This window comes from Alnus glutinosa, chromosome 6, assembly GCF_958979055.1.
Source record: "Alnus glutinosa chromosome 6, dhAlnGlut1.1, whole genome shotgun sequence".
NCBI classification, from domain to species: domain Eukaryota; kingdom Viridiplantae; phylum Streptophyta; class Magnoliopsida; order Fagales; family Betulaceae; genus Alnus; species Alnus glutinosa.
In genome coordinates this window covers 348,239-473,884 of record NC_084891.1, presented here as the reverse complement: position 1 = coordinate 473,884, position 125,646 = coordinate 348,239, and the positions used below count along the sequence as shown (strand labels likewise).

Below are 125,646 nucleotides of genomic sequence, written 5' to 3'. Positions count from 1 at the left end.
CGATCACGATCGATCAGATAGGATCAATACTATAACGATCGATCGGATGATCTAACGATCATATTGATCGATCACGATCGATCGGATATGATCGATACTATAACGATTGATCGAATGGTCTAACAATCCTATCGATCGATCAGATTATCTATCGATCCTATTGATCTATCACGATCGATCGGATATGATCGATACTATCACGATGGATCGAATGATCTATCAATCATATTGTTCGATCACGATCAATCGGATGATCTATCGATCCTATGGATCGATCACAATCAATCGGATGATTTATCGATCCTATGGATCGATCACGATCGATCGGATAATCTATCGATCCTATTGATCTATCACGATCGATCGGATATGATCGATACTATCACGATGGATCGAATGATCTATCAATCATATTGTTCGATCACGATCGATCGGATGATCTATCGATCCTATGGATCGATCACAATCAATCGGATGATTTATCGATCCTATGGATCGATCACGATCGATCGGATAATCTATCGATCCTATTGATCTATCACGATCGATCGGATATGATCGATACTATCACGATGGATCGAATGATCTATCAATCATATTGTTCGATCACGATCGATCGGATGATCTATCGATCCTATGGATCGATCACAATCAATCGGATGATTTATCGATCCTATGGATCGATCACGATCGATCGGATAATCTATCGATCCTATTGATCTATCACTTTCGATGGGATGATCTATCGATACTATTGATCGATACAATCACGATTGATCGAATGATCTATTAATCCTAATGATCGATCATGATCGATCGGATGATTTATCCATCCTATCGATCGATCTATCATCCGACCGATCATGATAGATCAATAAGATCAATAGATCATCCGATCGATCGTGTAGATCAATAGGATCGATAGATCATCCGATCAATCATGGTAGATCATCCGATCGATCATGATAGATCAATAGGATCGATAGATCATCCGATCAATAATGGTAGATCATCCGATCAATCATGATAGATCAATATGATCGATAGATTATCCGATCAATCATGGTAGATCATCCGATCGATCATGATAGATCAATAAGATCAATAGATCATCCGATCAATCATGGTAGATTATCCAATTGATTATAATATATCAATAGGATCGATAGATTATCTTATGGATCATGGTAGATCATCCAATCGATCATGATAGATCAATATGATCGATAGATCATCCGATCGATCATGATAGATCAATTGGATCGATAGATCATCCAATCAATCATGGTAGATCATCAAATCGATCATGATAGATCAATAGGATCGATAGATCATCCGATCAATCATGATAAATCAATAGGATCGATAGATCATGATAGATCAATAGGATCGATAGATCATCCGATCAATCATGGTTCATCCGATTGATCCTATTGAAGTATTATGATCGATTGGATGATCTACTATGATTGATCGGATGATCTATCGATCCTATTGATTTATCATGATCGATGGGATGATCTATCATGATTGATCGGATGATCTATCATGATCGATCGAATGATTTATCGATCCTATTGATCTATCATGATCGATTGGATGATCTACCATGATCGATCGGATGATCTATCGATCCTATTGATCTATCATGATCGATTGGATGATCTACCATGATCGATCGGATGATCTATCGATCCTATTGATCTATCATGATTGATTAGATGATCTACCATGATCTATCGAATGATCTATCGATCCTATTGATCTATCTTGATCGGATGATCTACCATGATTGATCGGATGATCTAATATGTTAGTTTAACATACTATATAAGGCAAAAATGGATTTTTTTTTTTAATAAGACAAAAATGTCTATAAATTTGAAAAAAAATAAAAATAAAAATAACTTTTTTAAAAACAAATTAACAAAATTAAAATTAAAAAAAAAAAAGAAGAAAAAGAACGATTTTTTTTAAACTCAAAATTTACTTAAAATTAAAAATAAAAAACCAATTTTTCAAAAAAAAAAGTTATTTAAAAAAAAGGAATTAAACAAATTAAAGAAAAATGAAAAAAAAAAAGAAAACAAAAAATAATTTATTTTAAAAAAAAACCGAAAAAATACATTATAATTATGAACACAATTTTTTTTAGAAAAAAGAAAACAAAAGAAAAATAAAAAAGAAAAACCTGTTTTTTATTAAATTAAAAAAACGAAAAATAATTTTTCTTTAAAAAAATTCTGAGGTGTTGATTTCAAAAAAAAAGAAAAAGAATTAAAAAATCAAAAAGCTCATGATTGAGCCTTTTGGGTGAAGGGGGGGAGGGGGTGCAGGGGTGCACGCGGGACACGAGCGCGCCTCACCCCCAAAAGTTAAATTTTTTATTTTTTTATTTTTTCAATATTTTTTTTGTTTCTTTCTAAATATCCTGTACTCTCTTTACTCTCTCTCTCTCAACTTCATTTGATTCATTTCTCAGAACTCTCGTCTCTCCTCTCTCTCTCTCTCTGGTCTTTGTTTCAGATATTTGATTTATTAAAATCTGCTACAATTTTAAAGAGAAACAAGAAGAAAAAGGTACCTTACTTTTCTCCATTTTCTTCTTCTTCGTCTTTGTGGTTTCTATTTCTTTTCTTTTCTGTTTTTTTTTTTTTTGCAAATTTTGTGACATATCTCAGCTCTGTCTCTCTTGTCTTTGTTTCAGATTTTGGTTTATTTATTGCAATTATTGAAATCTACTTCAATTTTAAAGAGAAACAAGAAGGAAAAGGTACCTTACTCTTCTCCCTTTTCTTCTTCTTTGTCTTTGTGGGTTTCCATTTCTTTTATGTTCTTTTTGTTTTTTTGCAAATTTTGATAATTCATATCTTTGGGGTTGAATTTGCAGATGTCCAGGAGTTTTATCAGTTGTGAGATCCCGATGGGTCATTTTTAATTTCTTATACTTCATCTCCTCCGTTTTTTTTTTTGAAATATATTTTGCTTGGTGAGGGGCACTGAAAAAATGGCCAGATCTGAAAAAATTGTCGGATTTGAGCTAGTAGGAGAGATGAGGAGAGGGGGTGCGTTGGGGGTTAAACATTTTTTTTTTTTTTTTTTTTTTAATGATGTATTTGTATTTAGTTTTATTTGTATTTATATATATATATATATATATATATATATATATATATATATATATATATATATATATATATATATATATATATATATATATATATATATATATTTTTTTTTTTTTTCATTTTTAGTAGTATTAATTGTATATAGAGATTTAATTAATGCAGTGAAGTTAAATGGATCTATTTTTTTTTTTTTTTTTTTTTTTGTATATATATATTTATTTATTTTTTTTTCAATTTTTTAATAGTATTAGTGGCCACAAATGTGGCCGCTAATAGTTAAATCAGTCGGGTATTATGTGGCCGCTAATACTAAACTATTAGCGGCCACTCATGTGGCCGCTAATAATACCCGACTATTTTAACTATTAGCGGCCACATACGTGTCGCCGCTAATAGTCTAGTATTAGCGGCGATTTTAGACTCAGTTAACAATTATTAGCGGCGGATAAAATTACTTTTAGCGGCGAACTTGGTGGCCGCTATAAAACAATTATTAGCGGCGACCAAAAAAAGTGGCCGCTAATAGTCTTTTGCGTCGGACTATTAGCGGCCACTCTTTAGCGGCCAAATTTGGCCGCTATTTATTAATAGCGGCCAAAATAACATCATTAGCGGCCAAATTTGTTGGCCGCTAATGATCAAATTTTTTGTAGTGGGAGCTATATATTCAAAATGATTTTTTTTCTTTTTCTTTTTCTTAGTAGGATAAAATATATATCATTACATGCAATAAATATAAATAAACAGTACATAAGGTTTAATATTGTAAATAAGTAATACTAGAAGCCATATATATATATATATATTATCTCATAATTAATTATACTACAATGGTAATGTGGTAGACTCAATCAATCTTTTAATCATCTGTCGTTGTTAAAAGATAAATATTTAAAGGTTAGTTAGGACCACTAAATCACATTGTAGGATAAAAATATATATATAGTTTCTAGCATTAATTATTTACAAATCCTTTAAAAGCAAAAGAGCGCCTAACATACATAGGAAGTCCAATATTCCAACCAGCAGAACACAGAAAAGAAAGATAAAAATGCTGAGAATTAGCCAAGCTTCTTGGCCATCTGCACGCTATATTCGGTATCATCAAAGGCAAGAAAATGATCGCCATCGTGATTTCAGTATAATCATAATTTGCCATTAATAGTCCTTCGATCGTAATTCTTACGGCCACCTGTATAACATATATAACTAGACAGTGAATAAAGTTGCATGTCTACAATATATATATATCTTCTATGCACGTTATGTATGAGGATGTTAATTTTGAGCTTTAATTTTAGCATTACTTACTTTCTGTAGTACTCTGCATAGTCAACCTTAATTACTCCAGCACTGAGATTAGCAATCATAGAGAAAGCATCTTCTGAAAGATTAATAGTTCCGCGGCATCCTTTGGGACAATAATCAACAATTCTGACCACAACATCGTTGGATGTACAAGGTTGTGGTGCTTGGTTTGTGGCACCAGTACAGTACACCAAGTAATCTTTCCCACATGCTGCCCCATTTTTCCATAGAGCATCACTTGCTCCGGCTATAAAAATACCATCATCTCTATATCCATTACATGCAGAGGCTGGCAAAAGAGATTGAAATTACCGGTTTTAGTCTTTGTATAATTAGGACTCAGTTTTAACTAGTAGCTGGTTAAGACACATACTTTAGGTTATATTAGATGATTAAAGTAAATGGTTAAATTTACTACTATTTTTTTATCAACTAAAACTTTTAGAATGAATGATGATTTAATATGGTATTTGAACAAACATGTTAGTCCCATTTCAACATCCCCACACACGAGGAGATCGAGGGTACGTTAGAGTATTAAATGAATTGAATGATTAAAGTCGCTACAATTTTCTATAAATTTAAGCTTTCGAGACAATTGGTATGTAATTTAACAAGGTCTTAGCCAAAGAAAAAACTTTTTCCATATGCCTTCAAGCTTAATTAAGCACCCTTCCTTTATCAAGTCTCATTTGATATTGATCTTGGATCAAGGTGAATATATATATATATATTGTTCCTAGCTCCTTCTCTTATAATTCTCCTTTCTTCTGAAAAAAAATGATGAAGTAAAGCAACATTTTAGACAAAGCTAAACATTTTGACTTTTACAAACTGAAATTGTTCTCACTTTTTGAGTGAAAAAACGTATACCTGAATTTTCCAGAAAGCTATATATAAACAAATCTTTTTACAACTATTTAACCGTGTAGTAAAAAAATATATATGTTAATACACAATTCATAGTTATATGTACTCACGAAAGTAAGGAGGCTTGTAGAAGCTGGCAGTCCCTTGGTAAGTATATGAGGTTGAAGCAAAACATATGATGGTGCCAAAGGTAATCAGAACTTGAGCATTTATTCCCATTCTTTTTCCCTTAGAGATGCTTAAGGATAAATATATATATATATAGCTAGCTATATATAATGAAACTCCTTTGTGGTGCAAAGCGAAAGGTTTACTCCATTTTATAGAGACATATATATTAACATGGAATGAACATATATAATATATTGACCTTCATCCAATTGTTGGTTTATAGCCCTATTCTTATACCAAGGGTTATCCAAAATCATCATGTTATGCTATACTTCCTCAATCAGAAACCTTTGGTATAAGAATGGGGTTATTGTTATTGAAGAATACTATATATATAAATAACATAACAAAACTCAAAATCAGTGCATGGCTTCTCGGTGAAGCAGTTTCTTTTTAAAGTCATTGACCATGTCCCTTCGGTGTGCATGGACTACCTACAACATAACCAATATACAACGGCGGAGCAAGGGGGTCGAGAAAGGGCAAATGACCCTCCTAACTTGCATCTAACAAATTTTATTGACAACAGATATAATTCTCTGGTTGCCCTAATTGGTTTGCCCACCCTAAAAAAAATGTAACAGACTGCTGGATATATGAACCACGCCCTTATAAATGCCATGTGAACTTTCGAAAAAATTACAGTCGTCAAACTCAAAAGGCAAGCATAATTTTTAGCCCCTCAACAAACTTTTCAGTCAAAGCAATTACAGGAACCACCGAACCACGCCCCGACATCTCTTCTAAGTGCTTAAAAACCAATCCTTCAAATACTAAATTCTCTTCAAAGCAATTAATGCCATGGTAACTAGAAACAAGAGCATCTTCAGTAATCAATCGAGGGAAAAACCAGCCCCTTCTTTTTTTATTAACTACGAATATAAATGCATATCTACATATATGATGTAACGATCTACTCCTAATAATATAATATTGTTCGCTTTTAGTTATCTTGAATTAGACTTTTCATGAGGTCATCTATCCTAGTATTACTCTCGCAGAAATACGCTTAACTACATAATTCTGATAAATTCATAGTAATCACGGCTTTAAAATGCATTAATTGTGTCAAGAAATGTATGAATATACATATAAGCATATATTTATTCCTATACCTGAACGATGAGGGACGCCACAATCACCCCCTCTTGGGAGTCACCATTCCGCTGCGACCCTCATAGGCTTGTAAAAGTAGTTTCAATATCATCACAAATACTTGCTTTTACTAGACCTTCTAAATTCTTTCGACACTCCATAACACAACTATTAATACAATTATTGAATTTTTTTATTTTTTATTTTTTTAAAAAAAAGGCAATAATTGTGTTTTGAGTGACAAAATAGACTACTATATATGTATTTATCAAAATTCAAATTACATATTGATTTCTTCCCTCGTATAAGCAATGATATGTTATTGAAACAAAAATATTAAAAACAAGATCTCGTGCAATAGCTTTAAAAATAAAAAATAAAAAATAAAAAATAAAAAATAAAAAAATAAAAAGAAAAAAGAAATCCCCCCTTCATTTCAAGCTCTGAACCTGTGAATCATAAACAGAAATAAATAGCAACTAATGAATGATTTTGTTTGCATACCCTGTGTACTAGAATGTCAAATTTCGAGCGCTTCAGCTTAGCTTACATTTTATATTCAATCTTAACTATTTCAGCTTTGGGGTCAGCAATATAAGAGAAAGCTTCTTCAAAAAGATTGATGGTTTCCACGAAATCCTGATGGACAATAATCGACAATTTGAACAACAATGCTGCCTTGCTTACAAGGTTGTGGTGCTAGGTTAGTCGCACCAATACACTTTATTATGTAATATTTTTCACATGCTCCTTAATTTATTCTCCCATATTTTATCACTTGCCGCAGCTATAATTAAAATTATCATCATCTTGATATCCATTGCATGTAGAGGCTGGCAAAAGATATTGAAAATTGATCTTCGGGGGCTTAATTCTTAAATTAGGAACCAAATTTAATTAACTAGTAGCTAAGATGAATTAATTCTTTAATTAGCTTATACTTCAGATCTAAATTAAACTTGAATTCATGTATACAAATAAAACCCAACAACGGTACGTACAAGTTTTGATGGTATGGATATTAAATTTTAGTAGCAAATAAACTGAAAAGAAATAAATTAAGAACAAAAAAACAATTACAATACGACACACAATCATATATATCAGTTTCCAACTGTATATACAATAAAAGATGGTGAAATACAAGTACTAAATTAAACACACTCATATACATGCATGAAGAGTTGATGACATGATAAAAAAACAACTAAAAATTGAAGTAAAAATATAGGGAAAATTACGTATGTGCACTTATTCTCTTAAACTACTACTCAATTTTCAATGTCCCCCAAACTTTTTAAAAAGTTGTGATTAACTGTCAAAACTACTAGCCCTTTTACTTAACTCCTTTCTGTTAGAGCTTTTCGTCAAATCCAACAAGAAATGGGTTACATGTGATACACACGATTGAAAATAACAATAGTACCTCTGCATTAGAGAGAGAGAAACGCGGCAGAGTGACCCACAGTCTGACCATGGGTCTTTAAGGATCCATGGCCTGGAACCCACAATATACGTACAAGCATATATATATATATATATATATATACTCTCGAACGTAAGAAGTTGTGTAAAAGGTGGCAGTCCCATTCTTATTCACTTGGGTAGCATCTGAAATTGAGGAAAAACATATTATGGTGCATACAACAATTAGAACTTGAATATTTGTTCCCATATTTTGTTTTCCCTTTGAAATACCTAAAGATATGTAGTTGCATAAAACAAAACAAAAGGTTTAATCCATTTTATAGAGGCGTCCTAACACGTATGTTAATAAAACTATAAACTTAAAAGGCCTTTTCCCCCTCATGTCTTTCAAATTTAATCACCAAATGTATATATATTATATACAACCCTATTCTCACATGAAGGGCCGAGTTATCTAATTAATACAATATATCATCTTATATTATACTTCCTCATGATCTTAAACATCATTATTGGACCATTTTCAAGATAAATACTGTCATAATTTTAAATTTCATTTATTATTATTGTTGAATATTATATTAACAATAAATTAACACACAAAAATTGTGATTTCGTGCATTACAATGGCTTCCGGGTGAAGCCACTTTTGGTTAAAGTCATTCACCAAGTCTATTTGGCATGGTCAATGATGTATCACATACGTTATATACTTTGTTTTATTCAAAAATAATATTCAAACTAGTTAACTATTTGATGAGCAGATTTTGGCCCTATTAGAAGGGGAAGAGAAGATGCTTAAAAAAAATTAATAATAAAACTGCTAAAAATAATAACGTAGCACGATATGCGCAAAAAAAAAAAAGGTGATAATTTGACATAGGTCATGTTTTTCCACAATTGTTGAGAGTTAAAAAGCAATTACTTTTTTATGTTTAAATGTGATTAGGCGTCTAACCAAAAACAAAGAGACTAAAGTGCAATTATATATGTCTTCAAATCAAATTTTGGAACTTCGTCGCATCCATGTAATGTATTTTGCAATGGAAGGTAGCATACTAATTAATCAGACTAAGGACTAAACACGTACTAGAAGTCTAAAGATAAAAACAGCAATGCCACTCCCACTAATAGTACTATTTAGAGGAGAAATGACTCATTTTCTTCCTATGAAATAAAGAGAATGTTGATGAAATAAGCGATAAACGTGAGCTTTGCTTTAAGGTATTTTGATTGTATAGTTTTGGTTTAACAAGCTAGATGTATATTCTGACATGTAGATATGACTGATATAATTATTTGGTGGGTTATATATGATATTTGATTAAGATTGTAAGTATAAGTACTAGTGATGTAATTATGTACATGTAATATGTTTACGCTTTAATGCTCTGGTGAATAATATATATTCTGGATGATGCCTTTAGTTTAAAGAAAAAGAAAAACTTATACCAAATTTTGCTGCATGTTTATGGTAGAAAAGTAGCAATAGTGCCTCAGGGTCATTATGAAACACATATATAATTAGGGATAATTGCACTGTTGGTCCCTGTGGTATGCCATAATTATTTTTTACTCCTTATGGTTTAAAAAGTTTATGAAAGATCCATGTGGTATGCAATAATTACAAATTGATCTCTGGCGTCAAATTCTGTTAAAATTTTTAACAGATTCCGTCAAATGCCATGTTAGTGCCACATGTCGTCATCTTTTTGGTGACACGTGGCGCTGACATGTCCAATCTTAATAAAATAATATAAATTTATTAAAAAATAAATAAAAATACTTTTTTTAAAAAAAAAAAAAACAAAAATTCAAAAAAAACAAAAAAACAAAAATGGGAGCAAGGGGGTGGCCTGGCCACCCCAAGCCTGCCCTTTTTTCTTCTTTTTTTTTTGTTTTTTTTTTTTTTAAAAAATAAGTTTAATTTTTTTTTTAATAAATTTATATTTTTTTATTAAGATGGACACGTGTCGCCAATAAGATGGCGACACGTGTCGCTGACGTGTAGGGCTAACAGATTCCGTCAAAATTGTGGACGAAAAATTGACCCAGGGAGTAAAACGTAATTATTGCATACCACAGGGATCTCTCATAAACTTTTTAAACCATAGGGAGTGAAAAATAATTATGGCATAAAACAGGGACCAACAGTGCAATTATCCCATATAATTATCCGGAGGCAGTATTAATAACAGAATTTTTTTTTTTTTTTGAATAAGGAAATAACTTTCATTATAATCTGAGACCCAAAGGGCCAAAAGTTGTAATTAAGGGTACAAAGACTCCTAAAAACAAAGTATATGACTAATTCCTAACTTGGAAGGCAGCTGCCTTAGCAGAAAGATACAAAAAAACACATCTATTTTACAATAAGTTCCACTATGGGAAAATAAGAGATCAAGATCTAATCTAAAAACTAGATCTAAAGTCTACCATAACAGGTTGAAGAGATTAAACAACAGAACCCAATCCAAAGAAGCCAAAAACATAAAGTAAATAACATTGGCTGGCATAGAGCGTAAGGCTTCTTCTAAACGGAAAAAAAAGAAAAGAAAAAAGAAAAAAAGAAAACGTACTCTAGAATAAGCTTATCCGTATACTAAAATAAAACCTCTCCAGAATCTACTTAAGAATAAGCCTATTCCCTTGCTGGAATAGAAGTAACCTAATTTGTGCACCCAAACATTAGTCTTCTTCTTCATCAAAACGTTGTCGACGCCCTGGAAAATAAATACCCCAGGTTGTACAACCCATCATCATTCGTTTCTCCTCGAGCGTTGTCGACGACCCCTGAAACAACACAGAAAGTGTAAATCTGAGAGAGAAGACTCCTCTTCGTCCTCCATGCTCCCCGCACCAGTCTGAGCCTCACTAGAAACAGAAAACCGATCTTTGCTCCTAACTTTGAGCATCCCAACTGTAGAGCAAAAACCACCAACTCCAAATCTTCAAAAGGATTAGAGGAAAATACCTTCATCTATTGGTTTTGCAAATAGCCACCTAGAGAGAAGAAATCCAACAACCCACGGCTCAGTGTAGGTCGAAAACAAAACCATAAACAAAAAGCAAGTAAACCAAGATGGAAAAAGCAAAGAGGCCCCTCCCCCTTAACCAAGATCTAAAGAGAAACCCGGCGACTAGGGTTTTCTCTTCAGAGAGAACAGTTCACTCCTTTTTCTTTTTTATTAATAACAGAATTGAAAGCCTCTAGATGTATATATATACAACCCAATTCTCACATGGAGGTGTTATATAATAATGACTATCATAATTTGAAATTTCATTTAATATTATTGAACAATATTATATGTCCAATGGCTTTTGAGTGAAGCGGCTTTTGATTAAAGTCATTCAACAAGTCTATTTAGCTGGCAATGGCTTTTGATTAAAGTCATTTACCAAGTCTATTTGGTTTTGGCAATGGCATGTCACATAAGTTATCTTTGTTTTATTTAGAAATATTCAAATTAACTAATCACATAATTTGATGAGTGAATTTAATTTTGGCCCATTGGAAGGGGAAGAGCTAACTCGTATCCTTGCTATATAGTGAGATCATTTCTAACGTACAGTCGTTTTAGAGCATTCACTTAAAGACAAGTTTTAGTACACTCAATTCTCTTTTCTTATTTCTCTTTCAAAACTTTCTCTAATTTTAAAAATTCATGTCTCTCTTGGTAGAATAAAAAAATTTGAGGGTGTGCAGGTTTGATTTCGTTTGTGCAAAAAGTAGCCAAATTTCAAACTTAGACAAAACCTAATGACCTTAATATTATTGAAATTGAAAACTCAAAGACTAAATCCAAATTAGATAAAAACCTAGGTGCTAAATATAGTTTTTGCCTTTTTAGAGCAATCAAAATGTACATTTATTCATCGTATATAATGTAATAACTAAAGTAATTTAGGGCTTTTGAGTAATTTTATAAAACTTTGAAAAAAAACAAAAAACAATAACAAAAACAAAACAAATGCAGTTATTTCTTAAAGTTTCTAAAACCTTGATGAGTGCAACATAGTAATCGGTCATGGGTGAATTTCTCATAAATTATATGAGTAATCTCATGGCTAGAGACTCCAAGGAGGGTCGACTCTTCTTGCCCAAGAAGAGGTTTTAGTCTCAATATGGGGACCGCACAACCCAGTCAAACGGGATGAAAACATTTGACAATAAGTGTATGACATTTGAGAGATGGTTTTAATAAATTTGAAATATTTGCATTATTTTATTGCTCATAATAAAAATGGTTACTCATGTGCATAAATTATTCTCATTGTAATTGAACATTACAAATGAAATATTTCATATCTTGTTTTGAAAATATTAATAATTATTTTATTAATTTTTGGTGTATAATTCCAATTGGTAAAGGGCTCGACATCACTCCCTTGATTAATTATTTCTACTTAATGAGGTTGCTCATTATATTTTATTTACATTTTTCAAAGATAGCAAAGGCTCTTAGTAGTATCGATACCGGGGAAATTTGAAGATCTTGGAGCTTAGCAAACGGTTGCATATCTTGGAAAGATTTTTAGTGACTAATTAGTTGGAAAAACCTATGTAATTTATTTTTTATGTATAGGTTTGATGTATGTTTTGTCAACTTTTCAAAAATATGTAATAAATATGTTGAAGTGGCTTATGGAACTTATGTGAGATAATAGAGATGTTTAAACTTTATTTGGGAGTATCCAGATTAAACGATCTTTGAATAATATTGATTGATGCTTGAAGATTATAAATGACCTGGTTAACCTGTGGAAATTATTGTGATCAATCCATGTCATTTGAAGATATTAGAAATAAAAAGTACGCTTCTATGTAGATTATTGGGTTGGGGTGTTACAAGTTTGGTATCAAAGCTCATGTTAAGGTTCTATAGACTTTTGTAGATAGGAACGATTATGTTTGTTCATAAACAATACTTAAGGTTTAATAGTGTAAATAAGTAATACTAGAAGTCATATTTTTATTTCATAATTATCCTACAATCCTAATATGGTAGCTAGTCTCAATCAACCTTTGGATCATCGGTTGTTGTTAAAAAATAAATATTCAAAGGTACTTAGTTAGGACTACTACATTCACATTGTAAAATAGTTGTAGGATATATAAAAATATATATTGTTTCTAACATTAATTATTTACAAAGCCTTTAAAAGAAAAAGAGTGCCTAACATATATATATATAGCAAGTCCAATATTCCAACCAGTAGAAGTTGAAGAACGCAGAAAAGAAAGAAAAATATGCTGAAAATTAGCCGAAGCTTCTTGGCCGGAAGGCTAGAAAATGAGTCATCGTGATTTCAGTATCATCATAACTTGCCCTTACTAGACTTTCTTATTAATTTTTTTTGGTTAATTGAAATAAAGCTTTATAAACCAAACTCAAATTAACCAATACGACACTCCAGTAAATACTGGAATCACGTCCAACAGAAGCCAAACGACTTCCTCAAAAACACCAAACAGAGGAAAAGGCTACACAGAGCCCTCCAAGCAACCAAGCTAGAAAACAAACAACAGAAACAGATCATCCCGAAATAGACAAGCAAATCTATTTAGAAGGAAACTTGGCTAACAATCTAACTTTAACTTCCCATCTAATCTTGGACAGTGACCTTCTTAATTCTTCCACCTGCATAACATATATAACTAGACAGTGAATAACGTTGCATGTCTACAATATATATATATATATATATATATATATATATATATATATATATGCACGTTATGTATGAGGATGTTAATTTTGAGCATCAATTTTAGCATAACTTACTTTGTGTATTAGTCTTCATAGTACTCAACCTTAATTACTCCAGCACTGAGATTAGCAATCACAGAGAAAGCATCTTCTGAAAGATTAATGGTTCCGCGGCATCCCTGTGGACAGTAATCAACAATTCTGACCGCAACAAGGTTATCCGTACAAGGTTGTGGTGCTTGGTTTGTGGCACCAGTACAGTACACCACGTAAACTTTCCCACATGCTGCTCCATCTTTCCATACAGCATCACTTGCTCCAGCTATAAAAATACCATCATCCCTATATCCATTACATGCAGAGGCTGGCAAAAGAGATTGAAATTACTTTGGGGTTTTAGTTTTTGTATAATTAGGACTCAGTTTTGACTAGTAGCTGGGTAAGACACAAATTTTAGGTTATATTAGATGAATAAACTAAATGGTTAAATTTACTGCTATTTTTTTTATCAACTAAAACTTTTAAAATAAATAGTCATCATTTATCGTGGTGTTTGAACAAAGGTCTTAGTCCCATTTCAACATCCCCACACATTAGGAGATCAAGTGTACATTAGAATATTAAATGAATGATTAAAGTCACAATTTTCTATAAACTTAAGCTTTCGGGACAATTAGTTTATAATTTAACAAGGTCTTAGCAAAGAAAAAACTATATCAAAATATGCCTTCAAAAGCTTAACCCTTCCTATATCAAGTCTCATTTGATATTGATCCTGGATCAACATTTTGACTTTTACAAACTGAATTTGTTCTCACTTTTTGTGTGAAAAAAACGTATACCTGAATTTTTCAGAAAGTTATATACAGATCTTTTTACAACTATTTAACCCTGTAATAAAAAATATATATATTAATACACAATTCATAGTTATATGTACTCACGAACGTAAGGAGCCTTGTAGAAGCTGGCAGTCCCTTGGTAAGTATATGAAGTTGAAGCAAAACATATGATGGTGCCAAAGGTAAGCAGAACTTGAGCATTTAATATTCCCATTCTTTTTCCCTTCGAAATATTGCTTTAGGATAAATATATATATATATAGCTAGCTATAATGAAACTCCTTTGTGGTGCAAAGCAAATGGTTTACTCCGGCCATTTTATAGAGACATATTAACATGTAATGACCATATATAATATATAGACTTCTTCATCCAATTATTTGTTTATAGCCCTATTCTTATACCAAGGGTTATCCAAAACCATCATGCTATGCCATACTTCCTCAATCAGAAACCTCTGGTATAAGAATGGGGTTATTTATTTATTTATTTTATTTTATTGAAGGGATAAGAATGGGGTTATTGTTATTGAAGAATTAATATTATATAAATAACATAACAAAACTCAAAATCAGTGCAAGCTAGGCTTCTCGGTGAAGCAATTTCTTTTTAAAATCATTGACCATGTCCCTTGGGCGCGCATGGGACAATAAACTTCACAAAGTTTTTGAGAGAATTCTCTATTTTGATAAATAATTCAATGGGTTTTTTTTATTACATTGCAAAAAAACTCACCTATAAATAGTAGAAAAATATTTGTAGAGAAAGTAAATATATTCTTAGCAGTGAAAGTGAACATAATCCCAATAAAGAAATCAAATATTAATTTGTAGAGAAATAAAACATATTCTTAACCATGAAAGTAAACATAATCCTAGTAAAAAAATGAAATAAATAAAGTAAATATAGTCCTAGCTAGCTAGTAAGGAAATGAAACAAAATCTTAATTGTAAATAAGAAAAAAATAAAATACAATCCAAGCTTGATGATCAACTCAACTTGGAGTAGGACTGTTGACCAGATACTTCGAAGAGTCCTAATTGTACCTGAATTGTGACTTCTAATTCGAATTTCTTGGGGTGCGGCTGATATTTGAATTCCCGAAACTTGCTTGTCTCGAACCTTGGCCGGATGAATCGACTCTCGATCTTGGGATGCCTACATTCTTGAAACTCAATCTAGATGTACCTCATGTCGCGTATTCTCGAGAATAATTTTTCCGTTAATGACTAGTTTGGGTGTTTAGAGAGAGAGAGAGAGATAGATGAGGGTACCGGAGATAAGCTGGACCGTACCCTTCGAAGCTCAACCCTTTCATATCAAGTCTCTTTTTCTAATTGTTACTTTTCTCTCACCTAAAGTAGAACCCAAGAAAAGCTATAGGTTTTTTTTTTTTTTTAATAAAAAAAAGAATATATATTTTTTTGATAATGATCCTATGCTCCAAAAAAAAAAAGTGTTAAACTCTTGGACCACATTTTCTTTTATCGAGCTTGAATCCTTTATATTGACATCAATGACATGGGCCAATTAGCTTGCATGCATCCAGATCCAAGACTTTTTTTTTTTTGCGCCCCCTCCCCCCCCCCCCCCGGCGAAGAATCAGACTTTAGTAAAGAGAAAACATTTTATAAACGCTCCACCATAGCCACTCCAACAACAGCTACAAACCAGCAGCTTGCAAAGTAGAAGCTGCACAACACACCCACTCGATCCATACAACTCAAAATAATACAAAAACAAATTAAACCAGCTTAATTAACCCCTGGATGACATGACACTTGCCGACGTGGTATTGATATATATGGATGTTGACGTGTTAAATGAGACATCCCATGGCATGCATATGATAACTCATAAACTTTGATGGTAAAGTGACCAAGGGACCAATTTTAGAATTGGGCAAAACCTAATGATCTTATTATTCTTGAAATTAAAAACTCAAAAACTAAATTCAAATCAAATAAAAGCTTAGGTGCCAAATATAGTTTTTGTCTTTTTAGAACTATTAAACCCACTAACAATCAAAATACACATTGATTCATAATATATAAACGTTTAAGTCAATTTCCTATAAAGATATGATTTCCTGCAAATTAAAAACACAACTTTTCATCAACTAACCTCCGTAGCAGGAAATCATATCTTTATAAAAAAATAAATAACTTAAAAGTTGAAACTCATATATGATTCCCTGTCACGTTGACTAGTTGGTGAAAAGTTGTATTTGTAGTTGACAGGAAATCATATCTCTTTCTTATAACCTTAAAAGTTAAGAAGCATTTTCCCACCCATCACTTTCAAATTTACTCATATATATAATATTTAACTTTTGATGATAAAGTGATCTAGGGATAAATTTTAAACATGGGCAAAACTTAATAACCTTATTCTTAATATTGAATGAGACATACGTAGCATTTCGATGCCAACCCATGCATTGATCACTTTCAAATTTACTCAAAAGATTTTTATATATATATATATATATATATATATATATATATATATATATATATATATGAAGGGTTGGAAATTTTGTTTAATACTATTGGAAATATTAAGACTCCAAATTAGTGACTACGTTACAGTACCATGTCGTTTGGGTGAAACGGCTTTTCATTAAAATCATTTGCTATATATGCCTATTTGGCAGAAAAATTAATGCTAGAGTTTCAAATTTTTCTTTTAAAATTTATTCTTCAATTGATGTGTCACAATCTTGTGAGATGGTGTCACATTTTTCAAAATAAGAAATCATATGGAATATAATTGTGACACATCATTTGAGAACCAAATTTTGGAGGGAAAAAAAAAATTAGAAAATGTAGCAATATTTCTCGTATGGCATGGGCTATTACGTGTCACAGGAGCTATATATTCAAAAGGATTTTTTTCTTTTTCTTTTTCTTAGTAGGATAAAATATATATCATTACATGCAATAAATATAAATAAACAGTACATAAGGTTTAATATTGTAAATAAGTAATACTAGAAGCCATATATATATATATATATTATCTCATAATTAATTATACTACAATGGTAATGTGGTAGACTCAATCAATCTTTTAATCATCTGTCGTTGTTAAAAGATAAATATTTAAAGGTTAGTTAGGACCACTAAATCACATTGTAGGATAAAAATATATATATAGTTTCTAGCATTCATTATTTACAAATCCTTTAAAAGCAAAAGAGCGCCTAACATACATAGGAAGTCCAATATTCCAACCAGCAGAACACAGAAAAGAAAGATAAAAATGCTGAGAATTAGCCAAGCTTCTTGGCCATCTGCACGCTATATTCGGTATCATCAAAGGCAAGAAAATGATCGCCATCGTGATTTCAGTATAATCATAATTTGCCATTAATAGTCCTTCTTAATTCTTACGGCCACCTGTATAACATATATAACTAGACAGTGAATAAAGTTGCATGTCTACAATATATATATCTTCTATGCACGTTATGTATGAGGATGTTAATTTTGAGCTTTAATTTTAGCATTACTTACTTTCTGTAGTACTCTGCATAGTCAACCTTAATTACTCCAGCACTGAGATTAGCAATCATAGAGAAAGCATCTTCTGAAAGATTAATGGTTCCGGAGCATCCTTTTGGACAATAATCGACAATTCTGACCCTAACAGCTTTGGATTTACAAGGTTGTGGTGCTTGGTTTGTAGCACCAGTACAGTGCACCAAGTAATCTTTCCCACATGCTGCCCCATTTTTCCATAGCGCATCACTTGCTCCGGCTATAAAAATGCCATCATCTCTATATCCATTACATGCAGAGGCTGGCAAATTAAAGAGAATGAAATTACTTCCAGGTTTTAGTTTTTGTATAATTAGGACTCAGTTTTAACTAGTAGCTGGTTAAGACACATACTTTAGGTTATATTAGATGATTAAAGTAAATGGTTAAATTTACTACTATTTTTTTATCAACTAAAACTTTTAGAATGAATGGTGATTTAATATGGTATTTGAACAAACGTGTTAGTCCCATTTCAACATCCCCACACGAGGAGATCGAGGGTACGTTAGAGTATTAAATGAATTGAATAATTAAAGTCACTACGATTTTCTATAAATTTAAGCTTTCGAGACAATTGGTATGTAATTTAACAAGGTCTTGGCCAAAGAAAAAACTTTTTCCATATGCCTTCAAGCTTAATTAAGCACCCTTCCTTTATCAAGTCTCATTTGATATTGATCTTGGATCATCGTGAATATATATATATATGAAATAATTTGATAAACTGCATGCGCTGAGGGGGAGGGGGAGTTTATGACACATATATACATATAAAGAAGCTCCCCCACAATTATTGTTCCTAGCTCCTTCTCTTATAATTCTCCTTTCTTTTGAAAAAAAATGATGAAGTAAAGCAACATTTTAGACAAAGCTAAACATTTTGACTTTTACAAACTGAAATTGTTCTCACTTTTTGAGTGAAAAAACGTATACCTGCATTTTCCAGAAAGTTATATATATATACAAATCTTTTTACAACTATTTAACCGTGTAGTAAAAAATATATATGTTAATACACAATTCATAGTTATATGTACTCACGAACGTAAGGAGGCTTGTAGAAGCTGGCAGTCCCTTGGTAAGTATATGAGGTTGAAGCAAAACATATGATGGTGCCAAAGGTAAGCAGAACTTGAGCATTTATTCCCATTCTTTTTCCCTTAGAAATGCTTAAGGATAAATATATATAGCTAGCTATAATGAAACTCCTTTGTGGTGCAAAGCGAAAGGTTTACTCTATTTTATAGAGACATATATATTAACATGGAATGAACATATATAATATATAGACCTTCATCCAATTGTTGGTTTATAGCCCTATTCTTATACCAAGGGTTATCCAAAATCATCATGTTATGCTATACTTCCTCAATCAGAACCCTTTGGTATAAGAATGGGGTTATTGTTATTGAAGAATATTATTATATAAATAACATAACAAAACTCAAAATCAGTGCATGGCTTCTCGGTGAAGCAATTTCTTTTTAAAGTCGTCATTGACCATGTCCCTTCGGTGTGCATGGGCTACCTACAACATAGCCAATATACAACGGCGGAGCAAGGGGTTTGAGAGAGGGCAAATGACCATCTTAACTTGCATGAACAAATTTTATTGACAACAGATAGAATTCTCTGGTTGTCCTAATTGGTTTGCCCACCCCCCCAAAAAAAATGAAACCGACTGTTGGATATATGAACCACGCCCTTATAAATGCCATGTGAACTTTCGAAAAAATTACAGTCGTCAAACTCAAAAGGCAAGCATAATTTTTTGCCCCTCAACAAACTTGTCAGTCAGAGCAACTACAGGAACCACCGAACCATGCCCCAGCCCCGACATCTCTTCTAAGTGCTTAAAAACCAATCCTTCACATACTAAATTCTCTTCAATGCAATTAATCCCATGGTAACTAGAAACAAGAGCATCTTCAGTAATCAATCGAGGGAAAAACCAGCCCCTTAACTTCTTTTTATTAACTACGAATATAAATTCAAATTTAAATTTAATCACCATATGTATATATATTATATACAACCCTATGCTCACATGAAGGGCCGAGTTATCTAATTAATACTATCATCTTATATTATACTTCCTCAGTTAAACATCATTATTGGACCGTTTTCAAGATAAATGCTGTCATAATTTTAAATTTCATTTATTATTATTGAAGAATATTATATTAACAATATTTTAACACACAAAATTTGTGATTTCGTCCATTACGATGGCGTTCGGGTGAAGCAGCTTTTGGTTAAAGTCATTCACCAAATCTATTTGGCCAATGACGTGTCACATATGTTATATACTTTGTTTTATTCAAAAATATTTAAACTAGTTAACTATTTGATGAGTGAATTTTGGCCCTATTAGAAGGGGAAGAGAAGATGCTTAAAAGAAAAAAATAATAAAAAAAATACTAATAAAAATAATAACGTAGCATGATATGCGCAAAAGAAAAATGATAATTTAACATGGGTCATGTTTTTCCACAATTGTTGAGAGTTAAGAAGCCATTACTTTTTTATGTTTGAATGTGATTAGGCGTCTAACCAAAAACAAAGAGACTAAAGTGTAATTATATGTCTTCAAATCAAATTTTGGAATTAACTTCGTTGCATCCACGTTGTGTATTTTGCAATGGAAGGTAGCATACATTAGGTTAAAAATAGGAGTCATTATAGTTTGACGAGACATCCATTTCCCTCTACAAATGTTGAATACACAAAGCTGCTCACACGAAAGAGTATATTTTGTTATATATTTTAAATTATTGATTAGATGATTAAATTTAACTATTTCTATCTCCTTAAGTGGTGATTTAATATTCCATATGTTGGGTCTCACCTATTAAAAGATAGTTTAAACTCACACGTGAAGAGAAGTGTTAAAGTATTAATTAAATTATTAAATTTATCTCGTCCTATCAGCTTAAGAGAACTGTAGCCTCTTTGATGCATGATAAAAGAAGAACAAAAGAAAAGATTAATTTTATGTTGAACGGAGTTTTACTGGCCAACATTTATTAAAGTTTGGTAGACTCTCACCACCCGAAGGGAAGATGAGTCACATATAAAAAAAAAAAAACAAAAAAAGAATCTCACTTGTGTTGTTTGGAACTTTAATAAAATACTTTATTGATAAGAAAAATATAACATTACAACTCACATCACCTTATATAACCCACCAACCGATGACACCCGCAACAAAAAGCCAGAAATATGCTAAAAATATTAGAAATAATGAATTTCTTTTGAGTATGAGACACAACAACCCTCCAATTGGGGCCGGCCAAAGAAAAACCACAAGACAATACTTAATAATTAATTCTTGATAATTCGTTCCTTACACTTTCTCCATATTTATATACTACTTGTTCTACATAGAGAAAGGAAGACTTGAACTAATTAGACTAAGGACTAAACACGTACTAGACAACTGAAGATAAAGATAACAATACTACTCCCACTAATAGTACTATTAAGAGGAGAAATGACTCATTTTCTTCTTATGAAATAAAGAGAATGTTGATGTAAATGACGAGCAATTGAAATAAGCGATAAAAGTGAGCTTCTAAAGGTATTTTGATTGTATAGTTATGGTTTAACTAGATGTATATCCTGACATGTAGATATGACTGATATAATTATTTGGTGAGTTATGATATTTGATCGATTAAGATTGTAAGTCTAAGTACTAGTGATGTAATTATGTACATGTAGTATGTTTACGCTTTAATGCTCTAGTGAATAATATTATGGATGATGCCTTTAGTTTAAAGAAAAAGAAAAATTTATACCAATTTTTGTTGCATGTTTATGGTAGAAAAGTAGCAATAGTGCCTCAAGGTCATTATGAAACGCATATATAATTATCTGGAGGCAGTAATAATAATAGATTTTTTTTTTTTTTTTTAACAAGGAAATAACCTTCATTATAATCTGAGACTCAAAGGGCCAAAAACTGTAATTAAGAATACAAAAACTCCTAAAAATAAAGTACATAACTATTTCCTGACTAAGAGGGCAGCTGTCTTAGCAGAAAGATAGAGAAAAACACCTCTGTTTTACAATAAGTTCCACTATGAGAAGATAAGAGAGTAAGATTTGATCTAAAAACTAGATCAAAAGTCTACCAAGGCAGGCTGCAGAGATTAAACAACAAAACCCAATCTAAAGAAGCCAAAAACATAAACTAAATAACATTGGCCAGCACAGAGCGTAGGGAGTCGCCGGTAGATCTGTATAAGGCTTCTTCTAAAAAAAAAAAAAAAAAACCTGCTCTAGAATAAGCTTATCCGTGTACTGGAATAAAACCCCACCAAAATCTGCTCAAGAATAAGCCTATTCCCGTGCTAGAATAGAAGTAACCCAAGTTGTGCACCCAAACATCGGTCTTCTTTTTCATCAAAACGCTGCCGACGCCCTGGAAAAGAAATACCCCAAGTTGTGCAACCCATCATCATTCATTTCTTCTCAAACGTTGCCGACGACCTCTGAAACAACACATAAAGTGCAGATCCGAGAGAGAAAACCCCTATTCGTCCTCCACGCTCCCCACACCAGTCCGAGCCTCGTCAGAAACAGAAAACCGATCTTTGCTCCTAACTTTGAACATCTCAATTAACCGTAGAGTGAAAACCACCAACTCCAAATCCTCAAAAGAATTAGAGGAAAACAACTTCATCTCTTGGTTTTGTAGAGAGCCACCTAGAGAGAAGAAATCCAACAACCCCTCGGCTTAGGGCCAGGCCGAAAATAAAACCAAAAACAGAAATGAAGTAAACAAGACGGAAAAAGCAAAGAGGCCCCCTCACCCCTTAACCAAGATCTAAAGAGAAACCCGGTGGCTAGGGTTTTCTCTTTAGAGAGAATGGCTCACTCCTTTTTCTTTTTCATTTTTTTTTTATTAATAACAAAATTGAAAGCCTCTAGATGCATATATATATATATATACATACAGCCCAATTCTCACATGGAGGTGTTACATAATAATGACTATCATAATTTGAAATTCCATTTGTTATTATTGAACAATATTATATGTACAATGGCTTTTGAGTGAAGCTGCTTTTGATTAAAGTCATTCAACAAGTCTATTTAGCATTAGAAATGGCTTTTGATTAAAGTCATTCACCAAGTCTATTTGGTTTTGGCAATGGCGTGTCGCATAAGTTATCCTTTGTTTTATTTAGAAATATTCAAATTAACTAATAACATAATTTGATGAATGAATTTAATTTTGGCCCATTGGAAGGGGAAGAGTTAACTCGTATCCTTGCTATATAGTGACATCATTCCTACGTACATTCATTTTAGAGCATTCACTTAAGACAAGTTTTAGTACACTCAAAATTCTCTCTCAAAACTTTCTCTAGTTTTAAAGATTCATGTCTCTCTCTTGATAGAATAGAAAAATTTGAGGGTATGCAGGTTTGGTTTCATTTGTGCAAAAAGTAGCCAAATTTCAAACTTGGACAAAACCTAATGACCTTAATATTATTGAAATTGAAAACTCAAAGGCTAAATCCAAATTAGATAAAAACCTAGGTGCTAAATATAATTTTTGCATTTTTAGAACTATTAAACCCAGTAACAATCAAAATGTACATTGATTCATCATATATAATGTAATAGCCAAAGTAATTTAGGGCTTTTGAGTAATTTTACAAAACTTTGAAAAAACAAAAACAAAAACAAAATGAACGCAGTTTTTTTTTTTTTTTTTAAACTATGAACGCAGTTATTTCTTAAAGTTTCTAAGACCTTCGTGACTTTTCCTTTTGTTAATAAGTTAAAAAAAAAAAAAAAAAAAAAAAAAAAAAAAAAAAAAAGGGAAGGCAGAACGTGTGGGAGAGGAGAGAAGGAGAAAAAGAAAGAGAAAAATGATAAAAAGAAGGAAATTAATGAGGGGAAGAGAAAATAAGGAAGGAATAGAGAGAGAGGAGAACCAGTGGAGGTAGAAATTTCTTCTTCAAAGGGAAAATTTTATTGTCTTTAATTTATTTGATGATTTTAGTGGTTTGGAAAGAATTAAATTGTAGTTTGATAGTGTCTTTGATTATGGAGAAAAGATGGGTGTCTGAATTTTTTATTGGGGTTTGATTTCGGTGTACTAAGGTAGAGTTTCTGTTGAGATTGATCTTGAGTTGCTAATTAGGGCGTGAGAGAGCAGAAAGAAGAGATAGAGAAAGAAAGGAAAAGAGAAAGAGATCGAAAAAAAAAATGAGAGAGGGAAGAGAGGGGGAGCTAGTCTGGTTCGGGGGAGAGAGAGAGAGAGAGAGAGAGAGAGAGAAAAGAAAGAAAAGAAGAAAAAGAAGAGAAAGAAAGGAAAAAAAAAAAAAAAAAAATCACGTACAGACGTGAATAAAAAAAGAAAAAGGACAAATGTAAGAAAAAGACAAAATTTGGAAAATGTGAGAGATAAAAGATAAAAGTGAAAGAAAAAAAATAGGCTTTTATGAATTTATAACTTAAATAATATGTATTTTTTATTTTAGGTATTGATAATTAATTATTTTATTTTTAGAAACAAGTGGCATACGCTGAGGTGTAGTAAATCCTCGTGGTAGTGGTACAGGAAATTAAGGTAAGTAGAACTGATTAATTAAGGATTTTATGAAAATAATATGCCCAAAAGAAAGATTTTCAAAATAAAATGTATTTTGCTGTATATACATGTGCATATATGTCTTATTGTCATTGATTCTCAAAATAAATGAGAAATTTTTAATAAATCATGCAAATAGTGAGTCAAGCTTTATTTTAATACTCAATATACATAATATTATATTTGATATAGTGGTGCCATTGTGAAATTTTATAAATGCGAATTTGAATTGATTGATCTGGAAAAGCGTTGGATTACCAATGTGATAGATGAGAATTTTATGATAAGATATGACATTTTGTTTTCAGAAAATGAAAATTGGCACTTTATGTATAATTTTCGGAATGATTCAGCTATCTGTAAGCACTTTGATTATGATCTGAAAACTCCCTATGGCATAGTAAAATTTATAAGCTCGGTATCGAAGCTAATTCTTGTATGAGGATGCACGTTGACTGTCGAGTGTTTAGGTCCTAAATTTTGGGATCGTGCAACTATGTGTGATTTAGAGGAAGATGCAACATAGTAATCGGTCATAGATGAATTTCTCACAAATTATATGAGCAATCTCATGGCTAGAGACTCCAAAGAGGGTCATTTCTTCTTGCCCGAGAAGAGGTTTTAGTCCCAATATGGGAACCGCACAAGCCAGTCAAATAGGATAAAAACGTTTGACAACGAGTGTATGACATTTGGGAGATGGTTTTAATAGATTTGAATTATTTGCATTATTTTATTGCTCACAGTAAAAATGGTTACTCATGTGCATAAATTATTCTCATAGTAATTGAATGTTACAAATGAAATATTTCATGTCTTATTTTGAAAATATTGATAATTGTTTTATTAAGTTTTATGCATAATTCCAATTGGTAAACGGCTCGACATCACTCCCTTGATTAATTATTTCTATTTACTGAGGTTACTCATTATATTTTTATTTGCATTTTTCAGAGATAGCAAAGACTCTTAATAGTATCGATACCGGAGAAATTTGAGGATCCTAGAGCTTAGCAAAACGTTGCATATCTTGAAAAGATTTTTGGTGACTAGTTAATTGGAAAAAACCTATGTGATTTATTTTTTATGTATAGGTTTGGTGTATGTTTTGTCAACTTTTCAAAAATATGTAATAATGTAATAAATATGTTGAAGTGGCTTATGAAACTTATGTGAGATAATAGAGATGATTAAATTTTATTTGGGAGCTAGAATCCAGATTAAACGATCTTTGGATAATATTGATTGGTGCTTGAAGATTATAAATGCCCTGGTTAACCTGTGGAAATTATTGTGATCGATCCATTTGAGGATATTAGAAATAAAAAGTACGCTTCTAAGTAGATTTTTGGGTTGGGGTGTTACAAGTTTGGTATCAAAGCTCATGTTAAGATTCTATAGACTTTTGTAGATAGGAACAATTATGTTCGTTCATAAACAGTACATAAGGTTTAATATATAGTGTAAATAAGTAATTCTATAAGCCATATTTTTATCTCATAATTATCTTACAGTGTTAATAAGGTAGTCTCAATCAACCTTTAGATCATCAATCATTAAAAAATAAATATTCAAAGGTTAGTTAGGACCACTACATTCACATTGTAAGATAATTGTAGGATAAAAATATATATATTTTCTAACATTAATTATTTACAAAGCCTTTAAAAGCAAAAAAGTGCCTAACATATTTAGCTAGTCCCATATTCCAACCAGTAGAAGTTGTAGAACGCATAAAAGAGAGAAAAAAAATGCTGAAAATTAGCCGAAGCTTCTTGGCTCAAAGGCTAGAAAATGAGCCATCGTGATTTCAGTATCATCATAACTTGCCCTTACTAGACCTTCTCAATTCTTCCACCTGTATAACATATATAATTAACCAGACAGTGAATAACGTTGCATGTCTACAATATATATATCTTCTATATATGCACGTCATGTCTGAGGGTGTTAATTTTGAGCATAACTTACTTAATTTTAGCATAACTTACTTTGTTTATTACTCTTCAAAGTACTCAACCTTAATTACTCCAGCACTGAGATTAGCAATCACAGAGAAAGCATCTTCTGAAAGATTAATGGTTCCCCGGCATCCCTGTGGACAATAATCAACAATTCTGACCACAACAGCGGCATCCGTACAAGGTTGTGGTGCTTGGTTTGTGGCACCAGTACAGTACACCAAGTAAACTTTCCCACATGCTGCCCCATTTTTCCATAAAGCATCACTTGCTCCGGCTATAAAACTACCATCATCTCTATATCCGTCACATGCAGAGGCTGGCAAAAGAGATTGAAATTACTTCGGGGTTTTAGTTTTTGTATAATTAGGACTCAGTTTTGACTATTTTTTTTATCGACTAAAACTTTTTAAATAAATAGTGATCATTTAACATGGTATTTGAATAAACCTCTTAGTCTCATTTCAACATCCCCACACATGAGGAGATCGAGTGTACGTTAGAATATAAAATGAATGATTAAAGTCACAATTTTTTATAAACTTAAGCTTTCGAGACAATTGGTATATAATTTAACAAGGTCTTAGCAAAGAAAAACTATTTCCATATGCCTTCAAAAGCTTATATAACCCTTAATTCCTTTATCAAGTCTCATTTGATATTCATATTGACTATTACAAACTGAATTTGTTCTCATGACTTTTTGTGTGAAAAAAACGTATATATACCTGAATTTTCCAGAAAGCTATATACAGATCTTTTTACAACTATTTAACCCTTTAATAAATAAATAAATAAATATATATATATATATATATAGACACACACACACACACACAATTCATAGTTATATGTACTCACGAACGTAAGGAGGCTTGTAGAAGCTGGCCGTCCCTTGGTAAGTATATGAAGTTGAAGCAAAACATATGATGGTGCCAAAGATACACAGAACTTGAGCATTTAATATTCCCATTCTTTTTCCCTTAGAAATGCTTGAGGATAAATATATATAGCCAGTTATAATGAAACTCCTTTGTGATAGGTTTACTCCATTTTATAGAGACATATTAACATGTAATGACCATATTCATATGTAACATATAGACCTTCATCCAATTATCGGTTTATAGCCCTATTCTTATACCAAGGGTTATCCCAAACCATCATGTTATGCTATACTTCCTCAATCAGAAACCTTTGGTATAAGAATGGGGTTATTTATTTATTTTATTTTATTGAAGGGATAAGAATGGGGTTATTGTTATTGAAGAATTAATATTATATAAATAACATAACAAAACTCAAAATCAGTGCATGGCTTCTCGGTGAAGCAATTTCTTTTTAAAATCATTGACCATGTCCCTTCGACGCGCATGGGACAATAAACTCCACAGATTTTTTGAGAGAATTCTTTGATTTGATAAATAATTTAATGGGTTTTTTTATTACATTGCAAACTCACCTATAAATATTAGAAAAATACTTGTAGAAAAAGTAAACATATTTCTAGTAATGAAAGTAAACATAATCCCAATAAGAAAATGAAATATTTGTAGAGAAAGAAAACATATTTCTAGCAGTGAAAGTAAACATAATCTTAGTAAAGAAAAAAAAAAAAAAAAAAAGCAAATAAATAAAGCAAATCTAGTCCTAGTAAAGAAATAAAATAAAATCTTAATTGTAAATAAGAAAAAAATAAAATAAAATTTCGGCTTAATGATCAAGTCTTTCCTTTTGTACTTCTATTCTCCGAGAATATGTAAAATTCTAACCAAACGGCGCTGCTCCAATATTATTTTTGACATTTTCCTATATTTCGTTTTCACCAAAAATATGAATAAATTCTGCCTTACATCAATATCTCTATTTTTTTTTTTTTTTTTTTCCTGTAAATCGTAATTGAACTATATTACTAATTGATAGTTGCTTGTTAAGGTAGCACAATATTTTTCAAGTCACAATTTTTTATTTTTTTTTCTTTTTAATTTTTGGGTGAGTAGATGCCACTTTGTTATATTTGCATTCCATGAGAGTGATGAAGCTCCCAGTGTTGTCTTATTGTCATTGATTCTCAAAGTAAATGAAATTTTTTGAATAAATCATGTAAATAGTAATTAACAACGAGTTTATGACATTTGAGAGATGGTTTTAATAAATTTTCTGAATTATTTGCATTATTTTATTGCTCACAGTAAAAATGGTTACTCATGTGCATAAATTATTCTCATAGTTATTGAATGCTACAAATGAAATATTTCATATCTTGTTTTGAAAATATTGATAATTGTTTATTAAGTTTTGTGCATAAATCCAACTAGTAAACGGCTCGACATCACTCCCTTGATTAATTATTTCTACTCACTGAGGTTGCACATTATATTTGATTTACATTTTTCAGAGATAGCAAAGACTCTTAATAGTATCGATACCGGGGAAATTTGAGGATCTTGGAGCTTAATTAGCTAAAGGTTGCATATCTTGGAGAGATTTTTGGTGACTAGTTAGTTGGAAAAATCCGATGTGATTTTTGATGTATAGGCTTGATGTATGTTTTGTCAACTTTTCAAAAATATGTATAGAGTAAATATATTGAAGTGGCTTAATTATGGAACTTATGTGAGATACTAGAGATGTTTAAACTTTATTTGGGAGTATTAAGATTAAATGATCTTTGGATAATATTGATTGATGCTTGAAGATTAATTATAGATGCTCTAATTAACCTGTGAAAATTATTGTGAAAGATCCATTTGAGGATATTGGAAATAGAAAGTACGCTTCTACGTAGATTATTGGGTGTTGGGGTATTACAAGTTTGGTATCAGAGCTCATATTGTAGACTTTTGTAGATAGGAAATGATATTGATTTTGACTAGGGTAGTAAGTTTTCAATTTAAGTTCGGATTTTGATAGATTCTTGTTATAGTGGTATGGTTACTTGATAGGATCACTATATTATTATTTGTACTTTTGATTAAATTACTTCGGGGATTTAGTTTTTGTATAATTAGGAGTTAGGACTCAGTTTTAACTAGTAGCTGGCTAATTAAAATATATACTTGAGGTTATATTAGATGATTAAACAAATGGTTAAATTTACTACTATTTTTTTATCAACTAATGAAAACTATTAAAATAAATGGTAATTTAACATGGTATTTGAACAAATGTCTTACATAGTCCCATTTCAACATCCCTACACATGAAGAGAGGGTATGTTAGATAAAGTTAAGCTTTTGAGACAATTGGTATGTAATTTAACAAGGTCTTAGCCAAAAAAAAAAAACTATTTCTATATGCCTTCAACCTTAACCCTTCCTTTAATTTATACCTTTATATATCAAGTCTCATTTGATATTGATCCTGGATCATCGTGAATATAAATGAAATAATTTGATAAACTCCGGAGGGGGGAGGGGGAGGGGGAGGGGGAGTTTATGACACATACATATACAGAACCTCCCCCCCAGTTATTGTTCCTCTTTCTCTTATAATTCTCCTTTCTTTTGGAAAAAAATTATTTAGCAACATTTTAGACAAAAATTAAAGCTAAACATTTTGACTTTCACAAACTGATTTTGTTCTCACTTTTTGTGTGAAAAAAACGTATACCTGAATTTTCCAGAAAGCTATACATAGATCTTTTTACTACTATTTAACCCTGTAATAATATATATATATATATATATATACACACACACACATAATTCATTGTTATACGTACTCACGAACGTAAGGAGGCTCGTAGAAGCTGGCAGTCCCTTGGTAAGTATATGAAGTTGAGGCAAAACATATGATTGTGCCAAAGGTAAGCAGAACTTGAGCATTTAATTAATATTCCCATTCTTTAAATTTTTCCCTTAGAAATGCTTAAGGATAAATATATATATATATATATAGCTAGCTATAATGAAACTCCTTTGTGGTGCAAAGCAAAAGGTTTACTCCATTAATTTTAAAGAGACATATTAACATGTAATGACCATATACATATGTAATATATAGACCTTCATCCAATTATTGGTTTATAGCCCTATTCTTATACCAAGGGTTATCCAAAACCATCATGTTATGCTATATATACTTCAATCAGAAACCTTTGGTATAAGAATGGGGTTATTTATTTATTTTATTTTATTGAAGGGATAAGAATGGGGTTATTGTTATTGAAGAATTAATATTATATAAATAACATAACAAAACTCAAAATCAGTGCAAGGCTTCTCGGTGAAGCAATTTCTTTTTAAAATCATTGACCATGTCCCTTGGGCGCGCATGGGACAATAAACTCCACAAAGTTTTTGAGAGAATTTTCTAATTTGATTAATAATTTAATGGGTTTTTTTTATTATATTGCAAACTCACCTATAAATAATAAAAAAAAATACTTTTAGAGAAAGTAAACACGTTCCTAGTAGTGAAAGTAAACATAATCCCAATAAAGAAATGAAATATTTGTAGAGAAATAAAACATATTCATAGCCGTGAAAGTAAACATAATCCTAATAAATAAATAAAAAAAGGAAATAAATAAAGCAAATATAGTCTTAGTAAGAAAATTAAATGAAACAAAATCTTAATTGTAAATAAGAATAAAATGAAATAAAATCCCGGTTTGATGATCAAGTCTTTCCTTTTGTGCTTCTATTATTTGAGAACAACTAAAATTTTAATCAAACGGCACTGCTCCAATATTATTTTTGACATTTTCCTATTTTTCGTTTTCACAAAAAATATGAATAAATTCCGTCCTACATCATTATCTCTGTTTTTTTTTCTTTCCTGTAAATCGTAATTGAACTATATTACTAATTGGTAGTTAGCTGTTAAGGTTTTTCAAGTCAGAATTTTTTATTTTTTATTTTTTATTTTTGAATTTTTGGGTGAGTAGATGCCACTTTGTTATATTCGCATTCCATGAGAGGGATGAAGCGCCTAGTGTTGTCCGTTGAATATAGTTACGAGTATCCCAAGTTAGCTAGGTAAAATATTTAGTGTTGTAAAATTATTTTGACTGTCCAAAAAATTCTTGGTGATACTATATAAATATAACATTAAACAGAAAATTAACAATAAGATAAATAGAATGCAAGAGATCGAATAAAATTAGATGAAAGAAAATCTCACAAAGTTATAGAATCACGCAAGAACGTTGTTTTTATAAAGATTGATTTTGTGCCACTTGGAGTGTTCAATTTAGTGCGATTGGGTTTCTTGATACTCAACCTCCTAAGATTAAATTATAGCGTCGACATTCGTCAAAGATGCACTTCCAAATACGAAGGCAAAATAAATAACCTTCTATCAAAGTGGATGATAGATTTCAAGAGTATTTTGTAAAAATATAATATCAAATCATATTCTTCACCTACCGCACATATATGGGTATCGATCCCTGATTGTATACGATCGAGAAAACATATATATCTATATATTTTTACAATTCAATCCTATTACTTTTTGGTTAAGTTGTGCTAGTCATGAATCTTTGTAACTGGTTGTTTTGTTCAACAAATTTATTCAATTATCTCTTTCACAGGAGTCGAATAGAACCAAACTATTATGACTTCAATTCTTTGCAAATTCGACTTTCAACTCGAAATCCTTAATCTTCACCCTTTAATTTGACATTCAATTGGAAACCTCACTATTATTCCTTAGACAGTTTTTTTAATGAGACCATGATCATATAGAAAACCACTCAACCCAAATCCTTAAGCCCTTAAGCCTATGATATATATCCATTTCGCTCATATATATATATATATATATATATACACTCAAAAATCTCATGATTCTCATCATTGTTAAAAAACAATCTTCATTCGTCACATTGACTACATTTTTCTTTAATTAATTAACACAGCTCTAATACCACTATATATTAGGGAGCTCGATTCATTCCTTATGAAGTTCTTTCAATGAGATCATATAATTAACATATTAAGACTCCATTCAACCCAAAAATAGTTTAAGCTAATAATAGATTTTCCAGTGTGAAACTTAAGGTTTAAGGAAATTAAAAAAAATATTCCCGATTGTGTTTTTGAGACACAACAGTATTTGCTCAGAACATGTTCATATATTAGGAGTCACAGAAAAATGATGCATGTCCAAGCTTTGGAGCAAATCCTAGATTTCTTCGTTCAAATCCTAGATTTCTTTTTCATTTTCCAGATGTAAATGTGGTTTCAATATCACATAAGTACTTGCATTTACTAGACCTTCTTAATTTTTTCGACACTCCATGACATAATTATTGACACAGTTATTATCTTTTTTTCATTTTTTGTTATTTTAAAACATCACAAAACCATGTTAGCATCTGATTTTGTGGTCTTTTTTTAAAAAAAAAAAAGTCAATAATTGTGTTTTGGGTGACAAAATATCACATCTCTACTTATCTTTGTCTCGTATGTTCTTAAACGGGCATTTTTGTTGGACTACTATGTATTTATCAAAATTCAAATTACATATTGATTTCTTCCCTCGCATAAGCAATGATGTGTTATTTATGCAAAAAAAAAACATTAAAAACAAGATCTCGTGAAATAGCTTTAATAGTTATATATATGTATTGTACTGGTGCAATAACTTTAATGAACGGCCTAAAATCTACAACATCATCCAAGTTGAAAAAAAAAAAAAAAAAAAAAATTTGTATATGTTTTTTAGCTATTTCTGATCCTCGCCCACCACCACCTCTCCTTATGTTCCTCCGCCACCTTTTCTACCGTCGAGCTCTTATTATGTCACCTCTCTTCTCGTTGTCTTGACGTACAAGATAGTTCAATCACCTTTGGGGTGGCCAAACCACCTCATTGGCTAAGGAAGTGGTTTAGCCACCTACACTACGGGACTATGGTGAGAAACTAATAAATTGCAGATGTTATTACTAAAGGATAAGGGCCCTCATTCCATACTTAATTGCTTATAGAAAGAAAGAAAAGCCCCCTTCATTTCATCAATCAATACGCCTCACACACACATATATATTGTTTCATCAAATTTGTAACCTTTACATGATAAGAGTGTTTCTAGCTAGATGTACGGGCCGGGTATCTCCACCAATGACTATCATCATAACTTGCCCTTAGTAGATCTTCTCTGGCCACCTGCGTATCATAAACATAAATTAATAGCAAGTGAATGATATTGCGTGCATACTTTGTGCACTAGAATGTTAATTTTGAGCGCTTTAGCTTAGCTTACACAAAATATTCAATCTTAACTCTCCCAGCTTTGGGGTCAGCAATATCAAAGAAAGCTTCTTCAGAAAGATTGATGGTTCCGCGACATCCTCGACAATAATCGACAATTTGAACAAGAATGTAGCCTTGCTTACAAGGGTGTGGTGCTAGGTTTGTGGCACCAATACACTTTATCATGTAACATTTCCCACATGCTCCTCTATTCTCCCATATTTCATCACTTGCAGCAGCTATAAAATTACCATCATCTTGATATCCATTACATGCAGAGGCTGGCAAAAGATATTGAAAATTATTCTTCGAGGGCTTAATTCTTAAAATAGAAACCAAATTTAATTAACTAGTAGCTAAAACGCATTCTTTAATTAGGTTATACTTCATATCTAAATTAAACTTGAATTTATGTATACAAATCAAACCCAACAACGGTACAAGTTGTGTTGTTATGTGTATTTAATCATTTAATTAATATTTTAACATTATGGGATATTAAACTTTAGTGGCGAATCCTTATAAACTAAAAAGAAATAAATTAAGAAGAAAAAAACAATTACAATATGAAACACAATCATATACAATTTCCAACTGTATATACAATAAAAGAAGGTGAAGTACAAGTATTAAATTAAACACACTCATATACATTTGTGAAGAATTGATGACACAATAAAAAACAACTAATAATTGAAGTAAACTTAATTATAGTAAACATATAGGAAAAATTACACTTAATTACTCTCACAAACTACTATTTAATTTTTAGTGTCCCCCAAACTTTAAAAAGTTGTGATTAACTCTAAAAACTACCTAGCCCTGCTTTTACTTAACTCCTTCCGTTAGAATTTTTGTCAAATCCAACAAGAAATGGGTTACGTGTGATACACATGATTGAAAATAACAATAATACCTCTGCATTAGATAAAAAATTTAAAATAAAAAATAAAAAAGTGGGAGAGAGACCCACAATCTGACCATGGGTCTTAAGGATCCGTGACCCGAGACCCACAATATACAAGCATATATATATATATATATACTCACGAATGTAAGGAGCTTTGTAAAAGGTGGCAGTCCCATTCTTTTCCACTAGGGTAGCATCTGAAATTGAACAAAAACATATTATGGTACATACAACAATTAGAACTTGAATATTTGTTCCCATTTTTTTTTTCCCTTTGAAATACCTAAAGATATGTAGTACTTTCATAAAACAAAAGGTTTAATCCCTTTTATAGAGGCCTTTTCCCACTCATCTCTTTCAAATTATTCACAAGATGTATATATATTATATACAACCCTATTCTCACATGAAGGACCAAGTTATCTAATTATTACTATCATGTTATATTATACTTTCTCAGTTAAACATCATTATTGGACAATTTTCAAGATAAATACTATCATGATTTTAAATTTCATTTATTATTATTGAAGAATATTATATTAACAATATCTTAACACACAAAATTTGTGATTTCGTGCAATACGATGGTTTTCGGGTGAATCGGCTTTTGGTTAAAGTCATTCACCAAGTCTATTTGGCATGGGCAATGACGTTTCACATTCGTTATATACTTTTTTTTATTCGAAAATATTCAAATTAATTAACTATTTGATTAGTGAATTTTTGCCCTATTAGTTGGGGAAGAGAAGATGTTAAAAAAAAAAATACTAATAAAAATAATAACGTATCATGATATGCACAGAAGAAAAGTGATAATTTAACAAGGGGTCATGTTTTTCCGAAATTTTTGAGAGTTAAGAAGTCATTACTTTTTTATGTTTGAATGTGATTAGGCGTCTAATCAGAAACAAAGAGACTAAAGTGTAATTATATATGTCTTCAAATCAGATTTTGAAACTTCGTCACATACACATTGTGTATTTTGCAATGGAAGGTAGCATACATTAGGTTAAAAATAGGAGCCGTTATAGTTCGAGTATATACGCAAAGCTGCTCACAGGATCGAGTATATTTTGCGATATATGTTAAAGTATTGATTAGATAATAATTAAATTTAACTCTTCATATATATCTCCTTAAGCTTTTTGAGATAAGTGGTGATTTAATAATCTACGTGTTGAACCTCACTTATTAAAACATAGTTTAAGCCTACACGTGAAGAGAAGTATTAAAGTATTGATTAAATTGTTAATTTAGTTCATCATATCAGCTTAAGAGAACTATAAACTCTTTGATGCATGATAAAAGAAAAATAAAAGAAAATATGGATAAATTTTATGTTGAACAAAGTTTTACTGGCCAACATTAAAGTATGGTAGACTCTCACCACCAAAGGGAATATGAGTCACAACTCAATGAAAGAAATCTCATCCAAGTTGTTTAGAACTTTAATAAAATACTCCATTGATAGAACTTATAACGTTACCTCACCTTATATAACCCACCAACTGATGATACCCGCAACGAAAAACATAAATATGCTAAAAATATTAAAAATAATAAACTTCTTTTGAGTATGAGACACCACAACACTGTAAAGATAAAGACAGCAATACTACTCCCACTAATAGTACTATTAAGAGGAGAAATGACTCATTTGTCTTCCTATGAAATAAAGAGAATGTCGATGCAAAGGACGAGCAACCAAAATAAGCGATAAACATGAGCTTCTAAGGTATTTTGATTGTATAGTTTTGGTTTAACTAGATGAATATCCTGACATATAGATATGACTGATGTAATTATTTGGTTGATTATGATATTTGATTAAGATTGTAAGTCTAAGTACTAGTGATCGATGTAATTATGTACATGTAATATGTTAATGCTTTAATGCTCTAGTGAATATTATGGATAATGCCTTTAGTTTAAAGAAAAAGCAAAATTTATACCAATTTTCGCTGCATGTTTATGGTAAAAAAGTGGCAGTAATGCCTCAGGGTCATTATGAAACACACACACACACACACATATATATATATATATATATATATATATATATATATATATATATATATATATATATATAATTATGCGGATGCAGTATTAACAACAAAAAGCCTCCAGATCGATGTATATATATATATACAACCCAATTCTCACAATTATATAATAATGATTATCATAATTTGAAATTTCATTTATTATTATCGAACAATATTATTTGTATAATGACTTTTGAGTGAAACGGCTTTTGATTGAAGTCATTCAACAAGTCTATTTAATTAGCATTGGCAATGGCGTGTTGCATAAGTTATCCTTTGTTTTATTTAGGAATATTCAAATTAACTAATCACCTATTTGATGAGTGAATTATGGCCCATTAGAAAGGGGAAGAGCTAACTCGTATCCTTGCTAAATGGTGAGATCATCCTTAACGTACGTACAGTCGTTTTAGAGCATTCACTTAAAGACAAGTTTTAGTACACTCAAAATTCTCTATTCTTATTTCTCTCTCAAAACTTTCTCTAGTTTTAAAAATCCGTGTCTATCTTTGATAGAATGGAAAAATTTGAGGGTGTTTAGGTTTGGTTTCGTTTGTGCAAAAAGTAACCAAATTGCATAGATTTTTTCTGAGTTCCAATGTATCCTAAAAACACAAAAATATATATTTTTACAACTCAATCCTATTACTTTTTGGTTAGGTTGTGCTAGTCATGAATTTTTGTAACTGGTTGTTTTGTTCAACAAATTTACTCATTTATCTCTTTCACAGGAGTAGAAACTGTAGAATCGAACCAAAATATTAAGACTTCAATTCTTTGCAAATTCGACTTTCAACTCGAAATCCTTACTTAATCTTCACCCTTTAATTTGACATTCAATTGGAAACCTCAATATTATTCCTTAGTTTTTTTAGTGAGGACCATGATCATATAGAAAACCACTCAACCCAAATCCTTAAGCTTATTATGATATATATCCAATGTGTGACTTAATTGCTCAACAATCTCATGACTCTCATCATTGTTACAAAAACAATCTTCATTCGTCACATTGACTACATTTTTCTTTAATTAACACAGCTCTAATACCACTATATATTAGGGAGATTTATCCCTTATGCAGTTTTTTCAATGAGATCATAATATAATTAACATATTAAGACTCTATTCAACCCCTAATGATAGATTTTCCGGTGTGAAACTCAAGGTTTAAGGAAAAAAAAAAATATTCCCGATTCTGTTTCTGAGACACAACAGTATCTGCTAAGAACAAGTTTATATATTAGGAGTTACAGAAATATTATGTCTGTACAAGCTCTGAAACAGCTGCTCCGTTCATCATTTCCTCCTAAAATCGCCCCAATCTATTGAAAACCAAGAACCAAAGGGAACTCATCCTAGTTTGTTTTATTTCGGGTTTCAAACTATCATCAAATGAATTAAATATGCATGTTTAAGAACAAACACAGGTCGGTTAGCTTCTGGGGGTTATGGAAGAACAAACCAAGCCAACGAGGGTCGTTTTATTTGTGAAGATTCAACTGTATCTGCTCAAAACAAATTCATATATTAGAACATAGAAAAATGCCAGCCATTTTAAGTTAGGGGCAACATGCCCACATGCAATAATCAACACAATTAAATGTTCAATTAATTCAAAGAGAACTCGATTTGCGCCTTATTATTCAATTCAGCTTAAAGAAAAGGAACAAGCAATGCACGACCATCTAAGGTGCTGATGCGACATCAAAGGGGGCCTGGAAAAGATCCGCTCTCCCTTTGCTCGTTCCACCTCTCAACCTGCAGCAATTTAAGTCAAAAAAGAATTAGTCACATAAAATGGCAGATATTTTCCAAATTTCCAGTTCATAGGTAAACGGCGACCAATTCCACGCACTGGGGGAAAATATACAAGTTAAGAGCTGTGAAGATAGAAAATGGTAGAATAGAAATCACCAACCAAAGGACATGATAGTTCTCTTGAGATAGACAACTTCTGTCCCAAGATGCTGAACTTGTTATCATAGAAAGCTTTCTATAGTAATTTTCGTGAAGAACACAGTGCTGACAAGCCCTATCTAGGGACAAAGGAGTATATGAATAATATCCTCAGACATAATTCTAACATTATCCAAATTATCCCCATCAATTTCTACATGCTTCTATATTCTTCACAACTCTACTGCATAAAAAGTTGAGTAGTAAAGTTTTTAGTTTCATGGGCATTATGTTTGATCATGGTGCCAACTGGCACTGGCAATGTAGAAAAGACGCCAGGTAATACAACAAATTCAACGTATTTAAAATTATCAGTACTCAGTCTAGGGACTTTGACAGCCCCCACCCCTGGCACAATATCTTTAGATAACAGCCGAACTTATAATGATTTCTTTAATTATGAATCTATAATACAGCAATGGGATTGCTTGGACGTGTGCATTGGGAGATATTTTAACACTGGATCATATTTCATCAAGGAATATGATTCTTGTGAATTGGTGTTGTATTTGTAAGTTTAGTGAAGAATCAATTGAACATCAATTGCTTCATTAGTTTTTTTCCTGAGCAAAACATAATAACCATTACATTAAAACAAAGTAAAACTACAAATGGATGAGGCGGGTGACCCCAACAAACACCCCAAAAATAGCCATTACAACTTACAAGGCATGAAATTAAAACTACAAATAAAACAGAAAATAGATCCAAACAAATCCAGTCTCATAGTTACTTGACCAAAAGGCCAAGGAGAGGGCCACGATGGTGGTAAGAGATGCAATCCGAATAATGGCTCACCACTGAAAAAAGGGTGCATTGATGGTTATTGTGATGTAGCAGTCAATGAAGATCACATTTCTCACATCCTTGGACAAAGGAGCATGCTCCGCAACAGTTTTGGACAAAAGAGAGGACAATTCTTACTTTATGGAGGAAGGAGGTGGGGATGGCTCTTTGAGGAAAGATCTAGAACTGGACACCATCGGGGAGGGCAGCAGGAAGCTGCTCATGGTCGATTTGGGAGGCCAATGGAGGGGCACATACGTGGCGGAGGTGAACGGGCAATTATAAATTTAGCTTCCATCTTCCCACAAAAGAAAAGAGAAAAAAAGAAGGAAAAAGAGGAGAGGGTAGAGGAGGAAGAGAGGGCAGGAAGGAAGGTGGGGAGAAGCAGATGCTTCTCACTCCTCCGTTTGCCTCAGTGATGGGGAGTTCAGACGGCAGGAGTTTTTTTTTGGGGGGGGGAGGGGAATGGCTTGTGAGAGAAGCTTAGAGGCGAGTTTATTGTTTCATTGTTATATTCCAAGAGATTTGTGGTCTTGCATTTTGTTTATTTGGGGTTCAGTGCCTTGAAGGTTGTTGATTTTTAATTTCTATTAGAAGGGTTTGTTTGGACGACTTAGTAAAGGATTAGTATGAAATGCTACACCTCTATGAATAATGTGGACTATTTTGAGGGAAAGGAACAATAGGACCTTTAATGCTATTGAACTTTCCATGCTTCAGCTTAGGTCTTTATTCTTTGAGATCATTGTATGAGCGAATGCTTCTTTTTGGATTCATCCGGTTTTCTCCTTTTTCTAGATTTCAAGGACAGGATGAACTTTGAATTAATTACTCAGATAAACCTTTTGTCCACATCATGTATGCTTAAGGTATCTCCTCTTTCATAATAAAATTTCATTACTACTTATCAAAAAAGAAAAAAGAAAAAGCATTACTGATTTGTTACCCCTGTAATATATCATCAAGTGTAAAATAACAATGCTCTTGAAACAATTGACCAGTTAAAGCAAGAGTTTAAAAGAACTATTCACCATCATTGTTTCAGAGCCCCTGTCAGATCATCATAAGTTTGTGCAAATGTCAAGATGCATGGACATCGTGAACATGAATATTGAAATAAGAGCAAACAGAGGACTATAAGCAGCTCAGATTGATCATAAAACTAGAAAAGGCTGGTTGACTTGATCTATACACATCAAAAGATGACAATTGATGACACAGTCAAGGGGCACAAGGCTAAAAGTCTTGAAAGTTGACATGGCAAAGAGGCATTGCATTGCCATTCCAAGTTGGTAAAAAGCAGAGACTGGCAATAGTTCAAAGTTATTTCATGATTCCCCAATCATACCAAATTCATGCAACTCAAATGTTAAATATAACACTGACTGCTAACTGAAGACAGTCTCCTTACTGGACCATTCAAGTTATTAAACCAGACAAGAAAAGTTCAAAAGAGTGTAATTATGTTTTACAACACACTTCACGATTTAAAAAATCCAATGTCTTTATTAATCATTTGTTGCTATAAATTGTGGTACATAAGGAGCATACAACTAAGTAATTTTTTTAGTCAATTGCAGCAATACAATAAGCTAGGACTACTCACCCATTCACCCGGGCAGAGGGAACGATAATACTTCGCAAATTTCTCACATTCACCAGACTCTTCACCTTTTGCTGTCAAGCACCTGCAATTGAAGTTGGCTTTTGAAAAAGAAGAAGAGGAAAAATTGAAAAGAAAAACTCTGCTAATAAGTTTTCAGTGAACACAATAGTTAGTAAAATGTACCTGTGAAACTCAATGTAACGAGTGAAACAGTGTCTGGTTTGATTTGTTGTAGGGAATCGAAAATCAGCAGGGGCTGTTTTCAGCTCAACCTGAGAGCAAACAGCAGAAACATTGAACAAGTCTAAAAGTATGTAACAAGTAAGAAAACAATGATGAGCTTATAACAAGCTTATCACTACAGTTGAAAAACGTTGATTCAACCCATATATGACCATGGCAAACAGATCTAAACCTTTGCACCTTTGATCAATATAATGCACTGCATAACAATATTTTTGATTGTCAACCAGCAGTAGGCTGAACAGGACTAAATATTTAACAAACAATCACGACATCTTTAAACTGCCATGGAATCGCATACTATTTGTTAGAAGCAATACATTGAAATTTTGGATTCACGGTATTCAGAAAATCTGGATAAATCCTTTATGGGACACCTTGAAATTGGACATAGAAGCTCTAGCAGGAGAAATGCAATTACAATTGAATTTCAATTACAACCCAATTTGACAAAGTTCCTCAAACAATGTTAACATTCTTCTAAACTGCCAAAGACAAACACACCCAGTGTTCCTCAACGCAATTGATCAACACTTTCAGGATGACCATTTTAAGAAAAATGGTTAAATCCTCGGCCGTATGACAATAAACAATGCTACGAACATGCCATGTATTTCAATCTGAGATTCTCAGTTCTTTTCTGTAAGGCTTATAACTATAAACAACCACTAAAAGCCCAAACAACTTAGTTGAAAACTCAAGCCCACATTAACTAACATGCCCTCCAAATTAACTCTCTTTTTTTTGAGATTAGATTAACTCTAATCTCAATTTCTTTTATTTTGAACGAGTAATCTCAGAAAAGGATCTATATTTAATTGGAAAACAAAAGACCCTCATGCACCCAATATTTAATATTGAATGATTATCTCATAAATTCATAGAAATTTTATATAGAAAAATTTCACCTAAACCAGGAAGACCCAGTTCTGGTTAAAATTAACAGCTACAAATCCAGTTATACTTTTTAAGCAAACACTGATAAGTAATAAATCAATACCCAAAAAGAAAAAGAACAAGCAAAGATTCACAAAACCATAGACATGAAATGAAAATCCCAATCGGCAATCACCGTCAACCAACAAAGTTTGAGACTTTGAAATGACCAAAGAAGAACTTAAAATATTTTCTCGCTGTTACAAACAGAGACAGAGACGAAAAGAGGAAATGAGAGAGAGAGAATCGAAGCTTTACCTCCGCCATGAGTTGTCCGATAAGAGGAAAGCACACGAACGAGAAATTATGTGAAAATGGCAATATAAGGACTGGGCTGCCTCGGAGTCTCTCCGGTTCGTCCGGTGCGTGCCGCACAGAACACAATTATTATTATTATTATTTTATTTTGTTTTTTAAGAACTTCAATTATAACTATGATGTTTTGTCGCTTTGAAAACAAAGTACCTAAATTTTAAAGACCGTGAATTTAAAGTATTTATCTTTTAATTTTTTTTGTTTTGATTTTAACAATCCGTTAAATTTTTTATTAAATCCTATAAAATTCTCAAAATACCCCTAACCTCCTTTTTTAAGAATAAAAAGAAAATAATAGTTAGGATTTAAGTGTTAGTTAGAATTTAAAGAAATTTGTAAAAATACTTATGCATAAATCTTAGAAGAAAAAAAATTAATTTTTTTGTAAAAAAAATAAACATATGGATATTTTAGAAATTTTGATAAGATTTAACGGAAAATTCTAACGAATGGTTGAAATTGAAAAAAAATATAAAAAAAAAAATTGAAAAATAGATACCCTAAATTGACACTTTTTAAAGTTTGGTTACCTGACCTTTTTACAAAAGTGATGAAAAATCAGAAGTTATAAGTGAAATTTTTTCTTTATTTTTTCAATTCTTAATAACTGTATATAGAAATACTTTGACCTTTTTAAGAAAGTATTGCTACATATTATAGGTACTTTAATTTTATTGCTTAAACTGACATAGTAATGTCTATCAATTTTTTTATTTATTTTTTTAACAAAGACCGATGGATAAATAAAATAGGCTGAAAAGTATAATATGTAGCAATTTTGTTTTAAGGGATGACAATCAGGAAAAATGTTGTGAAACATATCCAAAGAAACAAGACAGCCCATGTACGTACGTATGGAAACATGTTATTATTTAAGGTTAATATTTAATAGAAAGTGAATATATATATATATATATATATATATATATATATATATATATATATATATATATATATATATGATTAGGGTAATGAGTAATGAGAAAGTTTGAGGTTGGTTGAATTATTTAGTGAATGGATCTTAGAGTAGAGTGGACGGACCCAATTAACTTTAATTAAAAATGTTCAAACAAACTAAGAGATCCAACAATTGTAGAAATTTTAATGCATTTATATGGATTTCAAATGACAAACAGTCCTCTTGTCTGATTTTTAACGGACAAGTGTTATTATGGTCACATTTAGATAGAATAGTTGCTCTAAGCGCTCTCTCTCTCTCTCTGCTTTTTTACTTAGAAAAATAAAAAATTTACGAACAACTTAACTAGAAAAATAAAAAACAAAAATGGCAAACGGTTTTTCTTGGACCTTCCATTTCCGTTCTTCTTAGTTCCACCAATATTTCAAAAAAAAAAAAAAAAAAAAAAAAAAATATTGTAGAATTGGAATTGACAATTTTTTGTAAAACAAAAAATTGTAGCCTTTTGAATCAAATTTCCAAACCACTAAGCTTGCCTTCATTTGATACACAAATCAAAAGATATGACAGTCTAGCTTACTCTGATTGGGCTTTGATCGAATTATGGGAAGGAATGTATATATTCATAAACTTACTAAATTCTTGAACTATCCATCTCAACCCTAAAGCAACTACTACAAAATACAATCCAAAACTCCCATATATTATATATTAGTTTAATTAGAGTCAAATGGCTTAGGTTTTTGAGTGAAGATGGTGATTATTAACATATAGTATTTTAAAAAGCTTTTTCTTAATATTTGCTTTTCATCTATATATATATGATAGTAAGGCGATCGAGAAACATGTAAAGAATTTTGACAAATAGGTAATAAGTGTTACTAAATATGGGGAATGTGTTGGCATCTCCATTACCCTCGATCAATATTGAAAAAAAGTTTGGAACTTTTGAAGCTAGCATCTTTCATCTGCATATAAGCAGGCTTAAAAATAGTTCCTATCATAATTTGTTGAGACTTGGTTTCATTGATAAATTAGTTGTTTAAAATAGTTATTATTTCTTTCTTTTGTACATTCAAACTTATTTTCAGATTAATATATGCAATTTAATTTTATTAAAGCACTGATCAATTAACGTTTCAAATTTAAGCTTAATTCTATTTTAATGTATATCTAAGAACAAAATTAATAATTTGATCTAATTAACCTTTGCCACGATTAGCTTCTTCTTATATATATATATATATATATATATATTTCAAACATTTAATTGCATGTGACAAGAATTTTGTCTAAATACGTACATACAAGATTGACTTCGTTTTTGTGAGATGAGAGAATCACGTAATATTTTCCTTTTGTTTTTGTCTTTTCTGTTTTTTTCAGCATCATAAGTGCAGTTAGTTAGCACTTTGACCTAGTTTTTACATAGATCCATCACAAAACTCTCCCTAAATAATCTCTCTTCAACCAACATAAGATGCACGTTTTTGTTTTTGACTTATTAAACACAAACAGAAAGATCGAGGTTAAAGCATATTCAACAGTTGAATATTAACATGGCACAAAATACTGATCTTGTAGAAGCAGTGACAGTGACCGTGACAGAGAAAGAAAATCAACCCAAAGGAGGAGGTTCCATGACGATAACAGAGATGGAAAATCAACCCAAAGGAGGTTTTTCGACGAGGGAGAAAGCAACAATCCAAGTAAAACTCCTAATAAGAGTATTGACTATTCTAACTTTCATTTTGTCACTTCCTGTTCTTGGCTCAGTTATATGGCTATTATATATGAGAGGCTATGACTGTGAAATTCTTCTAAGGTTGCCGAAGTTGCAGATGGGCATTGGCATTGGGTTGCTCTTTATTTTCTTAGTTAGCAATAGTGTTGCCTTCTTGCAATCTCGATTTCCAATGCCAGGACTTGTTGTAGTTATGGCGCCATTGATTGTTATGCTCACCATAGGGCTTGCCCTCACTGGGGCATATAAGATGGAGAGTCGGACAATTCCAGGCTCACCAATGTGGCTCAAGCTGAAGGTTCGCAACCAGAACAACTGGCACAATATCAGATCATGCATTTATGATACAGGAGCATGCACTGATTTGGTGTCAAGATCCTTTATGCTCAAATCATATGACTTCAGCATAAAAAGATTGTCACCCATTGAGGTAATTAATTATATTATTTCATTTATTTGTTTTAAATTTGCATGCATATTCTTAATTATAATGAGCCTTCTGACTATTGATTAATTGCAAGATTTTCTCAATCATCTCAGTTTATCTTCCACACCATTTCAGCTTCCTAAGAGTAGGAAGCCAAGAAAGTTCACAGATGTACAAATTTTGCGCCCATCTTATAGCAAAATGGGCCGCTTCCAAACTCTTCTATGGAAGCGCATTTCCCATCTTCCTTCAACTGCGTCTTTCCATTTGGATTGACAGTGGAAAGAACCCCATCTAATATGTTCAAGTATACCTCCCAGTATTGATTGGAAGATTTTCCTAATCATGATCTCAGTTATCTTCCACACCATCTCCTGAGCTTCCTCCTCTTAGGAAGCTAGCTAGGCAAGTTAACAGATCGATCTACAAACTTCTGCGCCTACTTTGTTGCAAAATGGGCCGCCTCCAGACTCTTTTCTGGAATCATTCCCATCTTCCCTCAACTACGCCTTTCCTGCATCTAGATTGACAGTGGAAAGGAACCCGTCTAATCTCTTCTTGTTTTTTTTTTTTTTTTTCTCTGTATTTGCTTGTATTCTTACGTCCAAAAAAATAGAAATTATAAGTGTTTATTTTATGTTGATATTTCTGAAGGGAGGCTGTTGCAAACCTCCATCAATATGTGAAATGCAATATGTAAACGCCACTTTTTGGGAAAAGGAAGATGGAGTAGTGAAAGATAAATCATATCCATATGACAGTGATTGCGATTCATGGAGCAATGATCAAAACGTTCTATGTTACAACTGCAAGTCTTGCCAAAAAGGATTCTTAAGAACATTACAGGGAAAATGGAGGAAACTTGGGTTCTTCTTGGTTGTGATGGCGTTAGTACTCATTGTTTCTCATTTCTTGTTATTCCTCGCCACTATGTTGGAGCATTTTGCCACAATTTGAAGGTGGCATTTTCTTTTGCAATTTGTCTTTAATTCCCTTTGTTTTGAGGTGTATGGATCTTCTTCTTTTAATAAAATTTGTTTTTATTATCTAAATAAGAATAAAGTAGTTGCTGTAAGAAAATTTAGAATTAATAACTGTCGATGCAAATCTCCTCTTTTAAAAGTTTGTTGGCTTGCTTCTTGCAAGGTTTACATTCTTTATTCTTTTATTCTTTTTACAAAGTTTTTAGTGTCATTTCTGTCTAACCAACTTTTTTGACGGTCGGACTAGCGACAGGTCACCTACAAAATAAAATAAAAAATTGTATTTGGTCGTATCGAAAATCCGTTGGTACCCAAGAGATTGGGAACATTGTAATGCTTAAATCAGTACATTATTTTATAAAATAACCACATACAACGAGAGAATCTGAGCTCCCTTTCCTGTTTTTGGAGAAATTAAGTGACCATTTTTAAGGTGAGAGACTATTAAATATGGCATTTGGATGTTTGCCCCATAACAGGCTAAAATTGACTGATCAATGGAGCAGTTACTTTTTATGTAATAAGAGTTTTGTGTTGATATTTTTCTCTTGGTGAGCTGGTTGAGTGGGGTAAGGTGATTTATATCCCCAAAACCCAACAATTTATTTTATAATAGTTGCAACTTTTTGTACGGATAACCTACTCTATTCTTCATACAAATTTAGAAAATTGATTCAAAGACCTACGAAATCAATGAAGTTTCATGAAATTTTGCTAATTCCAACACTTACCGAGTCAAAACGAACTACAAAGAGAAGACTAAAAAGCTAGACAGAATAGCTCATTCTAAGTTTAAGTTCAAACGAGATTTAAAACCAGTTGGCAAAATAGCTCGTCCTAAGCCAGTTCTAACGCGCCGCTTTAGAAAACTATGAAACACCTTGAAAAAATGTGAAACCCTAGTTAGGTTCAAACGAGTAAGTGACTCGTTCAAACGAGAGAAACTGATTGTTAGATTTATTTCAGTCCTTCGCGATCCCGCTTCCCATTATATTTTTGGAAGCATATACCCCTTTCCCCCACTTGTAACTTTCCCCTTTCCTTGTTTGCTTAGAATTGTAGGTATCTGAAAAGGTAATACTCGTCTAAGCATGAGAGCAAAGAATTCTGTAAAAGTAATAAAAGTTTTATAATCTTGAATGAAAAGAGTAATTAATTATGGAGAGGGCCCTAATCTACAGCCTTTAAAACAACATTACCCAATCAACTCCTCATATTGCTAAACCAACAAATTGAGAGCAAAGGCAGAAAAGCTTATGAATAGCCTCTAATGTCAGATTCTTCATGTTCACCTCTGAGTGAGGGATCATATGCTCCTCCAGGAACAGCACCACTGCCAGCACTCGGGACAGCAGCACCACTGACAGCTACAGCATTGCTGCTGCTATATGGAATCATCCCCTCTCCTGCAGGCCCAACAGCCAACTGAACAATAGGCCTCCCATAGCCATCAATATAGGCACCAGCACCTTGTATAGGAGGTGGGTATAAAGAATCTGGATTCATGTGACCACCACCATATTGGCTTGGAGCTATTTCACACAGTTTCAGCACAGGCATTAGAAATAAAGAAATGTCACACACACTCGCACTCCTACATTTTTAAGTGCATACTCCTTGACGTGGTAGTGAAAATCACAATTAAATCTAAAATCTAATGGTGATTTTCACTACCATGTCAAGGAGTACGCACTTAAAAGTGTGGGAGCGAGAGTGTGTGTAGCATTTCTATTGGAAATGAACATCTAAAGAATCTATCAACTACTAAGACCATCATATATACAACAAAGAAAAGTTACCAAGTGCTGCTCTCTTCTCAGCATTCAAGACCTCAGCACGCAACTTTTCCACTTCTCTTGCCATCCCAATCAGATTCTTCTCCATTGCTTTCAATTGCTCCACTTGCTCTATGTTTATTCCTTTTTCATACTCAAATGTAGCACTGTTCACCCAAACAACAGATTTAAAGAATTATCAAGCCACGTTAAAAAAGATATGTAGATTCATAAAGAAAATTGAAGGCAGAGATTGAGAATATTAGGCATGTAGTATATTTTGTCTCTAATGTTCATTACCATTCCTTCATTGCTCACTGCATGATTAAAGTGTCTAAGCACAAAAAAAAGTGACTTGTGTATAGACGTTTAAGCAATTTTGATGTCATGCCACACTTATATTCCAACACAAGTTCATTTAACTCATTTACCAATTACAAGTGCATGGCAATCAGGAATATCTTAGTCTCATAGATATATGGATAAAGCAATCGGGCACAAAGTAAATTCTAATCACTGAGCAGATTCACTTGAATGCCAAAATGTCTCTCAGTTATCATGGAATGGCCCAGTGAAAGGAGTAAAAAAGGGTGGTTGCAGAGGATCCATTGCTACGCTATATGACTGCATTCATTAGATTCCGATTATCTGAATATTAACTACAAAGCTATTTGGTCCTACAGTATGCCACATTATTGAAGTTTGATTATTAGCATTCGACACCTTGTATTTTTCATTCTTGCTATATCAAATTAAAGGTAAATTTTGTGAATGATGTAGTAACAACCTCTGTTCTTTACATGGATGTTTAAGGGGAGGAACATTCATGAAAGATACTTAAAAGCATGACTCACCGTAGCCTTTGGTGTTCCTGACTCGAACTGTCAAGTTCAGCATGCAAATCTGGTATAGTCTTTATATCTATGCGGGCTTTCTGCATTTCCTGAGTAGCCTTCTGAACTTGTGCAGTCAGCTCTTGTCTGGAAGTAACTAAGCTCCGAGCCTCCATGTGGGCTTTTTGCAGGTCCTTCTTCACACCCTCACCAGCTTTGATATCTGCTTGCATTTTTCTAATCTTATCTAGCAAACGCCTGCTTTCTATATCATGTTCACTCTGGGTGCTTCTAATGTGGTCATTGGTTCTATCTACTTCCTGAATAGTAGCAACAAGCTCCCGCTTCAAAGTCAAATGGCTGGCTGCCAACCTACGGTTATCCCCTGCAAGCCGTTCTATTTCTGCTGCCTGAACAGCAATTTTATTCTCTAACAGTTCGGGAGGAGGCAGTGGCTCCAAGAGGCGTTGGCCAGCAGCAGTGCGCAAACCAGAATATGCACTTTGCCGCATCATCCCTTGAGTCTGGGTAGAACGTCGCTCAAAGGTTGATGGAATTTGTCCTCTTGCAGCCATCTGCGAGAAGATCTACTCAGACGAGGACAAAAATCAATAACGTACACAATCAGAGTCCTTGGGTGCAGCCACCTACACTTTTATTGAGATAAGAGATAACAGGCATAAAACAAAATAAGTCCATAATGGATATATTATAAAAGAAATATCCTAGCAGTGACCAACTTCTGTGATATCTACAGAAGAGAATGCCCTAAGGTAACAAAAATGCAGTTTTTTTTTTTTCTTGGCTAAGTAGCTGCAGTTGAATTGAAACAAGTTTCTGAAGATGTTTATAAGGATCCTATGAAAAAATTAATGATCAATAGTAGATGTTTACAGTTTACACTGACAGTAAAGCCTGCAGAATTCCTAGAATGCATTACAGAAATATTGAAAAAGCTAAAATTATACTCTTGTACAAACTTAAAAGAAATAACCAGACAGCTCAGTAAACCAACTCAAAAGATTACCCGGACAAATTGGCAATCTATGAAATATCATAAAGGTCACAAGGCATTAGCCGTCTCTCCAAATAAGATTTACTAGGAAGAGTTAGAAAAATACTCCTATGAGCATCCATGCACATTTGCATTATCAACAAAGCATTACCTACCTGAAGATATAAAGCTCCTAATATGCTCTGCCAAGAAGCAGTAAAATACTCTTTTATTTGTTTCCAATACATGCATTTGACTTAAGAAAGCCCCAAAACTACACCTACATGAAATTAGCTCCATTTCAATTGATAAACATTTGTTGATTTAAATTGCTAATGTCATTAACAAGGAATAGTTTCACTACTACAGCAATGGAATGAAAGTCAAACATAATAGCCAACATGGTTAAAGATCATTAATGAAAATTTTAAAGTAGAACATTGGGTAGAATTTGGTCAAAATCTTGAAACATCTGGAAGACAAAATCAATGTTCACAATCACCAAAATTGGAAAAAGAATAAAATCCGAAGAGGAACAAAATCTATGCAGTAAACACTTGGTCACCATTTACAAGAAAATTCATAAAAGAAAGAAAGAGGCATTACCCAAAGGGTAGCTCAATCAGCTAGAGACCATGTCTCATGAAGCAAAGATAACTAGTTCGAATCTCTCCTTCCTTCTTCTATTGGAGTCAATTATTTAACCAAAAAAGAAAAAGAAAAAAAGAGGCATCTTTCCTTGGAGGCTGATGACTCAAAATTTGTGAGAAAGACAATGACCTCGCTAGAGTCAGTGCCACCATTTAATGCATTAAAGAAATCCATTTTGAATTTATCACTAGATATAGCAACTGCACAAGCAAAACGCATATCTAATTATAGTACAATGATATGTTGTGATAAACCCCCCACAAAACTACCATCGTCAATTTATTCCAAGTTGAGACACTTGCATATATTATCCACTTGCCCCATCACTTTCGCTAACAGTAACAAGGAGTTAGCAAAAGGTGTATCTTGTTTCATATATGAACTTAACAAGATCCCAACTAAAAGTATAACGTCCCATATATATCTATATAAACTACATAGCATACTCAACAATTGGTTGTAGATACCAAACTAAGAAATTCTAGTTAATAGTGAAATGATCTGCACCCAACTCACTGTAAAGCTGTTGAGCTGAGTTTTGTTTATTTATGATCTAAAATTCACTCCATAATGGAATTGCAATTGCAACAATCACAGCAAAATAGGATGGCAGTAACATAATGCAGATAATTCATCTTTCACGGTGAAATTATTCAAATTAACAATACTTTCCTACTTTATTCCTTCTTTATTTACTACTCTCCATCTCTCTCTCTCTCTCTCTCTCTCTCTCCGTTTTCTCTTTTCTCATTCGTCAAACAGAAGCTGTCTCCCAGACAGATGTTTTGCCTGGACAGCTATGTGGATCCTACTAAAAGTCGTCGACATTAACCACTGAACTTTTGGAGTGAGGATCTTCATTGTAATTTCCTAGAGAGGGAAAACTTCCACTGCCCATCAATCTCTTATGTTCTGAGAAGAGCACAGAGCACAATAACATCTAGCATTTCCAGTCATACAAATTTATCCTAGAAAGAGGAAAGCAGGAATAGAATCTATTTTTTACGAAAAAATTATGGCAAACTCAGATAAGCCAAACATAGAAATAAGAGACACCGGATTGCGGAGCACCTCTAGAGATAGAAAATCCTTCCTGAACGTGATATAACCCTCTAGCTAATAGTGCACCTTGAAATAGATTTTCCTTTCAAATATAATAAGAAATAGATTTATATCCTTACATGCAAAATAAAGCAAACCACATCATTCTTAGTAACTATACAGCCCTCTTAGTTTTTTATGAAAAAACACTTTGCAGCATCGCTTTTGTGGTATAGTGGAACTTAGTTGCCCCCTACTTGGATGGATTCTAGGTTCAAGTCTTTTAGATCCAGTAATAGTAGCTTAGGCCACTTCATCAATTTGTCAATGATTGATACATATTTGTAGTAAAAATTGGATCCAGCATGAGTCCCAAACTCATGTATGCATGATTTAATTTTCTCTTAACCTCTCACTAAAGAAGCTTCAGGTATGAGAATTACTTCTGCAATACATTGCTTATTCCCGTGTATCACGCACAAACCTTCTTGCTTAATATCTTTTTTTTTCTTTTAGAATAACCTGCTTGCTTAATCATTCATCTTTCCTGAATAGGAAACTATAAAATATAACTCTTTCTTCTCGTAATCCCCTTATATACGATTTAATGATGATTTATTAAATTAGTTTATATAAAAGACCCATTTTTCTCCCTCTTTAAGTGTTTTAACATCATACCATAATCATGCAGAAAGCAAGAACTAATACAGGTGATCCAAACAAACAAATCACTATATTGAAAGTGTAACATGTACAGTGAAAGTGGTCTAAGAAACATATAACTGGAATTAACATTCATATCAAATCCTGATTATTGGACCTGAGAAAACAAACCAACCCCCCCCCCCCCCCCCCCCCCCAAAAAAAAAAAAAAAAAAAAGTTAAAGGTTATTTGATTGCAAGAGAATAAGACCTGAATGGCTTTGAACACCCCAAAAATTACATATCAAACAGGGAAGTGATTGAAATGAACTTCTGGGTCAAATTGATTGAAATGAACTTCTGGGTCATGGTACATTTCATGAATTTTATACTCTAAATTCATACGCTAACGCCAATACTCGACGAACTTAATTCCTCCCAAGGAAGCATCTTTATACGGAATATAAGCAAGAATCAAAATCACACATCAGATAACAAATGTGACATTCGATAAAGATCATCAAAAACAAGCAGTCCCATAAAAAATTCCAAACCCAAAAAAAATCAAAAATTAAGAGAATCAAAAGCATTAAAATCTAAGATAAACAAGAAAACAAAAACAAAAACGATAATTATCGGTGAAAGAAAGAGAGGTACGTACGAGGCATAGTGGGAGGGAAAAGTGTACTTCAGTAAACAGAGATTAACATCGGGCCGGTGATGGATGGAGAGACTCTGCACCCACGGAGGAAAAGGTGGTGGGGATGGGTTCGAGACACCGAGTGAGTTTTTACAAAAACTGTTTCTGAATTCTGAGTCTCTCCGACCGACTTACAACAAATCAAACTGTTTCTGAATTCTGACTCTGTCCGACTTGCAACAAATGACCAAAAATATGGTCAAAGTGTTTTATGGGTGATGTCCTCTCTCCCAAATTTTTATAAATTCTGCAAACTCTATAATTTAATGAAAAATTAACCGGTTAGGATTAACCGATTTGGTTCGTTTAATTAAATGAATTAAATTAAAATTAATATATATAGTCTTATACTCATATTTGATGTGATTTGAACTCAAACACGTAATATTTAAAAGTGAATTTTATTACACGACGACGTTTAAACCCGACACAAAATTAACGAGTTGAAATCGAAAGATCTGATCGTTTAATTAAATAAATTACATTAATATTGAATTATATAATTTAATATTTATACTTCAATAAAATTAAAACCCAACAAAGCAAAATACAAATTATCACCCCTAATCAAATCAAGAAAAAAAAAATTATCATCCCTAATCTTGTTTGTTGTTGCGCGTTTGAATGCCTTAAAAGGTCAAGAGGTTCAATATGCTGATTGTCGTTTTGGGAGTTGAAAATAAACAAAAGCCCATTTCTTCTAATTTTTTTATGTGAGCCCACTTAGCTTATAAAAAAGCCCATAACGGGTTTTTTTGGGTCCTATAATTAAGTTTGTTAAAAAAAAAAAAAAAAAACATGCATTATTAAAATTACATGCACTAATAATAGATATTAATTTAATAAATTGATTTTAAAAAAAATCTCCAATCTAGTTTTGAAAAAACTTTTGTTGGTAGAATAATTCAGCATAGGTCCAACTCCGTCCAAGCTTAAAGCATTCACTCAATCAGTCCATTAGATGACAATAATAAGATAGCTATTAGCTCACCGTGTGACAAACATTAATTCATGAAGCATATTCAGCAAACTCCTCACTTTAAAAGGGACACTCTTTACAAATAAGAGAGACTCACATATTAATCTTCTTTTTCTTTCAAAAAAATTTATTCAGATTTCTCTTCAACACTCTACTCACTTGACCGTTAAAGTGCCTCCAGTCTCCTGAAGGACCGACAGGTTCTCTGAATTATTTTTTCTATTTTACAAAAAGCTTCATCGCCGGTCCGATCGTTGAAAAATTCCTTCCATCACCAACTGAATTTGTTGATATTGGATGAAATTCGTAGCATATATAATTGAGGTTTTTGTTGAACTTTGTTTTGATCATATTCCATAGGCAATTGGGTACATACATGCACCAACGTAATTCCGAGGTTTCTCGACCTCCAACTGAACTTGTTTTTAGTTAGGAAGCTTCTAATTGTGTTGCAAAATATTTTGGTCAATCGCTCGCATGCACGCAAACAGCCACTAAACTGCGCACTATGGTGAGTGGGGGATCAAATGGATGAACACTTGTCGAAACCTTCAAAACCAGCCACCCAGTTTTGTCCAGCAAAACCCTCCAAGAAGCCACCTCACCAATTCCACTTTTGCTCAAAACCTCAGTATCAACACTATAAGTAGCTGACTCTCCTGAGTGAGCCCTCTCCAACAACATATATAGACGTTGGTTGAGATTTCGGAAATCAGTTGCAATATATATATATTCACGTTTTATATAAGCTTCATTTGCTTGTTTAATTCACTAACAATGGCTGCATTCCAGTTACCTCTATCACTTGTTGCTCTGCTTTTTGCTTTATCTGCCATTGTTTCTGAGAGTCGAGTTGCGAGGAAGGACCTGGGTGTGGATCTTGGTGGCGTTGGAATTGGAGCCGGAACAGGAGTAGGCCTGGGTTTAGGAGGAGGCGGCAGTGGCAGTGGCAGTGGCTCTGGGTCTGGCTCCAGTTCTGGCTCTAGCGCTAGCTCTGGCTCTAGCGCCAGCTCTGGCTCTGGCTCAGGTTCAGGGTCCAGTGCAGGTTCGGAAGCAGGTTCATATGCTGGGTCTCGAGCTAGGTCTGGTTCAGGGTCCAGTGCAGGCTCGGAAGCTGGTTCATATGCTGGGTCTCAAGCGAAGTCAGGCTCAGGAGCAAACCAAGGACAAGGAACAGGCGAAGGCCGTGGGCATGGTTCGGGTTCAGGGTCTGGACATGGTGAGGGTTTTGGTTCTGGTTCTGGTTCTGGTAGAGGAAGCGGATCGGGCAGTGGTGAAGGTTACGGTGAGGGGCATGGATATGGTGAAGGTTCCGGTAGTGGAGATGCCAACTAAGAATATTGAATATGCTACGACCAATGGTCTCGTAAAACTGAAAATCTTTGTCACCGTCTTTGTTATATAAATAAGCAGATGGTGATGAATATGTATCCTATAAGTATGGCCATATTATAATATGAAATATTGTGTGGTGTGATCAATGATGTGTTCTCTACCTTTGTCTTCCAACAAATTTTATTTTATCTCAATTACCTTTATTTTGAATAATTTTAAACGTCATACCCACCACGGCTCTCTTGTGCTTTTCTAAAAATTATGCGGCTTTTAAAATCACAATTAAACAATGTAATGATTGCCGTTTTGGGAATTGAAAAAAACAAAAGCCCATTTCTTCTAATTTTTCATGTGAGCCCACCACCGGCCACTTCAAGGGATGGTGTGCAACCACCTCAAAGGATTTAGGGGTAGCCGAAGTGATGGCTGTCGGTGGACAGCCGCCTCTTTGAATTTTTTTATTATTTTTTTTTATAAAAAAAAAAAAAAAAAAAAAAAAAAAATATTTTTATTTTATTTATTTATATTTTTATTATATTTTATATTTTATATTTTTTTTATTGTAATGGACACATGTCAGCTTCATGTTGGGTGTAATGTCGTTGACTAACGGAATCTGTTAACTTTTAGATGGAAAATATGTTCAGGGATTGATTTGTAATTATTGTTTACCATGAGGATCTCCCATGAACTTTTTGAACCACAGGGAGTGAAAAATAATTATGACCTACCTCAAGGACCAACGGTGCAATTATCTCAACAAAAAAAAAATGCATTATTTAAAATTACATGCACTAATAATAGATATTGATTTAATAAATTGATTTTTTTTTTAAAAAAAAAAAAAAAAATCTCCTGTCTAGTTTTGAAAAAACTTTGGTTGGTAGAATAAATCAACATAGGGTCCAAGCTTAAAGCTCATTTAATATAAAAGATTCACTCAAACAGTACATTACACGGCAATAATAAGATAGCTTTCAGCTCACCGCGTGGCAAACATTCATGAAGCATATTCAGTAAACTCCTCACTTTAAAAGGGACACTCACTCTTTCTAAAAATAAAAGTGACTCAAGTATTAGTCTTCCGTTTCTTTTCTTTTTTAAAAAAAAAAAAAAAAAACTTTTTCCTTTATTTTTTTTTAATTTTAAAAAAACTGGTTTTTTTTTTCTTTTTGGTTTTTTTTAAAATATTTTTATAATTTTCAGTTATTTTTTCATTTACTTTTTTTTCTTTTTTAAAAAAATAAGTATTATTTTTCGTTTTTTATTTAATTATTTAATTTTGTTTTGAAAAAAATAATTTTTTAGTTTTTTTTTTATTTTCTTTTTCATTTTTTAGTTTTAGTTTTTTTTTTTTAATTTATAAAGACATTTTTGTCTTATTTAAAAAAATTTAGGGTCATTTTTGTTTTTTTGTTGGTATTAGGGGAGATATTGACATTTTTTTTGTAGTTTGAAGGGGGACATTGACACAATTGGTAGTTTGGAGGGTACATTGATAATGAGATGGTAATTTGAGAGGGTTATGTGTACTTTTCCCTTTTCTATACGTTACAAAAAGCCTCATCCCTTGTCTGAATCCAATCGTCTGAAAAATTCCTTCCATCACCAACTGAATTTGTTGATATTGGATGAAATTCGGAGCATATATAATTGAGGTTTTTGTTGAACTTAATTTGTTTTTGATCATATTCCATAGGCAATTGGGTAGGTACATGCACCAACGTAAATCCGAGGTTTCTCGACCTCCAACTGATCGAACTTGTTTTTAGTTAGGAAGCTTCTAATTGTGTTGCAAAATATTTTAGTCAATCGCTCGCATGCACGCAAACAGCCAGCCACTAAACTGCGCACTACGGTGAGTGGGGGATCAAATGGATGAACACTTGTCGATACCTTCAAAATCAGCCACCCAGTTTTGTCCAGCAAAACCCTCCAAAGAAGCCACATCACCAATTCCACTTTGGCTCAAAACCTCAGGATCAACACTATAAGTAGCTGACTCTCCTGAGTGAGCCCTCTCCAACAACATATATAGACCTTGGTTGAGATTTGGGAAATCGATCAGTTGCAATATATATATATATTCACGTTTTATATAAGTTTCATTTGCTTGTTTAATTCACTAACAATGGCTGCATTCCACTTATCTCTATCACTTGTTGCTCTGCTTTTTGCTTTGTCTGCCATTGTTTCTGAGAGTCGAGTTGCGAGGAAGGACCTGGGTGTGGATCTTGGTGGCGTTGGAATTGGAGCTCGAACAGGAATAGACGTGGGTGTAGGAGGCAGCGTGGGTTTAGGAGGAGGCGGCAGTGGCTCTGGGTCTGGCTCGGGCTCGGGTTCTGGCTCTGGCTCTGGCTCTGGCTCAGGTTCTGCTTCTGGGTCTGGTTCAGGGTCCAGTGCAGGCTCGGAAGCAGGTTCATATGCTGGGTCTCGAGCTGGATCTGGTTCAGGGTCCAGTGCAGGCCCGGAAGCTGGTTCTCGAGCGGGGTCAGGCTCAGGAGGAAACCAAGAACAAGGAACAGGCGAAGGCCGTGGACGTGGTTCAGGTTCAGGGTCTGGACATGGTGAGGGTTCTGGTTCTGGTTCTGGTTCTGGCAGAGGAAGCGGATCGGGCAGTGGTGAAGGTTACGGCGAGGGGCATGGCTATGGTAAAGGTTCCGGTAGCGGAGATGCCAACTAAGAATATTAAATATGCTACGACAAATGGTCCCGTAAAACTGAAAATCTTTGTCATCGTATTTGTTATATAAATAAGTAGATGGTGATGAATATGTATCCTATAAGTATGGCCATATTATAATATGAAATATTGTGTGGTGTGATCAGTGATGTGTTCTCTACCTTTGTCTTCCAACAAATTTTATTTAATCCCAATTATCTTTATTTTGAGTAATTCTATACGTCATATCCACAACGTCTCTCTTGTACCTCTCTAAAAATTATACAGCTTTTAAAATCAATATATCATTTGATTTATAACACATCACTATTGAATTTTGATCAAATAGTAATTTCAAAATGCACATCAGTTTAAAAGATACACAAAAAGGATATGGGTATAATGTCTATACTTACTCCTTTATCTATCCTCCATCCATTTGGGGTTAGCAATCAAACTTCACAATAATGTCCATGCAACTAATGACAGCTTTTTAAATCTAAATTTGGAATATGACAAGAGTAATACTAGATGGTAGTCATAATCAACCCTTGGATATTAAATTTTTTTATACTTTGGATGCAAAGCACATGCTTGAACAAAAGTTGAATCTTCAAACATATATATATATATATATATATATATATATATATATATATATATATATATATCTTGTTTTTCTGGTTGGTCTAAGTGTCTCTCACACACACAAACACTCAAATATATATCTTTGTTTTTCTGGTTGGTTTAAGTGTCTCTCTCACACACACACACACATTGTGTTTTCAAGCATGTTTTCTTCTAACCAACAGCTAGCTCGCCTGGGCCTGCTTTCCTTTCAGCTGCGATTTTGTAAAACCCACAGCTAGCATTAAATTACTGCAATAATTTTCTTTCAAAGGCGATCTTTAGGTACGTTTGTGATGTAGCATTGGTGTAGTGAAAATCAAAGAATCACAACTCTTTCACAAACTAAGAAAATTCAAGAATTTGTAAGAAAATAGAAGAAAACACAATCTCAAGGATTTTCTTATTAATTGAAAACCGATGAAAATACAATATAAAACTGCGGCCTAAGCGAGTAAGAGGTCCTTATTGAGTTTATATGGAAAAAGAAGTCGTAAACCTACTAAAAGACAAAAGAAAACCAACTTGCGACAATCTCGTTCGAACGAACGAGACTTGCGATGACCCCCTCAGTTGATTCGATCGAGATATCAACCGACCGTCTCAATTTCCTTGTATGATGCAATATCTCATTCGAACGAGACATGCGATGTAGTATTTCAAACAAACTTTATAACTAGATTGTTGAACTTCTATCAACAACCCATTTTGACCTTTAAAATATTATAATTGAAAATTCTTCATGAAATATAAATTTATAACCCCTTAAATAAGCTTTTCAATGCTACCAATATTGTGTTCATCCCGATATTAGGATCTCAAGATGTGGTTGATTTAATATGACTGGTATACTCGTAATTAAACTATCCGATATTGACCCCATGCAGCTTCTCCTCCTTATTTAGTAAGCTTACATTGAAGTTTTCTGTTTTAGGGGTTTGCATATATATTCAAGATGTGATTGCTCCATTGAAAAAATAATTTTCTAGTGTCTTCTACCTATATGATTCCTAATATTGCACTAAATAATGTTGCATGTCTAAAATGTTTTAGCAGAAGAGATTTCATGCTAAACCCAGAAAAAAAAAAAAAAAAAAAAAAAAAAAAAAAAAAAAAAGAGGAAATTAATGATTTCATATATTATTTCTAGGAGCCAACCTTACTGGATCCACTATCTTGAGTGGGTGATCATAAGAACATATGGGTCGGTGCCATATATCCTAATTAATAATATTGGGTCCACGCAAGTACCCAGCACCAATACTATATGAATAATAATAATAATAATGTTTAATCCCAACCTCTGATTGATACTCGAAAAGAATGATCTCCACGTATGAACCCTCATGAGCCTTTTCATGGATCCACTAATTTTGTTGAACCAGAGATTGCAGACAAATGTCCCTCATCACAGTGTTCCAAATGATAAAGCAAAGCCACAAGTTTCCCCACTTTCCTCTCGCTGCATATACGTACACACTAATCACCACTTAACATCCTCCACCAGCCTCACTATCTATGAATATATAACTATAAACAGCTGTGGGTGTTCAGTGGCTCCTCTCACACACAAACACATTTAGCACTACTACTAGCACCTAAATCTAGCAATATTCAAGCTTCCTTTTTATCTTCTTGGCTAACCAATGGGTAGTTTGAAGCCCTTGGCTCTGGTTGCTTTGCTTATTTCAGCATTTGCGGCTGTGGTGTCTGAAAGCCGAGTGGCAAGAAAGGACCTGGGATTGGACCTTGGTGGGATTGGTATTGGTGCTGGGATAGGCATTGGACTAGGACTAGGAGGTGGAAGTGGTGCAGGCTCCGGCTCAGGCTCGGGCTCCGGCTCAGGCTCGGGTTCTGGCTCTGGCTCAGGCTCGGGTTCAGCTTCTGCCTCAGGGTCAGGCTCTGGTGCAGGGTCAGAAGCAGGTTCATATGCTGGGTCTAGAGCCGGATCAGGATCAGGATCAGGAGGCAATCAAGGATCAAGTTCGGGTTCTGGATACGGTGAGGGTTATGGCAGAGGCAGTGGCTCCGGTCAAGGCTCCGGCCAAGGTTCTGGTTATGGTGAAGGTCGTGGCTATGGGTCTGGGAACGGGCATGGAAAATGAAGTGATCACATCATTTTCTTTGGAATGATCAAAAGAATGTCACCACGTACTTTTAGTAGTACTATGAATAAATAATTAAGTTTGAGTCTTTATATATGCATGTGGTATCCTTCCTTTGTATCCTATTTAGAGTCCTTCGTGCGTGAATTCAAGAGATGTATGTTGGTTCAAATTTAATTTCCCTGGGATTATGTGAGTTTTACTTATCTTTTGATGCAATTAATCCATTTCAGCTGTCGATCTCTAGCTAGCTATCACATAAATTTACAGTAAATTAAGTTTGTATCATTACTTGTGGAAGACATATGCTGTTATGTTCAACTCAAGAACATTTTCAGTCAGTCATAATAAGTCAAAATCTTTCTCATATACATAAAACAAGCAAAGGGTCAATATTTTTTGTGGACTGGTAATTAAGATTCGGAAATCTAACCTCTGATCACTTCTTATATATTCTTCTTTATTGTTTACATAATATTAACACAATTCTAAAAGTTAAAACGATGCCTTTCCTCGAATGGAGTTAATTTGATCCACCTAGAAGCCTCAAGAGGACTGGACTTATCTTAATTTAAACAATTATTTTTCTTTATATGATGTCATCTTTCTTGATCATATATATATATATAAGTACATCTTGAAAATGTTATAAAAGTCAGTCGTTCTACCACTTCTATAGAATATGAAGGAAAAGATAGAGGTTGAATTCTGATCCCTTCAACATTAATTAAGTAATCAAGTATATTAATTTTGGGAAATTATCATTCCCAAAGCCCAAAGCCCAAGTGAGCCTATAACCGAACTTTGAATCCAATTGGTCTAACTGACCCAAAGTGACCTATGAAGTTCCGGTCGATCATCAGGGTCTCAAAGATCCCTTACAAAATCTTATGAATATCCTCAGTCACTAGAATCGGGGATATGCAGAATTGAAACATATATCTCAGAACATCTGTGCTCGGGAATACGAGAAAAACGCTTATAGAATGACTATATTTAGTTGGTCCCGAGAATGAATTTCTTAGGGCTACCACAAGGTGATATGGATGAAACATGCTGAAATATTTCATTCGGATATTGCTGCCGGGATTATGGAATAAGATTTGATCCATAATCCCTAGAAAAGGTGCAGAAGGACTCTAACTCGGGTTTTTCGAGATAAGAGACTTATTCAAACTCAGCTAAAAGACAGTCCTACTCAAACCAGACTCTCCACATAGAAGGCCTAATCCCACACGGTCTGGGAATTAAACTCCTAATTAATGGAATTATAATCAGAGCACTCAAACTATATCATAACTACATGACTATAAATAGGCAGTTAATTATCCCAAGTATCAAATCTGTCGAATCTTTCTGATTTAAAGTGCTCTCGTGCTCTCAAATATTTTGTCTATTGAAATTAATTGAATCTGACGTCTTACTTCACCCAACCGAAAACTCTACCAACAATATTCATTTAAAAATGTTAAATTATGTGCTGTCATGTCTATTTTCAATGGTTTATTACAAACAAATGAGTAAAATTAAGAAAATTTGAGGCTCACAAAAGAGACACGCATGCACGTCCTCCACTTTTTGATGGTTTTGAGTGCAACACGAGCCTCCACCGGTAGTGGTGGCACCACCTTGATCATCACAATTTCTTTTTCACCTCCACTTTGGATTATTACGTAATGATTTAATTCTTTCAGAACGTGTTCCAAAGATTTACTGTACGTCCTTCATACCTGAATTCAAAGACTATTTCTTAATTTTAGTGTTATAATTATAGTATATACATATGAATAGAACGACGGGACAGAACTTGACATTCAACAAGGCGTCGTATTCTTGGATGGTCACTTTCTTTTCAACAAGTTACAACATGAACCATGTAATTAGTAAATAAAAAAAAAAAATGGAGGTGTCATTTCTGTCAAACCGACTTTTTTGACGGCCGGATTGGCGATAGGCCACCTACAAAATAGAAAAAATTGTATTTGGTCGAATAAAAAATCCGTCGGTCCCCAAGAGACTGGGAACATTGTAATGCTTAAATCAGTACATTGTTTTATAACAATAACTACATATAAAAAGTTTAGAGGGAGAATCTGAGCTCCCTTTTCAATTTTTGGAAAAATTAAGTGACCATTTTTAAGGCGAAAGGCTATTAAATATGGCCTTTAGATGTTTGCCAGATTGCGAGCTAAAATTGACAAATCAATGGTGCAGTTACTTTTTATGTAACGAGAGTTTTGTATTGATATTTTTCTCTTAGTGGGCTGGATGAGTGGGGTAAGGTGATTTATATCCCCAAAACCCAACAATTTATTTCATAATAGTTGCAACTTTTTGTATGGATAACCTACTCTATTCTTCATACAAATTTCGAAAGCTGATTCAAAGACCTACAAAATCAATGAAGTTTCAAGAAATCTTGCTAATTCCAACGTTTCCTGAGTCAAAACAGACTACAAAGAAAAGACTAAAGAGCTAGATAGAATAGCTCGTTCTAAGTTTAAGTTCAAACGAGATTTAAAGCCAGTTGGCAAAATAGCTCGTCCTAAGCCAGTTCGAACGTGCTACTTTAAAAAACTATGAAACACCTTGAAAAAATGTGAAACCCTAGTTATATTTTTGGAAGCATATATCCCTTTCCCCCACTTGTAACTTTCCCCTTTCCTTGTTTGCTTAGAATTGTAGGTATCTGAAAAGGCAATGCTAGTCTAAGCATGAGAGCAAAGAATTCTGTAAAAGCAATAAAAGTTTTATAATCTTGTATGAAAAGAGTAATTAATTATGGAGAGAGCCCTAATCTACAGCTTTTAAAACAACATTACCCAATCAACACCTCATATTGCTAAACCAACAAATTGAGAGCAAAGGCAGAAAAGCTTATGAACAACCTCTACTGCCAGCTTCTTCATGTTCACCTCTGAGTGAGGGATCATATGCTCCTCCAGGAACAGCACCAATGCCAGCACTCGGGACAGCAACATCACTGACAGCTACAGCATTTCTGCAGCTATATGGAATCATCCCCTCTCCTGCAGGCCCAACAGCCAACTGAACAGTAGGCCTCCCATAGCCATCAATATAGGCACCAGCACCTTGTATAGGAGGTGGGTATAAAGAATCTGGATTCATGTGACCACCACCATATTGGCTTGGAGCTATTTCACTCAGTTTCAGCAAAGGCATTAGAAATGGAGAAATGCTACATACACTCGCACTCCTACACTTCCAAGTGCATACTCCTTGACGTGGTAGTGAAAATCACCATTAAATCTAAAATCTAATAGTGATTTTCACTGCCACGTCAAGGAGCGCGCACTTGAGAGTGTATAGCATTTCTCTTGGAAATGAACATCTAAAGAATCTATCAACTACTAAGACCATCATATATACAGCCAAGAAAAGTTACCAAGTGCTGCTCTCTTCTCAGCATTCAAGACCTCAGCACGCAACTTTTCCACTTCTCTTGCCATCCCAATCAGATTCTTCTCCATTGCTTTCAATTGCTCCACTTGCTCTATGTTTATTCCTTTTTCATACTCAAATGTAGCACTGCTCACCCAAACAACAGATTTAAAGAATTATCAAGCCACGTTAAAAAAGACATGTAGATTCAGAAAGAAAATTGAAGGCAGAGATTGAGAATATTAGGCATGTAGTATATTTTGTCTCCAATGTTCATTACCATTCCTTCATTGCTCACTGCATGATTAAAGTGTCTAAGCACAAAAAAAATGACTTGTGTTAAGACGTTTAAGCAATTTTGATGTCATGCCACACTTACATTCCAACACAAGTTCATTTAACTCATTTACCAATTACAAGTGCATGGCAATCAGGAATATCTTAGTCTCATAGATATATGGATAAAGCAATCGGGCACAAAGTAATTCTAATCACTGAGCAGATTCACTTGAATGCCAAAATGTCTCTCAGTTATCATGGAATGGCCGGGTGAAAGGAGTAAAAACGGGTGGTTGCAGAGGATCCATTCCTACGCTATATGACTGCATTCATTAGATTCCGATTATCTGAATATTAACTACAAAGCTATTTGGTCCTACAGTATGCCACATTATTGAAGTTTGATTATTAGCATTCGACACCTTCCATTTTTCATTCTTTCTATATCAAATTAAAGGTAAATTTTGTGAAGGATGTAGTAACAACCTCTGTTCTTTACATGGATGTTTAAGAGGAGGAAACAGTCATGAAAGATACTTAAAAGCATGACTCACCGTAGCCTTTGGTGTTCCTGACTCGAACTGTCAAGTTCAGCATGCAAATCTGGTATAGTCTTTATATCTATGCGGGCTTTCTGCAATTCCTGAGTAGCCTTCTGAACTTGTGCAGTCACCTCTTGTCTGGAAGTAACTAAGCTCCGAGCCTCCATGTGGGCTTTTTACAGGTCCTTCTTCACACCCTCACCAGCTTTGATATCTGCTTGCATTTTTCTGATCTTATCTAGCAAACGCCTGCTTTCTATATCATGTTCACTCTGGATGCTTCTAATGTGGTCATTGGTTCTATCTACTTCCTGAAGAGCAGCAACAAGCTCCCGCTTCTAGTCAAATGGCTGGCTGCCAACCTACGGTTATCCCCTGCAAGCCGTTCTATTTCTGCTGCCTGAACAGCAATTTTATTCTCTAACTGTCAGGAGGAGGCAGTGGCTCCAAGAGGCGTTGGCCAGCAGCAGTGCGCAAACCAGAAAATGCACTTTGCCGCATCATCCCTTGAGTCTGGGTAGAACGTCGCTCAAAGGTTGATGGAATTTGTCCTCTTGCAGCCATCTGCGAGAAGATCCACTCAGACGAGGACAAAAATCAATAATGTACACAATCAGAGTCCTTGGGTGCAGCCACCTACACTTTTATTGAGATAAGAGATAACAGGCATAAAACAAAATAAGTCCATAATGGATATATTATAAAAGAAATATCCTAGCAGTGACCAACCTTCTGTGATATCTACAGAAGAGAATGCCCTAAGCTCCTTTTCAATTGATAAACATTTGTTGATTTAAAATGCTAATGTCATTAAAAAGGAATAGTTTCACTACTACAGCAATGGAATGAAAGTCAAAACATAATAGCCAAAATGCTTAAAGATCATTAATGAAAATTTTAAAGTAGAACATTGGGTAGAATTTGGTCAAAGCTTGAAACATCTGGAAGACAAAATCAATGTTAACAATCACCAAAATTGGAAAAAGAATAAAATCCGAAGAGGAACAAAATCTATGCAGTAAACACTTAGTCACCATTTACAAGAAAATTTATAAAAGAAAGAAAGAGGCATTACCCCAAAGAGTAGCTCAATCAGCTGGAGACCATGTCTCATGAAGCAAAGGTAACTAGTTCGAATCTCTCATTCCTTCTTCTCTTGGAGTCAATTATTTAACCAAAAAGAAAAAAGAAAAAAAGAGGCATCTTCCCTTGGAGGCTGATGACTCAAAATTTGTGAGAAAGACAATGGCCTCGCTAGAGTCAGTGCCACCATTAAATGCATTAAAGAAATCCATTTTGAATTTATCACTAGATATAGCAACTGCACAAGCAAAACGCATATCTACCATCGTCAATTTATTCCAAGTTGAGACACTTGCATATATTATCCACTTGCCCCATCACTTTCGGTAACAGTAACAAGGAGTTAGAAAAAGGTGTATCTTGTTTCATATATGAACTTAACAAGATCCCAACCAAAAGTATAACGTCCCATACATAACTATATAAACTACATAGCATACTCAACAATTGGTTGTAGACACCAAACTAAGAAATTCTAGTTAATAGTGAAATGATCTGCACCCAACTCACTGTAAAGCTGTGGAGCTGAGTTCTGTTTATTTATGATCTAAAATTCACTCCATAATGGAATTGCAATTGCAACAATCACAGCAAAATAGGATGGCAGTAATATAATTCAGATAATTCATCTTTCACGGTGAAATTATTCAAATTAACAATACTTTCCTATTTTTTTCCTTCTTTATTTACTACTCTCCCTCTCTCTCTCTCTCTCCGTTTTCTCTTTTCTCATTCGTCAAACAGAAGCTGTCTCCCAGACAGATGTTTTACCTGGACAGCTATGTGGATCCTACTAAAAGTCGTCGACATTAACCATTGAACTTTTGCAGTGAGGATCTTCATAGTAATTTCCTAGAGAGGGAAAACTTCCACTGGCCATCAATCTCTTATGTTCTGAGAAGAGCACAGAGCACAATAACATCTAGCATTTCCAGTCATACAAATTTATCCTAGAAAGAGGAAGCAGGAATAGAATCTATTTTTTACGAAAAATTATGGCAAACTCAGATAAGCCAAACATAGAAATAAGAGACACCGGATTACAGAGCACCTTTAGAGACTGAAAATCCTACCTGAACATTATATAACCCTCTAGCTAATAGTGCACCTTGAAATAGATTTTCCTTTCAAATATAATAAGAAATAGATTTATATCCTTCCATGAAAAATAAAGCAAACCACATCATTCTTAGAAACTATACAGCCCTCCTAGTTTTTTATGAAAAAAACACTTTGCAGCATCGCTTTTGTGGTATAGTGGAACTTAGTTGCCCCCTACTTGGATGGATTCTAGGTTCAAGTCTTTTAGATCCAGTAATAGTAGCTTAGGCCACTTCATCAATTTGTCAATGATTGATACATATTTGTAGTACAAATTGGATCCAGCATGAGTCCCAAACTCATGTATGCATGATTTAAATTTTCTCTTAACCGCTCACTAAAGAAGCTTCAGGTATGAGAATTACTTATTCCCGTGTATCACGCACAAACCTTCTTGCTTAATATCTTTTTTTTTCTTTTCTTTTCTTTTAGAATAACCTGCTTGCTTAATCATTCATCTTTCCTGAATAGGAAACTAATACAGGTGATCCAAACAAACAAATCACTATATTGAAAGTGCAACATGTACAGTGAAAGTGGTCTAAGAAACATATAACTGGAATTAACATTCATATCAAATCCTGATTATTGGACCTGAGAAAACAAACCAACCCCCCCCCCCCCCTCAAAAAAAAAAGAAAAAGAAAAAGAAAAAGGTTATTTGATTGCAAGAGAATAAGACCTGAAACAGGGAAGTGGTTGTAATGAACTTCTGGGTCATGATACATTTCATGAATTTTATACTCTAAATTCATACGCTAAGGCCAATACTCGATGAACTTAATTCCTCCCAAGGAAGGATCTTTATACGGAATATAATTGAGGTTTTTGTTGAACTTTGTTTTGATCATATTCCATAGGCAATTGGGTAGGTACATGCACCAACGTAATTCCGAGGTTTCTCGACCTGCCTCCAACTGAACTTGTTTTTAGTTAGGAAGCTTCGAATTGTGTTGCAAAATATTTTGGTCAATCGCTCGCATGCACGCAAACAGCCACTAAACTGCGCACTACGGTGAGTGGGGGATCAAATGGGTCGGCGATTGATGAACACTTGTCGATACCTTCAAAATCAGCCACCCAGTTTTGTCCAGCAAAACCCTCCAAGAAGCCACATCACCGATTCCACTTTGGCTCAAAACCTCAGTATCAACACTATAAGTAGCTGACTCTCCTGAGTGAACCCTCTACAACAACATAGACGTTGGTTGAGATTTGGGAAATCAGTTGCAATATATATTCACGTTTTATACAAGTTCCATTTGCTTGTTTAATTCACTAACAATGGCTGCATTCCACTTATCTCTATCACTTGTTGCTCTGCTATTTGCTTTATCTGCCATTGTTTCTGAGAGTCGAGTTGCGAGGAAGGACCTGGGTGTGGATCTTGGTGGCGTTGGAATTGGAACTGGAACAGGAATAGGCGTGGGTGTAGGAGGAGGCAGCGTGGGTTTAGGAGGAGGAGGCAGTGGCTCTGGGTCTGGCTCGGGTTCTGGCTCGGGTTCTGGCTCTAGCTCTGGCTCTGACTCAGGTTCTGCTTCTAGGTCTGGTTCAGAGTCCAGTGCAGGCTCGGAAGCAGGTTCACACGCTGGGTCTCGTGCGGGGTCTGGCTCAGGGTCCAGTGCAGGCTCAGAAGCTGGTTCATATGCTGGGTCTCGAGCAGAGTCAGGCTCAGGAGGAAACCAAGGACGAGGAACAGGCGAAGGCCGTGGGCGTGGTTCGGGTTCAGGGTCTGGACATGGTGAGGGTTCTGGTTCTGGTAGAGGAAGTGGATCGGGCAGTGGTGAAGGTTACGGTGAGGGGCATGGCTATGGTGAAGGTTCCGGTAGCGGAGATGCCAACTAAGAATATTGAATATGCTACGACAAATGGTCCCGTAAAACTGAAAATCTTTGTCACCGTCTTTGTTATATAAATAAGTAGATGGTGATGAATATGTATCCTTTAAGTATGGCCATATTATAATATGAAATATTTTGTGGTGTGATCTGTAATGTGTTCTCTACCTTTTTCTTCCAACAAATTTTATTTAATCTCAATTACCTTTATTTTGAGTAATTCTAGACGTCATATCTACCAGGTCTCTCTTGTGCCTCTCTAAAAATTATGCAGCTTTTAAAATCAATATATCATTTGATTTATGATATATCATTACTGAATTTTGATCAAATGATAATTTCGAAAGGCACATCAGTTTAAAAGATACACAAAAAAGACATGAGTATGATATCTATACTTACTCCTTTATCTATCCTCCATACATTTGGGGTTAGCAAACTTCACAATAATGTCCATGCAACTAATGACAGCTTTTTGCATCTAAATTTGGAATATGATAAGAGTAATACCACAATGATGACATGGCAGTCTTAATCAACTCTTGAATTGAGATCAATTTCATATATTTGGAGAAATAAGACGATAAGTTAAAGTGAAACACTTTTCTTATATTTAAATATTCATTAACAAATTTTTATTTTAATATTGATATTATATTTTTATTTAAAAATCATTATTCTCACTTTTTTTATGCAAAATTATTTATTAAGTTTTTTATTCAAGAATGAAACTTTAGAGACAATATAAGTATAGAGTCTATAGACAAATATAATTAAAATCAGTTTTAATCATTTCATTACTAGCAAATTGAATGCTATCGATTTTTTTTTTTAAGTAATTTAAAGAATCAAACGATATTAATGCTATCAATTTTTTTTGTAACGTACAGCACCCGCCCCAAATGCTATTGAATTAATTATTGTTTAATGCTATCAACAAGCAATTATCCGAGAAAATCACAATTAACCAAATTTTTTCTTTGGTATCTTGGGTATAGTATTAAGAAAAAGTTTAAACGTTGTTCTTTTTTGTACTTCTCCCATCCAACTTGGACATTAAATTTTTCTATACTTTGGAATTTGGATGCAACGCACATGCTTGAACAAAAGTTGAATCTTCAAACATATATATATATATATATATCTTGTTTTTCTGGTTGGTTTAAGTGTCTCACAAACACATATAGTGTTTTCAAGCATGTTTTCTTCTAACCAACAGCTAGCTCGACTGGGCCTGCTTTCCTTTCAGCTGCGATTTTGTAAAACCCACAGCATTAAATTACTGCAATAATTTTCTTTCAAAGGCGATCTTTAGGTTTGTGATGTAGCATTGGTGTAGTGAATCGAAAATTAAATCAAAGAATCACAACTCTTTTACAAATCAAGAAAATTCAAGAATTTGTAAGAAAATAGATCGAAGAAAACACAATCTCAAGGATTTTCTTATTAATTGAAAACCGATGAAAATACAATATAAATTGCGGCCTAAGCGAGTAAGCGGTCCTTATTGAGTTTATATGGAAAAAGAAATCGTAAACCTACTAAAAGACAAAAGAAAACCAACTTGCGACAATCTCGTTCGAACGAACGAGGCTTGCAATGACCCCCTCAGTTGATTCGATCGAGATATCAACTGACCGTCTCAATTTCCTTGTATGATGCAATATCTCATTCGAACGAGACATGCGATGTAGTATTTCAAACAAACTTTATAACTAGATTGTTGAACTTCTATCAACAACCCATTTTGACCTTTAAAATATTATAATTGAAAATTCTTCATGAAATATAAATTTATAACCCCTTAAATAAGCTTTTCAATGCTACCAATATTGTGTTCATCCCGATATTAGGATCTCAAGATGTGGTTGATTTAATATGACTGGTATACTCGTAATTAAACTATCCGATATTGACCCCATGCAGCTTCTCCTCCTTATTTAGTAAGCTTACATTGAAGTTTTCTGTTTTAGGGGTTTGCATATTCAAGATGTGATTGCTCCATTGACAAAATAATTAAAAAATAAAAAATAAAATAAAACATTGGGGGGTGGGGGTTCCTGAATTTTCTAGTGTCTTCTACCTATATGATTCCTAATATTGCACTAAATAATGTTGCATGTCTAAAATGTTTAAGCAGAAGAGATTTCATGCTAAACCCAGAAAAAAAAAAAAAAAAAAAAAAAAAAAAAAAAAAGGAGGAAAGGAATGATTTCATATATATCTCTGATAGAGTTTCTAGGAGCCAACCTTACTGGATCCACTATCTTGAGTGGGTGATCATAAGAACATATGGGTCGGTGCCATATATCCTAATTAATAATATTGGGTCCACGCAAGTACCCAGCACCAATACTATATGAATAATAATAATAATAATGTTTAATCCCAACCTCTGATTGATACTCGAAAAGAATGATCTCCACGTATGAACCCTCATGAGCCTTTTCATGGATCCACTAATTTTGTTGAACCAGAGATTGCAGACAAATGTCCCTCATCACAGTGTTCCAAATGATAAAGCAAAGCCACAAGTTTCCCCACTATCCTCTCGCTGCATATACACGCTAATCACCACTTAACACCCTTCACCAGCCTCACTATCTGTGATAATATAACTATAAATAGCTGTGGGTGTTCAGTGGCGGCTCTCACACACAAACACATTTAGCACTACTACTAGCACCTAAATCTAGCAATATTCAAGCTTCCTTTCTATCTTCTTGGCTAACCAATGGGTAGTTTGAAGCCCTTGGCTCTGCTTGCTTTGCTTATTTCAGCATTTGCTGTGGTGTCTGAAAGCCGAGTGGCAAGAAAGGACCTGGGATTGGACCTTGGTGGGATTGGTATTGGTGCTGGGATAGGCATTGGACTAGGACTAGGACTAGGAGGTGGAAGTGGTGCAGGCTCCGGCTCCGGCTCCGGCTCCGGCTCCGGCTCCGGCTCAGGCTCGGGTTCTGGTTCGGGCTCGGTCTCGGTCTCGGGCTCAGGCTCAGGCTCAGGCTCAGGCTCGGGTTCAGCTTCTGCCTCAGGATCAGGTTCTGGGTCAAGCTCTAGTGCAGGGTCAGAAGCAGGTTCATATGCTGGGTCTAGAGCCGGATCAAGATCAGGATCAGGAGGCAATCAAGGATCAGGTTCGGGTTCTGGATACGGTGAGGGTTATGGAAGAGGCAGTGGCTCCGGTCAAGGCTCCGGCCAAGGTTCTGGTTATGGTGAAGGTCGTGGCTATGGCTCAGGGTCTGGGAACGGGCATGGAAAATGAAGTTATCACATTATTATTTCACATCATTTTATTTGGAATGATCAAAAGAATGTCACCACTTTTAGTAGTACTATGAATAAATAATTAAGTTGAGTCTTTATATATATGCATGTAGTATCCTTCCTTTGTATCCTATTTAGAGTGATAGAGTCCTTCGTGCGTGAATTCAAGAAATGTATGTTGGTTCAAATTTAATTTCCATGGAATTATGTGAGTTCTACTTATCTTTTGATGCAATTAATCCGGCCATTTCAGCTGTCGATCTCTAGCTAGCTATCACATAAATTTACAGTAAATTAAATTAAGTTTGTATCATTACTTGTGGAAGACATAAGCTGTTATGTTCAACTCAAGAACATTTTCAGCCAGTCATAATAAGTCAAAATCTTTCTCATATACATAAAACAAGCAAAGGGTCAATATTTTTTGTGGACTGTAAGATTCGGAAGCAGCAGTAATATCTAACCTCTGATCACTTCTTATATATTCTTCTTTATTGTTTACATAATATTAATACAATTCTAAAACGATGCCTTTAATTTCCTCGAATGGAGTTAATTTGATCCAACTAGAAGCCTCAAGAGGACTGGACTTATCTTAATTTAAACAGATTTTTTTTTTATATGATGTCATCTTTCTTGGTCATATATATATATATATATATATATATATAAGAGTACATCTTGAAAATGTTATAAAAGTCAGTTGTTCTACCACTTCTATAGAATATGAAGGAAAACATAGAGGCCGTTGAATTCTGATCCCTTCAACATTAATTATGTAATCAAGTATATTAGTCGGGGAAATTATCATTCCCAAAGCCCAAGTGAGCTTATAACTGAACTCTGGATCCAATCAATCTAACTGACCCGAAGAGACCTACGAAGATTCAGTCGATCATCAGGGTCTCAAAGATTCCTTACAAAATCTATGAATATCCTCAGTCCCTAGAACCGGGGATATGCAGAGTTGAAACATCTCAAAACATCTGTGCTCGGGAATACGAGAAGAACCCTTACGGAATGACCATATTCAATTGGTCTTGAGAATGAATTTCTTTGGACTACCAGGAGGCGATATGGATGAAACATGCTGAAATGTTTCATCCGGATATTGCGGCCGAGATTATGGGATAAGATTTGATCCATAATCCCTAAAAAGGTGCAGAAGGACTCTATCCTAGGTTTCTCTGGATAAGAGACATGTTTGAACTCAGGTAAAGGATAGTCATACTCGAACCAGAGTACTCTCCACATAGAAGGCCTAATCCCACACGGTTTGAGAATTAGACTCCTAATGGAATTATAATCAGAGCACTCAAACTATATCAGAACTACATGCCTATAAATAAGCAGCTATCCTAGGTATCAAAATTGTCTGATATTTCTGATTTAAAGTGCTCCCACTCCCAAATATTTTGTCTATTGAATCTGACAGCGACACTTCTCCCAACCGAAAACTCTACCAACAATATTCATTTAAAAATGTTAAATTATGTGCCATCATGTCTATTTTCAATGGTTTATTACAAACAAATGAGTAAAATTAAGAAAATTTGAGGCTCACAAAAGAGACACGCATGCACGTCCTCCACTTTTTGATGGTTTTGAGTGCAACACGAGCCTCCACCGGTAGTGGTGGTACCACCTTGATCACCACAATTACAGTCCTTCATACGTGAATTCAAAGAAATGTTGGTTCAAATTTCCCTGGAATTATATGTGATTTTTTCTTATCTTTTGATGCAATTAATCCCTTTTAGCTGTCGATCTCTAGCTAGCTTTCACATAAATTTACTGTAAATTAACTTTGTATCTAATTTACAGCTGGGTGGCCGAACCACCCATGGCCGAGGGATCAGGATTCACTACAAGAAATTTGAGATTCTCAAATTTATTTGAAATCAAACCATTTTTTTCATTGAAATGACTAGAAAAATACTGCATATTAAAGATATGATATGTTAACAACAACAAAAAATCATTTCAAAAGATTTTTTCTTCACTTTTGAAAAAACGCTTATTTTTTACTAAATCGAAATACAGTTTTTTGCTCAAAATTTTTATACAACATAAAGTGTAAAAAAATACCTTGTGAAACTTTTTTTTTTCTTTTTATTATTAACATGTCGTATTTTTAATACGTAGTATTTTTCGGGTCTTAATTTTCAAATTATTTTAAAATAGTAAGAAAATTTAGTCCATGGCCGAGGACATACAGTAAATCTTTGGAACACGTGCCGAAAGAATCCAAAATTGTGCTGAAAGCGACACCAGTGGAGGCTTGTGTTGCACTCAAACTATCAAAAAGTGGAGGAGATGCATGCGTGTCTCTTTTGTTGCGGTGAATGCTGTGTTGATCCCAAAACACCGTAAATGGGTTTTAAAAAATAAACAAATCACCTAATCATGCCATTTAAGATTAGACTCTACAATTTTTGACACGACTCACGAATTCGATACAAACACGAAACGAAAAAATTTGATTTGAGTTTAACATTATCCGGTTCGGGTCATAATCGGGCCAACCCGATTATAACCCGTTTATAATCGTGTTTCGCAGTACAACCTGCAGGTTGACACGCGAACACGATTATGACACGATTCTTGCTTCTTTCTTCTTCTTTTTAAACAAAAAGGGAAAGTGAATTAGTAAATGGAGAAGTGGAGAACCTAGCCGCACGCCCTTTTCAGTTTTCAACTTTTCATCACTTTCACTCTTTCTTACTTACAGTCTCTCACATGAGTCATTTCTGCCTTCAATCTTCAGACTTCAGTGAATCAGTGCCCTTCATAGCTTCACTCATTCACCACTTCACCATTCGATCCAACATCTCTTCTATTTCTGCGTCGGATTTTGCAGATATTCCCGAAGTAGGCGATGACTCCGCCACTTGTTCTTTTTCAAACCAAGAGAATGAAGCCCAGAAGACGAGGAGCAGAAAATGGTGCGTAACTGTGTAAGACATGCCTTTTATACTGAGAGAGTGAGATTTCCCCCTTTTTGACTGTAAGCCTAGTGTAGATCTACAAATCAGAATGAATAGCTTCAAAAAATTATAAAACAGCATTCAAAAAATTCTTTCAAATAAATCGGGTCATGTCGGGTTGATACGACCCGTTAAGTAATCGCATCTATTGGGTCGTGTTCGGGTTACCCGATTATTTAATCGGGTCGTGTTTGGGTCACAAGTTCCAACCCGATTATTGATCGGGGTCGGGTTCGTGTTGGACTCGTTTGCATAATCGGGTCAGCCGAGTTGACACGAACCCGGCCCGTAAACTCAAATTGCCAAGCCTATTTAAGATAAATATTAAAATCGTTTATAATTATTTGTTTGAATATAAAAAAAATTTAGGTACGTAATTATGAGAAACCATTTAAAAGACCTATATGATCGGATAAGTATATTTGATAATTCAATTTTTATTTGGTCAAGTAGATCTCATAAATAGTTTCTCAAAATCACTTACCGGAGTTATCTCAAATTCAAACAAATAATTTTAGAAAATCTTGATTTACTAAAACAGGTTGAGCCAATAGAAAACCCGGCCATTTATGGTGTTTTGGGATCGAATAAGTAGTTTGATAACTCAATTTTTATTTTGACAAATGAATATTACAAGTGATTTCTCATAATCACTTACCAAAATATTTTTAAATTTAAACAAATAATTATAAAATTGTGATCGGCCAAAGGTGGGTGGAGCCAACAGAAAACCCATTTATGGTGTTTTGGGATCAACGCACCAAAGTCAGGAGAAATGCTTGATGGGAGACACTCATCCGTCCCCATCAAAGCCTACTTTTTAATAAAAAATGACATCAAATTCTACTTTTTAATAAAAAATTATTTTTTTATAATAAAAGGCTCACAGGGCAACGAATGAGCGTCCCTGTGTAGCAAGCCTCGCAAAGTCAGCACCACAAAATTAAGAGACACGCATGCACCTCCTCCACTTTTTGATAATTTGAGTGCAACACAAGCCTCCACTGGTGCCAGGTGGCACCGCCTTCGCTACAAATTTTTTCCACCTCCATTTTTGGATGATTAAGTAATGATTTCTTTCAGCCACGTGTTCCAAAAATATACACAAGACACATTATACTTAATTTCATAAGATTTGATCATTTTTTTTAAAGAAAAAAAAAGTCTTGTTAAGAGTAGTACAGCTTTGATAGAACATATTCTGATATGGTGGTTGTTGAACCCGAAGATCCTATTGCCACCGTCCTGCATAAGACAAAGCTATGTCAGGGGGAATTCGACAATCTCGCTCCGCTATTTTTATCAGTATTATCTTAAGTGTATATCACTCTCAATCAAAATGAGCAATCCGAAAAATACATGTCTAGTTGTGAGGTATTAATATATGGAATGTTGAGAGTGGTCCGATTTTTTTATTGGACCACGTGCCAGATCCAGAGCGTTTGTCAACTACTCGGATCGTGGGATTGTCGTATATGCTCCACGATCGTTGTCAAGTCTGTCTTTAACGGGCTTGAAATCGTGGAGTCGTGGTTTGTGCTCCACGACTATTGCAGAGTCGGTTCTGTGAAGACCAAGAAAATAAATAGGAGATTTACCAGTTATAAATTATGTTTATATAATTAACAAATAAAAGAATTAAAGTTGATGGGCATTTTAGTAATTTTCCTCTTTTTTTTCTCCCTTACCCATTTTCTTTTCCTTTTCTTTTCTTTCTTTTCTTTTTCTTCTTTTTCTTCACGGTGGACAGCAGTCCACGACTGCTTCTTCTCTTCTTCTCCCTTTCTTCTCTCTTCTTCATTTCTTCTTCTTCTTTCTTCTGCCGAGCGACCCACAGAGAGATCGAGATAGAGATGAGAGGCCGAGAGAGATTCAGGGGAGATTGAGAGAGTGGAGAGACAGAGAGATGAGACCGAGAGATGTGAGAGCTGAGAGATGTCGAGAGAGAGACGAGATCGGGGGAGAGAGGATCCGGTGGATCCGTGAGGGGAGACTCGAAACCCAGGGGACCCGACCCTCTGTAGACGGTGGCCTGAACCGAAAAACCGGCGGTTCCAGTGGATTTCCGGTGAAGACCCGTGAGACCCGCAACCCAGAACCCTTCAGACCCGCAACCCAGTGACCCGCGACCCGAAGATCCAGAAAACCCGGTTCTCTAAGGGCGTTTTCCGGCGACTTCCAGTGGTGATTCCCGGCGGTCCCAGTAGCGGTTTCCGGCGAGTCGTGACCCGCATGTGTGCGAAACTCGTGCAACCCAAAACTCGTGACCCGTGACCCGCTGAACCGTGTGGAAGACCCGGTCCTTCAAGAGTGATTTTACGGCGAGTTTTCCGGCAGTCCAGTAGCGATTTCCGGTGGATTTTCTAGGAAAATCCTCTAGGTAATTTCTTGTTAATTCCTAGTTGCTAATTTTGTAGATTAATTTGTTCATTTTTGAAATTAGGGTTTCATGATTTTATTTGGGGTTTCTCTACTGTTTGGCTGGTTAGTGTTGGTGTATCTACTGTGGTTGGCCGTGTGTGTGTGTAGGCTGATTATGGGTTGCTGTATTTTAGTGTTTCAACTATGGGTTTTGGGCTGTGATTTTGAAGAGGATGGTTGAACGTATGTATTTGGATTTGTGGTGTGTTGTGTTGTGAATTGGCTAGATAATTATTGTGTTAAATTGGAGAAATATTGTGATCATGAGACCAATGAGGAAGAAGTTGAGTTTTGATGTGGTTTGACATTTTAATTTGATGGATGTTTTGGTAGAACCAACTCTTGTTGGATTCTCATAAGGTGAAATCTAGGTTTAATACTTTAGTGATGGAAGCATGGCAATTTATGTAATAGAATTGTGTTATAGTATGTAATAAGATTTTAGTTCCCATGTAGGATGTCGAGAGTGGATTTTCATTGGAGAGTGATGAATAGATATTAGGCTTTAGTGAAAATTGGATTAAGAGGTATATGGAATGTTGAGAGTAAATGGTGGTTGAATGATTATAATTGTTATGATTTTGATAGCTTTTTATGGCCATGCCCAATTGGTTATTAATGGGGATAGTTTACTTTACTTGGTGGTTGCTTGGTTAGGTTTTGTTTGTAGAGGGGAACTGAAGAGTGTGAATCTAATGCATTTAGATCCTTTATGCAAATAGCAAATATGGTCGAGATGGAAAATACGTTGTAAGGCTTAATAGAATAAAATGAAAAGGAAATAGTTAAAGAAAAGAATAAAAGAGATAAAGTGAAATATATAAATAGATATCTATAAAAGAAATACAAGAATCAATAAGTAAGTCAAGTAAACATAGATAACAATTTAGACATCGAAATGGATGTAATAAAATTGATATGAGTTGTGAACTAATAACAAATTGATTCCAGGTATAATGCTTAGCTTGATAAGCATCCTGTACATATATGTGTATATGTATGTGTGTATGGACCAAATACACTTAATTTGCTTAAATGGATAGACCAACTATAAGACTTAATTGTTAATAATGATAAGTAGGTAACTAAGTAACTAATCCACCTATTCATGTACACTAAGCATTTTAGTGTATCATTGGATAGGGTTTAAGCATCGTATACATTCATGTATATGTATATATATATATATATATGTAGGTGAGTAAGAAGCTATAAAAGCATTAACAATGATAGTGTGATTTAATAATAATAATAATAATAAGTAGTCAAACAAGATAGTAAATGTGTCATAGAGATGATAAGTGGAATAAAATAAGAACCTAGTCTAAATGATAACCTAATAATAGTTTAAGATATCTAGATAGTTTAGAAGCGAGTGACGTGACGTGTGAGCACGCGGGTAGTTAGGATGTTATAGAGTATGGGATTCAATAGTGTAGTCTAACGATACCAATGTTTGCAGGATCATGTTCGGATTGGAGACTTTAATTGGTTCTCCAATGTAGAGTCCAAGTGACTAGAGTCCAAGGAGTGTTCGAGTTGGAGTCCAATGCAGCCAAGGTGGGTATTCCACTCACTGAGAAAATATATATTTTTATATGTATTGGATTGATAAAAATATATATATTGTTTATGAAACCGAACCAACCATATGATGAAATGTATATGCTTTGAGATGATTTGTTTAGTTTCGATTATGTTTAAACTATATCAATGATGATGTTAAAGAGATGGTGTATGAGTGAAAAGTATTGAATAGATTTAAAGTGTTAAGTTCTGCGGTTGAGATTTAAATTATGCAAATTGTTTGAGAACATGTCATGTTGAAACTGCGTAAATTTGATAAAGAAACTAAGTTTTGAATGATTTCAAAGTGTTGGATTAAATGCTGGATTTGTTTTGTTTTGAGAGGACGTGATTTAACAACTGCATGATTTGAGCATGATACAGTAGTGAAATATATACTGGTCAAGCACGGAACATTGAGCATGTAGTATAGAGCATACATCAACAGTAGTACATCAGTAAAGGAACAGGATACACAGTTATCAGCATCGTGGGGGACCGAAGCCCCAGTAGACCCAGTCATGCATATCATGTATAGCATTGTTTAATGAGTGATGTTTTTATGTTATGAGTAGATTTTACTAGACGTGTTGGTATGCATAAGTGTCTTAAATGAAAAGCGCTTATGTATATTTCTATCGGATAGTCATGTGTTAATAGCATACATTGAACTTGAAAGTACATGGATACATGATTGCCCAGGCGCGAGTAATGGCATGTCTATGAGTAGGAAGGTTGACTGTTCTTGTTCTTCAGGAAAGACGTGTTAGCATGATTGAGTTTAACTCTAGTGCTCTCATGATCTACTGACGTCAAGGCACGAAGCTGGAATACGATTAGAGATGGTGTTGCGAGTGTTTTGTTGAAGGATGTTATCCTAGTACGGAAAAGTAAGATGCCATGTTCTTTGCTGAAGACTTATGTGTATACGTGATATCTGTGATGGAGTGATCGTGTGCACATATGTCCAAGCGACCGGTGAAAAGTATTATTATAGATGGGTCTATATGTAGAAACTTCCAAGGAGGGATGTCTGGAACTTCTACATGTTTTCACAGCTATATAGTATGTTTTAAATGTTTTCTAAATAGTCGGTGTTTGCTGCATTAGCTGTTGGTAAATTGTGGCTAATATAGTGCTCGCACGACTAAAAATAAATAGAGGTTGGTTCTTTGTGAAAACTCAGTTAGTCTTATACCACTGAGGTCTTAGTATGAGGTATACTAAGGCGGTGAACTCACTATTTCACCTATGCGGATGTGGATACCACCACAACCGTGTAGATGGTGTTTCTTTGGCTGCAGGTACTACGGTATAGTCGATGGGTCGGTAGCAGTGTGCTTGGGATATTATGACTGAAGCTCACCGCGACAGTTGTAATTGTCGGATCACGGGTTGTCCACTATTTTATAGGTTTGGTATGGCTTGTGACGTTTGTGTCACTTATTCTTTGTTAAGCCATTATTGTTATTGTGTTAATAAGACTTAAGCATATAGATGTTAAATGGCTCTTTGTTATAATTAACTTATAATAGATGTATAAGTTGTAATTTCCGCTATTCAGATTTATGTTTTCCGCTGCATAGATAGATGTATGTTATACTCTGATTATCAGGTACATGTTATGGGGCATGTGCCATATGTTGGCTGAGCGACACGTAGTCGTGCCACTGCGATGACTCGTTTTACGTTTTTTAAAAAAAAAAAAAAAAAAAAAAAAAAACGGGTCGTCACAGGTTCTCAACCGGCTCTAGATCGTGGGGGCACCTTCTATAATAATAGTTATCGTGTGATCGTGGGATATCCTTCATGGTCGCCATAAGGTCAGTTTTTAACCGTCCCTGATTTGTATACAGAGTCGGCAAATTACCGACTCTGGACATGACAACTTCGGCAATTTGATGTTGGTCTTAATGGGCCAAGATTCTGGCCCATTAGGCAGAATCGGGATTATTCCCTAACAAGCTTCTATTATAAATTTGTTTACAAACTTATATAACAATTTATAATAATAAAAAAAAAAAAAAAAAAAACTTGACGTACCGTTAATTATTAACATGTTGTAACAATAAGACTAACAAGAAACCTATCTTGAAAGAATTCTTTTGAGTGACTATTAATATAGACTAGAGAATTATCGGGTTGTAGTAATTCTTAATTCACCTCCTCTCTGCTCGAAATAATATATAATGTCTAATTTTAAGTTTTTAAGTTTAATGAATGAAGAATGGACGTTACAAATTTAAGAGTAATACTATAAGGAGGATTAGAGTTAATTGTGTTCTTCTAAATATCATATGACTTTTAAAATTACAGTTTCTTTTGAGATAATTATTATTGAATTTTAATCTAATGATAATTTTAAAAGTTACATGACATTTGAGAAGACACAAAGAGAGGCAGCTAGATGCAAACCCCGTGTGTTTCAAGGAAATAAATTTAATTAAATGCAGCATTCTTAATTCTAATAAAGTAATTAATATGTATATTAAGAAAAATTAAATATCAATCAATTTCCTTCACAAAAATATATTGTTTTCAAAAAATTTGATAATAAGAGTCAAGTTATACAAAATGTGAGATAAAAATCTCAAAAATCCAACCCTATGTGTGGCTGAAAGGCAACCATAGTCGGATGATCTTCTCGAAAGGTCATTCTCGGATTTCAGGCAAGGGCAAGTATACGAAGAAAATGAAGAATATTAATACGTCAAAACTGGAACATTGATGGTTCTGTTCTATTTTAATTATAGTTTGCTTTGTATGGTTTGTTGTAACTGAGTTTTGCTTGCTCTGTTTGTGTGTTCTGGTTGATTTTGGTGAACGTTGTATGTTCTTTGGTGGTCGTTGGTAATAATATTGCTTACTTATTAAAAAAATTAAAAAAAAAAAAACCATACTTGGGTTTCAGATAGCAGACTCAGATCAGGTTGGTCCTCGACTACTGGGTTGCATATGGCCTCAAACCAACCTGGGCCGAGCTGCAAGGTACCATGCAGGGAAACTTATTTCTCTGTACTATTAAAAAAAATAAAAAATCAATTTCATCAATTTAATACTCGAGCTTACAAGTATTTGGTTATTTTTTTCCTAAAAAATTAACAAAAATTACATGAAATTATTACTATACCATTAAAAAAATAAAAACCAACAACAACAACATACAAAAAGCATGCCACAAGCCATCCCCTCAATTTAGGGGTTGCCACCCCAACAGAGGGTGGTCGAGACTCGCAAGCTACCTACTTAATTTTTTTTTTTTTACGAGAAGGATCTATTAGCCTTTTTATGTTATTTATTTAAAGAAAAAAAATGGGTAGAGGTCTTAAACTTAAAAACTTTGTAGACTCAAATATTAAATTGAGTTGTTTGTGGGTTATTATTTCCCTGGTTCTTGATTTTTTTTATTTCTTTTTGTGGATGAGGCTTTTGTTCCTGAAGTGTTTTACTCCTTGATAGCATACCTTGTTCTGATTTCAGCGGTGTTTGATTGGAGGTTAATGTAATTTCAGCCTAGCAGAGATTTAGGTAGGGTGAAAGGAGGCTCTCTCGAGCGTCGTTCTTATCTTTTTCTGTTTTTGCGCATTTTCCGCTTTATGTGGCCTATTCCTTGGCTTTTGCTCAGGATATAAAGGACCAAGACATTCATAACGAGTCATAAAAACATTCATTTCCTATTTGTTGTTTATATATTCAGCATTGTTTCTTTGGTTTGGGTTCGTTGTTGGGGTGCACTCCTATTAAACTTTTTGGTGTTATTGCTTGTATCCCTTATCTCTTTTAAGGTACTAGATGTATTCTTTTTAAAATATATATTAAATTGACCAAGCAAAAAAAAAGTAGGGAAAAAAAATATATATATATATATATATATATATATATATATATATATATATATATATATATATATATATATATATATATATATATATATATATATATATATATATGTTTGGCTTGCATTTTTTATGACTATAAAATGTCAATGATAATTAGGAGTAAAGGCAACACCTTAACTAACAACATTAATTATTGTTTCTACTTTGTTAGCTATTCAACTTCTTTCTATATAAATATGGGTTTTGTTTTAATAATTTTATTCAAAAAGTTTTTCTTTGATAATTGAAATATTGAATTAAATGTAATGGGGTGTGCCACTCTGCCAGACTCCAAAACAGACGTGGTTTTGGAATGAGAAGTCAGAGATCGATCTATTGATAAGAATGAAGATACAATTTATGAGTGATTTACATGGAATATTAAAGTCAAAGAGTGATAACACTTAACAGGATCATGTTGTTGACAGTAACATATTAGGAATCCAAGAAATTATAATATAATGAAAATTCATATTGTTTTGTTGAAAATTTAGGTCATATTATGAATACAATAAATTAGAATAGACTAACAATTCATATTTTTTGTCGATCGAGAATCGAGATGGACGCCGAGGGGATCTAGGGGTGGTCACAGTTACTTCTATTAATGCGCCATGGGGGTGGTCGTGGGAGTAACTGCAACCACCCTCGAGGGGCTCCAGAAGTGATCACAACTACCTCAAATGCTTCTAGTTAGAGTGGTTGACCACGGAAGGGTGGTTCGTCAGCCATCATTGAAGACTCTTTTTTAAAACAAAAAAAAACACACACACACACACACAAACATAATAATTTTTAGAAATATTATGGATTGATTATTTACAAGAACAATAAACAAACCAAATTATAGGTTGACTATCCCAAAAAACAGATCTTCCATTCTTTTTTTTACATGTCCATACAAGAGAGGGGATGAGAAATTCGAAATAGTAATTTCCACTTCATAAGACATAGTCCCCAGCCGATTATACTTGTTCTTGTCTACCAAACGGGCCCTTAATTGTAATAGTGATTTAATACAAACTAATATGACAACTAATGGAAACAATGGAAACGGATTTATTATATATTATATGTTATTTTTTATTTTTATTTTATTTTTTTGAACAACTGATAGAAGTATCGATCTTGCTTAGAAAGAAACTGATAGAAAACCTCTCATAAATTGATCTACAAATCTTAAATCTGCCACTAAATTAACCATAGGATTGTTAATAATACTAAGTAGTAACTTAAACAATAATTACCGTACCCATTCTTAATATTCATTTGTTCGTTTCTTTTTTATTTTAACTAACAAAACTTATTTAAAGAAGTAACTTAAATTAAACAATAATTACAGTAACCACTATCTCACAATCAGCACAAAACTAAAAAAATTTATAAGTCAATTTGAAAAAGATTTTTTTTTTTTTTTAAAGTCAATTTGAACACGTTAATTAAACACTAAGTTTGCCGTATCCAAGTCTGCTTGCAGTAAATATATAATTAATTGATAATCTTGTTGAGGCTCCAGTTTCGTTCACGTATATATAAAGATAAGGGTTAAATACATATTTGTCTCTTGTGTTTAACGACTTTTATTTTTTGCCTCTTCAGTTTTACTTTTTATTAAATTTGGTACATGTGGTATATGAAAAGACGAAAATGGTACCTTCGTCTGATTTTCCGTCCAAAACTAACGTCTATCCACGTCATTGGGTACCTAAAAAAATTTGAAGCCCAGAACCCAATTCTTTACACATCGTTTTCAACAACATGACAGAAAATGTCGTGGGTGGACGTTAGTTTTAGACGGGAAATCAGACGGAGGTACCATTTCCGTCTTTTCATATGCCACAGGTACCAAAATTGATAAAAAGTGAAACTGAAGAGGCAAAAAATAAAGGTCGTAAAGCACATGGGGCAAATATGTATCTAACCTTAAAAATAATTATAATTGATAATTGCAAGTAGTTATGGATTTCTTTCATTGAACAACGCATGCAATCTCCACTCACAATGCTTCAATTTTCTATGTCACTAAAATATTCATTATCTAGCTAGAAGGGAAAACAAAGTTGATATTCATTGTCAGACACATACAAACCAGAAATTATGATTCTAATTCTGTTTAAGGGGGCATCTCTATAAGATAAAATGAGTTCCTCCCATCATGAACGGTGGCCATTGACCGAGAAATTCCAAGGCTGTTTTTTTTACACAAAACAAAAGCTTTAAAAAATTAACTTAAAAATAAATAGGAAAACTTACCATTTTTATAAATAAATAAATAAAAAAAATGAAAAATCCAGAAGGTTCGAGGAAGTACAGGCGAAAGCGGGAGACAACTACGTACAAAAGACAGAGAGGGCTAGAAAAAGAGACAACGTTGCCATGATGTGCCAGCCAAGACAGGCTAGATAGCCAATCTTATTCAACACTCGCTTTTGAACTTCTTCAATATTCCCAATTGTATAGGTCACTGTCAAATTATCAATCGATTAAAATCATTCTTCACAAAAATAAATAAACTAAATATTTCTTTTAACCCAAAAATTATCAGACCAGTTTTTACTCACCACTAATTAAACCTATAGTAAATTCTTTTTTTTTCTTCAAATTTGATTAGATTGGTTAAATTGAGACTATTGTTATAAATATTACAATTTTTTTTATTTATTATAATTGTAATAAAAACTGTATTATCCTAAGGATTTGGCTTGCTTAAAATTCTGAAATAATTAGAGATTTTATATGTGGTTCAAATAAATAGGTGAAATGGTAAAGGCTAAAATTATCTTGCAAACTTCACCGCTTATTTAAATTTTAAACGAAAAGCCATATTATTCAATTATTTAATAACTGAGACTTCAATCCAAACCGTTTTGCTTAAACCTATCCACATTTAATAACAATCAATTTCAAAAGGGATCTATATATTGAACACAAAATCAAAGATAAAGTAGTAGATAACAGAAATGAGGAGAGAGGAAGAGGAGGAGGGGGCACCGCCCAAACTTTCTTTCCTTTTTAAGTATCTGTTGATCAACTCTTCTCCCCAGTCAGTCACGACCGGTTCGTCCGGTGATAAGTAATATTGTACTTATCCTCTTTTGGTCAAGGGATAATTGCAAAAAAGTAAAAAAGAAAAGTGATAATATTCTAATAATGCACCCAGCCCAAGCTTTTCCTTTTGGTAAAGACCCCAAAAAAAAAGTAAAAAACAACAAATAGCACAAAATATATATATATATATATATATAATTAATTAATTAAATAATGCATTTTCTTGGAGACAGTTAATTAAAAAAAAATAAAAGAAAATTCCCGCGGAATATATATATATATATATATTTCTTCCTTCACACTGGATACACTCTGTTTACTCAGAAAGTCCAACAACACGTCCCTTCTTTCTTTAATACTTCTCTCTCTCTCTCTTATATTTCGATCTGGCCGTCCTTTAACGCGTTCACGCGTTAGAGCTGTCGTTTCTTTGCGGGTATATATAAACCATCTATGGCCTCCCCTCCATTAGCAGGTGCAGCACACTGAGAATCCTTCCCTTTTTTATTTTCTCCTAGATCATCTGCATCTGTTCCTTTCTTCCTCTCCAATCAAATCCTTCCTTTTTCCCACCAAATAAAAAATAAAAAATTTTATTTTCTCCTTTTAAAGACAAGGAAAGAAATAACAGAAATTTTAAATCCCCATTTTCAAAATAAAAATGCCTTCATTGCAGGAAGAACTGTTCCCGTCAACGCCCGGGAAGTTCAAGATCGAGCGGTCCCACGCCATGAACCGCCAGTTCCACCGCTGTTTCGCCTCCACCAGCACCATGTTCTTGTGGGCGCTCTTCTTGATCGCCCTCACGGCGTCGTATTTGAGTTTCCAGAGTTTCGTCGATTCCGGAAGCCGGTACTTGTCCGCCTCCTGGGGCGGCATCCAGTGGGAGAAGCAGGTCCGCTCTTCCGCCCAGATCCACCGATCCGGCGGCATGTCCGTCCTGGTTACCGGTGCCGGCGGTTTCGTCGGGTCGCACGTGTCGCTCGCGTTGAAGAAGCGTGGAGACGGCGTCGTTGGGCTCGACAACTTCAACAGCTACTACGACCCCTCGTTAAAGAAGGCCCGCAAGACCCTCCTCAGCAATCACGGGATCTTCGTCGTCGAAGGCGACGTCAATGACGCGAGGCTGGTGGGCAAGCTCTTGGACGTGGTGGCTTTCACCCACGTGATGCACTTGGCGGCTCAGGCGGGTGTGAGGTACGCCATGGAGAACCCCCAATCGTACGTACACAGCAACATAGCGGCACTCGTCACGCTCCTCGAGGCCTGCAAGTCGGCGAACCCTCAGCCCGCGATCGTCTGGGCCTCGTCCAGCTCCGTCTACGGCCTCAACGAGAAGGTACCCTTCTCGGAGTTGGATCGGACCGACCAGCCCGCCAGTCTCTACGCTGCCACCAAGAAAGCCGGCGAAGAAATCACCCACACGTATAACCACATTTACGGCCTCTCGATTACCGGCTTGAGATTTTTCACAGTGTACGGTCCCTGGGGGAGACCCGACATGGCGTACTTCTCTTTCACCCGGAACATTCTTCAGGGCAAACCGATCACAATATACCGGGGCAAGAACCGGGTCGACTTGGCCCGAGACTTCACCTACATCGATGATATTGTGAAGGGTTGTTTGGGGTCGTTGGACACTTCTGGAAAGAGCACCGGGTCGGGTGGTAAGAAGAGGGGGCCCGCCCCGTACCGGATATTCAATCTGGGTAACACGTCGCCGGTGACAGTACCGACGCTTGTTAGCATCCTAGAGAAGCATTTGAAGATGAAGGCGAAGAGGAACTACGTGGACATGCCCGGAAACGGTGACGTCCCGTTCACGCACGCGAACATCAGCTCGGCCCGAAGAGAACTCGGGTACAAGCCCACGACCGATTTGCAAACCGGGTTGAAGAAGTTTGTTAGGTGGTACCTCTCGTATTACGGCTACAACAACGGCAAACCTGTAAATTAATTTCTTTTACTTTAATTTTTTTCCTTTTTTTTTTTTAATGTTTTTGTTATTTCCTACGATTTTCTTTCCCCGAAAAAAGAAACAAAAAAATGGGAAAAGAAAAAATCTGGTAATTCATGAAAAAAAGAAAAAAAGAACACATTCTTTACTTGGAGGAGAGAGTTAGAATTAGAAAAGCACTCGTCCTCCATGTGAGTTTTTTTTTTTTTTTTTTTTTTTTGTATAAAGCAAAAAGAGTATCGGATTTTGGATTTTGGTCAAATATTAAAATCTTCATTTCACATAATTTTGGATTGTCCTTTCCCGTAATTTTCTGCCTTATAGAATTTCGTGTGCGTATTGATAGTTGACAGCTAAGAGGGGATATTGGGCATTATGGACAGCTGGGACAGCCGTGACATAAGGCTAGCCTGTGATATGGACCCACACGGATCGTACGGCAAACATTGGATTCGTCAGTGAGTCAGAGTAGATCCAGCTGTAAAGACTATAAAACACGTCACTGTAGCTCGAGTTTTAACTTGCTTGCCGACAATATGGTGTAAAATATGATTTTGGTTTGGGGGACGGGCCATTTTACATACTTTCTATTAGTATTTATTTATTTTTATTTTCAAAATCAACGATATCATATTAGCAAGAGAATTAAAAATAAATAAATAAATACAAAGTAGTATTTTTATTTTAAAATTAATTTAAAGTTTATATATTCAATGATAGATTTTTTTTTTTTTTAATATGAAAATGGAAAAAAAAAAAAAAAAATTAAACATTTTTCTTATGGGATTCTGATGCACAACAATTTATTTATTTATTTATTTAATTTTTAACCAAAGTGTAGACAGGTGTGAGTAAATTGTTGGGATTTCAATCATGGCAATAATTGATTTGATATGATATGGAAATATTTCTTTTTTATTTATAAACTAACAATGATTTATTTGCAGCTTTGTTTGGAAGTGAAGTAAGAGAAGAATCCAATAAAAAAGTAGGGGATTTCACATGTGGGTTTGTATAGGTTCAATGATTACATCCACCGACAGCTTTTGTGGTTAATTGAATAACATGTGCATTTGTTTGTTTGTTAGTTATATTTTAACGTTAATTATGGGAGATGCACATATACCAATACAGGGAGCTGATGTTATTAGAAGCATGATAGATGAAAGCCCAAACTAGTAAGGATTTCATTGGCTTTAGGGCTTTATGAGAAGAGAGTTCTTCTTAGTCTCTCACAAATATATTTCATTGAGGGTTGTGACTTGTGAAAGCCCAAAACGCCGGGGGGCGGGCAAGCCCACCACGAATTCTTTGAGATGAGCGTCATGGTTGGGGCATGAGAAGGCTTTTCTCGGTAAGAGTAATGCTATACGTAAGACTTTTATTTATCCAAGTGAATCTGGTGTTTCTTTTGCTGAGAGGCTCTTTTATTTGTATTTGTTTGAAAAGAAGCAGATCGCTGGGCTCTATGTATGGTGTTTGTTGTTCTGGGCCAGAGTGGAGTGGGAGCCAGATTGGATTTGGGCCAAGTATTATCCAAAATAAATAATGAGGAGAATTGTACCGTTAGTCCCTATGGTATGCCATAATTATTTTTCACTCCCTATAGTTTAAAAAGTTCATGAGAGGTCCTTGTGGTATGCAATAATTACGTTTTACTCCCTGGGTCGATTTTCCGTCTACAATTTTGACGGAATCTGTTGGCCCTATACGACAGCAACATGTGTCGCCATCTTATTGGCGACACGTGTCCATCTTAATAATAATAAAAAAAAATTATTAAAAAATAAATAAATAAACTTATTTTTTTAAAAAAAAAAAAAAAAAAAAAGAAAAAAAGAAAAAAGGGCAGGCTTGGGGTGGCTGGGCCACCCCCTTGCCCCCATTTTTCTTTTTTCTTTTTTCTTTTTTTTATTTTTTATTTTTTATTTTTTGAATTTTAATTTTTTTTTCAAATAAGTATTTTTACTTATTTTTTTAATAAATTTATATTATTTTATTAAGATTGGACATGTCAACGCCACGTGTCACAAATAAAATAACGGCACGTGGCGCTGACGTGGCATTTAACGGAATCTGTTAAAAATTTTGACAGAATTTGACGCCAGGGATCGATTTGTAATTATTGCATACCACAAGGATCTCCCATGCACTTTTTAAACCATAGGGAGTGAAAAATAATTATGGCATACCACATTGACCAATGGTACAATTATCCCTAAATAATAATTAATTCTTATTTACCTTTCACTGAATATATAGATGAAACTTTATTTAGACATTTTGAAATGACTAAATGTCTTTCTCAAAACTTTTTGAAAAATCAATCTGTTTTTTTTAATAGAAATACGGCTTTATAATAATATTTTAACATACAAAGCTTAGAGCCATTAGAGTTCTGAGTTGCAACGAATAAGGTTTATTCTTAAAGGCGATCCATATAGAAAAAGACCATAGGTTTTGGAGTCACTGCATGCAGTAGGAGGTGAACGCATCATTTACCCGGGTTATAAGATTGGGTTTTTTTTCAGAGTTATAAAAGTTTTGTAAGTAGAACAATCCCTTTGTGGGATTGGCTGCCCCTAAAGTGGTTTTACTTCATCACCAAATCTGTGTTTATTTATTTTTCTGCTTATATTGATTGTGGTGACTATTACTGCGGTGTTTGAATTGATTAACTTGGATTAATAACAAGTTGGTTGTAAATAGAATTTTCACCTACCTGATTGCATGAGGCAAATAATTGTGAGGGATCTCAATCTGAAAACAAATCAGTGTATTAATTTGCTCGATCTCTTGTTTTTGTGATAATTCAGGATGTTATGTGTGATTAGTATAATTAATTAAGTTCCTTGCACCAAACCCCAAAAGGCAAAACAGAACTTAATTAGTTTGAGTCCAATAATTCTCAATTGAACCACTATATTTATATACATCCACCAAAAACACAAGAAGAATTGATCACTAACAAGCGGTGCCCTCTATAAGCTTGTTCAACTTCTTGGTCGTCAACCTCTCAGCATAAACCTCACTTCCTTGGCATTCATACCTGTGTTATGTTAAAAGATCAGCTAATCAGTCAATATATTTCGTATACAGATACAGAGGATCCCGATTCGGATTGTTAGTAATCCGGATAATAAATGTAAGAGAGTCTGTACAAGCTCGATCACCTGCCGAGTTCTGCTCGAACAGGTGAGCTCCGTAAAGGCTCTCTGAACGCATTTACTACCCAAATTGTTATGCAATATAATAGGAGATCGAGGGTGTAGTTAAATGTTTACCTAGGTGGTAAGGAGATTAAAGGGGTTAAGATTTGAGCAAGTTTAAGAGCTTCATCTTCAGTGTGAATAGTTATTCCCATGGAATAATTATTCCCTTACGAAGAGGAATACGTATTCCACTCAAAAAGGAGTGGAATACTTATTCTTTTCATGTGAGAATAAATAAAATTCGTTTTTTATCTAAAATACCTAACCTCTCAACACTCAAGTCTCTTATCCCTCTTTCTCTATTTCTCAACTCATGGTGTGTTTAAATACAAAATTTTGAAAATAAAATATAATTCTGATTCTACTTTTTTAAAAAATAAATCATATTTTATTTAACTTTTTATAAACAAATTATATTTTATTCAACTTTTTCTAAAAAATCAAACCTCAAAATTCGCAAACAGAATAAAAATTTAATTCTGATTTCAAAAATTCAACACTCAAATGCACCATCAATATCTCTCTCCATCTTTGCAATTATTCTGCAATTATATTCTCATCCTCCTCTCTCTGTTTCTCAACCCAACTTAATTTGTTATGCGTTACATTTTTTTTTTTCCTGTGATGTAGCCTACAGAATGCACTTAGACGTAGTAAAACGAATACCTCTTGATATCGGGGGGGACTCCAATTGCCTTGCGGAGGCTTGGGAAAAACTTTGTAAGTAAAGAACGGATGTTTGTTGCTGAAAAACAAATAAAAAAGAATAAAATAAAAGGGCTTTACAGCTGATCTATTTTTTTATAATGGTGATATGATGATTATGTTTTTTTTTTTTCTTATAAATTATTTTACTTTGTAAGCAAAAGAACGAATGCTTGTTGTAGGAAAATAAATAAAAAATAAAAAAATAAAAGGGCTTTGCAAATGATCTATTTTTTTTTTTTTATGATGGTGATACGATGATTATGTGTGTGTGTGTGTGTGTGTTTTTTTTTTTTTTTTCTTATAAATCATTTTGTAGCGTAATTGTATATGAAAAAAAAAAAAAAAAAGTCATAGTACGATTGTTTATGTTTCTAAAATAAAGAAAAAAATGTCCTTAAGAATTTAAATTATATTTGTATTATAAGGGTGTTTTATGAAATTTGATTATAATATGATTCTATTCACTAATGTATTGCACTGTACCAAATAAAAGAATACATATGCAATGTTTTATTTCACCGTTACAACCAAATAAAAGAATAGGAATAGTTATTCCATTCCACCTTCATCTATTCTTAGGAATAGTTATTCATTTTCTTAATGGAATAGACATTCTGCGAACCAAACGAGGCCTAAATGTCTTTCTCAAAACTTTTTGAAAAATCAATCTGTTTTTTTAATAGAAATACGGCTTTATAATAATATTTTAACTAAGCTCTTTGAGGTAGATTTGAAAGGTAATATATTGTGCTCTTAAAAACTATTCGTTCAATTCTCTTAAATTGAGACATAAAGAAAATGTTCATAAACTTTATAAAGGAGGGGAAAATCCCTCAACACATCAAATTGAATGGATTGGCAATGCTTCAATCAAGAATTGGAATGGTAATTGTGCACAAAGTAAATGACAATTTTCTTTTTAATAAAAAAATTTAGTGAGAGAGATTGGATAATTTGGTTTATTATTAATTTAAAACATACAAAGCTTACAGTCATTAGAGTTCTGAGTTGCAACGGATAAAGTTTATTCTTGAAGGCGATCCATATAGAAAAAGACCATAGGTTTTGGAGTCACTGCATGCAGTGGGAGGTGAACGCATCATTTACCCGGGTTGTAAGATTGGGTTTTTTTCAGAATTATAAAAGTTTTGTAAGTAGAACAATCCCTTTGTGAGATTGGCTGCCCCTGAAGTGGTTTTACTTCATCACCAAATCTGTGTTTATTTATTTTTCTGCTTATATTGATTGTGGTGACTATTACTACGGTGTTTGAATTGATTAACTTGGGTTAATAACAAGTTGGGTGTAAATAGAATTTTCACCTACCCGATTGCAAGAGGCAAACAATTGTGAGGGATCTCAATCTGAAAACAAATCAGTGTACTAATTTGTTCGATCTCTTGTTTTTGTGATAATTCAGGATGTCATGTGTGATTAGTATAATTAATTAAGTTCCTTGCACCAAACCCCAAAAGGAAAAACAGAACTTAATTAGTTTGAGTCCAATAATTCTCAATTGAACCACTATATTTATATACATCCACCAAAAACACAAGAAGAATTGATCACTAACAAGCGGTGCCCTCTATAAGCTTGTTCAACTTCTTGGTCGTCAACCTCTCAGCATAAACCTCACTTCCTTGGCATTCATACCTGTGTTATGTTAAAAGATCAGCTAATCAGTCAATATATTTCGTATACAGATACAGAGGATCCCGATTCGGATTGTTAGTAATCCGGACAGCAAATGTAAGAGAGTCTGTACGAGCTCGATCACCTGCCGAGTTCTACTCGGACAGGTGGGCTCCGTAGAGGCTCTCTGAACACATTTACTACCCAAATTGTTATGGAATATAAGAGGAGATCGAGGGTGTAGTTAAATGTTTACCTAGGTGGTAAGGAGATTAAAGGGGTTAAGGTTTGAGCAAGTTTAAGAGCTTCATCTTCAGTGTGAACAGTCCGATCGAAGCAGAAATAGCGGCCGCATGTGGAGTGATCCTCAAAGGCACGAATATGAACGTCGACTAGAAAGCTCACATCAACGAACGCCAAGACTCCATTTTCATACATTTGAGCCGCTCCTGTACGTACGTTTAATAGAAAAAGAAAAATTAATTAATTAATTAATTGTGAATTTAAATAGAGGTTTTATATATATATATATTGAAATTAAGCCAATTAATTTTAAATATGTTTTAATTTAATTACCTTGAAGATATGACATTGTTGAGACGGGATTGTGTTGAGTGACAGAGGGTCCAACCACCAGTCCAGCATTTATGGAAACCATGTTGAGCACGCGATCCATGGCTAGAGCCCATGCAGCCTGCTCCGACTGTGTCTTTGCTAGGGCATACCACAACTGCACGTAATTTTTGTCATAATTTATGAATTAATTAATTAATATATAATTATCCGGCAAGCATATAGGACGACAAAACTAACATGCACAATTACAAAGGTCATGAAAATGTCCAAATGGTAGATATCCCTTTCTCTCCAGGAAAAGTAGCTACTAGGTAGGACAAAAATGAAGGAAAATGCTACAGGATCTTTTCCACTTCTGATCCGAATGGAAGAGAAGATAAGAGATCCTACTATGTAGGACAATATCCATAGTAGTTACCCTAGAAATTAAGCTTATAATTAACTGGAAAGGATCCTGATGATGCAACAAGAGGGGCATAAGCAGAAGCTTCCCTACAAGAACAAACTTAATTTTATACATGAAAGGTGGAGAAGAAGAAGAAAGAAAAAGCAGTATTCTTGATTTGTTTTGGGAATTAATTTAGGATTGATTTGGTAAGAGAAATGAATCAAACCTTCATTTTCCTGCAGAATTGTTGATCACTCCATGACCTCTCATCTACATCCTCGTCTGCACAAATGTTCTCTCTCCAAATTGCTGCAGTTAAAGAAGAAGTGAACACAATCTTCTCAACATTCTCTGTTTGAGCACATGCTTCCACTACATTGATTGCTCCTCTCACCTCCAAATCCACACTTTTATCCTGCCCAAACCATCATCAAATCAATTCATACTAAATATAATATATATATATATAGAATCATCACAAACAGGGCTAGTAATATATATATATATATATATACTCACATCGTATCCATCTGATGAACCATCCAAACAGCAGAACAAAGCAGAGCACCCCTTCAAAGCTACAAGAATGCTATGATAATCCAAAACATCTACAGAAAACACCTCCAATCTCTCCTCCACTCTTTCCATGTTCCTGATTATCTTCTGTATCTCTGTCTCCCCTGCAAGAAAATCAAAATCATTAGGCCCATCCATATATATCAACGTACAGAAAACAACCTCAGAAACTCCAGAGGTTCCTCAAAAAACAGAGAACTTGCCCTGTTTTTGGATAGCTGCATGAACTCTATACCCTCTGCTCAATAATCCTTTGAGAATCCAAAAACCCACATAGGTTGACGCATCAAGAACACAAACTGTGGTCTTTTCGTGATCCATTGGAGCTGATTGATCTCTTTGCTTCTTTTTCCTTCACATATTCTTGGGTTGTCTTCTTCTTATATATATATATATATATATATATATATATATATGTGTGTGTGTGTGTGTGTGTGTAATTTGATATTTAGTAGTTATAGGAATACAGGAGGGGTTGGTGAACTATTTTGTTACACGTTCCCCATCTACTCCCTTGTTGTGCTTAGATAATTGATAGACGTTTTTGGCTTTTCATGTGCCCTAATTTTCTTTTGAAATATTCTAATTTTTATATAATATATACAAGGAAGGGTAGGTTGGCTGAGTTTTTTGAATTCTGCATGCATGTTCCAAGAGTGTGTTTGTCGTTTCAATCTGGCCATCTTGTTTAGTTAGCTCCAAGATTTCTTTCATTTTTTTTCTTCTTCTTTTTGCCCATAAAAAAGAAAAGGAAAGGAAAGTAGGTGAAAGAGCATGCACTTAGATGATAAACCGTTGGGGTTACATCTGTCATTTTGCCTTCTCACCAACCCACCATCCAAGAGCCAATGATTAAGACAGTTGTTGACCGAGATAGGGCTTAAATTTGAGGTAGTTATTGTCTTTTGCCGGAAATGAGTATAAAATTGTATAAGTTAATTTTAATTTAATATATTTAAATAAATGGGTGAGACCTCTGATATTAATTTATTAATTCTGTGTTAGATTTGTATTTAATTTGCGAATCATATAAAAAATTATCATAATTACATGATGGATACTTTTAAATAATAATTATTATTATTATTTGTGTCGGACGGACGTTAAATTGATAAATAATGAAAAATAGGTTCATAAGTAAAATTTATGAAATATTGAATAAAGATTTACCATATGACCCCACAAGCAATAATGGCTTTTTGTTTGAGCTCCCATCATAATCTTTTGAAAAAGAAACATTGTACTTGTACATATTTTAATGAAACAAATACTTTTTTATAGATTATTTTAATAAACTAAAAATTGAAAAGAATAAATAATTTGTTAGTTTTTCAAAATGCTAATCATTTTGTGCAACCCAGTTCGTCCACTTTGGAGAGCCTAGACTAGTAGTAGTCAACATATTGGAGCCGCCTCCTTTGGAGATTTTGGAGGAACCCCTCGCACTCGCAGCATCTCCACCAACATTGTTTTAAGGAACCATTCTCTTCTCTATTTGGCGACTACCTTTTCAACATTACCACCAACTCACATACATATATATATATATATATATATAAGGTTTCCGGTCTGGATAGTATTTCTAAAATTTTGATCAGTTGGAAAACCCAAAGAAGAAGTAGAAAGAAGAGATTGCGTGACTAACGTTTCAAACCATGATTATAAGGGGGAGTTCTATCACTCCATTCATTCATACATTTTGTTAAACGTATGCAAGTCTACTAGGGTTGGACTTAAGAGGCTTCACCCAATCCATGATTAATGAAGAACCCGAATTCCTCTTTTAAGACACAAAATTCATCTTTCTTTTTTCCTCCCAATAATCAAATATTTACGTTCGTATACATGACGTTGTTTTGAGACAAGAAAAATAATAGAAAGAATAGAGGACGACGCTGCAAAATCCTCAGTTGAATGAGCAACCGTACGTTATTTGCCATGTCTGACAACGAACAATCCAAAAATAGTGGATTCACGATAATATTATCTAATTGTTTTTGAACAAGGTTGACGGAACCTGAAACAAGGAAGATCCATCCATGTAAGAGAAGGAAAATGAAACAGACCTAAAACCTACACAACTAAGACAATCTTTCACCTATAAAAAACTTCATGGAAAAGATAATAATTAAACCCAAAACCTGGAGGAATTATCACATAACCCAAATTCATTCTTTTATTCAAGCAAAGAAAGTAGGGGCATATTCTGGCATCTTTGAAACCAAACACTATTCAGGTTTTAGATACCTGAAACTTGAACTTCATGTTTGTCTAGTAAGCAGCCAGCCAGAAAAATACATACGGGAATTTAATAACTTTTAAGGCCCAACCTTTAATATCTTATACCCGGAGTATCCGGGGCTTCACGACCTGAGCTCAATTGGAAGCTCGGCTCGTGAACCTCAGGGATTTATTTTATATTTACCCAAACATAAATGTATAAGAGAGACTGACCATTTATTACTCTACTAAGTTGATAAAATGAATTCACAATGATTATTAATCTTGGGTCCCTTAATTCCCTTGAGTTGACCCCAGAACTCCCCCTTATAAAGGATAAGAGACACCACTAGGCTGCAAAGGCTGCCAGTAGGAACCAGATCTACTCATTTTTACTAGAGGCAACCAACAACACGAAGCATACAACATTAATCAAAATATAATTTTTTTTAGAGAAAAGTCAAGACATACCTTCACATGATGTGGCATGATCTTGATATCAAAGGGTGCATGAAGCCATGCTTCAGGAGGATAGAATAAGAAGTTCTCCGCCTTACTGGTGTACACATCTGCATATTGATGAATGTGATAGGCAAAAGCAGATTCTTGGCCAGTGTCTGTGAGAAACGTAGCTCCAAAGGATCTATTGAACATTCTCTTCATCATACTGCGTGCCTTTTGCCTCTCTTCATTAAGCTCCTCCAAAAGTGACTTGTATGTTTCACTTCTGTTACTATTAGCTACAATTGAATGCAATTTACCCAAAAGTTCCTGTATAATATGAAATTTTGCCTGCATACAGAGCAGAGATACAGAATTAAGAAAAAAAAGGTCCTCCAGCTCATCATCAACCAACAGAATATTCATTTACACAAACAGTTTTGATGGATTCATTTCTTGGCAAGCCAAAAATCAAAGCCAACCGTAACTCCTCATGTGAAACAAGTTAGTTAACAGCATGATGTGAGCCAAATCCAGCAAAAACTCTCCCACTTCTGCATGTGGCTTGCAACAACCAGAAAAGGTGGTCCGGGTGGGGTTCGGGGGCTCCAATGCTCCTTTAACTTGAAATTCGTTTAATTTGTGAATGAAAAATCTATACAATTAGCAACTAAACTAAACATTAAAAAAAAAAAAAAAAAAGTTTTATGCCTTTTCCTATCATTAAAAACATAGGTTGCCATTTAAACTCCCAACTAAATGACAATTTTCTTCTGCATACCAAATCTATCTCAAGTTGTCATTTTTGTAAACTACCCTTCAATTGTTTTAGATTTGGTCAAATCTAAGCCAAATCACTAGAAATCTAACAAAAATGAGAAATATTTTAGAACTATGTGAGATTTAGAACATATTCAAAATCTAAGCCAAATCACTAGAAATTTCTCGCATAGTTCTAAAATATTTAGCCAAAAGATAGAATTTGTTTTCGTAAGTACAAAAATAAAATTTGAATTGTTGTTTTGGAGTGGGTATCAGAAGATTTGAGATAATAATAAGTCTTCACTTAATCTTGCCTCAAGAAACTCACCAGATATAAGCACTCCACAAGAAACTCTATTCAACTAAATAAATATTCAACCCACAACGTAGGTTCCCCTAAAAGAGTGCGTAAAAATTGAGGGTGTTAAAGCTTTCTTGTATTTAGTTTTTCTTGGAAAACTTTGATTATTTATAACCCAAAAAAGAAAATATTGAAACAGTCCACCAAAAGAGAATGGATATCAATTAAGGGTTGGCTCAAGTGGTAAGGGCTTGGGTCTTGGTGACATTCCCATCAGGTTTAAGATTCGAATTCTCTTGGGTGCAAAACAATTCCTTGGGGCTAGCCCGCCGGCAAAACCGGAGTATTACCCGATTCGTGTGGAAGGGGTACTTTGCACGGATCCGAGGTTTACTCCACAATGATAGGTACACGAAGTGACCCTACCTTAAAGGGGTTCTTCGCCATAAAAAATAAATAAATAATTTTTTTAACAAAAAAAAAAACTACCAAAACCAAAGCCAAAACCATGGTGTACCAACAAAATGTCAAGAAAGATGAATAAAATGTGCAGAATATAATACCTGCTCAAAACGGTAGCTTTCCTCATTTTGTATACGTATTTCACTCTGCATTAATTAGAAAACACCCTTAGAGAGGAAAGAAAAGGGGGGGGGGACATGACACCCAACATAAAAACAAACTACAAAATGTTCAGACATCAATTCTAACAATATCCCATCAGTACAATAGGATTTATAGTTGCACTTCCACAGGCCCATAACGTTACCCAAACATGGTTGTAATTCCTTCTTTTTTTCCTAACAAAAATGCATTAAAAATTTGGATAAATCTATCGCTTTTGGCATAAAAACAACCTACATTTACTGTATTTTTTCCTTATTCGTGCAGTATCATTCACCATCAAAACTAGTTGAATTCTGGATGGGAAACTCATTAAAGACCATCTTCTACCTATCACAATCCAGAATGCAATCTGTGAAATGACACTCATATTTTTGCCATCTTTCTTAACTGGGCACCTCATATCAATGTCAAACACCAAACCTGGACCTCTCTTCATACCTGTTGTAATTTTCCATAAAGACACCTCATACATATGTTGGACAGCAATACCATATCTTAACCTACAGTAGCTAAAGAAACCAGTTGATGAGGAGATTGGAACCAACTGCCATACAACTTAATCAAGTGATGAAGGTTAATGCCCTATTACAGCAGGTAAAAACTCAGGTACCCAGCAAATATGGCAAAAGAAAAGAAAAGAAAGAAGAAGAAGAAAAAAGGGGACTTTGGTCTACTGCCGCTGGCCCAGCAACCTGTTAGGCCTAGATCTATAATTTGCATTACTGCAGTACAGGAATACATCTAGCACTTATAACGAGTTGAGGGATAAGAAACCCATCTCATTGACAATTCAAAGGATCCTACCTCAGTGAGTGATGCTAACCACTGATTGAAACATGACATGAGAGACAAACTAAAGGGAAAGTGTCATGAACATGGCTGGCAATATGTGAAAAATACAAAGTTAATAACATAACAAGCAGGAATAAAAGCACACAATAATTAGGATGTGGTGAAAATAGAGGGTTGGATACACTCCACTACCCTGTACAATCCAGTCAGTTTGAATTAAGTGCTTATTCTTCAAAGTTGAGCGATCAAGTCAGCAAGTTTTCTAGATTGTGTTAATCGTATAGATTTTAAATTTGAACCTACGAAAAAATCGATATGAACAATTTGAGAAAAGTCTAGCAAAATACATACTTCTAGTTCATGGATGATTGCAACAGTGTGCCAACCAGCCTTCGAGGGACCTCTCAGGTCACTAAACAGATGATCCCCAAAATATATCACCTAACAAAAGAAAAGGAAGAGAAGGTGGGGGGGGGGGGGGGGGGGGGTGGTTAGTTGATCAACCAGTTCCAGAGAAACCATAAAAATTGCTAAAGCATAAATTTGCATAAGCAATTAAAGCTCATCAACTTATTGAACAAGCATGAAACAGAAAATTAATTTGAAATGGTACCTCTGGGCCATTCCACTTTGTTATTTGGAGAAAAGATTTGAGGCATCCGTGGTAATATATTTTATTTGGAAGAAAAGTATCCACCTTTGTGAAAGCTAATGTGTCATTCTCTGTGTCATAACAGCTACATGGAAGATCAAAGGACAAAGTGCATGACAAATCACCAAAAAAGATATTAGTATGCCGTTCAATGCCTTGTCAGAGAGCTAAAAAATTAAAACTGAAGTCCAAAAAAGGACATGATTGAAAGGAACTAATGACAGAAATATAACATAGAAAATGGTTCGCATTATTAAAAAAAAAAAAAAGTCTGTTTTTTGTATACACATCAATTTTCTTTAGTCTGGAGACAAAAACCGTAGTTGAGGCCATAAAGTAAACGAACTGAAACTCTTTTTCAGCAAGGGCATATCAAGTCCTCGCACTTATCAGGTGCAAAAGTCCAGTCTGTTTCAGGGAGAGCATTTTTTTCTTTTATTATTTTGTTTCCAAAGTGTGTTTTTCTCTTCCTTTTCAGATTAGCAGCATAGTGGCTCAAGAAAAAAAAAATTAGCAGCATCATGGAAACCTCGACCACAAGGATTCATTATAAGTATCCAACCTCAATTGTGGCTGTTTTTGAAATGAAAAGGATATCCAAATGACCTCATTAATCATGACATTCTTATTTCAAGGAATTAATTTAAAATTAAAATAAGCAGCCAGTTCCCTCCAAGAATGCAAGAATAAAAAAAAACAGATTAAAAACTGGTTCAGCGCATTGAAGATACAAACCGGAATGGATGCTCAGACGTATAGAACACTGGCTTATTGGCTTGTGCAATCACAACATCAAAAAGTTCCCTCCAAGAGTCTCTGCAACCCGTAGAATCCTAATAAACACCAATTATACTTAGACAAACAGCCAGCACACATGCACGAAGTATGCTTAAACATCTTGTCCTTGCAAACAATCTCTTTCACCTTCTTTTGAACATATCTTTGTATGTGGATAAGATGATTATTCAATGCTATATATAAGAATTGTATCTTTAACTTATTTAGTGACTGTATTCAAACACTAACAATATATAATATGAATACTGCAACATCCTCTTTAGCATTCTCCAAAAGGTCTGCACATGACGTAATGAAAGACAACAACAACAAACAAAAAACAAAAATGAAGCAAAGCAAACTTAATAACGAAATTAGAACATAAACATTCTGTGAGAATCCTAAAGACCAAATTCACATAAGATTGATTGTTTTTCACTAGAAAAATGTAGAAAAAGATATAAAACTGAATAAGCCCTTAATCTCCAGCAACAGTGCAGGCAGCAACAAACATAGAATACTCAATTTTGTAATGCCAAAAAGGTTACAATGTGACTTCCTTGTGAGTAAATTACCTCCAACAAAAAACGCATCCCTCCATCCACAAAGTAATACGGAGAATTTGTCAGCAAGAATAGTTTTTTTCCCTTGTCTCTTAGCATCTTGAGAAAGCGTAGTAGCTCCCCCTGTAATATTCATCCACATAAAGAAATCTCAACCCAAAGAAAACAAAACCAAAAAAAAAAAAACCAACTTGATTATAAAAGCAGATTCTAGGACAGCTTTTTACTTGTATCATGCAGTGACTGACATCAGCATGGATTAAACACATCACATATAATACATGATACAGTGGATCAGCAACAAAAAGCTGATCCCCCCGTGAACTTACATTCTTAACTAGGTATCTATGAGGATCAGCAAGAATTCCCCTGTGAACCAAGCCACTTCGGTGAACATGCTGGATGGCATGATTTACATCTTGATAGATGTAGGAAGCATCAAATTCCAGCTTAGCATCAACAAAGTGTTGCACCATATCTGCAATAAGGCAGGCCTACAAAGTCACAGTGAAAACTATATATTCAGGGGTTTAAAGAGAACTAAAAATAGACATTGATATAGTTTGAGTAGAAATAATTCCATATGAAAGGTAAGTACGATCAGTCTCCATTATCAATCCACAAATATGCATCAACTATAAAGAAGGTGATAGAAACCAAGGAATGGTTCTAACCCCAAAGCAACGATACAAACACAAATAATTTCAAATTAAAATATTCAATCAGAGATTCATAAGCAATATAACCACAAAGCCAAACACACAACCACAACACATAGATTTGATGACGAGGAGGATACCCTTTGAGTACTTCAAAAGGAAAAACCACTCCGAAGCAGCCAAACTCGAGAAATCACTAGCAAAGAAGATTCAGAATACAGAAACAAGGAAACTTACAAACCCCTTTGTAAATCCTAGACTTCGTATGACAACATGCAATCTTGCTTGTCTCCGAGCTCGACAATCTTCTTCAAGTGCATTTCCTTACTGGCTCCTTGGTGGACAAAGGATGCATAAAGTGTGGTTTGAACAACTCAAGAACAAAAACCCCAAGTGGTAGAAAAGTTTCAAGCTTTTATAAATCTTCACTTGGGTCAACAAATGTGAAGGAAGGCATTCATCTAGAAGGTTTCTAGCATGAAGGATCTCTTTGAAACTTCGTCTTCCACGCAAAAAAAAAAAATGTCCAAAGCTTGCTTGAGAGTTATGGGAAAAGCGATGAGCCAAATGAGCCAAAGATCTTATTTTTATCACATAGGAATTTATCTTCGTGTCATGAAGGGGACCATCCACATCATGACACACGGCTAGGGTTTGATCGTTAACTCTTTGACATTTGGCAACTTTTTCACAGGTCGCGTCACAACAGCCTTTAAATGGACTTTGCACATGGCAGGACAAAGACTTCTTTGTAGCTCTGTGTCACTCCTCCGTTGTGACGAGCTTTGAACGGAAGTACGTCGAGACTTTTCTAAGGCCCTGCATCAAGTCTCTGTTGCGATGGGCTTTGAACGAAAATAGGCAGAGACTTCTCTAAAGCTCTGTGTCACGTCTCCGTTGTAATGGGATTTGAACAGGAGAAGCCGAGTAACTCCTAAAAACCTCTTAAACACTTGACATTTTCATACCGAAACCTTAGGCAATGAAAAACATTACACATAAGATTTTGCACACCGAATGGGGCCAATTTCTAAAACCACACAGAAGGAAAACAAAAACTAGACGCCACCATCCCTCTTGCTTTTATAGTAGTTTCTGGTTTCCTAAGGGGGAAGAAATCTGGATTTCAAGTAGGAATCTCCATCTGGAAATTGAAGATCTACAAACTTTTGCCTTTCCTGTTTATGTTATGAACACTTCAAAGACTCTTTGGTGGTAGTTATATTCAATACATCCAGGATTGATTAGGTGATTGTCATTCAGTTCGCCGAAGTTTCATATCTAACAAGGCGGTGTAAGGTTAATCTCTATTAATTTTTCGAAGCCTTTTATTTTTCTTTGTCATAACTGGTAAGATTGACAAAAATGTCTGTTTGCTGAAAAAAGTCACAAATAATCTACAATCATGAAAGAATAAATTCCATATTGTACCCGTTGGGGTTCTGTGTAGAAATGTGCTTAATATGTTATATCTTTGGATGTCGGCACATAGCCCGGGTAGTATGTCATTCGTTGATTTTTTTACTTTCTTGTTCGTCTCTTTCCTCTGATTAGGGGGGCTTTTGTATACTTCCTGTGTAATAAGGTTGCGCCCCCTCTGGGCTTTTTAATGAACTCTTACTTATCAAAAAAAGAATAAATTCCATATTCATCATTATGAAAATGACAGTGACAATAAAATAATCTAAAATGCACAAAAAGATATGGTTAGAGAAAGAATAAATAACTAAATTATAATTTTATAATTGTAGTATGTTGATTTGGGCACAAAGCAAATATAGATCTAAGTTTCTGAGAGTTCATTTCACCAATCAATATCAATATTTGGTGCTGTCTTGCAATTCCTGTGTCTCATGCATGCAATTAATGCCTAATCTATATAGGATGAGGCATAGATGGTTACAAACAAACAGAACACACTTAGAAGTAAGACATGGACACAGAAAGCCACAGCAACAAACATACACATGCACACACATGCACATATTGATGCTTATTCAAAAATTATAAATTTGGAAATCTTTTTTTTTGAACAAAATGGGCAATATATGTTGTAGGACGTACTTGAAAGGAAGTAATGAAAACTTGCAGTGCTTTCATAATCATATGTAATAATTTGCTTATAAACAGAACACACTTAGAAGTAGGACATGGACACAGAAAGCCACAGAAATAAACATGCACACACGTGTACATATCAATGCTTATTCTAAAATTATAAATTTTGAAATCTTTTTTTTGGAACAAAATGGGCATATATTTTAGGAAGTAATTAAAACTTGGCGGTGCTTTGATATGTAATAATTTGCTTATAAATTTGTTCACATTAGGCATATTGTTTAAGAAAAGATATATGACTGGTTTAAGAAAAAAGTGAGCAGTTCTATAAATTGAATAGTTGGATAGTACAAAAGGTTTGCCTTTCCAACAATCCTTAAAAGAGTTTCAGAAGTTCGGTATAAGAAGGTTTTTGTCAACTGAAACCTTCTCCCACTTGTTCCAAAACACATGGCAGTGATCGAGGGAGAAAAAGTTGTTGCAGTGTCATTTAGGAAGGACTTAGCAAGTGGTATATCCATCCTCCTCCATCTCTTTCCCACTGTGTAATTTTTTTCCTTACAATTTACGGAAAAGATGCATCTTAGTCACATGTGCTACATGTTTCATACATGGCCTCAGCCAGAAAGAAAATTGTTATAAAGTACTTGTATAGAATAAATCTGGACAAGTTCGCTGCATTCAGGGGCCATGTCTATGCCCTCCCCAACACATGCCAGACACTACAGCAGCTCCTCCGGCTAGCACATAGTAGATAGTAGAGAAACAATGTAAAATAACGAAACTAACCTCACTAAAGCAGAAGAAATCCATCAAACCAACAAGCCCACGGGCTTGATCACGGCCTATGCGTCGTGTGCCATATATCTCTATTATTTCCTTCCTGCTGAGCTGTATTTCATATGAAAAGAAAGATATGTAACACGCTGTTTTAACCCAACATATATGTATGTCTTTTAATGGACCAAACTCTGCAATAAAAATCTAGTCAAATTGGGGAAGCAACATTCCTCAAACACTATATTACCTATGAAGTCTGTACCCATCATAGTAGAGGTGGATGGCTGAGAAGGAGATGCGAAGAACATTTGTCATACTAGTAGAAAAAAGAAAAGACCATCTTTGTCATATAAATTAAATGAGAAGTACCTTGCGACGACCATAGTAGCACCCGTCTGGCTCAATTGACCCAAAGAAATCCAACTTCAGAAGACACCCTTTTGACCTATCATAGTATAGGCCTCTAATGGGAAAAGTTGGATCATATTTGAATTCCATGCAAATTTCAGGATACCTAAGCTGAAATTACCACAATAAACATGAGTGACTCATGATAAAACAACAGTTAAACCCAATAGCACCATCACAATAGGATAAAGCTAACCTCATTCACCATATGTTCCTTTGCAAGATCATAAATCAAACTCTGCAAATTTGCAGAGTAGTGCGCCAATGTGTAGTCATAGTCGAAGCCATAAACTTGTATGTCGTCCAATCTTAAGTTCTTATTTACATATATGCCTAGTTCAAAAATAAATGGCAGTGATCAATATCACAAATGATGTTGTACATGATCAAATTAAGCAAAAAAAATTGAAGTAATCCTGACATACCTTCCGGATTCATCTTAGGCATTGCCTTCAGAGCCTCCGGAATTTTCTGAAAGCCCTGTCTGACAGCATCAAACTCATGCTGAATTTTCGCAATCTCATCATCAACTACTAAGGTATCTGCCTCAGCTTGCCTACCATCTTCATCACCCAATTTCGATACAGTTTGCTCAGACGAAGCAATCACGCTACAACCCCGAAAAAAGCTTGGTCCAAACCCTAAATTTAAGTGTACACCTCAAGTTAAAATTGGTTAAAATATAATTGGTTCAGTAAATAATCCTATTATAGTGTTGCACGAGTCTCATAGAGGAAATGGGACATGTATAAATAGATAAAGAAGCGCGTAATTGTATTAATTCATCGAAATAGCATTCCTACCTGAATACCAAAAAGAATACCAAATGAAAAGTAATCACCCCATGCATTTGGAACATACATAAACGAGATGTTTATACACATACGCACATACACCTTTACGAAATTATATGCATTTCCAGCGTAAATATTTAATTCAAGAATTTTATTCGCAGTTATTTATAAAATTTACAAGCTCTGGTATTTATATATGCTCCGCGAGAAAGAGAGAGGACCAAGAAAACCTTCTCGAACTCCAGAAGCTGAAAATGCGGTCCTCTGCAAAAAGATAAAACGACAACGTAGTCGTGAGATTTCCACACACAGAAACAAAAAATATTAGAGAAGCTACACAGAGAGAGAGAGATACGTTAATGTGTGAAGAGGAGCAGAGAGACAGAAGCCTTCGAAGGGAAGAGGCCATGGGAGGGGAGAGAGGTTAGCTCTGCTAATCAAGCATTCAACCGAGTCTGTTGACTGTCTTCGGACCTTTTGTTGGGGTGAGAAAGTTGGATATGCGAAAATGAATGGGAAAAAATTTGTTGGAATATGCGCCTATTTAAATTCAATTGGGAGAAGTTCACTTCTAGGTATGGGCACAGTCAATTTGACTTAAGAATACTGAACTTCAAAACGTCTTAAATTAGAATATTTAATTTTCAAAACTTCTTAATAAACAAGTATTCTATTAAGATTTACCGTTAATTCCCGCCAAAATACCCCTCTTTTTTGGTACAATAGCAGCCACCAACTAATAATCCGACTTCAGGTGGCCTACACTACTAGCGATGTCATTCCATCGTGTGTTAGCATGAACAAATATTATTATTCTAAACTAATAAGCAGCAGAAAATAAAAGACGAGAACTTAGGGTTATCTCTAGTCATCTTTAGTCAAGCATTTCCACGAACTTCTGAAAACAAAATTAAATGAGGTATCTTAATTTGAACACATGCATATGGCTTAATGCCATACTGATGGAGTATACAATAATTGTTCCTCAAAATTGGTATACACCGTAATTGTTCCTCTTATCGAGGAATAATTAATTAAATTGATTTGATATCAATTTATTTATAGATTCCATTAAGTAATTTAATTAATTAAATTATCATATCGTACACTATATATACGATTTATTATATATATATATATGTGTGTGTGTGTGTGTGAGACATATAGGCCACAGAAGGAAGATAAATCTTACATCATGACCATCATTCGTACATGGCTGCACTGGTCACTTATCTAGCCCATTGAATCGAAGTGGTAAAAACATAAACATAAAACTTGATCACAAGGTCATGACCATATAGTTGTAAATGTGCGACTAGAAGTCATGTTATACGATGCAATTATTATGTTTTTTTACGTGCATGCATTGATAAAAACTTACACGACTTTTAGTACAACTTTCATTCATTCTTTTTTCAGTATTTCATATGTATTAAAATTAAGCTCACATCGTTATATAAATAATTTCGTGCAAGTAAAGAGCACGTATGTTTTAAATATCAAAATAGTATGCCAATATAATATATTTTCTTAAAAATATTTATGAAAATCACATGTATTCTGAACCCATGTCACTTTAATAAATTGAAGCTTCATTTCTTCAAATGACTTAATTCCTTGTGTTACACATAAATATCATTAATTACCCACATTTCATTGCGATAAACCTCATTCTTTACCCTCTTTTTTTCCCTAATGGTCCCCTCCAACACCAATGTTTATTCTTATGACCAGTCATTTCCTATCATTTTCTTCTGTCCTTTTGCCCTCCTTTAAAATATCTCCTCCCTGCCAAATATGGTGTCAACCGTCAATATCCACACTCTTATTTGATTGGGTATGTCACATGTAGCATTTCATTCGTTTTTCCATCAATAAGACTAAACATTTGCTTAGAAAAATGGGTTTCAAAACTGACCATTTGATGGTTCTATTAATACAAATTGTTGTGCACTCCCGAGAATGATTGCATTATTCATATATAATATAATTCAAATTATACTGTCTTGTAAATACGTTTATGTTTTTACCACTTGGATCTAATGGGCTAGATTAGTGACCGGGCGCAGCCATGTACGAATGATGTTCACAATAGAACGACGTACATCGCTAGTAGTGTGGGCCACTATTGTACCTTGTCAGGTCATCAGTGTTGTAAGATAGGTCCTTCAAGATGTGCAAACTCTACCATAAAAGGGTTAAAGCCACAAATTGACCATATGCAGTTGAGTTAAGACTTTACTTTACTGTTAATCATATAATTATATGTATAATGAATTTCATTCATAAATTGATATTTCACCAAGAACTGTTTTACACGATAATATAATTATTTTGAAACTTCTTTTTTCTTTCTTTTTTTATCAATTTATGAGTTCACAACATTGATGATTATATCCTTGCGATATTTGCTCATTAAGTAGTGGACTAACACTCGATCTGTTTACCTGTGAAACATGTTTATTTTATAGTTGGCCAGTTGTTAGATGACGAATATTGCGAGAATGTATATGACTATGGATGACTGGTGCATGCAAGGCAGTTTTTCATCAAACCAATGCTAGAAAAAGAGTCATATCTCATGATGCTGACTTCGGATGGAAGCAAGCTTGTTGGAGTTGGAAAGCTCATTCCAAGGCCTACAAATTCATGTTTCATGAAGCTTTTTCAATTCCAACATTTGCTAGGCCAAATCGAGCTAAAAATATGAGCCTATAGAGTTGGACAGAAACTAACGTTCCAAACCCAAATTAGAGTACAATCGAGGAAATTAATTTGCCGCCATGGATGTCGTTAACAGTCGTTGCCATCAACCAAATTCATGTTTCGCCGATGAGGATAACGAGGTTACCTTTAGTGAGGTGCAATTTCAATGCAGGAAGGTATGGTTTGACGCACTGAGTCCGTAGTGCGCCACCTTGACCATTATTTGTGAACCGTAAATCCATCTACCGTATCAATCTTTTTTGGAGGAATATGAGTTTGTTGATGAAGAATTTCAAGAAAATTAGTTCGTTAACGAGGAATTCCAACATGAAGAAGACATGCAAGATCCTTCTCAATTATGTTTATTAAACCAAATGGTTGAACCAATTCCAATATGATTATTTATTTTTTAGATAACACAACGAGACACAAATATAATTCGTGATTTTAGATAGCACTCTTGATCATCCAAACAAATCTCTAGAAGAAAAGAAAAACTAAGAGACACTGGAAGGTACTTAGTTTTTATTAGTAGTTTTTATTAATGACACGTACAAGATTGATTTTAATGAATTTGTTTAAGAACTCCAATTGCTGCCCCACAGAAACCATGAAGTGTACGTAGCTCATTTACAGGAGGCAGAGAGAGTTTGATCTTCTGCAACCTAGCGATACAATCACCGACAGCCTGTTGAGCAGCCAACATCTGATTGCCAGAGTCCACATAACGTGCATTCTGCCAACTCTTGAGTGCACTATTTATCCGTTGATCCCCAGAACTGAGCTTCAATTCGCAATCGATGTATGCATTCTTCAGGGCCCTGTCTGTGGTATTGACCACCAGTTTATCTACGAGCCCCATGACATTTATAGACTGAAGGCTAGAACAGTCGAGGGATGTGCGCCCGAGGGCTTTAACATCCTCATTGGAGCTTCGGCTATACATGTTAAAGCACTTGTGGCAATAGACTGGGTTTCCAGATTTTCCGCAAACATTGTTAATTAGTGTTGCATCTCCACTCACAAAAGCAATGAAACCCAAAAACATGGCCACAAGTAGAAGGAATAATTTCGAAGTGCAAGCCATTTGAGAATATATATATGTTTAATGCCAAAAACCTGCTGGAAAAGAAAAGAAAATATACGAAAATACATTAACTCATATGCAAAAAGTTATCTTCCAAACTTACATTTGGAGGCCCAATTTCCCTTTAAAAATATATGTGTTTTGAAAAGGCTAAAAAAGAATTAGATCATACAAGTTGAAATAAAAAAGAATGGCAAAGAGTCGTCTAACCTGAATATATATATAGTACTGATCAACAACGTGAAGCGATTCTGAAAGAGTTGAATTCTTATATATATATATATATATATATACGATTTTCTGGCTCAGCAAGACAGAATAGGAAATAAAAATCTTTTAGATGCATGCATGGTACGTATATGGCTAATAATTAATCACGCAAATTTTGTCATTATTACTTATTATCTTTTAGATTTTATTTTTTCAAATGTGATACGATTTTTAAAATCATCATTAATTAGATTAAAATCTAATAGTGATTCTGATTGGAATTTGGCTTTAAATATGAAAAATTAGTATTTGTGATTTTTCGTATGTACCAAACGCTAAAAATTGATTTCTCTAAAAACATTTTCCAATAAAAATATTTAATTTCTAAACAAACGAAGTCTAAAAGTGACAAATACTAGCTAATTAATACATTATATATATATATAATGTATACTAGCTAGGGTGTGCACAAAACGATTTGTATTAATAGAACCATCAAATGGTCAGTTTTGAAATTTTTTATTTGAGTTATGTTGCGATTAATTTCCAAAACAACCTTTTTTTATAACTAATTACTCTTGTAGATCGAGCAGACTATGTTCAAGGTTAAGGTTGTCAAATTTCTATTTTTCCTTATCTTAATAGTAGTTAATATATATCCTTTTCTTTTTAATATATATACTGATCTGCGCTATATTCTAACGAATTTTATCTCGTAATTAAATTCATTCATTCCGAAGCTGGAACACGTGCATGCAACACGTTTATTTTTTATTTTTTATTTTTTATTTTTTATTTTTTATTTTTTATTTTTTATTTTTTTAAGTATCACATAAAGCAACTAATTTAAGGTAATTGGAAAATTTTCAAAGACGTTAGAGTCAAATAACTCCGGAGGAATAGCTCGATCTACGTACAGTCTCCTTATTCTTATATTTATGTACATACATCTCATGGGATTATAACTTAAATTAAGTAATAATTATATTATGAATAATGTTTTTTTTTTGCATAACTTTAACTACTTTTTTTTTATTTTTTATGATCAACCATTGTATTTGATTTCTTACATAGAACCCTAAATATTCAATATAATCTTCTATATATAAAGTTTTTCCATACAAAGATAAGCGATTTAATAATTATGACCTACGTACCAAGTTGCATGTTGCTTTAAGAAAACAATAATAACATGATTTTTTTTTTTTTTTTTTAAGGGAAAATGTAAGTATTTCATTAAGTACTCCCAAAGGGTAACAAAGTTACAATCAAACTAATACAAGACTGAAACTGACTCAGACCATTACAGGGACTCAAATCTATAAGTACCTCATTATAGTTACCCTATAAAATACATATCATACTAACAGATGCTACAAATAGTCCTAGCCGACAGAAATGTGCATATGCGTTAACATGCATAGAAACCATTACTTGCACTATGGAGTCGGTCACAAACAATTTGTGCTAAAAAAATCAATGATTAGGATAATCTAGCACAAAGCAACCTATCAAATATAATCTGTCAACAGGAAACACCAAATAGAAACTGCCGCCAGAAGAAAATCGTCACGGTGACGGCGGGTGTAGCAAATGAGCCGCCACCGGCGACGGCACGTGAGATACACGCACTATCGTCAAAAGAACTCCTGCAGCGGATGATCACCAGAAGTCCTTGACTACCACCAAAACGACAAAAGATACAAGCGTGGCCCTCACGCACGGCCAAAAGGGTGGAAAACCCCCGAGCGCGTAAAGACCACGCGCCGGTCACCAGTGAGCGTCTCGGCCAAAGAAGGCGGCAGAAGGATCAGAGGACGACGGCGACTAAGGCTGTAGGGCGCGTGTCGACTGTAGAACAACGGATCTGTGCAGATTTGGCCCCAAAGAATGTTTAGAAATTGAGTCACTACCAAATGTTCCCACCGACGACACCAACAGCAGACTCTCCTCCTTTGGAACCTCTATTGAGTGATTTCCTACCAAACAAACAAAGAAAAACTAAAAAAATACAAAGAAAGAAACAACCTCCATAATCCAAAAGGGTTAGAAGGACTAAAACCACCACCGAATTTAGTCCGAAGGGACAAAACTCTGGCCTAAGGTGACATGTTTAAGTGATGCGTCTTCTTTAGTTTTAAATAATGTTTATTTTAATATTAATAATAAAAATTTATTTAAAAATTATTTTTCTCGCTTTTTGGGATGCGAAATTACGGATTAAGTTTTTCTTAACATTTCATTTTGGTAACTAATGCAAGTGATTAATTGATTTTTTGGTAACTAACCTTTTCTTTTTTGTCACCGACTAGCTATGAAATGATTTTAATGCCTTGAATAGTGACTTGTTAGAAAATAATGAAAGTGTAGAAGAAGATAATAATTCAAATTTGAATAAGACTTGAATAGGAAAACAATGAGAAAACAATAGAAATTTACAAAGATAGGAGTTTATAATTGAATTGAATAATATATTTTGAAAACTTTCTATCTTCTTAGCATTTTTTTTCTTGTTTTATTTTGAATGTTGGAGTACTTGTGTGACATAATTTATACATTTTTAACATTTGGAATAAATTATATATTGTTAGCATTGAATGTTAAAGCAATCCATATATTTTGCAAATGATTTAATTGGGAGTTGAGATAAGAATTTAATGTTGTCGTTTAAATTCTTATTGGAATTTGGCTGTTCAATACTCATCACAAGACCCAAAAACTCTACTCACAATATATTGAATATTATTACTATTTTCTTTCTCTCCATTATTTCCAATAATATAATGTTTAAAGTTGAAAAATGGGTTTTATTTAATAATGTCTTTAATATTATCTGATTCTCTTATTTAACGTTATCAATTTTTTAAGATTTATTTCAATAATGGAATGTTGGAGAATTAAATTATATTAATGCATTTTTAATTGCTTATTACTATAATTAGGAGCCTTAATTAAAAAATAATGACTATAATTAAGCCTTCAAATATTTTTTTATAAAAAAAAATGTCTTTATTAATATTCATTAATTAGGAGCCTTAAGTGATCGCCTAATTTTTTATGTAAGGTAGAGCAGGCCCTAAACTAAACAAAACCAAGTGAAAATTTAAGTTGTATTATTCTAATTAAAATAAAAGAAATAAATGGATGATAGTTTTTATTATTATTATTATTTATTTATTCAACGGAGGAAAGGGAACAATTATAAAGCAAGAATGTTGCCCAGGTGGTCACTAATACCAAATGCAAATGGGAAAAAGGGATCGAATGGCTGCATCAAAATTGGCTTTGAGGGATCCTAGAGGGGCAATTGAAATGACGAATAAATATTAATTACTAACAAGATTTATGTGGTTTTTAAAATTATATTAACTTTGGGATAAACTAATATTAGATTTTGATCTAATGATAATTTTAAAAGGCATATCAACTTTGAAATGATAAAAAAAAAATAATAATAATAATAATAATTTCTAGCATTACTTATAAAATTTATAGCTTATTCTCATTCATCACATTATATATAATATATACGAACAAGTAAGTCAAGGCTCCATAGAATTAAATGGTGAAGTCATATCAACATTTATGACTTCATAGATTCACCATATTTATTAGATGAATCTCTAAAAAAAAATTAATTCATAATAATAATAATAATAATAATTAAAAAAATAATTAATGAATTTGTCTGAGAACTCCATTGGCTGCCTCACAAAAACCCTGAAGTGTAGTTAGACCATCTCCAACACTTGGAGGGGGGTTGAACTTCTGCAGCCCAGCACTACAATCACGGGCAGCCTGCAGAGCATCCAACAGCAGATTGCCAGCGTCCACATAATGTCCAGTCTGCCAGCTTTGGAGTGCACTCGCGATTTTCTGATCCCCAGTTTGCAGCTTCAACGAGCAATCAACGTATGCTTCCTTCTCTTTATTTGTGGCCGTGGCCACATGGTTACCTACGTCACTCATGACATTTAGGGACTGAGAACTAGCACAGTCGATGGATGTGCGTCCCAAGGCCTTAACATCCTCGCCGGAGCTTCGGGTGTACTCGTTAAAGCACTTGTGGCAAGACCCTGGGTTTGCAGTCTTTCCGCAAACATTATTTATTAGTGCTGCATCTCCACTCGCAAACGCAAGGAGACCCAGAAACACGGCCACAAGAAAGAGGAAAATTGTAGAATTGCAAGCCATTTTGAGAATATATGTATGTTGAATTAATGTGTATTATTATGCCATTTTATAAGCGTTCAAGTTGGTGGATAAAATTAAATTAAATTAAATTAAATTAAAAGGGGAGGGGGGAATAGGCTAAAAAGTAGGGCGTTTGCTATTTTTACAGGGGCTGCTCGCCTTCGTCGCTCTTATGTAATGGTCGGCCTAATAAGTAGCATTCCCTAGGTCAAATAAATAAATAAATAAATATAATTATATACGCTTCTAAAAGGAAACATATTATTATAAGATAATATGTTAATGTTATTTATGGGCCATACAGTTTGGGGGTCGGGCGTCATTTTTAACGGTTATTACTATAATTAATTATATGATAAGTATAACATTATTTCTATAATATGACGTAATTATACTGGTCAAAGCAACAAGTAACCAATAAAAACGATAATCTTATTCAAAAAAAAAAATGATAATCTCTTCTAAAAATATAAACAAAATGCTAGTAATTTTTTTTTTTTATATAAGTAAAAGCGCAGAGGGGCGCAACCCTTATACACGGGAAGTATACAAGAGAACCTATAAGTGGGACGAGAAAAGAATAAATTTAAAAAGTCTTCATAAGTAAAAAAATCAATCAAGCTATGGTGGGACGTTATCCAAAAATATAATATATTAAGCAAACGCTTCCGTAACTCCACCATTGATATTTCTACATCTTCAAAGAGCCGTGCATTTTGTTCCCGCTAAATACACTACAATAAATACAATGGAGCTAACTGCCAAGTTTCTTTAGCACGACCAAACCTGACCGACGCGCCCCAGCTAGTTAACAATTTCAACACCGTTCGTGGCATAACCCACTCTGATGAGTCTGCTCCAAATAAAATAAGAATGTAACTCCAAAGATCACGTGCGACTTCGCAATGAAGCAACAGATGATCAATAGACTCCATATTCTTCTTATATATATAACACCATTCAATCACTACGACATTCCTCTTACGCAAGCTATCATGCGTCAAAATTTTATCCAAAACTACTGACCATACAAAAAAAGCCACTATTGTCAGAGCCTTAACACACCAAATACTCCCATTCAAAAAGAAAAAAGAACCACGCCAAACACTCTTCCACATAAATGTTGGGCCATTTTTCTTAATAAGCACTCTTACCTCAAATAAACCATTTTTAGAGGAACATAATGCTAATAAATAAAAAAACTTGTCATCACATAAACTTCAAAATATACCATAATAAAACTTCAAACAAAACCCATAATTCAACTAAATCACAACATCAATACTCAAAAAACACATAATCATACGGATAAAATCAGTTACAAAACTCACCATTGTGAAGCACTTCTTCAAGCCTTCTCCTCTCTCTCCCTTTCTCTCTCACTCTCCTCTCTCTCTGTGCTTGAATGAAGGGAAGAAAATAAAACTCTTCTTTTTCTTTTTCTTCTTCTTCTTCTCCTTCTTCTTTCTTTCTTTCTTTCTTTCTTTCTTTTTTTTTTTTTTTTTTTTTCTCACTTTTTAAACTCTTGGTTTCACGCAAAAAATTTGATCTTTAGCTTCCACATTAAATCTCACATGTCCGCATATATGAATCAATCTGGACCATTGATCTTCACCTATCACTATGGCACGCGATGACATGTGAAGATACCAATTTTGTTCGGACGAGATCTATCCAGATTTAATCTCAGTCGTCCATTTCAGTTTGCACGCAAACCTCACTAACATGTGGAGATTCATTCTCTTTCGAAAGAGGTGCCATGGATTTGAAATTTTTTATTTTTTAATTTTTTTATTGTATAGATACATGAGAACCAATTACAACAGGAAATAAAAAACAGAGTAGGGCTTGGGCAACCCAAAAATAAAATTAAGAATGAAAGTACGCGGGGGCAATGCTTCCGAAAATACGGGCTCATTAGCTCGAGGCACGGATGCCACAAAGCCGGGGTCACTAGTAAAGGTGATTTGGCAAGTGTATTGAGTCACTAGAACCCAAACACAAAAATAGGGGTACACAAGGAGAGAGGTATAACAACAAAAAAGAAAAAGAAAAACACAAACAGCAGCTTCTGAAGAAGGGTGGGAGCCGTTCCTAGAGGCGCGTGAGAACCACGCGCCGCCCAAGGGCAGCCTCTCAACAACAGGGAGAGCCGGAATCTTTTGGAGCCGGCGGGGGCTAAAGCGGAAGGCGGAGGAGGAGGCAAGCGTGAGCTCCACGCGCCGGATGTTAAGAGGAGCATTCGGGGCGCGTGGGAAGCACGCGCCGACCTCCAGGCGACGATGGAGGTGGAGAAGACCACCGGCGGACTCCTGAGACTCCGGCGAACCTGTTGTCGAGGAGCGTGTCTTGAGAAAGAGGACGGAGGTGAGAAGATCCAAGTCCAAAAAACCAAACACCAAACGTTAAAAAACCTTAAAACATGGTGGGTGATGGAGGATAGGTCAAATAAACACTACTGGTTAGAGGAAAGCAAGTAGAAAACTGGAACAGGAGAAGATAAAACCGGTGCAAAGCCGGTACGTGGATAGATCAACCGGTGCATAGCTGGTTTGGATTTCTGAGAGAAAACTCTCGGATTTATTAGTTTATGGGGAAGAAGGGCGTGTGGCTGGATGGGGAGAAGGAGATGTGGGTCAAGGGGCAAAGGGGAGGGAAGCTTTCCCTCCCAGGGAGAAAACAGTAGCACATGGGAAGTCGGTCGTGCGAAATATCACCTTAGAGAGAAGTGAGAGCTTCTCTCTCTAAGATGAAGCTTATCCGTATTCCTTATTGGATTTGAAATTTTTAAACCATAAAAATTTAGTGTTTGGTCAATCAAAAGCCTATAAGCCTCAACCTACTTCATCAATTTACCCCATAATCAAATCTTCTTCTTCCTTCTTTTTATTTTTATTTTTTTATTTAATCCAAATCTATATATATTTTATCTTTTAGTATTTTTTGAATAATTCTAGACGTCCGATTGGTGTAGTCTCAGCGTCCAGCCAGCATGGTGTGGCGTAGCCTTGTCAGAACACTAGCAACAATCTTCTTATATTGGTTTCCTTCCCTAAATAGGGAAAATTTTACCAAAACTCACAAAAACCACCCACAATAGATATTTCAAATTTACATTTTTTTTGTTGAGTAGCTACAGTGCTGCCCAATACATTGGGTAGCACTGTAACTTCCCAATCACTTTTTTTAATGAAAAAAATCGGTCTCTCTGACACTCTCTCTCTCTCTCTCCTTCACGGCTGGCTTCACGCATCTCCTCACGACCGTGTTCCAACCAAGCTTTTTTATTTGCGTTTTTGCTGGGAGGAAGAGTATGCAATATATATATATATATATATATATCAAGAAATACAAATCCTCCAGAAATCAGACAAGGCATGAAAACAACATAATTTGAAGAAAACCCACTTGGCTAACCGATCTCTTTGTTAGGGGTGTACAACTGGTTGCTGTAGCGGTTATTTGTTCATAACCGCTATCGCAACCAAGATTTTCGATTATTTCTATTTTAACAATCACAGCCGGTAGGCCGGTTGCGATTTTTTCTAACCGTCTGCTATCCGGTTATTTTAAATCGGTTATTAACCAGATAACCAGTTTTCTTTTATAGTTGAATTTTCAATTTATTATTATTTAAAAAATAAATAAAAAATAAAAAAAGAAAGAAAAATCCAATATTTGGCTGGGTAATGGAAGTAAAAATCCAATATAAAAATCTCTGTTGCACACTTTGTTTTCCTAGTCTCTGACATTGAGGTGTGTTAACTGTGTGTGTATCTAAAATGCGGCAAAGAAACCTCCATTCTTCCTTCCCAGATGGACGGTCATGTATGTAGTGAACGCATTTACAGTGGTATATGGGTGCTGGTGGTTGTCTTTGGATTTGGAATGTAGGCGAGCATTAACAACTTCTGTCACGCCCCCGTTTTGGTATATAAGGGAAACGCGAACTTGAGTGCTAAAAACATGTACATTTACAATATAGAGATTTGAAATTCTTATTTTATTATTACAGTCTATAGTTAATGAATTACAAAGCCATAAACCCCAAAAAGGGATATACTATACAATAGTCGGTCCACAACGATCCATTTCTCTTAGCGAGATATACACATTTACAAGAAATACCCTCGTCTTACTGTGTCATCTGGATTTTCTATTAGCGACGGGGTTGAGCTTTTACCCAAGCATCACAGCAACCTCTAAGCTTCCCGAAACAGTACACGGCCACTGTCCAAAATCCACACACATCACAACTATCCGGCCAACAACAACAGGGGAAACAACAACCAAAAATCCCTACATAGTACTCATCAAAACAGCACCCACAGAGAACATGGCTCAGTCGTTCAAAATAGTGAACACACACGAGCACTAAATCAGCCAACCGAAAATGCCCAACAAGAACAGGGACTCCCAGAAAATCCACCGAAAGATTCCGTCGGAAAGGTCGCCGGATTTCGGCTCAGGTCACCAATCTTGGAGGATCAAGTTTCTGGGTGTTTCGGGTCACGGTTCGGCTGGGTTCACGGTTCACATGTCTCCGAGTCTCTTTAGGTTGTGGGCTCACTGGCTCGCCGGAAATCGGCCTTCAGGCAGTCGAATTTCGGCTTTGCTTCGCCGGAATCGCCACCGTCAACCCACTGGTCGGGTCCTCCATGATCGGGTTTCTCCTTCCTCCGGTCTCCCTCGATCTCTCGGTCTCATCTCTTAGCTCTCAACCCACTCTCTCTCTCTCTCTCTCTCTCAATTTCTCGATCTCTTTCTTTTCCTCAATCCTTCACTCTCTCATCTCTCCCTGTATCTCTCGAGAAGAAGGAAAAGAAACAAAGAAGGAAGAAGAAAGAAGACCCAGAAAAGAAAGAGAAAAGAAGAAAATTATAAAAGAAGAGACCAACTTGCCGTGCAAGTTGTTGTTGTTGTTGTTTTTTTTTTTTTTTTATACAACTTATTGATTAAGTTATCTTAACTTACTTATTAAGTTGTTATTATTAATAAAAATTTGGGATATTACAACTTCATCAAGCAAGTTGACACTTTCGGCCTCTTTGCCAAGTGCTATCAGTGCCCACCCAAAGGCTCTGTAGCCTGCAGGCACAAAAAAATCACTATAACTGTCTTCTCTCCTGTATCATACATTATGATACATAGGGAGCATCAGCATTTCCCTTGTATTTCCCCCTCTTTTTGTTTAGTCTTTACTGTACTGTAAAAGGTCTTTTTTTTTTTATTGGTTTTGTTTTAAAGATGGTCATGTTTCCTTCTTTAGTTTCAAATAAAAATTATAATTATATATAATAATAAAAATTGGTTGCGGTTATTCGGTTATTAACTAGTTTTTTAAATTGTAATCATCAGTAGCCGCAACCAGGTACCCGGTTATCCGATTGCGGTTATTTTCAATTTTTTCGATTTCTTCAGTTAGCGGTTGTTGTCGATTATTAGTGGTTACTGATTATTTTCAGTTAATAACCGCACTGCTTGTATATAACAGTAACTGATTATTTCCGGTTAATAACCGCACCGCTTGTACATCCTTACTGTTTGTCTCTTCCTACAAAGCGATTGAAGAAAAAAAGAAGAAAATCTTCTAACAGAATTGTAAGAACCAAACGGTCCAAACATGATGACACATCAAGAACTGGTCCCCATTGCAACTGAAACACACACATGAAAAATATGTATTCATCCAAAAATAAAAAAATTAAATTAAATTGAAGATTTGATACCCGGACTCTGAGAGTGGAGCGAAGGTGGTGGTTGATGCCCATATTTCTTGCAATCTGCACCGAAACAATGCAAGAAAAAAAGAGCTTATGTTGTTGCAGCTGTAGTGAGCGACCATAAAAACAATCTTCCTTGGATTTAATTGTGAGGACTGGGCTGTAAGAAGGTGAAGACTGTAGACGGCTGAGTGACTGACCGGCCGAGTTTTCTGGAATCAAGATAAAAATGAATTAAAAAAAAAAAAAAGTATAAAAGAGAAAAAACAATAAATTAAGAATAGAAAATAATATTTAATTAATATAAAAAAAATTAAAAAAATTTATTATGAGGCATTTTTTTATAAAAAAGTAAAAAGTAATTTTGACCACGCCACGTCATACCCTTTTTTTTTTTTTCAAAATTATTATTATTTTTTTTAAAAAAAAAAAATGCGTATTTTAGCCCCAGATTTCCCCTCGTTTCAGAAAATTATGAGAGAGAGACGGTGCGTTTCGAATCCGTCGAGAGAATTCGAAACGGTGGCGAGAGACGTACAAAAGGGCTATCCGGAGAGTAGTTTCTGGAAGCTGGCTAGAAGATTTGTCTAAATCACAGCAAATTAATTTAAGGATACTCTGTACGAACAAAGCCCTACCAAAAGATGGTGGTGATTCAAGCGGAAGAGAGCAACAAGGTCGATCCCACAACATCAAAATCGGAACCGCCCACATCGGCGAATGCCAACAGGGACGCCTCCGATGGCTTCGAGACCGCCAGCGATACCGAACTGCCCAGCGACGACGACGCCGGCAACAGCAACAATGATGGAGGGGCAAGCAGCAGTGGAGGAAATGGACCCCCACAAGCCGACTCCGATCACGCCCTAAATGACGACGATCAACTCAAACAGGTACTCCAAAGGTGCAACTTTTTTCCTTCAATTGCTTATATAATCCTGAACGTTTTCGGTTAGGGTTATTCTGTGTTAATCTATTTTGCTGCTTTAAAGCAGAAAGCCTTAGCGGAAGCTAATGATGCAAAATCGGAAGGAAATAAGCTGTTTGGAGATGGGCTGTTCGAGGAGGCAATATCACAGTATGACCTTGCTTTACAGGTTGCTCCAGATATGCCCTCTTCTGTGGAGTTGCGTTCCATATGCCATTCAAATCGGGCAGTATGTTTTCTGAAACTGGTATGTTGTTCTTCTTTCCAGTCATAGACTGATATTTATATATATATATATATATATATATATATATATTCTTGCTTAGATCATAATTTCTCCCCCAAGCTTAAGCAGATAAGAAAAGATAAATTTAATCACTTAATTTATATTTGTAGCACTCTTTAAAATATTTAATTGAAGTCGAAGGTGAACGAGGAATCAAGATTTGAACTTAGAACCTTTGCTCAAATACAAGTTAAACCATCACTTATTCCAAATGCTTAAAGGTGATAGGAATTGGTAAATTTAATCTTTTAATCAATATTTTAACATTACGGATTAGAACAACATTGGGGAGACTGAAGTCAGGGAGTGCTTGGCAAATAAACGAAAGTAGAGACATTTCCAATGTTGAGGCGTGCCATATAAAGCTCTCTTCTCTTCATTCTAAAGCAAATTGTTTTTGTGGGCTATGGAATAGAAAACAAGTTTCTTTAAATAGATATACTTATTTTCATCTAAACTAATGATTTTTCTCTTCTTGTTCATTTGTCTGTTTCCTGTCCATGAGTTTTATAAGGCTTTTGACTTTTTAACTTTTTATATATGTATCCAGGGAAAATATGAGGAAACAATCAAGGAATGTACGAAAGCATTGGAACTAAATCCTACATATATGAAAGCTTTGGCTAGAAGAGGAGAAGCTCACGAAAAGCTTGAACATTATGAGGAGGCTATTGCTGGTAAGTTTGGATTTAACATAATAGTTAAACGATTATATTATTGTTGAATTTGGTAATCTTCAGTTAGTTTCATCGAATATTATTTTCAGTTAGTTTCATTGGATATCTTGGATTACATAGCATTGTACTGAACGGTATGCTGAAAGGATGGTATTTTGTAATTGATTTTGTTCTCTGATTTACTTGTAGATATGAAAAAAATATTGGAATTGGATCCTTCAAATGACCAAGCTAAAAAAACCATTCGCCGCTTGCAACCATTGGCAGAAGAAAAGCGAGAAAAGATGAAGGAAGAGATGATTGGTAAGTATTCTAAAGAAGTTTTTTTCTCTTCTTTCTTAGAATTGTATTACAAGCTGCGCAGATTTTTGAGTCATCTTAGAAGTCCCTTGTGTCACTTTTGTGTCCGTCCAAAAATGAAGTGGCTTTAAAATCACAATTTGATCAAAATTCAATAATCATCAATCACAAGCTCAATGGTGATTTTGAAAGTCACCTCATTTTTGGAGTGACACAAAGAGGGACTTCTAGCATTATTCCAGATTTTTATGAGTCTATTATTGCCTATGAACATCTGGTGCTTTTTATTTACACTTACAGATTTATATCGGAAATCTCGTTTACAATTTTATTCTCAGTACATTTACACTCGAATTTTGTTTAGTTTATTCATCCTGTCATGTTCATTCAGATTTTGGATGCTTCTTAGAGTTGTATTATCTGAATTCTTGAGGCTTTAAAACAAACTTTTACATGCTTCTTTGCTCACTTTATGGCTTCTGTTATTGACAGAAGTTAAATTACATTAAAATTGTTCTTGTGAGCAGGGAAGCTGAAAGAAATGGGCAACTCTGTATTGGGTCGCTTTGGAATGAGTGTTGACAACTTCAAAACTGTCAAAGATCCAAACACTGGCTCCTATTCCATTTCTTTCCAACGTTAGACTGGATGCATTTGGTCATGTAACTACATTAACAATTTGAGAAGAATGGTCTGTCAATAGAATGATATCAGTGTGGGGGCACTGCTTTGTATGCAGGGTCCAATCATTATGAGTAAAATGCAGAGTTGATACAAATGATTAAATTTGGGGAAATGGTTCTGTTTCTTTTGTAAGAGCATGAAATGATGTAATTTCAATTTATGGTGGTTTATGGATTGACTGTAAGTTTATTATTTGTAATTTGAAGTTCTTTATTGCTGATGGTCTCTGCATCTCCTGTTTTGGATGAGCTGTTTTAATATGTCTCTCAATTTGTCCTTGAAAAGACAAGACTTCCATGTTTTATGAACATAACATTAATTGCGGTATTCCTTTGCGGCTAGTGTCATGAAAAATCACACCACACATACCGGTTGATATGGCTTGAGTTGAATGACTACGTAAAAAAATAATTTTACCTCTATTCCACTCATGTTCGGTGTAATGTGATAAAATGGATGCCGAGTGACCCCGTTACTGAGAGAGAGAGAGAGCCTTCAGAGTTGCGTTTTCTCTGAGGAAGGGAGGTTTCCTCCCTCCTACCGGCGATGCTCTTTTTTGTCCATTCTTGGAGCGAACCAGTGAAGGTTGGGTTTCTTTCGGTCATTAAGGTTGTAGAGCTTTTGTTCCCAGCTATTGGGGTTTGTGTTTGTGTTTTTTTGTCTCTTTCTTTTGTTTCAAGCAGAAAGGTTCACCTCAAGATGTCCAGTTTGGAGAAGTGGCCGGCAGTACGTGTCGTTAACGGTATGGTTTGGCCGGATTTTCATCATTTTTTCTTTGATTTTTGGAGTCAGTTCTACACACTTTGGTTGACTTCTACGAGACACGCGCCCTTAGCCGCGTTCCCTGTCTTCCTCCGCTCTCACTGCCGAAAGCATAGGTCATGTCGGTTGTCAGAGTTCAGTGCGTGGTCTTCACGCGTCAGAGAGCTTTTTGCTCTTTGGTTCGCGTGACCGCCACGCTCTGCCATTTTAGGCCGTGCACAGTGGAGGCTGGGGTCTACGACGTTCGATCTGTGGCGGGGTGTTACCGGTGATGGTGCGTATGCTACACGTGCCGCCGTCTCCGGCGAAACCAACCTCTGTTCCATTGCTGACGGCTTGTTTTTGGGTGTTTCTACTTTGTGTGTTTGTGTATTCCTTTTGTTTCTCTAGTCACAGTCTATCTATGTATTGCTCAAATTTTATTAGAATATTTGTTGGCTAGTTGCTAGATTGACCCTCTTTTATTTTTAGAGTGAGCGTTAATGTAAGAGAGGCTCAAATGTTATTCTGATAAGATTTGTGTTTTTGCTTAGACAGTTGTATGTAAGACAGATCTTTCTGGCTTAGAGTGCGGGAGGTCTTATCTCTCTATTCTCAAGATGTAAGCCTTTGGGCTATTTCAGAATTAATGATTGCACATGCTATTAGTTCAAAAAAAAAATGGATGCCGAGTGGCTGGTTTAGACCGGGCTGAAATTCAGAG

The 125,646-nt window shown here is 34.4% G+C and overlaps 18 protein-coding genes, 4 long non-coding RNA genes and 1 pseudogene across 27 annotated transcripts; 10 read left to right on the top strand and 13 right to left on the bottom strand.

Moving 5' to 3' along the window:
• Nucleotides 1–2,452: 2,452 nt before the first annotated feature.
• On the top strand, nucleotides 2,453–3,070 carry LOC133870313 (uncharacterized). The gene is made up of 3 exons (XR_009900694.1): nucleotides 2,453–2,580; nucleotides 2,708–2,773; nucleotides 2,891–3,070. It is a non-coding gene; the product is annotated as an uncharacterized LOC133870313 (long non-coding RNA).
• Nucleotides 3,071–4,049: 979 nt separating this feature from the next.
• LOC133870124 (EG45-like domain containing protein) lies at nucleotides 4,050–5,602 on the bottom strand. The gene is made up of 3 exons (XM_062307178.1): nucleotides 5,417–5,602; nucleotides 4,440–4,725; nucleotides 4,050–4,320 (listed from the first exon to the last, which is right to left on the bottom strand). Exons 1-3 carry the CDS (start codon nucleotides 5,523–5,525, stop codon nucleotides 4,311–4,313), a joined length of 405 nt encoding a protein of 134 aa, XP_062163162.1. The 5' UTR covers nucleotides 5,526–5,602; the 3' UTR covers nucleotides 4,050–4,310.
• An 8,195-nt stretch (nucleotides 5,603–13,797) lies between these two features.
• LOC133870529 (EG45-like domain containing protein) lies at nucleotides 13,798–14,770 on the bottom strand. Its single transcript, XM_062307689.1, has 2 exons — nucleotides 14,659–14,770; nucleotides 13,798–14,078 (listed from the first exon to the last, which is right to left on the bottom strand). The coding sequence occupies exons 1-2, from the start codon at nucleotides 14,768–14,770 to the stop codon at nucleotides 13,798–13,800; spliced, it is 393 nt and encodes a 130-aa protein (XP_062163673.1).
• Nucleotides 14,771–17,809: 3,039 nt separating this feature from the next.
• LOC133870123 (EG45-like domain containing protein) lies at nucleotides 17,810–20,097 on the bottom strand. The gene is made up of 3 exons (XM_062307177.1): nucleotides 19,143–20,097; nucleotides 18,075–18,360; nucleotides 17,810–17,957 (listed from the first exon to the last, which is right to left on the bottom strand). The coding sequence occupies exons 1-3, from the start codon at nucleotides 19,249–19,251 to the stop codon at nucleotides 17,948–17,950; spliced, it is 405 nt and encodes a 134-aa protein (XP_062163161.1). The 5' UTR covers nucleotides 19,252–20,097; the 3' UTR covers nucleotides 17,810–17,947.
• A 6,227-nt stretch (nucleotides 20,098–26,324) lies between these two features.
• Nucleotides 26,325–27,710, bottom strand: LOC133870257 (uncharacterized). Its single transcript, XR_009900666.1, has 3 exons — nucleotides 27,534–27,710; nucleotides 26,703–26,991; nucleotides 26,325–26,569 (listed from the first exon to the last, which is right to left on the bottom strand). It is a non-coding gene; the product is annotated as an uncharacterized LOC133870257 (long non-coding RNA).
• A 5,893-nt stretch (nucleotides 27,711–33,603) lies between these two features.
• Nucleotides 33,604–35,102, bottom strand: LOC133871216 (EG45-like domain containing protein). The gene is made up of 3 exons (XM_062308615.1): nucleotides 34,925–35,102; nucleotides 33,885–34,155; nucleotides 33,604–33,787 (listed from the first exon to the last, which is right to left on the bottom strand). The coding sequence occupies exons 1-3, from the start codon at nucleotides 35,088–35,090 to the stop codon at nucleotides 33,766–33,768; spliced, it is 459 nt and encodes a 152-aa protein (XP_062164599.1). The 5' UTR covers nucleotides 35,091–35,102; the 3' UTR covers nucleotides 33,604–33,765.
• Nucleotides 35,103–38,001: 2,899 nt separating this feature from the next.
• On the bottom strand, nucleotides 38,002–42,767 carry LOC133870217 (cytochrome c oxidase subunit 6b-2). Of its 2 annotated transcripts, none has more exons than XM_062307301.1 (5): nucleotides 42,621–42,767; nucleotides 41,367–41,455; nucleotides 41,184–41,265; nucleotides 38,518–38,593; nucleotides 38,002–38,334 (listed from the first exon to the last, which is right to left on the bottom strand). In XM_062307301.1, exons 1-4 carry the CDS (start codon nucleotides 42,627–42,629, stop codon nucleotides 38,540–38,542), a joined length of 234 nt encoding a protein of 77 aa, XP_062163285.1. In that variant the 5' UTR covers nucleotides 42,630–42,767; the 3' UTR covers nucleotides 38,002–38,334; nucleotides 38,518–38,539. The 2 variants fall into 2 exon arrangements, with proteins under 2 accessions (XP_062163285.1, XP_062163284.1); XM_062307300.1 differs by having other exon boundaries at nucleotides 38,002–38,340; nucleotides 42,621–42,766.
• A 2,388-nt stretch (nucleotides 42,768–45,155) lies between these two features.
• Nucleotides 45,156–46,724, top strand: LOC133870526 (tetraspanin-15). The gene is made up of 2 exons (XM_062307687.1): nucleotides 45,156–45,770; nucleotides 46,422–46,724. Exons 1-2 carry the CDS (start codon nucleotides 45,156–45,158, stop codon nucleotides 46,722–46,724), a joined length of 918 nt encoding a protein of 305 aa, XP_062163671.1.
• A 1,131-nt stretch (nucleotides 46,725–47,855) lies between these two features.
• Nucleotides 47,856–53,598, bottom strand: LOC133871922 (protein FLX-like 4). 3 transcript variants are annotated; one of them, XM_062309389.1, is made up of 4 exons: nucleotides 53,348–53,598; nucleotides 49,380–50,010; nucleotides 48,550–48,692; nucleotides 47,856–48,282 (listed from the first exon to the last, which is right to left on the bottom strand). In XM_062309389.1, exons 2-4 carry the CDS (start codon nucleotides 49,931–49,933, stop codon nucleotides 48,005–48,007), a joined length of 975 nt encoding a protein of 324 aa, XP_062165373.1. In that variant the 5' UTR covers nucleotides 49,934–50,010; nucleotides 53,348–53,598; the 3' UTR covers nucleotides 47,856–48,004. The 3 variants fall into 3 exon arrangements, with proteins under 3 accessions (XP_062165373.1, XP_062165371.1, XP_062165372.1); XM_062309387.1 differs by having other exon boundaries at nucleotides 49,380–50,005; XM_062309388.1 differs by having other exon boundaries at nucleotides 49,380–49,933; nucleotides 53,348–53,597.
• Nucleotides 53,599–55,033: 1,435 nt separating this feature from the next.
• On the top strand, nucleotides 55,034–55,846 carry LOC133871091 (glycine-rich cell wall structural protein 2-like). Its single transcript, XM_062308452.1, has one exon. It carries the CDS (start codon nucleotides 55,143–55,145, stop codon nucleotides 55,698–55,700), a length of 558 nt encoding a protein of 185 aa, XP_062164436.1. The 5' UTR covers nucleotides 55,034–55,142; the 3' UTR covers nucleotides 55,701–55,846.
• A 1,870-nt stretch (nucleotides 55,847–57,716) lies between these two features.
• Nucleotides 57,717–58,528, top strand: LOC133870789 (glycine-rich cell wall structural protein-like). The gene has a single exon (XM_062308009.1). The coding sequence runs from the start codon at nucleotides 57,832–57,834 to the stop codon at nucleotides 58,381–58,383; it is 552 nt and encodes a 183-aa protein (XP_062163993.1). The 5' UTR covers nucleotides 57,717–57,831; the 3' UTR covers nucleotides 58,384–58,528.
• Nucleotides 58,529–60,512: 1,984 nt separating this feature from the next.
• Nucleotides 60,513–61,306, top strand: LOC133870953 (glycine-rich protein 5-like). Its single transcript, XM_062308252.1, has one exon. It carries the CDS (start codon nucleotides 60,636–60,638, stop codon nucleotides 61,092–61,094), a length of 459 nt encoding a protein of 152 aa, XP_062164236.1. The 5' UTR covers nucleotides 60,513–60,635; the 3' UTR covers nucleotides 61,095–61,306.
• Nucleotides 61,307–63,834: 2,528 nt separating this feature from the next.
• On the bottom strand, nucleotides 63,835–65,952 carry LOC133871357 (protein FLX-like 4; annotated as a pseudogene).
• Nucleotides 65,953–68,682: 2,730 nt separating this feature from the next.
• LOC133871121 (cell wall protein IFF6-like) lies at nucleotides 68,683–69,490 on the top strand. Its single transcript, XM_062308497.1, has one exon. It carries the CDS (start codon nucleotides 68,786–68,788, stop codon nucleotides 69,344–69,346), a length of 561 nt encoding a protein of 186 aa, XP_062164481.1. The 5' UTR covers nucleotides 68,683–68,785; the 3' UTR covers nucleotides 69,347–69,490.
• A 2,486-nt stretch (nucleotides 69,491–71,976) lies between these two features.
• LOC133870841 (glycine-rich cell wall structural protein 2-like) lies at nucleotides 71,977–72,825 on the top strand. The gene has a single exon (XM_062308082.1). It carries the CDS (start codon nucleotides 72,074–72,076, stop codon nucleotides 72,599–72,601), a length of 528 nt encoding a protein of 175 aa, XP_062164066.1. The 5' UTR covers nucleotides 71,977–72,073; the 3' UTR covers nucleotides 72,602–72,825.
• A 4,722-nt stretch (nucleotides 72,826–77,547) lies between these two features.
• LOC133871810 (uncharacterized) lies at nucleotides 77,548–81,146 on the top strand. The gene is made up of 3 exons (XR_009900878.1): nucleotides 77,548–77,970; nucleotides 79,474–79,571; nucleotides 80,861–81,146. It is a non-coding gene; the product is annotated as an uncharacterized LOC133871810 (long non-coding RNA).
• A 5,824-nt stretch (nucleotides 81,147–86,970) lies between these two features.
• LOC133870366 (UDP-glucuronate 4-epimerase 1) lies at nucleotides 86,971–88,608 on the top strand. Its single transcript, XM_062307469.1, has one exon. The coding sequence runs from the start codon at nucleotides 87,165–87,167 to the stop codon at nucleotides 88,458–88,460; it is 1,296 nt and encodes a 431-aa protein (XP_062163453.1). The 5' UTR covers nucleotides 86,971–87,164; the 3' UTR covers nucleotides 88,461–88,608.
• Nucleotides 88,609–91,330: 2,722 nt separating this feature from the next.
• On the bottom strand, nucleotides 91,331–91,815 carry LOC133872008 (uncharacterized). The gene is made up of 2 exons (XR_009900914.1): nucleotides 91,745–91,815; nucleotides 91,331–91,509 (listed from the first exon to the last, which is right to left on the bottom strand). It is a non-coding gene; the product is annotated as an uncharacterized LOC133872008 (long non-coding RNA).
• A 2,039-nt stretch (nucleotides 91,816–93,854) lies between these two features.
• On the bottom strand, nucleotides 93,855–95,936 carry LOC133870849 (cinnamoyl-CoA reductase-like SNL6). The gene is made up of 6 exons (XM_062308091.1): nucleotides 95,756–95,936; nucleotides 95,496–95,656; nucleotides 95,203–95,391; nucleotides 94,589–94,742; nucleotides 94,269–94,461; nucleotides 93,855–94,033 (listed from the first exon to the last, which is right to left on the bottom strand). Exons 1-6 carry the CDS (start codon nucleotides 95,871–95,873, stop codon nucleotides 93,949–93,951), a joined length of 900 nt encoding a protein of 299 aa, XP_062164075.1. The 5' UTR covers nucleotides 95,874–95,936; the 3' UTR covers nucleotides 93,855–93,948.
• A 1,397-nt stretch (nucleotides 95,937–97,333) lies between these two features.
• LOC133872079 (uncharacterized) lies at nucleotides 97,334–107,903 on the bottom strand. Of its 2 annotated transcripts, none has more exons than XM_062309594.1 (14): nucleotides 107,742–107,903; nucleotides 107,608–107,650; nucleotides 107,018–107,233; nucleotides 106,789–106,925; nucleotides 106,554–106,703; nucleotides 106,194–106,295; nucleotides 103,017–103,181; nucleotides 102,700–102,810; nucleotides 102,083–102,180; nucleotides 101,309–101,432; nucleotides 101,047–101,136; nucleotides 99,840–99,884; nucleotides 98,244–98,564; nucleotides 97,334–97,569 (listed from the first exon to the last, which is right to left on the bottom strand). In XM_062309594.1, exons 1-14 carry the CDS (start codon nucleotides 107,793–107,795, stop codon nucleotides 97,540–97,542), a joined length of 1,686 nt encoding a protein of 561 aa, XP_062165578.1. In that variant the 5' UTR covers nucleotides 107,796–107,903; the 3' UTR covers nucleotides 97,334–97,539. The 2 variants fall into 2 exon arrangements, with proteins under 2 accessions (XP_062165578.1, XP_062165579.1); XM_062309595.1 differs by having other exon boundaries at nucleotides 107,617–107,650.
• A 2,754-nt stretch (nucleotides 107,904–110,657) lies between these two features.
• LOC133870525 (uncharacterized) lies at nucleotides 110,658–111,179 on the bottom strand. The gene has a single exon (XM_062307686.1). It carries the CDS (start codon nucleotides 111,177–111,179, stop codon nucleotides 110,658–110,660), a length of 522 nt encoding a protein of 173 aa, XP_062163670.1.
• A 3,885-nt stretch (nucleotides 111,180–115,064) lies between these two features.
• Nucleotides 115,065–115,583, bottom strand: LOC133870524 (pectinesterase inhibitor 2-like). The gene has a single exon (XM_062307685.1). The coding sequence runs from the start codon at nucleotides 115,581–115,583 to the stop codon at nucleotides 115,065–115,067; it is 519 nt and encodes a 172-aa protein (XP_062163669.1).
• Nucleotides 115,584–121,772: 6,189 nt separating this feature from the next.
• On the top strand, nucleotides 121,773–124,401 carry LOC133870075 (uncharacterized). Of its 2 annotated transcripts, none has more exons than XM_062307116.1 (5): nucleotides 121,773–122,199; nucleotides 122,299–122,481; nucleotides 123,071–123,197; nucleotides 123,387–123,500; nucleotides 124,025–124,401. In XM_062307116.1, exons 1-5 carry the CDS (start codon nucleotides 121,951–121,953, stop codon nucleotides 124,138–124,140), a joined length of 789 nt encoding a protein of 262 aa, XP_062163100.1. In that variant the 5' UTR covers nucleotides 121,773–121,950; the 3' UTR covers nucleotides 124,141–124,401. The 2 variants fall into 2 exon arrangements, with proteins under 2 accessions (XP_062163100.1, XP_062163101.1); XM_062307117.1 differs by having other exon boundaries at nucleotides 121,775–122,199; nucleotides 122,302–122,481.
• The last annotated feature ends 1,245 nt before the right edge of the window (nucleotides 124,402–125,646 follow it).

Bases quoted from the DNA above. Each gene is read 5' to 3' on its own strand.
- LOC133870124 (XM_062307178.1), bottom strand. From the start codon at position 5,525: ATGGGAATAAATGCTCAAGTTCTGATTACCTTTGGCACCATCATATGT. The intron at 4,726-5,416 runs GTGAGTACATAT...CTCTTTTGCCAG, and splicing joins CTACAAGCCTCCTTACTTTC to CCTCTGCATGTAATGGATAT.
- LOC133870524 (XM_062307685.1), bottom strand. From the start codon at position 115,583: ATGGCTTGCAATTCTACAATTTTCCTCTTTCTTGTGGCCGTGTTTCTG.
- LOC133870841 (XM_062308082.1), top strand. From the start codon at position 72,074: ATGGGTAGTTTGAAGCCCTTGGCTCTGCTTGCTTTGCTTATTTCAGCA.
- LOC133871091 (XM_062308452.1), top strand. From the start codon at position 55,143: ATGGCTGCATTCCAGTTACCTCTATCACTTGTTGCTCTGCTTTTTGCT.
- LOC133871922 (XM_062309389.1), bottom strand. From the start codon at position 49,933: ATGGCTGCAAGAGGACAAATTCCATCAACCTTTGAGCGACGTTCTACC. The intron at 48,693-49,379 runs GTGAGTCATGCT...TTGGGTGAACAG, and splicing joins CAGGAACACCAAAGGCTACG to TGCTACATTTGAGTATGAAA. The intron at 48,283-48,549 runs GTAACTTTTCTT...TGTGTGAAATAG, and splicing joins TGAGAAGAGAGCAGCACTTG to CTCCAAGCCAATATGGTGGT.
- LOC133870366 (XM_062307469.1), top strand. From the start codon at position 87,165: ATGCCTTCATTGCAGGAAGAACTGTTCCCGTCAACGCCCGGGAAGTTC.
- LOC133870789 (XM_062308009.1), top strand. From the start codon at position 57,832: ATGGCTGCATTCCACTTATCTCTATCACTTGTTGCTCTGCTTTTTGCT.
- LOC133870217 (XM_062307301.1), bottom strand. The intron at 41,266-41,366 runs GTACATTTTACT...CTTCAATTGCAG, and splicing joins CGTTACATTGAGTTTCACAG to GTGCTTGACAGCAAAAGGTG. The intron at 38,594-41,183 runs GTGAGTAGTCCT...AAATTGCTGCAG, and splicing joins CCCTCTGCCCGGGTGAATGG to GTTGAGAGGTGGAACGAGCA.
- LOC133870526 (XM_062307687.1), top strand. From the start codon at position 45,156: ATGGCACAAAATACTGATCTTGTAGAAGCAGTGACAGTGACCGTGACA. The intron at 45,771-46,421 runs GTAATTAATTAT...ATATTTCTGAAG, and splicing joins AAAGATTGTCACCCATTGAG to GGAGGCTGTTGCAAACCTCC.
- LOC133871121 (XM_062308497.1), top strand. From the start codon at position 68,786: ATGGCTGCATTCCACTTATCTCTATCACTTGTTGCTCTGCTATTTGCT.
- LOC133871216 (XM_062308615.1), bottom strand. From the start codon at position 35,090: ATGAAAGTACTACATATCTTTAGGTATTTCAAAGGGAAAAAAAAAATG. The intron at 34,156-34,924 runs GTGAGTATATAT...ATCTTTTGCCAG, and splicing joins TTACAAAGCTCCTTACATTC to CCTCTGCATGTAATGGATAT. The intron at 33,788-33,884 runs GTAAGCTAAGCT...TATGATACGCAG, and splicing joins GTTAAGATTGAATATTTTGT to GTGGCCAGAGAAGATCTACT.
- LOC133870525 (XM_062307686.1), bottom strand. From the start codon at position 111,179: ATGGCTTGCACTTCGAAATTATTCCTTCTACTTGTGGCCATGTTTTTG.
- LOC133870953 (XM_062308252.1), top strand. From the start codon at position 60,636: ATGGGTAGTTTGAAGCCCTTGGCTCTGGTTGCTTTGCTTATTTCAGCA.
- LOC133870849 (XM_062308091.1), bottom strand. From the start codon at position 95,873: ATGGATCACGAAAAGACCACAGTTTGTGTTCTTGATGCGTCAACCTAT. The intron at 94,462-94,588 runs GTAATTAAATTA...ACGTACGTACAG, and splicing joins AACAATGTCATATCTTCAAG to GAGCGGCTCAAATGTATGAA. The intron at 94,034-94,268 runs GTAAACATTTAA...AACATAACACAG, and splicing joins TTAATCTCCTTACCACCTAG to GTATGAATGCCAAGGAAGTG.
- LOC133870075 (XM_062307116.1), top strand. From the start codon at position 121,951: ATGGTGGTGATTCAAGCGGAAGAGAGCAACAAGGTCGATCCCACAACA. The intron at 122,200-122,298 runs GTACTCCAAAGG...GCTGCTTTAAAG, and splicing joins ACGACGATCAACTCAAACAG to CAGAAAGCCTTAGCGGAAGC. The intron at 123,501-124,024 runs GTAAGTATTCTA...TCTTGTGAGCAG, and splicing joins GATGAAGGAAGAGATGATTG to GGAAGCTGAAAGAAATGGGC.
- LOC133870123 (XM_062307177.1), bottom strand. From the start codon at position 19,251: ATGGGAATAAATGCTCAAGTTCTGCTTACCTTTGGCACCATCATATGT. The intron at 18,361-19,142 runs GTGAGTACATAT...TTAATTTGCCAG, and splicing joins CTACAAGCCTCCTTACGTTC to CCTCTGCATGTAATGGATAT.
- LOC133870529 (XM_062307689.1), bottom strand. From the start codon at position 14,770: ATGGGAATATTAAATGCTCAAGTTCTGCTTACCTTTGGCACCATCATA. The intron at 14,079-14,658 runs GTGAGTACATAT...CTCTTTTGCCAG, and splicing joins CTACAAGGCTCCTTACGTTC to CCTCTGCATGTAATGGATAT.
- LOC133872079 (XM_062309594.1), bottom strand. From the start codon at position 107,795: ATGGCCTCTTCCCTTCGAAGGCTTCTGTCTCTCTGCTCCTCTTCACAC. The intron at 106,704-106,788 runs GTTAGCTTTATC...TGGTAATTTCAG, and splicing joins AGGAACATATGGTGAATGAG to CTTAGGTATCCTGAAATTTG. The intron at 102,811-103,016 runs GTAAGTTCACGG...TGAATATTACAG, and splicing joins ATAGATACCTAGTTAAGAAT to GGGGAGCTACTACGCTTTCT.